This window comes from Aquarana catesbeiana, linkage group LG03 (assembly GCF_042186555.1).
Source record: "Aquarana catesbeiana isolate 2022-GZ linkage group LG03, ASM4218655v1, whole genome shotgun sequence".
Lineage (NCBI taxonomy): Eukaryota > Metazoa > Chordata > Amphibia > Anura > Ranidae > Aquarana > Aquarana catesbeiana.
Window position 1 is genome coordinate 143,612,395 of NC_133326.1, and position 136,598 is coordinate 143,748,992.

At 42.9% G+C, this 136,598-nt stretch overlaps 2 protein-coding genes across 3 annotated transcripts; both read right to left on the minus strand.

Annotated features, from left to right (window-relative positions):
- Positions 1-950: 950 nt before the first annotated feature.
- On the minus strand, positions 951-45,684 carry RBM17 (RNA binding motif protein 17). Of its 2 annotated transcripts, none has more exons than XM_073619380.1 (12): positions 45,534-45,684; positions 40,321-40,459; positions 37,800-37,913; positions 34,069-34,235; positions 27,944-28,032; positions 22,734-22,790; positions 20,855-20,993; positions 13,740-13,891; positions 12,222-12,301; positions 12,016-12,114; positions 5,979-6,051; positions 951-1,470 (listed from the first exon to the last, which is right to left on the minus strand). In XM_073619380.1, the coding sequence occupies exons 2-12, from the start codon at positions 40,441-40,443 to the stop codon at positions 1,373-1,375; spliced, it is 1,191 nt and encodes a 396-aa protein (XP_073475481.1). In that variant the 5' UTR covers positions 40,444-40,459; positions 45,534-45,684; the 3' UTR covers positions 951-1,372. The 2 variants fall into 2 exon arrangements, with proteins under 2 accessions (XP_073475481.1, XP_073475480.1); XM_073619379.1 differs by having other exon boundaries at positions 27,935-28,032.
- Positions 45,685-51,951: 6,267 nt separating this feature from the next.
- On the minus strand, positions 51,952-84,283 carry LOC141131746 (uncharacterized). The gene is made up of 7 exons (XM_073619381.1): positions 82,990-84,283; positions 78,680-78,871; positions 69,473-69,668; positions 62,429-62,638; positions 61,147-61,289; positions 59,228-59,360; positions 51,952-56,393 (listed from the first exon to the last, which is right to left on the minus strand). Exons 1-7 carry the CDS (start codon positions 84,249-84,251, stop codon positions 56,196-56,198), a joined length of 2,334 nt encoding a protein of 777 aa, XP_073475482.1. The 5' UTR covers positions 84,252-84,283; the 3' UTR covers positions 51,952-56,195.
- Positions 84,284-136,598: the final 52,315 nt, after the last annotated feature.

A 136,598-nucleotide genomic window follows, 5' to 3' on the forward strand; every position in this document is an offset into this window, starting at 1 on the left:
ATATTGAAACAAAAATGAGCCCCATCGCGTGAATCCGAAAAAAACTATACTTTATTGCAAAACATATAAGTTAAAAAGGAGCTGACAGTGCTCCGCTGGCTCATACAGAGTCAATAGTGGGAAGTGCAGCGCGGTGTAGCGTGCATTCCACCGCCTGCTATCTAAACCCGGAAGTCAACAAGCACAGGGAAAGACGTATGCGTATCACGTGGCCACGCCTCCATAGAGAGCCGGTCACAATCCAATTCGCACTAGTGTGAACCGAGCCTTAAGGTTTCTTTCATTCTACTTGTCTAAAGCTGGCCATAGATGGATGGAAATTAGGCTGGTTCAGCAGGGAACAGACAAATTGTAATCCATGTATGGCTGTTGATCGCTCCACTGATCAACTGCTCATGAAGAGCTTGTTGGAAAACTTTAGTTTAATTGACGGAAGCACTGACCAGTGTATTCTGATAGCGGAGGAGTCCAGCTGCCACAGCAGAGAGGATTCCCACACCTACCTTGAACGTGTGAATCGATTTGTTTTTTTTCCCATTTAGCCCGCTGGCTGAAAATAAATAAAACACTAAACCATGTATGGCCAGCTTAAGGTCCCTTTTACAAAGGGCGGACTCCATAATGCGCATCTGGTGATCTCTCTACTGATCCTGGCTGAGCAGGTGGATGACAGGTCTGTGTCTGCTCCGCTATGCAGAGCAGACACAGCCCCACTGTTCCCTATGGGGTTGTCGGATGGATCTGTCAGTTTTTGGCAGACGCCAGCGAGTGTCAGTGGACATGTCCACTGACATTCGCCGCTCCATAGAGCGCAATGGCTGGTCCGATCAGGTGCACCTGAAAAACTGACAGGCGGACCTGCACGTGTGAAACCAGCCTTAGAATGAAATACTGAAAAAACTAACCAATCCATTTTAGGAACATATATTCATCACACAGGGCTACATTCAGTGAGTCAATCCAGCAGAAAAGAACACGGTATTTTAATTACACCAAAGCTTACAGTATTTTCACCAATATTGTATAATTACATCAGTATGAAATTGTTTCTAAGGCGACGTGTTAAAAAAAACAAAAAACCACAAGACCATAAAAGACAGCTTGGCAGAAATCTGAGAGGTCTGAGGAAAATAAGAATTTTTCCATTTGTCCTAGGACATTTACACAAACACTGTTTAAATGAAGGGAACAGAATCCATTCCATAGAGGACAATATTTAAAAATTTTCATTATCCTATAAAAAACAAGAAAATAATCTTTATATAACAAGAAAAAAAATGTTCATCACAGTAAACGTGATAAATTTGGGATACTTTATCCATATAGAGCAGATGAGACACACTGCCCCCAGCACTCTGACAAGACCACATTATTATTCTCCAAGATCCAGTGTTCGGAATTTATCCAGGTTGTAGAAGCATGCCTTGACAATGCGGCCACCAAAATATCTCCCATTCAGGTCCACAACAGCTAAAATATAAGAAAATGTATATAGTGAGGACATCAAAGATATAGATATAGACACAGAGAGAGAGAGAGAGAGAGAGAGAGAGAGAGAGAGAGCGAGAGATCTATATACATACATACACACACACAGCATATTCCCAGGAAACAGTTGGGACGTTCTACCAATGCACCTGCCATTTTGGGTTAGATATATATATATTAAAAGCCAGCAGCTACAAATACTGCAGCTGCTGACTTTTAATAAATGGCCACTTACCTGTCCCAGAGTCCAGCGATGTCGGCAGCTGACGCCGATCACTCGCTCGCTTCTCGGCAGCTGCCGCCGCCATCCTAGGTGAGGAAATCAGAAAGTGAAGCATTGCGGCTGCACGTCGTAACTGGTCCCCGCTATCTCCTGGGACCTGTGCGTTTCCCAGGAGACAGCGCGGAGGGACAGGAAGAGGCATAGACTCCCGTGGGAGTCTATGCCGGAAGTGGGTGCAAATACCTGTCTTAGACAGGTATCTGCACCCCCCTCCCCCCTGAAAAGTGCCAAATGTGACACCGGAGGGCGGGAGGGTTCGGAAAAGTGGAAGTTCCATTTTTGTGTGGAACTCCGCTTTAAGGCACTTTTTAAATTTTTTTGGACAATTCATCTCACTGACATCATTTAACTGCTGCCACAGACATATGTCATACATTAGCCGCAGGAGCAGGGAGTTTTACAAAAAATTAGTGCACGTAACTCTGGCAAGCCAAATTTTGACTATCAGGTGGGAGCGATCCAGTGGCTGTACAGCCAATCCACCCACTGCCATGTTTACTGGGCTCTGCTGTCCCACCTGCAGGCCGGTAACCCCCCATGGCAGGTGTCGCTGGGTAGAGGAAGACCAGCGGACATCAATTCATTGATCTCTCCTGGCTAGACATGCATTATGCCACTTCTGGGTTCAACTATCATTTTCCTGGCCAACGGCCCGTGATCTGTGCAAGGCCTGGCACATTGATTTTTTTTTTTGTAAGTTTATAAAATAATAGGACAACATTTTATAAGCCAGTACTGGTACATGAAAAATTGATTTTATGACTTCACTTTATAAAATGCCTTCCTGGCAAATGTGTAAACCAGCATCTTTAACAGGAAACCCTGCCTGGATTCCTTTAAAGTGATATTAAAAAGGTATAGTTTTTTTTTTTTTAAATAACTAAACATGTTTATACTTCCTGACTAGGGATGAGCTTCGAGTTCGAGTCGAACTCATGTTCTACTCGAACATTGGCTGTTCGCAAGTTCGCCGAACAGCGAACAATTTGGGGTGTTCGCGGCAAATTCGAATGCCGCGGAACACCCTTTAAAAGTCTATGGGAGAAATCAAAAGTGCTAATTTTAAAGGCTTATATGCAAGTTATTGTCATAAAAAGTGTTTGGGGACCCGGGTCCTGCCCCAGGGGACATGGATCAATGCAAAAAAAAGTTTTAAAAACGGACGTTTTTTCAGGAGCAGTGATTTTAATAATACTTAAAGTCAAACAATAAAAGTGTAATATCCCTTTAAATTTCGTAGCTGGGGGGTGTCTATAGTATGCCTGTAAAGGGGCGCATGTTTCCTGTGTTTAGAACAGTCTGACAGCAAAATGACATTTGGAAGGAAAAAACTCATTTAAAACTACCGCGGCTATTGCATTGCCGACAATACACATAGAAGTTCATTGATAAAAACGGCATGGGAATTCCCCACAGGGCAACCCCGAACCAAAATAAAAAAAAAAAAATGATGTGGGGGTCCCCCTAAATTCCATACAAGGCCCTTCAGGTCTGGTATGGATATTAAGGGGAACCCCAGCCAAAATTAAAAAAAAAAATTGACGTGGGGTTCCCCCTAAATTCCATACCAGACCCTTCAGGTCTGGTATGGATTTTAAGGGGAACCCCGCGCCAAAAAAAAAAAAAAAAAAAAAAAAAACGGCATGGGGTCCCCCTAAAAATCCATACCAGACCCTTATCCGAGCACGCAACCTGGCAGGCCGCAGGAAAAGAGGGGGGGACGAGAGTGCGGCCCCCCCCCCTCCTGAACCGTACCAGGCCACATGCCCTCAACATTGGGAGGGTGCTTTGGGGTAGCCCCCCAAAACACCTTGTCCCCATGTTGATGAGGACAAGGGCCTCATCACAACCGTGGCCGGTGGTTGTGGGGGTCTGCGGGCGGGGGGCTTATCGGAATCTGGAAGCCCCCTTTAACAAGGGGACCCCCAGATCCCGGCCCCCCCCCTGTGTGAAATGGTAAGGGGGTACTTACCCCTACCATTTCACTAAAAAACTGTCAAAAATGTTAAAAATGACAAGAGACAGTTTTTGACAATTCCTTTATTTAAATGCTTCTTCTTTCTTCCTTCATCTTCTTCTTCTTCTGGTTCTTCTGGCTCTTCTGGTTCTTCCTCCGGCGTTCTCGTCCAGCATCTTCTCCTCGGCGTCTTCTATCTTCTTCTCCTCGGGCCGCTCCGCACCCATGGCATGAGGGGGGAGGCTCCCGCTCTTCATCTTCTTCTCTTCTTCTTCTTCTTCTTCTTCCTTCTTCTCTTCTTCCTGTCTTCTCCGGGCCGCTCCGCAGCCATGCTGTGGCATGGAGGGAGGCTCCCGCTGTGTGACGGCGTCTCTTCGTCTGACGGTTCTTAAATAACGGGGGGCGGGGCCATCCGGTGACCCTGCCCCCCTCTGACGCACGGTGACTTGAGGGACTTCCCTGTGACGTCACGGGGAATGCCACAGGGAAGTCCCGTCATGTCACCGTGCGTCAGAGGGGGGCGGGGTCACCGGGTGGCCCCGCCCCCCGTTATTTAAGAACCGTCAGACGAAGAGACGCCGTCACACAGCGGGAGCCTCCCTCCATGCCACAGCATGGCTGCGGAGCGGCCCGGAGAAGACAGGAAGAAGAGAAGAAGGAAGAAGAAGATGAAGAAGAAGATGAAGAAGAGAAGAAGATGAAGAGAAGAGCGGGAGCCTCCCCCCTCATGCCATGGGTGCGGAGCGGCCCGAGGAGAAGAAGATAGAAGACGCCGCGGAGAAGATGCTGGACGAGAACGCCGGAGGAAGAACCAGAAGAGCCAGAAGAACCAGAAGAAGAAGAAGAAGATGAAGGAAGAAAGAAGAAGCATTTAAATAAAGGAATTGTCAAAAACTGTCTCTTGTCATTTTTAACATTTTTGACAGTTTTTTAGTGAAATGGTAGGGGTAAGTACCCCCTTACCATTTCACACAGGGGGGGGGCCGGGATCTGGGGGTCCCCTTGTTAAAGGGGGCTTCCAGATTCTGATAAGCCCCCCGCCCGCAGACCCCCACAACCACCGGCCAGGGTTGTGGGGATGAGGCCCTTGTCTTCATCAACATGGGGACAAGGTGTTTTGGGGGGCTACCCCAAAGCACCCTCCCAATGTTGAGGGCATGTGGCCTGGTACGGTTCAGGAGGGGGGGGGGGGCCGCACTCTCGTCCCCCCCTCTTTTCCTGCGGCCTGCCAGGTTGCGTGCTCGGATAAGGGTCTGGTATGGATTTTTAGGGGGACCCCATGCCGTTTTTTTTTTTTTTTTTTTTTTTGGCGCGGGGTTCCCCTTAAAACCCATACCAGACCTGAAGGGTCTGGTATGGAATTTAGGGGGAACCCCACGTAAATTTTTTTTTAAAATTTTGGCTGGGGTTCCCCTTAATATCCATACCAGACCTGAAGGGCCTTGTATGGAATTTAGGGGGACTCCCACATCATTTTTTTTTTTTAATTTTGGTTCGGGGTTGCCCTGTGGGGAATTCCCATGCCGTTTTTATCAATGAACTTCTATGTGTATTGTCGGCAATGCAATAGCCGCGGTAGTTTTAAATGTGTTTTTTCCTTCAAAATGTCATTTTGCTGTCAGACTGTTCTAAACACAGGAAACATGCGCCCCTTTACAGGCATACTATAGACACCCCCCAGGTATGAAATTTAAAGGGATATTACACTTTTATTGTTTGACTTTAAGCATTATTAAAATCACTGCTCCTGAAAAAACGGCCGTTTTTAAAACTTTTTTTTGCATTGATTCATGTCCCCTGGGGGAGGACCCGGGTCCCCAAACACTTTTTATGACAATAACTTGCATATTAGCCTTTAAAATTAGCACTTTTGATTATTCATGTTCGTGTCCCATAGACTTTAACGGCATTCGCGTGTTCGAACGAATTTTTTTCCTGTTCGCATGTTCTGGTGCGAACCGAACAGGGGGGTGTTCGGCTCATCCCTATTCCTGACACTGCAATGCATAGAATGCATGAAAGTAAAAAACCTTCAGCCTTTACAACCACTATTATTGGAAAATACGTTTTTAATTAAAGAGCACTCATCAATACAAATAAAAAAAACAAAAAACTTTTACAGTGTAAACAGCACCTAAATGATTATTGGGTTAATAATTACTAGGCACTGCTCTTGCACAGAGCTGCTCTATCCCTCCCAAGAGAAAACTTTTGCAAATTACGATGCTTACCACAAGCTACACAATTTACCTTTAATAGCCGACTCTACTCGTTCAAATTCCAAAAATATCCGCACTGCCTCATCATCTGGAGTACCAGGGATCTAGAGACAAAACATAATTACTATACATAATCTACAAAAATAGTGTGTATGTCTACGTGAGAAGCCAGCAAAACTATAGGACCACATTCATGCTGATTCACAAATGGGAAGTGAGCATTTATAAAGTGTGTAATTAGGGATTTAAAAAAATAAAATAAATAAAAGCTCTACTCCAGAGGCAAACTTGCAAGGCTCCCAATCCTCCTGCTCCCCAAGTTCAATCCATACCCTATTTTCAATCAAATAATTGCTTATGCAACTGAACAACAGATTTTAATTACCAGTGACATTGCAAAGAGCAGTTGAAATCTACTCGGTGGCCAGGTACAGAAAGGAGTGTCCTGGGTAGCGTGCACACATTCATAATGAGAAAAAATCATAGCTTGTGCGGTTGTAGTAAAAATCATCTTAAGTGCACCTCATAGACAGCTGTTCTGTCTGTGAGACGGAGCATTGAAGGGTCACGGTCAGCTAATAAAAAATACAATGCCCATCAGTCTGTGGGCATGGATGGGTGAATGGAGCGGATATGCAGCAGAACTCCTCCACCCCCTACAGTGATTGCTGAAATATGGATACCAGCAATGGGAAGAATAAAGCTAATGAGCTGACTGGTTGTGTAAAACGGAACCAATTACCCTGAGACTACCAGACTCCAGCATTTCAGAGGGAATTCTACTGTTTATAATACTTTCTGAGGAAAACAACGTGAGACTGGTAAAGTAAGACATTTGGGGGAATTCATGAAAGCACTACCAACAGTTTTCTGGTGCTATGGCCCAGATTCAAAAGACCTTACTACCTGTTTTGGTAACTTTACCGACACGTGGTACAAACAGGTGGTTTTTAAAAGCTACTGAAGTGGTATTAAACTCCTCCCAAAATAAAAACAAAAAAGTGCCTCTTGCAGGTTTATGCCATAATGCGCCACATACACATTATGACAGACTCGTGAGAGCCTGTCAAAAGAAGCCCTCCAGCCGTGCAGTGTCACTACTCCTGCTGGTCCCAGCACTTCGATCTTCAACCAGTCTTCCTTTTGGGCTCCATCTCTGACTGTTGGAATGGCTGGGCAGCAATGATGCTACTCCCCTACATGCGCATGGGGAAACTGAGACACTAGTGCCCCATCAGGTACGCTCTCACCTTGTAGTTGAAAGCAGGCAGTGGGTGGATTCTAAAGCCAATAGCAGGCTAAACTATAATGAATATTGATATCAATCTATGTATATATATATATGTATATATATGTGTAGTAACAGGCAGAATGAGGTCACTACAAATTATATTGTAGAATATAACGCAGAAGGCAGTACTGCTTCCTTACACTGCTATGCCTGTTTTAATTCCAGCTTAGAGTGAACCTTTCAGAACACATAAATGAGAGCTGCTATTTTTGACTTATTAAACAGTCCAAACCTTAGTGAGTCAGTGACCGTGAACAAATAAGCAGCCAGTAAAGTACTGGAATACCTGACATGCACATGCTTATATGGTCAGTGACCCGTAAAGTAGTAAAGGTTAAAGATGATAATGTGTTCCAAACCTGGAATTATGGCAGCTCCCATATTTCCATCCAGACAGGCTCTACTTAAAGCTTACAGTGGGGACGAAAAGCATTCAGACCCCCTTACATTTTTCACTCTTTGTTATATTGCAGCCATTTGCTAAAATCATTTAAGTTCATTTTTTTCCTCAATGTACACACAGCACCCCATATATTGACAGAAAAACACAGAATTGTTGACATTTTTGCAGATTTATTAAAAAAAAGTAAAACAGAAATATCACATTGTCCTAAGTATTCAGACCCTTTGCTGTGACACTCATATATTTAACTCAGGTGCTGTCCATTTCTTCTGATCATCCTTGAGATGGTTCTACACCTTCATTTGAGTCCAGCTGTGTTTGATTATACTGATTGGACTTGATTAGGAAAGCCACACACCTGTCTATATAAGACCTTACAGCTCACAGTGCATGTCAGAGCAAATGAGAATCATGGGGTCAAAGGAACTGCCTGAAGAGCTTAGAGACAGAATTGTGGCAAGGCACAGATCTGGCCAAGGTTACAAAAAAAATACTGCTGCACTTAAGGTTCCTAAGAGCACAGTGCCCTCCATAATCCTTAAATGGAAGACATTTGGGATGACCAGAACCCTTCCTAGAGCTGGCCGTCTGGCCAAACTGAGCTATCGGGGGAGAAGAGCCTTGGTGAGAGAGGTAAAGAAGAACCCAAAAGATCACTGTGGCTGAGCTCCAGAGATGCAGTCGGGAGATGGGAGAAAGTTGTAGAAAGTCAACCATCACTGCAGCCCTCCACCAGTCGGGGCTTTATAGCAGAGTGGCCCGACGGAAGCCTCTCCTCAGTGAAAGACACATGAAAGCCCGCATGGAATTTGCTAAAAAAAAAACACCTGAAGGACTCCAAGATGGTGAGAAATAAGATTCTCTGGTCTAATGAGATCAAAATAGAACTTTTTGGCCTTAATTCTAAGCGGTATGTGTGGAGAAAACCAGGCACTGCTCATCACCTGTCCAATACAGTCCCAACAGTGAAGCTTGGTGGTGGCAGCATCATGTTGTGGGGGTGTTTTTCAGCTGCAGGGACAGGAAGACATGTTGCAATTGAGGGAAAGATGAATGCGGCCAAGTACAGGGATATCCTGGACGAAAACCTTCTCCAGAGTGCTCAGGACCTTAGACTGGGCCAAAGGTTTACCTTCCAACAAGACAATGACCCTAAGCACACAGCTAAAATAACGAAGGAGTGGCTTCACAACAACTCCGTGACTGTTCTTGAATGGCCCAGCCAGAGCCCTGACTTAAACCCAATTGAGCATTTCTGGAGAGACCTAAAAATGGCTGTCCACCAACGTTTACCATCCAACCTGACAGAAATGGAGAGGATCTGCAAGGAGGAATGGCAGAGGATCCCCAAATCCAGGTGTGAAAAACTTGTTGCATCTTTCCCAAAAAGACTCATGGCTGTATTAGATCAAAAGGGTGCTTCTACTAAATACTGAGCAAAGGGTCTGAATACTTAGGACCATGTGATATTTCAGTTTTTCTTTTTTAATAAATCTGCAAAAATATCAACAACAATTCTATGTTTTTCTGTCAATATGGGGTGCTGTGTGTTCACTAGTGAGGAAAAAAATGAACTTAAATGATTTTAGCAAATGGCTGCAATATAACAAAGAGTGAAAAATGTAAGGGGGTCTGAATACTTTCCGTCCCCACTAACTCCTGTTAACTGATAAACCCTCAATCCCCCCCAGGGTCAGTATGCAAAAGGTAGAATTACTGACCATATTCCTCTCTCCAAGCTCATTCTCTGCTCACCCCCATTAGTGGTCCTGCATCATACGAGAGGATGCGAGGTCCACTCACATTCCAGGGCTGAAGTGGGATCGGAGGAAAGCACCGCTTGCCAGGGGAGTGGGGAAGAAGGGAAGTATTCCCCTCTGTTAAAGCCCAGCTCCACACAGCAGAAAAGTAACCCTTGCCATGGAACCCCTGTTTTGGGCTGGGGGGTTAAGGATAAGCTTTAATACTTACCTTTTCCTTCCACAGGCTCCCTTCCAGCCGCTTCTCATCACCACTCCTCTGGTCGCATGCTATTTTATGTCATTATGTACACAATGTAGGACCAGCGATGCAGCTCAAGGGTTATTTTTACAGTTAACTGGAGTTCAACATGAATTCTCGTAGACTACATGAGCATTTGAGCCTTAATTTGGGGGAAGGGGCTACCAAAGTTGTTTGCCTTTCTTAAAATGATTCTAAAGGCAGAAGGTTTTTATCTTAATGCATTGGCTCCCATTCCTGTCAAAGTCAGTGAGCCAATGAGGAGATAGAGGGGGCGGGGCCGGGCCATGGCTCCGTCTCTGAATGGACACAGAGCAGCAACCCGACTCAGGTGCCCCCACAGCAAGCACTCGGCAGGAGGGGAGGCCAGAAGCACTGGCGAGTGATTAAAGAGGGGGATCTGGGCTGCTCTGTGCAAAACCACTGCACAGAGCAGGCAAGTATGACATGTTTGCTATCTTTAACCACTTACGGACCGCCCACCGTCGTTATACGTTGGCAATTTGAAGAGGAGTATCGTTGTTATGGTAGCAGCTAGCTGCCATAACCCAGATATCCTTTTCTTCAGCGGGCGGTCCACTTTTAGATAAAAGTGGTCTCTGCAGGGGATTCGCCGCAAGAGAATTTATCGGGAGAGGCCCCCCTCCGCCGCGCTCCAGTGCCCTCCACCGCTTACCGGAGCCGCCGGCAGCAGCGGAGGCAATCGGGTCCTGTCCCCTCTGCAGTATGGAGCTGAGTGAGGGGAAGATGGGCCCCATTTGGCTCCATACCATTGCAGGGCAGAAGCGACGTCAAAACGCCACTTCGGCCCATAGCTCTTAATGGGACTTTTGTTTTGTTTCAAACGGCTTTTTTTTTTTTAATCTTTTTTTTTTTTTTTGTAGTGGAAAACTAAATAAACAGTACAAAAAGAAAAAAAAAAAAAGAGCCAAGAGAGATACAATTCATCGAGCACCCTCCATTTCCCTGCCTATTCTCTCTCTTCCCCTTTCCTCTTCCCTCCCACCCCACCCTCCCCCTTCCCCTCCTGATCTGCCCTCTACCGTCTCTTATTTCAGTTACCGCTGACCTCCTTCACCCCCTTCACGAATTTCCCAGATAACTTAAAAGCCAGCCATCCTCCCCAGATCCTGCTATATCTTTCGACCTGTCCCTCATCTCTGCTGCTTAGGTATTTCATCTTAAAAGTATAATCCACCCTTTCCAACCACTATTATACTTGTTTTTCCTACATATAGCCATTTTTTTGGTATTAGTCCCTTTGCGGCATTCAATAGAAATGGAATTAACGTTTTCTTGTATTGTCTTTTTGTGTCGTTTGTACCATGAAACAGACAGGTCCATGGGTTGTTTAAAATCTTCTCCTGCGTTCTCTCTTATATGCTTGAATTTCATGCCAATATTCTTTTATTTTTGGGCAATCCCACCAGATATGTATCATTGTGCCGATTTGTTTACATTCCCTCTAGCATTCTGGGGATTTATCTTGTTGATATTTATGGATTTTCTCTGGTGTTAGGTACAATCTCACCAAGCACTTGTAATTTGCTTCTATTGTATTTATATCTGTTGCATAATTATGTGCCGCTCCTATCATTCTCTCCATTTGTGTTTCCTCCAATTTTATACCCATTTCCTTTTCCCATTTTTCTATAAAAAAGGTAGTGGTCCTCGTCCCTCTAGCTCTGTCAGAATTTCACATACTTGGGATATCTGATGTTTTAACGGTGTTTGTATATTACAACATTTTTCTAATGGGTTTAACTCCTTTCCATCCCTAATTGGTTGGGGTAGTGTACTTACAAATGTTTTAACTGTAAATATTCCCACTCGCTGATCTTCTGCCACCCGTTTATAACTTTTAGTTCCTGCCGTGTCCTTATTCTGCCCTGTCTGATAACATCTTTTAATTGTGCGTTTCCCATTTGACTACCAAAAAGTGTCCCTTTCCCAGGGATAAAAAAAATTAGGAGCGACGTCATCGCGACTCAGCCAATCAGATGACCGAAGCACGCAAACCCGGAAGGAAGAACGGGTGAGAACGGGTGAAGATGGAAGCCCTGGCAGTGGTTACAGAGCGCCACGGGAGGGCTTTGTTCTAAGGTAAGCAATTCATAATGTACTAGTATGCGACGCATACTAGCACATTATGCTATGGTCCTTCAGGTTTTTTTTTTTTTTTTAATAAAGGCTTTGATTTACTCCCACTTTAACTTTGCTTAGGTTGTGCCATGATGTTTAACAACGTGGAATTTGTTTATCCATAGCAAGCGGTAAATCTACTATAAGAAGCTCATTATATTTGTCAAGTGACATTTAAAAGCAGGAAATGTATGAACAATACAAGCACATTGATTCATCTTTTCCACTGACCTCAAAGATGACACATTTTGCCACTTTGCCATATTTTTCACACTCTTCCTTAGTTTCGGCTTCTAGATCTTCATCCACTTCTCCTGCACCCACCATATTCTGAGAGGGGGGAAAAAAACAAAACAAAAAACAAAAGTAATTAGCAAAAGCCAGTTGCTCAACAAAACCATCATCAAACCTAAAAGATTGTAAATGCTTGTTCTCACCCGTAATAAAACCACCTTAGTGGGACACTTCAGTATTTCTGTTAAAGGGTTGGGATCAGTTCCTTTCTTTGCAGATTCAGCTGTAGGACAGAAATGCAATGATTAAGCTTTCCACTGGAATCTTACATGTAATTACACATAGTATTAATATTTCAAGCTATAGCACATTCATTTATAAATGTTTTTAACTCCAAAGTCCCTGATGATCTAGCAGCACTCAGTAGGGGGTGCAGAGGTGCCAGGAATATCACTTGGTCAACAACATGATTTCATTATCTTTCCTTTGATCTAAAGAGCTATATTGTCTATGCAAATTTTTCAACCCCTTCACGACACCACCTGATGGCCCTTTAAAAGGTATAGCTAAAAAGGGGAAAACCCTCTCTATTTGTCCTGTTTACAGGTATCATCAAAATAAAATCCTACATTCCACCACAATAGTTCTGGTGACCCCGGAAGCAACCAGGGATTCCCTCATGTTAGAGTGATTTCCTCTCACTTCCTGTTTGGGCTATGGGAAAGGAAGTAAAGGGAAATCTCCCCAATAGGACACAGAAAAAATAAATAAATTATATGACGAGGGTCCCTAACTTCATCCAAAATGAAAAAGATATGTTCCTTTAGTTCTACTTTAAGTGGAGGGCAGCACAGCTTCTCCATCACGTGATCGCTGTGATTGGCTCTCACAGCAGTCACATGATCAGGAATCCGTCCACTGGATGTTAATCAGAAGCCGTGATCAAGAGCCATCGGTGAGAGCTCTGTCAGTGTGCCAACGTGGGCGCATATGTCCAGCAGCTGGGTGTTCAAGCCCATTATACCTGCAGCCACATATGTGTGTTACATAGTTGGCAAGAGGTCAAGGTAAAATAATTGCTTCTCATTAAAGCCGAAGTTTAGTTTAAAACAAATAAAAAAAATTTTAAAAAAATGGGCACAAGGGACATTACTTACCTTCTGTGAGATGGTTCCCTTGTGGTCCTTCATCACTCCCTCCACCACCGTAATCTGCCAGTGCGGCAGAGGTCAATAGCACAATGGGAGTTGTCACAGGCACGCATCAAGAGTGCCTGACTACACCTGTCTATTCCACCCAGCACAGCTATTCACAGAAGCCGTACTACAGCTTCTATGAATAAAGCTAAGTCTATGATTGAAGGGGGCAGACCTTTCAATCATTTGCCTGTCCTCTATTCATAGATCATTTTTGGTTCATAAAAGCTGTAGTATGTCTTCTATGCATAGAGGAGTATTAACCCCTGTCTAACTCGAAGATTACAGCAGAAGAGGTAGTGGGGCATCAGAGGAGGAAGATTTCTGCTAAACAAGGACACAGCTGAAGGTAAGCAATGTCCCTTGTGCTTATTTGTAAATCTAGGCTTTAAAACCCTACACCTTCTATATTAACAGGCGCTGATAGAAATTTTAGCAAATTAACTATGGATTTATATTTAAAAAAATGCCTACATCCCAACTTTTGTATAGGAAAGATAAAAAAATAAAACCATAGCAACACACCTTTGTCTGCTAAATCGCCAATGATAATTTTGCCTCCTCTCTTACTGGTTTTCTCAACAGACAATGCAGTACTGAGGCCCTGTTCATGTTTTCCCAACCCTTGACCTTCCCGGAAGCCATACTTCTGCATAATTTTGTGAGCCACAGTTCCACTGTGAATCAGGAAGAAACACAAACAATTAAAGCAAGGAAAATTAAATTACTTCACCTCAAGCCTAAAGAGCAACTCTCTAATTTATTTTCTGTGTTTTTGTTGTGTTGGAGAATTGTTGTAAAGAATTTAAAAGGGGTTGGGAATAACTTTACACATACATATTTTAAATGTGCATTTAAAATTGCCTTAACCAAACATAAAAAAATTGTATATGTGTCTGACGATGGTAAAAAAGTGGGAGTGTGGATAAAACCCTACTTATCGTTCTCTTGCATAAGTTCCAGATACAACTGGAAGGAGAAGGGGGAAACGTGGAAATGGAGTTTGTTAATACTAAAAAAAAAAAAAAAAAAAAAAAAAAAAAAAAGGAAGAAGATGATATTATTGGAAGTATAGAGATACACACACACACACACACACATGCACGCACGCACCTCAAGAAATTAGAGTATCAAAAAGTTCATTTATTTCAGTAATTCAATTCAAAAAGTGACTCATATTTTATAGATTCATTACACACAGAGTGGATATATTTCAAGCATTTTTCATTTAATTCTGATGATTATGGCTTACAGCTAGTGAAAGCTCAAAATTCAGTATCTAAGAAAAATAGAATATTGTGAAAAATTGACAGTTACTTACCGATAACTGTTTTTCTAGGATATCTTCCAGGACGGCATAACCTGAGAGATGACTGGTCCACCTGACAGGAAACACAATCAACATACAAGGTTAAAAGGCCCCTCCCTTCCCCCTGCACCTCAGTTCTCCCAAAGTAATAGGTTATCCGGGTGACAGAGAGAAACTCTTCCCGTAGTACTTATATTAAAACATGGGTGGGAAGTAGGCCTGCCGTCCTGGAAGATATCCTAGAAAAACAGTTATCGGTAAGTAACTGTCAATTTTCTCTAGTCATCTTCCAGGACGGCATAACCTGAGAGGATGGACAAGGAGTTCAAGGCCTACCTCAGGGTGGGACCACCGCTTGTAGCACCTTCCTTCCAAATGTCAGATCCTGGGGCGACAGCAGTTCCACTCTATAGTGTTTCAAAAAGGTATCCTGCTTCACCTAAGTGGCTGTGCGACAGACCTGTTCTATCGAGGCCCCAGCTCTCTCTGCCCAAGAGGCCGCCAAGGATCTTGTTGAGTGGGCCTTAAGGTTCCCTGGTACTGGGGAACCGGTCTGCTCATAGGCCAATATTATTGTCTACCTAATCCACCTAGCCACAGTAGATTTAGACGCCTGCCCTCCCTTTCTAGGGCCGCTAAATAAAACTAAAAGATGATTCGACTTTCTGTAGTCCTTTACTCTATCTAGATATATAAACATTTCCTGACATCTAATAAATTACATTTCCTCTCCTTCTCATTTTTAGGATTATCACAGGAGGGTAAAGTAATCTCCTGAGATCTATTAAACTTAGATGCGACCTTGGGAAGATATAGTGGGTCCTGTCTAAGAACCACTTTATCCTCCAGAATCAACAGAAAAGGCTCCTTAACTGACAGGGCCTGTAGGTCGCTCACCCTTCTGGCCGTGGTTATGGCCAACAGAAACGCCAACTTAAGAGTCAAAAACTTAACTGAAATCTCTTGCGCTGGTTCGAAGGGTGCTTTCGTCAGCGCCTCCAAAACCAGAGATAAATTCCATGGAGGAAATACAATCATTCTGACAGGGGTTACCCTCTACCTTGCCAGAAGAAATCTCTTAATCAGAGGTTCTAGTGCGAGCCTCTGATCCAAAAATACAGATAACGCTGCTATCTGTACTCTCAAGGTGTTCGGGGAAATCCCCTGATCCACCCCTGCTTGCAAAAATTCCAGTACCACCGGTACTGAAGGGTAAGACACCTCCTTATCACGGCACCACTGTGAGAAGCAATTCCACACCTTGGAGTAGATCCTCCTGGTGACCAGCTTCCTGCTGCCCAAGAGGGTCTCAATTACCCTATCAGAGCACCCCTTACCCCTAAGGATCTCCTCCTCAAGAACCATGCCGTCAGTTTGAGGAATCCCGGGTCGGGGTGGAGGACTGGCCCCTGTAGGAGAAGATCTTGTCTGATCGGAAGACGGAGCGGAGGAGAAATTGACCACTTTTTCAGAGTGGCAAACCAGGTCCTTTTTGGCCACCATGGGGCTATAAGGATCAGTCCGCAATCTGAGCGGGCCAATTTTTGTAAGACCCGTGGTATTAAGACTAGTGGGGGAAAAGCGTATGCTAGATGGAAGTCCCAGTCCTGAGACAGAGCGTCCACTCCCTGGGATCCCCCTTCTCTGTTGAGAGAGAAAAAACGATCCACTTTTTTGTTCCCTCTGTGGGCAAAAAGATCGATATCCGGAGTCCCGAACATCTGACTTATCTGGAGAAATACCTCCTGATTTAACTCCCATTCCCCTTGAAGGATGGGCTGCCGGCTTAAGAAGTCTGCCACCACATTGGCGGTTCCTCTTATGTGAACCGCCGATATGGACTGAAGATTCTCTTCGGCCCAGTTTAAGATGTTCAGGACTAGACTCAGTAGTTTCCTGGATCTGGTGCCCCCCTGACGATTCAGGTAAGAGACCGTTGTCACATTGTCTGACAGGACTTGGATCTCTAAGCCCTGAATCCTGTCTCCAAAGGATACTAACGCCTGGCCCACCGCCAAGAGTTCTCTGTGGTTGGAGGATGCCCCTGCCTGAGAAGGCGTCCTGGCCCCCTGTGCCTGGATGTCCCCCAGGTGAGCGCCCCAAGCGCTTGCATCGGTAGTGATTCTTGTGGGACTCCACTGGTCCAGGGTAGGTCCACCCTGAGCTTGTCCTGATCCAGCCACCAATCTAGGGAGGTCCTTACTCTTGTTGGAATAGACACCCTTGCATCCAATGACTCTCTCCTTTTGTCCCAGGAGGACAAAATGAAGAACTGCAGCTCCCTGGAGAAGAGCTGAGCCCAAGGAACCGCTGGAATACACGAGGTCATTAGACCTAGGACCCTCATGATATGCCTGCGAGAGCACTCCCTGGTTTCTTTTAAAGAGGATACTGCTGTAACCACCTTTAATAGTTTTTCCTCTGGAAGAAACAGTTTCTGAACCTCTGTATCCACCAGATATCCCAGGAACACTTTTATTTGGGACGGTGCCAGAGAAGATTTCTCTGTTTACTATCCAGCCCAAGGACTCCAGAGTGAAAATCACTCTGCCTACGTCTATCTCCACCTGCTCTAGGGATTGCCCGTATACCAAAAGATCGTCTAGGTAGGGTATAAGGGACACCCCCTGTAGGTGTAGGTAAGCTACAACCTCCGCCAGGACCTTTGTGAAGATCCTTGGGCTTGCAGCTAATCCAAAGGGAAGAGCTCGGAATTGCCAATGCTGAATCCCTTCGCTCGTAAGGACTGCGAATCTCAGCAGGGACTGGTGTTCCCTGGTGATCGGGATATGAAGGTAAGCATCCCTTAGATCTATCGTGGCTAAGAACGCACCCCTTAATAGATGCCTGCGCACCGTGTATATACTCTCCATCCGGAAGCTCTTTTGTCGCAAAAACCTGTTCAACTTCCTGAGAATTAATATCAGGTGAAATTTCCCTGACGGTTTTTGAACGACAAATACATGGGAGTAAAACCCTTGGTAAAGCTCTTCCGGTGGAACGGGGATGATCACCTCCTGGAACACCAATCCCTGCAAGCTGTCCAACAGCCCTGCAGCTTTTGAAGTTTCCTTGGGGAGACGGGTCAGAAAAAAGTTTTGAGGGGGAGGGGAGAGAAGCTCCAAACGATATCCCTCTGTTACAATCTGGAAGATATAGGGGGCTTTCGGAGATTCTCTTCCACTGAGGGACAAAGTGGGATAATCTCCCCCCTACCCTGATGCTGGCGTCACTTAGACTGCTTGGTGGCGTCTTTAGGTCCAGAAAAGAGCAGACTACCTTTTTGTGCGCTCTTTCCCTTTCCCCACCTCCTATTCGCATCCTTTTTTCCTTTGAATTGACCCTGGTTAACGGAGGGACAAAAAAACTTCCTGCCCCTTACTACTTTAGCTTTGACCGGGAACTTTTTTCCCTTTTCTGCTGACCTTGACAGCACCTGATCCAGGCCAGGTCCAAAGAGTTGTGAACCTTCAAAGGGCAAACTACATAGCCTTGATCTAGACATATGGTCCCTTTCCCATGATTTGACCCAGACTGCCCTTCTTGCGGAGTTAAGGAGGGCCGCAGATTTGGCTGTGTTCCTGACAGACTCCACAGCCGCATCTGCCAAATATGCCACAGCCTTACCTATTATTTCTAACGAGTCTGTGATTTCTTTGGAATCACTGCCTTTAGAAACATGGTTAGAAAGTCTGCCTAACGATGCGTCCACGTTTCTTGCCACGCATGCTGATGCCAAAGCAGGAGCCATGGCAGCCGCATTGGAATCCCATGCTCTGCGCAAAAGCGCCTCCGCCCTTCTGTCCATTTGGTCTTTTAGGTTCCCTGAATCCTCAAAAGACAAGTCAGATTTTTTAGAAACCTGCAACAGAGCTGCGTCTAACTTAGGGATTTTAAAGAATTTCTGCTCTTCTTCCTCCCCAAAAGGAAACCTTCTCTTCCAAGTTTTGAGTCTAAGAACCTTTCTTTCCGGGTCTTTCCACTCTCTCAAAATCACCTCCTTTAGGGCGTGATGAACTGGGAACACCCTGGACTGAGGCTTTCCCAAACACCTGTACATCTTGTCCCGGGCCGACGCCTGAACCGGAGGTTCTGGGATATCCTCAGAGGCATAGATCGCCCTAAGTAACTGCCCCATGTCTTCCACGGGAAAGAGGTGGCTACTAGCTCTAGGACTGTCACTATCCTGGCTGTCAGCGTCTGTGTCTACACCTTCCTCTAATGAGTTCTCCTCTAAATCCTCTGGGTCCTCAAACCCCTCAACTCCCGAAGTGACAGAGGAAGGGGGTCCTTGCAAGGTTTTCTGACCCCTGTCTGAAAAACCTTCCTGAGAGGAAGTGCCTTCTCTAGAGGACAGGATTTCTCTATCCTCCCCTTTAGGTGCTATAGCAGTCTTAATAGACTGGAGGGTAGAAAGCATCTCCGACTGTACCGCAAGGAAGCCCCTCATAACCTGTGAGGTTTCCTTACTAGACAGTTTTTGTATGCACCTATAGCAAAAAGGTTTCCCATGGTCCTGTGGGAGCTTATTACAATTCCCACATCTTTTTGACCTGGGAGGAGGGGGATTTTTGCCCTTCATCTTGTGAGCCCCTTGAGCAGAGCCGCCAGGATCTAGGGAGACAAAAAAGACAAAGTCCAAACTTTAACCAGTTTCCTAAGACTGTCTGTGTCTCTCTCTCACTCCCCCCCTATGGTGTAGGTAAGACCCCTCTTACTTCACCACAAAAACGGAAGAGGACTCACCACCGCTGGCCTCTTCCTGGGCTAAGGTTGCAGCTTTTACCTCCTCTCCATCCATATCTGCTGCTTTGTGAGGTTTTACGACCTCAAGAGAGGAGTATCGTGAGGCCTCCTGCTTTTCCCTGGAGCGCTGAGTGTCTTCTCCTATACACCGATGATCGGCACCATTTTGTTGGAGAGCCGCTGTCTGAGGGAGGATTTTGGCCTCTAGTGTCCGAATCCGCCATTTTGGCATAGATCGGTAGTTACAGCGCCCGGAACCGGAAACGCCGCCATCTTACTCCACCCTGGGATGCCTGCTCCATACACAGGAGCTTCAGCATTCCCTATGAAGTCCAGGACCTCCACCAGCCCTACAAGGCACCAAGGTACCGACCTGGCTGGCGTCCTCTACCCCCTCTGTGGCCTAGACACCAGCCTGAGCTCCAGTTCCTTCATCACCTCCGTACCTGACTGGGTGGAAGGAAAAAGCATGAGGTATGTGCTCACAGGAGTTCCGGGCTACCCCTCTGTACCCGGGAGGCTCCTTGCCGGGAAGACTCTCTCCCCCAGCCATTGGGGGGACCCCCTGAGAAGGACAGGGCCATGGCTGGACCCGCCACCCTCCCCGGCTTTGGCATCCAGCCCTCGGGGGGGGGGGGGGGGGGGACCATCCGCTCCTAGCTTCAGGTCTGAGAAAAAAACAACAAACGTTTCGCTGCCGGGAAACACAATCAAGAACTGAGGTGCAGGGGGAAGGGAGGGGCCTTTTAACCTTGTATGTTGATTGTGTTTCCTGTCAGGTGGACCAGTCATCTCTCAGGTTATGCTGTCCTGGAAGATGACTAGAGAAAAGTTCACTATTGTAGACTCATGGTGTCACTCTAATCAGCTAATGAACGCAAAACATCTCTGAATGTTTGCCGAGCCTTTAAATGGTCTCTCAGTCTGGTTCAGTAGGTTAAACAACCAAGGGGAAAGACTTCCGACTTGATAGTTGTCCAGAAGACAGTCATTGTAACGCTCCACAAGGAGGGTTAAAGAAGCTAAAAATGCTAAAGATGCTGGCTGTTCACAGAGTGCTGTATCCAATCAAAGCAACCTGTGCTTCCATAACACCTCAGCAGTACCACAGGCTGATCACCCTCCATGCCACGCCATATTGATGCAGTGATTCATGCAAAAGGAACCCCGATCAAGTCTTGAGTGCATACTATACTGTACATGGACATACTTTTCAGTAAGCCGACATTTCTGTATTAAAAATCCTTTTTTTATTGGTCTTATCTAATATTCTAATTTTCTGAGATGCATAATTTTGGGTTTCCACTAGCTGTAAGCCATAATCATCAAAATTAAAATGCTTGAAATCTCTGTGTGTGTAATGAATCTATATAAATATATACAAGTTTCACTTTTTGAACTGAATTACTGAAATAAATTAACTTTTTAATGATAGTCTAATTTTTTGAGACGCACCTGTATATGTATGTAAAACGAACCTCATGGTTTCAGTTAAACTTCAAACTGAAAAGACACCCACTAAAATAAATAAATAAATAAAAAATAGCAGAAAAGAGAATCAATCATGTCATGTCTTTAACCTTACCCCATGTTTGCTAAAAAGGAATTACTAGGCCCAGTTGGAGACCGCGGTCGCTCTGGTTCATCATATATAGGGGGAGGAATAGCAGCTTTAGGCGCGGGTGGTCGGGGCCTAGGCTCTTCATCGTATGCTGGCACTATAGCTAATATAAAAGAGAACAGATGCAATAAAAAAAACTGCACAAAGAAAATGGGTTCCACCAAGGCCTGTACCATGTGTACTCCCACCTTATAATTTATGTCACATCAAAAGAGTCAAAGGTCGAGACTAAGGATGGCCTTACACAGTTTTTTTTTTCTGTGTTCAACCAGGCTGAAGGAAAAAAGCACGAATAGTTTGCTCTATCCCAGTTTATACCGTATAGATGGATGAATCCACCTGCTGGGCTATATGTCTGACTGAATGTAGCTGCTGTTCAACCGAGATATTTCAAACTGGTTCCCTTGATTTTTCAAACCTAAGGATGTTAGGCAGGAGTGGGCCAACTGGGCTTTCAGCCAGTTTATTAAATGCACTCTGAAAAGCAATCCATCATGGATGACTCTTCAGAAGGCAACACTAGTGTAAATAATCCCCAACAGAGGGCTCACCATGAAGTGTTTCATCACATTAGCACTCCCACATTTGTGATGCAACACAGAGGGAATGTAGGACATGCTTTGGACGCTGTGTGACAAGGAGCACCTAAGAACAAGCTAGCTGAATGCCTGGAGATAGGGGAATTGATCAGCCATGACATGACAAAATTCAGCCCACGGGAAATAGAACTACACGAATGCCTAGTGAAAAAAAAAAAACACATTTGAAAGTGTACTATGCCATTACATTTTTCAAAAGGTTAAAAAGTAAAATATCAGATTACTGTCTCTTTAAAGATTTACCTTGCTCTTGCAAGAGGATGCAATTTCCTAAAACAGGAGCAAACAACCACACTAGAGATGCACCGAAATTTCAGCGGCCGAAACAATCGTCCGAAAATGGTGTTTTCGGCATTTTACCGATAAAGAAAAAAAGGTGCAGATAATGGTGCCAAAAATGCATGCGATTTTACTGTGCTTATGGTGTGTTTTTCACATGTCATGTCACTCAAACTGCATCAGAAATGTAACACGGGTGCATTATTGCTGTGTTTTTAATGCATTGTAACAGGGCGGTACGTTTTTTTTTTTTTTCAACTGACCAAAAATGCAGCAAGAAAGATTTTTAAACACCACAGCAGTGCAAAGGACCAGTGTGAAGACATGCATAGAATTTAAAGGGATGCATTTTTCTTGAGCTTTTCTTGCACTAAAGGTGCCGATAAATAGATCGATTTTTTTTGTTTTTTTTAAAACTGTCATTTTTGGTTTTCAGCCAAGTCAATTCTGCATTTTTGATTTGGTGCACTTCTAAGGCCCCTTTCACACTTGTGCGACTTGTCCTGCGACTTGGGACTGCAAAGTAGCATGATGATATGAATGAGTACCATTCATATCTGTGCAACTTCAAGTCGCACCGACTTCAAAGTAGTCCCTGTACTACTTTGGTCCGACTTTGATTCGAGTTACACAGGCATTCCCTGAAATCATATCAAAATTGCGTGATTTTGAAGTTGCGGTAGTGTGAAAGGGGCTTAAACCACACCATACCAGTATCAGTTCTGCAAATGTTAGAATGTCCGTGTTGGTTATGAATGTCTGTAAATGGCCTATTATTAGAAGTAAAAGCATGCAACAAGGAGCCAAGACTTGTATCACCAACACAATTATATTAGGTTTTTTGCATGCATACTGCAGGAAAACCCAGGAACAGGCATGGCAGACTATTTAAAGCTGTAAGGATATCACAGACTTCATCTAGTGGCAGTACAGAGTAAGTTACTGTATGTCAGAGCAATACTTACATTCCCTGTCCTTCTCAACGAGTGATGTAGGTGGTGCGATAGCTGCACCTCCCATTGCTGTAAAAGAACAAAAACCAAAACGTATAAATAGGTCATTTGCCTTTAATAATGTATTGCATTTCTAAATAAACATTCTGGGGTGTGTGTGTGTGTGTGTGTGTGTGTGTGTGTGTGTGTGTGTGTGTGTGTGTGTGTGTATATATATATATATATATATATATATATATATATATATATATATATATATATACACATATACACACACATATATACACATATATACACATACATAGACACACACACCTCAAGGGCATAAAGTAAGACAGGTAAAAAAATATGAAGCTAGATGCAAGAAAATCAGGTACAGATTTTGTGTACACAAAAGTGTTCAATTCTACCAAATGCAGGAGGGACTCTAGGTGAAAAGCGGACAGGAAAAAGACCCCAAAAAACTATTATCGTATTGTACACTGCAAAAGGTAAGAAAGGCAGTAATACCATTATATATATATAAAATAACAGTCAATGGGTGGGTTACCTTCTTTATCTTTCTTTAAAGATTCATTGATTTGTATTATTCATTTTAATTCACAAATGATTTTCTCTTTTTGATCACACATGCCCTTGAGTTTGAGAGAAGTTGGCCCAGAGTTAGCCATCAGCTCATGTCATCTCCCAGTAATACGGATAAAGCAGGATTGATGCCTGTGCTCAATTCAACATGCAATCATTAAATCTCTTAATCCAAAACAGGGAGGTGGGGTTGGTTTGGGTTAAGTGCAAACTACTTTCTCTCATGACAAGTAATAACTAATCTAATATTCTATAATGAACCATTAATAAACACAAACAAAAAAATACATGTCAGATGCTTCAGCTGGAAGCATTCATTTCCAGACTCTCAGATCACATAACAGTACCAGAGGAGCATGTTCAGTCACAGTGCACCTGAAAAGGCTGAACTACAATGCCCTATAGCAAGCTTGTGGCCCAGTGGGTCAGGAAATGGCTGCTTTCAATGTGGTCTTCAATTACATAATGAAACAAAAAGGATCTCTTAACATAATAGAAAAAAAAAAAAAAAAAAAAAAAAAACAACAACTTTCATCGCTGATTAAATACCAAGGACAAAACTGATATTTCTGTCCTATAAAGACTCAGAACAAAAAAGATACAAACTGAAGCATTAATAAACAAATCTATGATCCCTAAACATGCCAAAACCTGAACTTAGCGCAATTGCTGATTGGTTTCTGTTCATTTTGGAAATCCTGTACAAGAATGACCAAATCTGACTATTTAGCTTGGAATTATGAAAAAGAAAAAAAGGCCTAGAAAGACTGCAAATGTGCTCAGACAAAGTCACCGTCAAAATATCTATGCCAGTTATGTATGAAGTAATCCTTATCAAATTAACAAGTTTATTTATAAAAAGTAAAACAATGATTAAAGTGATTGTAAAAACCCATTTGGTTTAAAGGATAAGGTCACTTTAAAAAAAAAAATAAAATGCAATTTTTTTTTGCAGGTAAAAATAAAAAATGTATTTATTCGTTTGTTGCAGGAGCTTGGAAAGCATTGCACCAGTGATCAGCAGATGGCTGATGTCATGCAGGTCTCCTGCACACTGTCAGTGTATCTGCTTACCAGTACATCCCATATGGGTAAGCCGATACTCCCCGACAGGAAGACTCGAACTACCACAGCACCATGGTAGTTCATTGAGAACTACAAGCCGACAAGGATGTCGGGGCTTGTAGTTCATTTAGGCACATGGAGCTGTGTGTCTTTATGAATCCCGCACCACATGGCCCTGTTGTTTTCAAATAGTGGCAGCTAGTATGGGGGAACTTCTCCCCATACTGCGGTCACGGGGGGGGGGGGGGGGGGGACATGTAACATGTTCTCAAAGGTGAACTTATCCTTTGAAACTAAAATGAAAGGCAAGACATTTAGATTAAAAAAAAAAAACACACAAGAAAACATACCTTTTTTTCCTTTTATATAAGTAATCACATAATCTCTGTTGCATAAGAGCTGGGGGGAGTAGCAACAGCACACTGAACTCTCCAGTGAATGGCTGTGCGGGAGGTGTCAGGACAAGTTTGATCATTGGAGAGCAGGCTGAGCTCCAAGCATAGCTAGAGAACTGACCACGCTGTGCTCTCCAGCTTAGTGTGGTCAGTTTCTAATAGGAAAGCAAGGGGACTAGCAGGAACACCAGGGATTTCACACAAACAAAGCAATACAAATAGAACAGGATACCTTTCCATTCAAGTACATTGCACAGCAGGGACATGTCAGGAATATGAAATGCTGGGGTAACAAAGACTTTAGGCTGGGTTCACACTATCTTCGCATGCGGCTCACAGCAGGGGTCCGGTGCGTCCCCGTTCCGATTTCAACCCAAAATTTTTGCTGAATTTGGACCTGAAAACAGACCAAAAGACGCACAGGGCTCCTGTGCAATTCGCACCAGAGATTTATGAACCGGCTCCATAGAGAGCAGGTCAAAATCTCCTGCTATTGCAAATTGGATGCGGGGGGAACCCACATCCAATTCACAATAGTGTAAACCTAGCACCTTAATGAATGTTTAAACGGGAGTAACACACTGCAGACATCAGTTTAACCCTAAGCCTATTTCTGACATTTGTTGCTTACAAGTTAAAATCTGTATTTTTTTTTTGCTAGAAAATTACTTAGAACCCCCAAAAATTTTATATATATATATATATATATATATATATATATATATATATATATATATATATATATATATATATATATATATATATATATATATATATATATATATATATATATATATATATATATATATATATATATATATATATAATTTTTTTGTTTAACAGAGACCCTAGAGAATAAAATGGCGATTGTTGCAATATTTTATGTCACATGGTATTTGCGCAGCGGTCTTTCAAACGCAATTTTTTGGGAAAAAAGACAATTTATATGAATTAAAAAAAAAAAACAAAACAAAAAAAAAAAAAAAAAACTTAATAGTAAAGTTATCCCATTTTTTTTGTGTAATGTGAAAGATGCTACGCAGAGTAAATAAATACTGAACGTGTCATGCTTTGAAATTACGCACACTCGGGGAATGGCGACAAACTATGGTACCTAAAAGTCTCCATAGGCAACGCTTTAAAAAAATTTAACAGTTGCCAGGTTAGAGTTACAGGGGAGGCCTTTTGCTAGAATTATTGCTCTCACTCTGATGATCACGACGATACCTCACACGTGTGATTTGAACACCATTTACATATGCGGGCGCGACTAACATGCGTTTTCTTTGCTTCTTTTCTTCTCATTTATTTTTATTTACACTGTCCCTTTAAAAAAAAAAAAAAAAAAAAAATGTATATATATATATATATATATATATATATATATATATATATATATATATATATATATATATATATATATATATATATATATATATATATATATATTTATTTCTGATCACTTATTGCTTTCACGAGGAATGTAAACATCCCTTGTGAAAGTAATAGGTGGTGACAGGTCCTTTTTATAGAGGGATCGACCTCAAATCCCTCCTTTGCACTTCAAAGTATTCAGATCGCCAAAAACGGCGATTCTGAATACTGTCATTTTTCTTTTAATCTGCGCCATTGGTAGCAGAGTAAACCGGAAGTGGCGTAGTTTCCGTGTTTTTACATAGGAGACTGGATTGAAGCCATTTCCGGCTTCGTTCCAGTCTCAGCATAGCCGGCATCACCCCTCCGGTTTAACCCCTTGAAGCCACGAACACAAATTTGAGTACGGTCGGCGCTAAGGGGTCAAAGGCAAAACTATAGGCAAGTGGCTTCATACACAGTTCGGATATGTGTGTATTAACACATATACAAACCAAAAGGTTTTCAATTCAGCTTACCCCAAACTGAGTGGTTTAACCGGTTGCCGACCAGCTGCCGTCATTATACTGCGGCAGGTTGGCACCACTGCACAAATCGCCGTAGGTGTATGGGTGTGTGGGCGCACATGCACACACCTGCCATCTCAGCAACGATCAGATTCGCTTCAGAAGCGACCAGTCTACAGGCCCAGGCCAATGATTTTTGGTCTGGACCTGCTGATCGGTTCTGGTGAACGAAATGCTTCCTCTGCCTGTGTAATGTAAACACAGGCAGAGGAAGTGATGTCACCTCCCCTTGTGGAGCCCTTTTCGGTTCCAGTGCGAGAGAAGACATCCATTGTGAGTACACCAAGCACTACACATAGGCACACTTTTCACCCCCCGATCACCCCCTGAATCCCCCCCCCCCCAAGTTAACCCTTTCACTCCCTGTCCCAGTGCCACCAAGCACAGTTTTCAGATTTTTCACTGATCATCATAAAACCCATGCTTTTTCCTTCTAGCTAAAGGATATGTAAAGGTTCGTTTTTAAAAAACAAAAAATAAAACATGTTATACTTCCCTCCCCCGGGTCATTGGATTTGATTGACAGCAGCGGGAGCCAATGGCTGCGTTGCCATCAATCTATCCAATCAGGACCATAGACACCAGCTGGTGGTGTGACTGTTATTTAGGCAATTCTTTGATAGTGATGAGGTTTTATTAAAAAGTGTCTAATTTCTTTAATTTTTTTTGTAATAAAATATTCTACTTTTAACTTTGTGTAGTGGAGTGCCTATAAAGTCCATCTTCATTGCTTCTAATCAGTATTCCAATTAAATTTATTCTCATTTTTCTTAAAGCAATACACTTTGGTCAAGGACCTGTAAATGGTAGTGTAGGAGCAGCACCACACCTATGAAATGGTAGTGTAGGAGCAACACCACACCTATGAGCTCATTTCTTTCCGCTCTCCCTTCCATTCAGCAAATGCCAATTGGCTTACAGTTGAGTTCTGAGTTCCCCTGTACAGGGGAATACAGAGAGCCAATATAAAGACATATTCAACCAACACATAAAAGTACATTTAGGGATTTTAAATGGGTGCATACCTGGATTAAAATGGGCTTTTTATATATGCCTGAAAGTTCTGCATTAAAGCAAGGTGAAGTGCAAACAGATTTATGCGAGTTACTGCACATCCATTAATAGCAAATGCATGCCAATGAACAGCAAATAAATGAGTAAGAAATGGAGAAAATAATGTTTAAACCTTTTCATATTCTGTCGAAACAAAGGTTAAAAAGTAACTTACGCCTCTTACGTCTTTCCCTTTCATATTCTTCATCCTCATCAGATTCAGGTTCAGGTTTACGAGAAAATCCGCTAGCTTCATGACGATCCTTACGCCTCCTTAATAATAGGAGCACAGTATGTAAATATAAAAACGCAAAAATGAACAGACACATTGGATGCAAAGTATAACTACTGAAAACATGCATAATACAAAAAGAAAACAATGGTAATATTTAAGCCTCACTCACACTAGCTTGCCATTAAAACCCACCTTCTCCTTACAGTACTTTGAAAAAGTATGCATACCCCTTGAAATTCTCCACATTTTGTCATGTTACAACCAAAAACGTAAATGTATTTTATTGGAATTTTATGTGATGGACCAACCAACACAAAGTGGCACATAATTGTGAAGTGGAAGGAAAATGATAAATGGTTTTCAAAACTTATTACAAATAAATGTGAAAAGTGTGGTGTGCATTTGTATTCAGCCCCCCTGAGTCAATACATTGTAGAATCACCTTTCACTGCAATTACAGCTGCAAGTCTTTTTGGAGAGGTCTCTACCAGCTTTGTACATCTAGCGAGTGACATTTTTGCCCATTCTTCTTTGCAAAATAGCACAAGCTCTGTCAGATTGGATGGAGAGCGTCTGAACAGCAAGTTTCAAGTCTTGCCACAGATTTTCAGTTGGATTTAGGTTACATAGTTAGTAAGGTTGAATAAAGACACCAGTCCATCCAGTTCAACCTGAGTGAGTGTGGGTGCGTGTCTACAATTGTCCCTATCCCTGTACATTGTGTCTCATTAAGATGTTCATCTATTATATCATTATGTATTTAAAGGTACCTATATAGCGCCGTCAACCTACGCAATGCTCCACACATACATCGCACACTCACATCGGTCCCTACCCTCAAGAAGCCTACAATCCAAGGTCCCCAACTCACATTACTATACTAGGGCTAATTTTTTTGGACAGAAGCCAATTAACCTACCAGCATGTCTTTGGAGTGTGGGAGGAAACCCACGCAGGCACAGGGAGAACATGCAAACTCCAGGCAGGTAGTGACGTGGTTGGGATTCGAACCAGCGACCCTACCCACTACACCACTGTGTCGCCCACAGTGGACTTTGACTGGGTCATTCTAACACAGAAATATGCTTTGCTCTAAACCATTCCATTGTAGCTCTGGCTGTATGTTTAGGGCGGTTGTTCTGCTGGAAGGTGAAGCTCCGCCCTAGTCTCAAGTCTTTTGCAGACTCCAACAGGTTTTCTTCTAGGATTGCTCTGTATTTGGCTCCAACCATCTTCCTTTCAACTCTGACCAGCTTCCCTGTCCCTGCTGAAGAAAAGTATCCCCACAACATGATGCTGCCACCACCATGTTTCACGGTGGGGATGGGGTGTTCATGGTGATGTGCAGTGTTATGCCCCGTACACACGGTCGGATTTTCCGATGGAAAATGTGTGATAGGACCTTGTTGTCGGAAATTCCGACCGTGTGTAGGCTTCATCACACATTTTCCATCGGATTTTCCGACACACAAAGTTTGAGAGCAGGATATAAAATTTTCCGACAACAAAATCCGTTGTCAGAAATTCCGATCGTGTGTACACAAATCCGACGGACAAAGTGCCACGCATGCTCAGAATAAATAAAGAGATGAAAGCTATTAGCCACTGCCCTGTTTATAGTCCCGACGTACGTGTTTTACGTCACCGCGTTTAGAACGATCGGATTTTCCGACAACTTTGTGTGACCGTGTGTACGCAAGACCAGTTTGAGCCAACATCTGTCGGAAAAAATCCTAGGATTTTGTCGTCGGAATGTCCGAACAAAGTCCGACCGTGTGTACGGGCATTAGTGTTCCGCCACACATAGCGTTTTGCTTTTAGGCCATAAAGTTCAATTTTGGTCTCATCTAACCAGAGTACCTTCTTCCATATGTTTGCTGTGTCCCCCGCATGACTTCTCACAAACTTTTACCACTTACATCAGCTCATTCCCCACGGTCACAACCTTTTGTACCACTTGCCCCAACCTATTAGATTGTGAGCTCTTCTGAGCAGGGCCCTCTTAATCCTCTTGGGTATTTTATTGTAACTGTATTGTCTCCCTTTTATATTGTAAAGTGTTGCGTAAACTGTTGGTGCTATATAAATTCTGTATAATAATAATAACTTCTTATGGCTTTCTTTTAACAATGGCTTTCTTCTTGCCACTCTTCCATAAAGACCAGATTTGTGGAGAGCACGATTAATAGTTGTCCTGTGGACAGATTCTCCCACCTGAGCTGTGGATCTCTGCAGCTCCTCCAGAGTTAGCATGGGCCTCTTGGCTGCTTCTCTGATTAATGCTCTCCTTGCCCAGCCTGTCAGTTTAGGTGGATGGCCATGAACGTGGTAAGTTTGCAGTTGTGCCATACCCTTTCCATTTTTGGATGATGGATTGAACAGTGCTCCGTGAGATGTTCAAAACTTGGGATATTTTTTTTATAACCTAACCCTGCTTTAAACTTCTCCACAACTTTATACCTGACCTGTCTGGTGTGTTCCTTGGCCTCCATGATGCAGTTTCCTTACTAAGGTTCTCTAACGAACCTTTGAGGGCTTCACAGAACAGCTGTATTTATACTGAGATTAATTTACACACAGGTGGGCTTCATTTACTAATTAGGTGACTTCTGAAGGCAATCGGTTCCACTAGATTTTAATTAGGGGTATCAGAGTAATGGGGGCTGAATACAAATGTAAATTTTTTTTTTACAGATATCTGAAATGTTGAAAACCATTTATCATTTCCTTCCACTTCGCAATTATGTGCCACTTTGTGTTGGTCGATCACATAAAATCCCAATAAAATACATTTACTTTTATTGGTTGTGACATGACAAAATGTGGAAAATTTCAAAGGGTATGACTACTTTTTCAAGGCACTGTATATGGAATCTGCAACAAGGTAATATTCTGAAAGAGCATGGTGCTGCTACTGCTAACGTTCTAATAAGCTGAATTACAGTTCAGCCAATAAAATCTCTTTCATATCGTCTCCTTGCTATGTTACCATTGCAACAGTTATACCTTATGAAGGTACTCAGTAGGGTTGTCCCGATACCACTTTTTTAGGACCGAGTACAAGTACCGATACTTTTTTTCAAGTACTCGCCGATACCGATTACCGATACTTTTTTTTTAATGTCACGTGACAGTGTTTTTTTTTTTTAACAGTGTTTTCTTTTTTTGGGGGGGGGGGGTGAACGGTGTATGTGTGTGTTTTTTTGTATTTTTTTTATTCTTTATATGTTTTTTGTTTTTGTTTTTTTTTTTAATCAGCCCTGTTGGGGGGCTTTGGTGAGATATCAGGGGTCTTAACAGACCTCTGATATCTCCCCCTTGAGACAAAGAAAGAGACCGAGGATAGAGATTCCCCAGTCCCTTTCTCTGCAGCCTCAGCTGCACTGAGAATGAATGGAGAGAAGACAGCGGCTCCTCTCCATTCATAAACTGACACATCGTAATCACAGGAGATTACAATGTTTCAGTTATGTGAATGGACAGAGTCAGCTGACTCTGTCCATTCACACAGCGGAGAGAGACAGCAGAACAGAGGGGACAGAGAAGGAGAGGGGAACGGAGGGGACAGCGAAGAGACACAGGGAAGGAGAGAGGAACGGAGGGGGACAGCGGAGAGACACAGCAGAACGGAGGGGACAGCGGAGAGACACAGGGAAGGAGAGAGGAAGAGAGGGAGACAGCGGAGGGGGACAGAGGAACGGAGGGGGCATGGAGGAGGATGCAGTGACAGTCAGCGGTGAGCGATCACCGCTGTATGTCACTAAAGCTGCTGAAAGCCGCTGGGGGAGAATCTTGTAACTCCCCCACGCGCCGATCACAGCTAACTTCCAGGTATCGGCGGAAGCATCGGGAGCATTTGCCCGAGTACAAGTACTTGGGCAAATGCTCGGTATCGGTGCCGATACCGATACTAGTATCGGTACAACCCTAGTACTCAGAACTAAAGAAAGTATTTTGAAGCCTTTGTCAGTGGAAGCAAGAACAGCATTTACCCATCTATGTATCCTATCCAAAACAAAACTTCCTCTTATCCTACCCACCCTACACTCCTAAAGTCATAAAAGACAGCAGAGGCCTAAAATAAATACTAGAGATGTAAAAACTGCTATTTTTGGGTCCTGTTGTGGCCAGTCAGGTGGCTTTAAAAAAAGAAGAAATAATCTTGTCTCTGAGCTCTGTAGACAGTTCCTGTGACCTCATGGCTTTTGCTCTGATACAGTATGCATTGTCAGCTGTGAGGCCTTTTAGAGAGGTGTGTGCCCTTCCAAATCATGTCCAATTTACCACAGGTGGACTCCAATCAAGGTGTAGAAACATCTCAGCAATGATCAAGAGAAATAGTTGGCACCTGAGGAAATTGGTGTTGCAAAGAGTCTGAATACTTATACCAATGTGATATTTCAGTTTTTCCTTTTTAATAAATTCACAGACATTTCTAAAATTCTGTTCTCGCTTTGTCATTATTGGGTACCGAGTGTAGTTAATGAGAAAAAAAAATGATTTAAACTGTAGTATCAGGCTGCAACATAACAAAATTGAAAAAAGTGAAGTGGTCTGAATACTTTATGAATGCACTGTATCTTCCCTGCTAATCAATTTGTTCAATAGTTTAATCCTGAATTAGTTCAGTGTCTGATCGTGATGCAGCTTACATGAGGCTAATGACAATGACATCCTTAGATAAAAAGGAATATGGATCTGGTGACTGGCTGCTCATTCATGGCCACAGCATCCTGGTCATGTGCTCCCCCATACCTTGAAGCACCGAGGTTTGGATTGTTCTGATAGGCAAAGTGACCATTTCTTTAAGAAAGCAGTGTAGTTTTATTCATACTGCTTTAAAATACATAACCTAAAAAACACAGAATGACTTCATCCATAATTAGTTGGTTGATGGAGTGTAAGCTGAGCACTGCTACCAGCAGGAAATAAAATGACCTTGTTGCTCAATCAGCTGGCTTAAGCACGCACAAGCAAACTGCACATGCAAAGATTACTGGTATTAAAATGAATCCCTCCCACCGGCAAGCAGCTTAGATGATTTTTTTTTTTTTTTTTTTACTATAAACAGTCTGAGCTGTGTAATCTAGCAGCTTCTTTTGTTAGACATTTATAGTTATAGTGCTGAAGAAAGAAAGTCATTTTTCTACAATAATAACATTAAAATTGACTTTAGACTTGTTCATCATCACTGTTTTATTTTTAAAGCACCCACATATTCTGCACTACTTGGCAAGAGGCTACTCGCTAAACAGCCACTAAAATAAAAAACACAAGTACAAATAAGTACATTGCTTGCTGGAGCGTTTAGTATTACAGGGAAAAAGGACAATATGTAAAAGATATATATAAAATCTTTAGACTGCCACACCCTGCAAAGCCTAAGAGCCCATTCACACAGGGACGACTTGTCAGGCGACCTAGTCGCCTCCCGTTCTGTGCTATGGAACCGTTCTAAGGGGAGCGACGCAAGTCGCTCCGACTTAGAAAAAGGTTCCTGTACGACTTCGGGGGCGACTTGCATAGACTTCTATACAGAAGTCGTTTTGCAAGTCGCCCGGGCAGTCGTTTGCAGGTCGCCTCGCTGAGGCGACCTGCAAGTCGTGTTGCCCCTGTGTGAATGGGGTCTTAGGGTAACAGAGTTTTGCAAATACCCCTTAGCTCAAACAGGACATGTCATACAACCTTCTAGTGTATTCACCAAATTCCTACCCCATCAGAAGCACACAACACTAATAGAAAATAAAAAATTAAGTGTCAGGCCTGCAATATGAAGTTCCTTCTGTCATGCCATTGTGTATTCCTAATTAAGTGAGTGCCATCTAGTGGACAGCTAGTATTAGCTTACATGCCCCTCTGATTGTGTTGCACTATAACAATGTGAAACCTGAAATTGATGCTAGGTGCCATTTTGCTCAGTACTGTTAAAAAAACAAAACAAAAAAACAAACAACATACCCTACTTGGGAATAATGAACCATAAAGAAAGCAGGACCTCTCCGCTTCCTGTCTGAGCTACAGAGTCAGGCAGGGCTCAGTCATTGCTTAGTATATAGAAGTATAAAGGCGCTTACTTTTCTCGCTCCTCAATTTCTTTTTGCCTTTCTATTTCACGTTGCCGCTGTCTCTCCTCCCGCTGTCGTTTGACTACTTTTTCAAATTCATTAGGGTACATAGGGTCATACTCATCTGCCAATGGAACCAACACATCCCCAGTAGAAAATCCACTTGGAACAGGTTCCTACAAAAACAAAAAATGTATGTATTTAAGCAAAAACACTTTAGAATTATAGAAACTATGCACACATACCTTTGGATTTTCTCTTATAACTGCAAATCTGTACAAAGTGCAGTGTGCCATACACTTGCCTATGTGTGCCATACACTTGCCATATGTTTTGTAGCCCCCCCCACACACACACTTTCCGGAGGCCTGGTGGTGACCCCCAGAGACAGGGAGGGCCGACATTCCTCCTCAGAGTGCAGGTTACTAGGCATAGTGGGTGATGTACAAGATAGAAAGATGGGCGCCTGTCACTTTTATGCTTGAACAAAGACATTTATTGTTCACAAAAATAGGAAAATGTGTGATAGAGGGGATGGAGAATGAAGACACATAGTGGGAAGATACCCCGAGGAGTTCAAAAGTGAGGAGGGAAATAAGGCGAACAGCAGTCTTACCTATAATTATGAACTTTATTATATATCAAAATTCGACAGATACCGTAATGCGGACTGCGCAATACAGGTTAAAACATAGGACAACGTTGCCGTAAAAAGCACACACCTGGGTTCACATGCAGACCACAATCGTGAATTATAATGAAGTGCAAGCAATACTGTAAATAGATATAGATAAGTGTGTGTGTGTGTGTGTGTGTGTGTGTGTGGTGTGGGGGGGGTGTGTGTGTGGGGGGGGGGTGTGTGTGTGTGTGTGTGTGTGGGGGGGTGTGTGTGTGTGTGTGGGGGGGGTGTGTGTGTGTGTGTGTGTGGGGGGGGGTGTGTGTGTGTGTGTGTGGGGGGGGGGTGTGTGTGTGTGTGTGTGGGGGGGGGGGGGTGTGTGTGGGGGGGGGGTGTGTGTGTGGGGGGGGGGTTTCAGTTCTAGTAAGATGGCATGAAATCTCAGTGTTGTTGTCATTGTGGACGTCTGCTCTCATATAGATATCTGAGATCCTCCCCTCAAATGTACTTATCTTGCAGTATTGGGGGGATCAGGTTGCAACGAGACAACAGGAAACCTTAGTGTTGTTAGCCTAGATTCTGGCACACAAACCAAAAACACTCATAACAATTGCTGAGAATATGGTATGTTACAAAGTCCAAAGAAAAAAGTTAAATAGGAAATGGCAGCAAAGAGGTGGTAGGGAGATCCGCAGCTCATTTAGTAATTACAGCAAGGCTCACACAGGTAAACCTACGGACCAAGGTAAATGGCAAGTCCAAAACCAGGCCATTTAAGACAAACTATAATCTGCAGCTCTTGGCAGTCATCAGATCCGAGAGGGATCTGGGTTGCATGCAGAGGAAACAGAGTAACCAAGGTGCGGGATTAGAACAATGTAACCAAATATAAATTTACAAAACACATATCCAAACTTACATATAGGCAAGGGAAGAGCAGCTCTGAGGTAGGGGGTAAAGCCTGGTACACACTATAATTTTTTTTTTCATTCAACCCAGCAGGGCTGATTAAAAAACAATCGACACCTCGGGAGGAGCCACTGTACTAACAACCTGATGTTAGTACAGCGATCTCCCCTGCTGTGCTATTGTGTTCTGACAGGGGGTACGCCCGCCGCCAGAACACTCTGGTCAGCGCTCTGAGCCAATTGCTCAGAGCGCTGATCGGGAGCCGATCAGCAGACCTTTTTCGACCATGCCCTTTAGACAGAAGCCACACAGGCCGAATGTTGGTCTGTTTCTATTTTACCAGCTGATGCCGTTTGACATTCAGTCCATGTGTACTATGCTTTGGAGGGAAGCAGTTCAGATTCCACTAGTGGCATACTTTTTGGCAAGTTTGGCTCTCCATCACCAGTGTCCATGATCTGCTGGCCTGAGCTGTTGTGGATCAAAAGGTGAAAGGATTGGGCTACCTCCAGGCCCACCTGCCCCTCATCTATCCATTAAAATGCATGTACTCCCACTTTAGAGACTCTCAAACTTATAAGTGTTAGGACTGCAAGCGATACAGGGTGCTGTGAAGGGGCCTCGCAGCTTACGCATGCGTCTGCAAATGTGTGCTAACTAAACCCCTGTTTTTAACGATTTGGTTGGTGAGTTTAGCTGGGAATTTTCTCTGGTTTTGTCTTTTATGCATTTGCCCTTCCATGTGCTCCTTGCTGTGAAGGCCAGTTATAGATGGGGGCAGGGGCCATCTCTTTGTTGAAAGCTTCACCCCCTACCTCAGAGCTGCTCATACCTTGCTTATATGCAAGCTTGGATATGTGTCTTTTAAATACATTTGGTTACATTGTTTTAATCCAGTGCCTTGGTTATTGTGTCCTGTGCATATAATGTATGTTGTATGCAGTAAGCTTTTAGCAAAATATTCTTTGCTGCTACTAGGGCTGTGGATAACATCCAGAAATGCATTGGGTAGAGCTTTGGAAACTGGCATCACATGCTGTTGGCTTGTTCAGCACGACAGTGTTTTTAGGTAAGTTATGATCTGCCAGCTTTTATTTTATGGTGGAGGACTAAAAAAAAAAAAAAAAAAAAAAAAAAAAAAAACCCCACACGTTATTGTGCTATAAGAATATTTCCTTGCTGTACAAACACGCTACTAAAAGAATTACTTTTTTGGATGTGGAGGACTGGTTGTGCTTTCAACTTGCTGAGATTACTTAGGCTCGATTCACACAGGGGCAACACGACTTTAACGCGACTTTGCACGGCGACTTTAGCAAATTACAACGCGACTTCAAGTCGCCTCCAGGACAGGCGACTTTGGCTGTGGCCAATCACAGGACAATCAGCTCTCTGGGAGGGAGGGGTTTTCCCTGCAAAGTCGCTTGACTTTGAGAGAGAGATCCGACTTGGAGGCGACTTCCATTGATTTCTATGGTACAGGTCGCCTACCAAGTCGGATCCAAGTAGTACAGGGAGTACGCTCTGAAGTCGGAGCGACTTCAGTAGTGTCTATTCAGACGCTCCCATTCACTTAAATGTGAATCTCTTTCTGGGGCGACTTGGGGCGACTTGAGGGCGTACAAGTCGGATCCCAAGTCGTCCCAGTGTGAACCGACCCTAGTGTAATACTTCTAAAAATGCGGTGAGGTCTTTTATAATGGGAAAAAGAAAATGCAGCAAGGTCTTGGATTTCCACAAGTGTACACCTTGATTCCTGGTGAAGGTGATGATCCGTCACAAGCGAATCATGGGTTTTGATCACAATAGATTGCACATATATCACTTGCATACTTTGACCTCCTTTACTGTTTGAGGTCATTACATTTGGTGAGTGGTGGCACTGATAATATATAATATAAGGATCATCTTTCAAGATTAGATTTATGAAAAAGGTCTCACTCCTAGTGCTGCAACCTCATTATACATCAAATGGGAATTTTTGCCAAGCCTTTGGAAATTCTTTAAATAATCCATCATTTTTAACCTAGTGCTTCAAAGTTTTTTTTTTCCTGATGTGATTATTATTATACAGGATTTATATAGCAATAACCGTTTATGCAGATCTTTACAACATAAAGACAGACAGTACAATTACAATACAGTTTAATACAGTAGGAATCATAACAGTAATAGTAATTTGTAACAATTCCAAAATAACAGCTAATAATGGTACCTTTAGTCCAGCGGCCACATGGGGTGGAGTATCAACAATTTGTCGGTCATCAGCACTGGCTCTTTTAAGGTCAATAACAGGTGCTAGTACTGTGCTCTGTTTTGTTCTTTGAGTCTGGGGGGGGAAAAAAAGCAACTATTTACCCTAATTTTGCATTCTTTATACAACTATAGGCAGAGCAACATTTTTGCTATTTTTTTTTACTTATTTAGTTACACTTAAATTAAATCAATAGGAATTACTTTCTTCCCTACTATATTCAACATTCAAAACAACCCTGTCACCACTGGGTCACTTTTACGCAACTATCATGTAAAACAAGATACAATACACTTATGTCCCAACTACAGCACATATTTGTCCAGTTAGATAGACTAAATACCTATTACCTCGATGCACCCTGTAATGTCAGCTCATATGTCCATGTAATAACATGCAAGCCAGTAGGAAAAAACAGATGGTAAGGTACCTATAAACTTAAGCAATAAGTGTAATCTGTCGTTTCAGATTTGTACCTTTTCATTAGTTTTCTGTCTTTAAGCCACTTTTTCTTCTCTTTAGTTCCCTCTACCCAGTGCCGATCTGATGGAGGCACCTTTGCGTGCACGCTCAGGAGTTAGAACTACACAATTGCATCCTAATGCCACCTGTGTCTGCACACACAGGAAGCCCAGCTGCTTAAACCAGCCCTACCTTCTCAGCTGCTGGTGGGGAGTCTGCTCATCCTTGCTTCAGCTGTTATAACAGTGAACAGGAGCCCATGCGCATGAGCATTAGCACAAAGCATGATGGACATGTAGTCCTAAAAGGTGGGTCACATGGATCTGGGAGCACACTGTTGGATGGAAATTCATATACAAGAAAGCAAGGAAAGTTGATAATGCAGCAAATAACGGTCAGTAATATCGTACGATAAAATGTTTTTTTTTTTTTTTGGTTTTTTTTATATGACAGATGATTGCTTCATGTAGGTAATAGATGTATTTAAAAGAAGAAGAATGGGTTTGGCGTTTTTTGCCTATTATACTATGGATGCAGCATCGGGCCGATACATCTGTCCCCCGCCGCCTCTGCACTGAGAACCGAGCCACTGAAAACCGCCGATGGCTCGGTTCTCGCACCTCCCCGAGCAGCGGACTGTCAATCAGCAGCTCTCCTGCTCTGCTCCTCCATGCTCATTGGAGTGCTGAGCTGTGGAAGGGCGGAAGGCGGCAGTCTCAGCGGCTCGCTGAGACTGCCATCAGTCCAGGCACCTGGCGGATCCAGACTTCCAAAGTCAGGATGACGCGGTGCCTGGACTGATCTGAGTGACATAAGCAGAGAGCAGACTTCAGACCACTCTCTGCTGAAAATGTGTCACAGGAGTGCAAAACGAATTGCACTCCTGTGACCCATAGGAGAATCCGAGCCGAATGAGTTCAGGCTGGACTCCTCCTTTAATGTAAAAATGTTAGCCTTTAAAACTACTTTAAAGCAGAAATAAAGTCTGCAATACTCCAGGCTAAACCCAACTAATCTTAAAAATGCTTCCTCCCTTCTCTTAACACCTAGTCTTACCTATTTTCTGCCTACTCTGGTCCAATAGTATGATCCCATGTCAGCCAGCAGTGGCTGTATGGAAGAGGAGGGAGCATTCAACAACAGCTGGTAAAGCCTGGAGTGACGTCTCCCACAGGCTCCTATGGCCCATCTGTTGTCAGAACTCCCTCCTCTCCTCTGCAACCACCCCTGACTACTGATCATGTGAATGGATCAGAGCTGGCTGAAAACAGAGAGGTATATACATCTTTCTTACCCAGGTTAGTCAGCATAGGTGTTAAGATGGGTAAGCAAGCATGTTTAAGTTTAGCCTGGAATTCTACTTTAACTAACAGTCTGATGCCGTCGAGGTCCCTTGCCGGCATCTTCTCCCTGGCTTCTTTCAGGGCCGGTCTTCAGCCATCTTGATAGGCTGGCATGGGATGATGTAACTCCCACTTACGCACAGGCATTCAGCCATCGTGGCAAACAGGAACAGTGCAGGAATGTATACGGAGTGCAATTAGAATGAGGTTTATTTTACTGCAGTAGAAGAATTGCATGTTTCTTCTGCAATAAACAACCTGCCTGCTCGCAATTCCTTAAAAAAGACTTTAGTGCCACTTTAAGCAATGGATCAACATCACATCATTGCTTTAGGATGGGGAATCAAATTAAATATTCATGGAGGTCCACTCAGTAAAGTATTCTTTCAGCAGAGGTCTGAAGTTTTTTTTCTGCCTGTAAACTCCCCTGCCACAAAACTCCTGAAAATGCCTACAGTCGGCATGGATACATAAGCTAACATGGAGGGGAATTCACAGGCAGAGACAAGTAAAAGAAAAAAAAACTCAAACGGCCGTAGGAGTAGCTTCTTTGAGCTGCAGTGTGCATAAAGTCTATACGTTCAATGTACTAATTACATGTAAAAGGTTTGCTCTGCCAAGTAGTAAAAGGAAAAAGCGCAAGAGAGGAAGGAAAACCACTGCAAACAGTTTCTTACCTTTGCTTGTGTTAGAGCTGCCTTTTTGACTTGCAATTGTGACTGCAGGAGCTTAAAGTTTTTTGACCATCCTTCTGTTTTTGAATCACTAGTCTCAACTGCTAAATCGTCGTATAAAGACATGATTCTGACCTTCAAGCTAGAAAGAAAAAAAAAAAAGAAGCGCTGAGAATAATTATCGCAGAAGAACACCAGCTGGGAATGAACAAGGATACATTTCTTGAAGGAGAGACTAAATAGGTGAAGTTTAAAGGAGAAGTATTGCCATAGCTTTTTTGCCCATACTTCTCTTCTGGGTCACAGAAGTGCATGCAGTTTTGCTCTCCTGTGACCCAGAGTCAGTTAATAACGGGCTATTGCCCGCTATTGTATCCCTACAATGTTGTTGGTATCCACCCAGCTTCACCTCTCAGCACACGGCTGAGAGCCAAAGCCATCCTCTCCTCTGCCCAGGGCTGCAGTGAGCAAAGACTGACTATCTCCACTCTGAGAAGACCAAGAGCTGAGTGATCAGCAGTCATGTAATAGCTCAGTTCCCAGTCTTAGAGCGAACATGGGACTAATGCTGCAGCACTGAGGCAAGTATGAATGTTCTCCTTTAGGCTGCGTTCACACTGATGCCAGATGCGGCTCGCAGCAGGGGTCCGGTTCTTTGTTCCAGGGACGAATCCGGTCTGAATTTTTGCCTGAATTCGGCCCTGAAACAGAGCTAAAGATGCACAGGACTCATGAACTGCCACAGAGATGTGTTAATCAGCTCTCTGTGGAGAGCCGGTCACAATCTCATGTCATGCGAATTGGACGCAGGGAAACACATCTGATTCGCACTAGTGTGAACCCAGTCTTAAGGGTCCTTTCGCACTGGGGCGGTTTGCAGTCGCTATTGCGCTAATAATAGCACCTGCAAACCGACCCGAAAGTGCCGCTGCTTTGTATCCAGTGTGAAAGCCCTTGGGGCTTTCACACTGGAGCGGTGCGCTAGCAGGACGTGAAAAAAAGTCCTGCTAGCAACATCTTCGGAGCGGTGAAGGAGCGGAGTGTACACCGCTCCTGCCCACTGAAATCAATGGGACAGCGTGGCTATATCCCGCCGGCAAAGCGCCTCTGCAGAGGCGCTTTCCGGTGGTTTTTAACCCTTTCTCGGCCGCTAGCAGGGGGTAAAACCGCCCCACTAGTGGCCGAATACCGACGGTAAAGCGTCGCATACAATAGCAGCGCTTTACCGCTGACGCCGCCCCAGTGTGAAAGGGCCTTAAAGGAATCATTCATGATGGAAATATGAGAGTGGCCACTAATGATTTCTTATGGAGTGGACTTATTTAGAGCCAATTTTAAAGCAGTCATTCTTATTTATCCTCCACTTCTTAGCAAGTCACTGACCTGAAACATCCATGTGCAAACCTGACATTAGGATCTAAGCAGTGAAACACTCAACAGCTTGAAATATGTAAAACACGCAAAAAAAAAAAAAAAAAAAAGAAGCAATGGTAGCTCCTATATTTTTATCCTAGTTACCATAAGGAAATGGTAAACTAGGGAAGCACTACTATACCCACCTTCTCATCTACAAAGTAATATACAGTAGCTCTACCTCAAACACATGAAACTTGGCCCCTACTGACCTTACTAAACCCAGGACCCTGCATTCACTATATCTGGCCTCCCACAGTACACAGAACATGGAAATGTTATTATTTTAGTAAACATAAACTGCTAAATACTTTGTTTCATCAGCAGTATATAGCAGTCTTGTCTTGTGATTTCTATCAGTGTCTGGTCGAGCACTGGATACAACTTGCAGGAAGAGTTTTCATTCTCATTTGACTGTCCAATAAGGCTGCATGACCCCTGACCCTCTGAACAGTGCTGATTGGCCCTGTGCTGATCACATGTACCCTCCCAAGAAAAAAAAAAAACACTCTCTAGCAATAAACACTTAACTGAGCATGTGCAGAGTGCCCCCAAGGCTCTGTACTATCAGCAGATGGGTTGGGTAGAGTGGTAGAAGGGGAGGATCAGAAAAGACAGGGTCAAACAGCCTTTTTACACAATGTGCAGGATTAACCCCTTAGGTTCCACAGTTAATATAATAAGCATGCTTTACTGCATATACAGACTGATTATTACAATTGTGGGATTAGTAACACTTTAGGTCAAACTCCAGGCAAAACTGCGGTGAGGAGGTGGCTCTTTGCAGTTTTACAAGGCAGTGCTGCTTTTTTTCCTCCAACTGTGAGTCAAGTGCCCCACGCAGCTGGTGTAGCGGTCCAGAGATTTGAAATCTTAGCTCTTTTTCCTCTTCCTTCTACAGCGCTTCCAGGACAGATCAGAGCAGTTCTGATTAGTCAGCACAGGCAGAGTACTGTTCTGATCCATCCTGGAAGCCCTGCAGAAAAATAAAAGAAAAGCAGGGATTTAAACTCCACAGACTGCTAAACCAGCTGTGTGGGCACTGACAGCTCATCACCCATGGGGGCAGGTACAGCAGGAATAGGGGGCTGGGAAGGGTGTAAAGTGTTAGTTCACCTTTTACTTTTTTTTTTTTAAAGGTGAATTAACCCTTTAAGGTGATCTAATACATTGTGAAAAAATGTAGCATGCGTGCAATCCACCTGAAGGCGGTGATGTTTTGTGAACAGGGTACATAGGAAACAATTGTTTTCTATGTGCCCTTGAGGTTGCCATCATTGCCCAGGGACAGAAACACATCAGTCACTACACACAGTGTGAACAAGCCCCTTAAAGTGGTTGTAAAGGTAAAACAATTTTTGTACCTTAATGCATTCTCTGCATTAAGATGAAAAAAATTTCAATGTCAGGTTCCACCAGCCTTCTCTTAAATACTTCACTGGATGGACATCAGGCTCAGGTATGTGCCTGTCTGCAGCAGCGCTGCTCTTCTCTCAAAGGAGCCATTGGTTCCTGCTGCTGTCAATCAAATTCTGCTCACAGGGAGCCGGACTGAGCCGCACTGTGTGCGTCAATAGATGCACACGGTATGGCTTAGGCCCACACAACTGCTCCTATAGCAAGCACCTTGCTATGGGGGCACTCGGAAAAGAGGAGGAGCCAAGACCTCTAGTGGGAGACCCCATAAGAAAAGGATCAGGTTTATTTGTGCAAAGCCATTGCACAGGGCAGGTACATATAACATGTTTGGGTTTTTTTTCGGAAAAAAAAAAAAAAAATCTTTAGAATCACTTTAAAGTCTGCCTTTTGGTAAACATTTTTGTGGATATATATATATATATATATATTACCATAGAGGCCACAATGTTCTTATGTCCTCCAGAGAATCACTTCCTCTAGACGCAGGGTGCCAGCTGAACCTACATTTATCACAAGTACTATGCCTACATCAGGGGTAGGCAACCTTAAAGAGGTGGAGATCTACCTGAACAGGAAGTCATAGATCAACGGGCACAGTGTCTCCTCCACACACCTAATTTAAAGCTCTAACTGCCGTACTTCCATGTCACAATCACGTGTATTGCACAGCAATCAAGGGTTTAAATCAGGTGGTGAGGAGGCAAGATATCGCCTCCTCACCACCTGTCAAACAATCTCAAACTGCTTTTCAGAGGAGCAGCAGTGCCTGCTGCACCAGTGAATGATCACTTAGTTGCATTTGGCAGCGGTACCCTTTGGGACTCGTTAACACAAGGGTGGTAAAACCCTGTGGTTGATCTGCGAATTTACTGCCCCCAATCCATACCCCCTTTAGCTGCTGAAGCAGCAACCAAAAGGTGTACACATGCTGCAGCAGGAATTAAGCCCCTTGTTTTTGGTGGGTACTACCGCCTGCCAAATCCGACCCATTCACCTAAATAGGGCAACTCTGCAAGCGCCCCACAACGGCAAGCTTCTGCGAGGTCCAAGAGGTTAAAGCAGGTTGTGAGAAAGCAACAATGCCTGCTTTAACCCCTTCGCTGTACTGCACAAGATTGCATGGCACTTGCATTGTGGCCTCATTCACTTGAATGGGTCATGCTGGCCATTGCAGCTAAAGGGAGTGCAGTTGGGGCAGGGGTGGTAAGCACGTCTTAACTATGGGGTTTTACCATCCCCCCAAACTGCAAATGAACCCTTGTTTTGAGCCCCCTATAAGGCTGCTTTCACACTAATGTGCTGCAGTTTACCTGCACCTTGGGTGCAGTGCATTTGCGACGTTCCTGGTTTAGCTGCCCTTTTCCATAGACTTCTATTATATCCTGTAGGTGTGGTGCACGTTCTCAAAGTGCAACAAAACTCCTGCAATCAGAAAGTGCACCAAACTCGCAGAATACGATAGAAGTCTATGGCTAAGCACAGCAAACCCACAGGAAATTTGCAGGTACACTGCACCCGCGGTGTGGGTAAACTGCAGCACATCAGTGTGAAAGCAGCCCTACACTATTATGTCCAGTTTATTACTTCACACTGACCTGAAGATCTCTTCTTTGCTGCTGCTGGCACCACTCTGGAGAACACAAGTAGGGATAAGGAGGTGGAGTGCAGTTGGTATCACTCCACATGGGACAGGAGCCAGACCTACAGAGGTGGCATCAGCTTATGCTCCCTACTACAGCTCCAACTTTACAAGCAGTCCCTCTGCACTGCACTCTGTTTGGTGCTCTGGGATGGCGGGTCAGCGAGCCCAGACCGCGATCTAACAGTCACCTGGTGTGATCTACTGGTTGCTGGCCCTCGGCCTACATGATAGTTAAATCAGAAATGAAGGCAATGTGGCGACAACACAGCATTGATTTCACAGGAGGCCATTCAGCGTTGTCACTCTACAGGAGGGGTTAGCAGGGTTCATCGGCAGGGTGACAACAAGGTATTTACAAACTGCAACAGAATAGAAAAAGCAGCATGATTATGAGTTATGATTCTATTTGGATGTGAATGAAGGCGCCCAGTGTGAGATTGTTAGGTATAAACCCTACAAGGTAGGCCAGACAACCAGCATGGCACATAATAAGACAGAGCTGACACCATGGTGATGTACGTTCATACAACCAGCAGCCCAGGGAAGACATGACCCGAATGAGTCTTCTCTAACTCATAGAAAGGAAAACAGAAACAAGCAGGCGGGAGCTACAAAACAGAACCGAGCATGTCAGACAGAACACCGCACAGCACACTAGGCCGCAAAGCCCGAGGCTCGCCTAGCAGACACTGCCTGTGCTGTTTGAAGCGTTACAGAGCACAGTGTACCCTCCATCACTCACCTACTGTATATACATACACTCCATATAACCCCGGAGTACAGAGAGCGGCCTCCAACGTATCAATCACATTCACTACCAGCACAACCGGAGACACCACAACGAGGCTTGCCCCGCACAGCGTGCCAGGATGTGTGCCGACCTGACGTCGGCAATGGGCGGAAGTGAAGTGGCGCCATGTTTAGACCTGGCAGGGAGGGAAAATGCGAGCTACTAGTGGACATTCTTCACGATTCATTTTCCTCTGCATTCTCCCTCCTTTTCTCTCTCACATCGAAGTATTATAGTATTTCTTTTTATATATAACAGAGTTTTTGTGCTGAAAAAAGAATGTTTGCATAGTTGCCAACAGTCCCGATTTTCCCGGGACAATCCCGATTTTGGGACCCTCGTCCCGATTGGAGAGTGTCCCGAATCGGGATTTTCCATAAGGAAAATCGGGAATGTTGGTTTTTTTTTTTTTTTTTTTTTTTTTTTTTTTTTTTTGGAGCAGCGGGCTCCAGCAAAATGGCGGCCGGCGCTGCCGCTCTAGCTGCCTCTAGTGGAGAGGGGAAGGGGGCTCGATCCGTGCAGCCAATGAAGCGGCTTCTTTGGCTGCACGGCCCCTCCCCTCTCCACTGAAGCGAGCAGAAGACACGGCGCCGGCGCCGTGTCTTCCTGAAAGTTCCCCAGCCCCGTACTGCGCAAGCGCTGCGCCTGCGCAGTACAGGGGGTCCGCCATTGCCGAGGGGAACTTTCTCGGCAGAACACCGGCCGCTCCTCCACTGAGCGGGGGCCGGGCTGCATTGAGGGGGGGAGGCTGCACTAACTGAGGGGGGGCTGCAATAACTGAGGGGGGGGCTGCAGTGAGGGGGGCTGCACTAACTGAGGGAGGGCTGCAGTGAGTGGGGCTGCACTAACTGAGGGGGGGCTGCACTAACTGAGGGGGGGGCTGTACTGAGGGGGGGGCTGCACTGAGGGGGGAGGCTGTACTAACTGGGGGGGGCTGCACTGAGGGGAGGCTGCACTAACTGGGGGGGCTGCACTAAGGGGGGGAGGCTGCACTAACTGAGTGGGGCTGCACTGAGGGTGGGCTGCACTAACTGAAGGGGGGCTGCACTGAGGGGGGGCTGCATTAACTGAGGGGGGGGCTGCATTAACTGAGGGGGGGCTTCACTGAGGGGGGGCTGCACTGAGGGGGGGCTGCACTGAGGGGGGGCTGCACTAACTGAGGGGGGGCTGCACTGAGGGGGGGCTGCACTGGCGGGGGCACCTGATGCAAGGACAGACTCTGGCGGGGGCACCTGATGCAAGGACAGACTCTGCTGGTGGCAGGCGACGTGGCTAGTGACACGCTCAGGGATCCCACTGATTCTGCATTATGGTGAGTTGAATGATTTAATTTTATATTACAATGTAATAATAGAAATAATGCGCTTCAATCATCCTGACACCATAACAACCATGGTGCCGGGATGATTGAAGCGTTAACACCAGGTGTTTGGAGTATCTTTATCTGCTGATTGTTAAACTTTCTAGAATACACATATTTCTATTGTTGTGTAGGACCTGGGGCTGCTGTCCCGTCATTCCCCTCTCCCCCTTTCCCTCTCCCCCTTTCCCTCTCCCCCTTTCCCTCTCCCCCTTTCCCTCCCCCATTCATCTCAGACTCTAACCATACCCTCTTGAGCCACGCCCACTTTCCGCGTAAGCCACGCCCACTTTCCGCGTAAGCCACGCCCACTTTCCGCGTAAGCCACGCCCATTTTTCGCCGCGGCGCGCTTCGCGCGCCGCAACTATTATTTTTTACTAGGCCACGCCTACAAACGAATGCCCCGCCTCCTAATTATTGATTGGCTCCGCCTACAGCAAAAAAAAGTGTCCCACATATTTTTTTTTCAATGTTGGCAACTATGTGTTTGATCCCTTTCCCCATTCTCTATGCAGCTTCCACATACACGTACCAGCCACTTTATTAGGTACACCTTGCTGGTACCAGGTTGGACCCCCTTTTGCCTTCAGAACTGCCTTAATTATTCATGGCATAGATTCAACAAGGTGTTGGAAACATTCCTCCGAGATTTTGGTCCATACTGACATGATAGCATCAAGCAGTTGCTGCAGATTTGTGGGCTGCACATCCATGGTGCTAATCTCCCGTTCCACCTTGGGTTGCTACCTTTTCATTAAGCCAAACCCAAACACTTTAGCGGCACACAGCATTTAAAAAAAAAAAATTCAAGTATACTCTATAATAGGATTCTAAGACTTGGGACACCCAGTATAACCTCCCCTCAGGTCAGTCTGTCCCCCAGTATAATTCCCCCAGGTCAGTCTGTCTCCCAGTACATCCCCTCAAATCAGTCTGTTTCTTAGTATTATCCCCCCCCCCCCCCAGGTCAGTCTGTACAGCTCAATGACAGCTTGAAGTCTTGTGGTATTTGTGGATGAGGCTCTTTATCTTCTCAGATGGTAAAGCTGCCCATTCCTCTTGGCAAAATGCCTCCAGTTCCTGTAAATTATTGGGCTATCTTGCATGAACTGCATGTTTGAGATCTACCCAGAGTGGCTCAATGATATTGAGGTCAGGAGACTGAGATGGCCACTCCAGAACCTTCACTTTATTCTGCTGTAGCCAATGACAGGTCGACTTGGCCTTGTGTTTTGGTTTATTGTCATGTTGGAATGTCCAAGTACGTCCCATGTGCAGCTTCCTGGCTGATGAATGCAGTATCCAGCATTCTTTGATAACATACTGCATTCATCGTGCCATCAATTGACCGAATTTCCTGTGCTTTTGTAGCTCACACATACCCAAAACATCAGCGATCCACCTCCGTCTTTCACAGTAGGAATGGTGTACCTTTCATCATAGGCCTTGTTGACTCCTCTCCAAATGTAGCATTTATAGTTGTGGCCAAAAAGCTACATTTTGGTCTCATAACTCCAAATTCTTTTGTGCCAGAAGGTTGGAGGCTTGTCTCTGTACTGTTTGGCATATTGTAAGCGGGATACTTTGTGGCATTTGCTTAGTAATGGCTTTCTTCTGGCTAATTAACCATGCAGCCCATCTTTCTTCAAGTGCCTCCTAATTGTACATCTTGAAACAGCCGCACCACATGTTTTCAGAGAGTCCTGTATTTCACCTGTATTTCACCTGTTTGTGTTTTTTTCTTTGCATCTTGCAAACTTAGTTGGTCTACCTGACCGTGGTTTGGTTTCAACAGAACCCCTCATTTTCCACTTCTTGGTTAGAGTTTGAACACTGCTGATTGGCATTCTCAATTCCTAGGATAATCTTTTATATCCCTTTCCTGTTTTATACAGTTCAACTACCTTTTCCAGCAAATCCTTTGACAATTCTCTTGCTTTCCCCATGACTCAGAATCCAAAAACGTCAGTGCAACTCTGGATGAAAGATGCAAGGGTCTGTCAGGAGTCCAGAAACTCATTGACCTTTTATACACACACACTAATTACAAGCAAACAGATCAGAGGTGAGGATGGCTACCTTTAAAAGCCATTCAAACCCCTTTGTGTCAACTTGTGTGCATGTTATCAGGCCAAAATCACCAGGGTATGTAAACTTTTGATCAGGGTCATTTGGGTAGTTTCTGTTGTCATTATGATTTAACAAAGAGTAAACACAGTTGATTGATAATAAATGGCTTCAGCCAAACACTAACCATGAGTGATAGAAATGTTTTTGTGTTATCATTCATATTCTCTGAAAAATGGCCAAGAAATCATAAATTCTGCCAGGGTATGTAAACTTATGAGCACAACTGTATATGCTCCAACCTCTTAAATATAGAGTCAAGACCGCAGTATACAGATGTGCCTTTACAAGACACTGCAGCTTCCACATATATTTGCAAATGTGCACAACTAAACCCCCTCTGTTTTTAAAGTGAATCGTTAACCAGGGTCAATTTGGTTTTCTTGCAGGCTAGCTGGTAAGTGTGCTGGGAAATTTTCTGTTTGTGATTTACAACTTTCATTGTTGCTGGCTCCTGCTACCTCAGTGCTGCTTCCTTGAACTTCTGGTCTTTAAAGGAAAGATTTAAAGCATTACTAAAAGTGATTTTTTTTTTTTTCATAAGGGTTATACCCTTTGACAGTTTTTTTGCCATCTGTTTCCCATTGGAGAGATTTTCCTTCACTTCCTCTCTCAAAGCCAAAACAGGAAGTGAGAAGAAATCCCTGGCTGTCATTAGGGTCACCATATATACTGGACAACAACAAAGTTACAGTAAGTTAGTTCATAAATTCATAGAAAGTTGATCCAGAAATTATTCAATTTTCCTATAGGAGCAACTTGGATCATGCTTTTTTATGGCGTCCATTGGAACAACTGCAGGTTTAGGATATCTTTCCTTTGGTAAAACCCAGTAGTAGTTTTTTCTTGATAACAATCACAGCCATGAATAACTGTGCTGTTTTCTGAGATGTCCATTGAGTAGGGGAGAAAATAGGGGCATTTTAAATAGGTCCCAACTTATGAGAACGCCTGTTTTTACCATGCAAACAATATAAAAAATTCCATCGGGTAAAATGAATATAGAGAATAAATATTTTATTGAATAGCAAATGCTGAAAACGTCCTACATTTGGGATTTGCTCATGAATTGAATTTCTGTATCATTATTTCAGAAACCAATTGATTATTTAAACTTATACAATATATTTCCTATCCTTTAGAACCACTTTAAATGAATGAAAGGTTCACCAGTTTCTCATATGATACCAAGGACCAGCAGGACATCCAGTGTATCCCCCTTCTCTACCAGGCTAAACAGGAGCCACCGTCCACTGCTCTCCACCACTTCACCAGTTATGTCCCAGATTCACCCCTTTTTTAATCCTCAGTTAAAGCCAACCATTTAAAACATCTTCATAGTGACGTAAGTATTTAAAATCAGAAAGCACTTTACTTAAAATGTACGCACAAAAACACAAACAGTGAACAAACCCTCCTTAGAATCAAAGGTACAGCACCTACAGGTGCGTCTGTATATTACGTCACTTACGCTCGACACATATCGTCATTCAACTTCCTCAAGTTTCGGCATCGGACCCGGGAACCCACATTAAATATACCATTTTGTGTACATGTCACGCTAGTACTTCTGCCCTTACTCCAATCCATTTACAGCAGCAAATTACATGGGAAAAGTGGTTGTTAACCCACTTGGTGCTGTTTTTACCATCCTCCCTGTAATATTAAATAATGTGCTGCACTGCATGTGTTTTCTAAAACATCTGCTGCTAAATACCTCATTTTATAGCGCCAATCAGCGCTTATGTGTCCGGCGATCTCTCTCCTCTCTCGAGCTGACAGGAAAGTGGGCGGAGCCAAGAAACCCTCGCTGACGCCAGCCAGGAGGAGGAAAGGAGAAGAGGAGAGAGACGGCTGGTCACATGACCGCTCACCGCTGCTATAGAATAAAGTATTTAGCGGCGGATTTTTTAGAAAACACATGCAGTGCAGCACATAATTTAAAATTGCAGAGAGGATGGTAGCAACAAGTATATGTTATGATAACAGCAGGGGTGGGGCAGTCCTGGTACTAGCTGACAGGCAGAGAGTTGAGGGGGGAGGAGGACACAGGACAGCAGGCTGCGGATAACAGAGGCACATAAACTGTGCCACGGTGTCATGGCTTAGCAGCCATGATGCACCGTGGTCAGTTTACATAGGGGAGGGCAGAAACTGTCAGGATCAGCCAGGTTTTTTAGGTGTTACAGGGGGGCAAATGACACAGCACAAGCACTGTGCTGTAAGAAATGCTTTAAAGGAACAGGATCCACTTCTTTTTTGGGGGGGGTTAACAAACACTTTAAGTATAATATATAAAATCGTTTTCTATAAAAAAATGTACTCAGTTGAGAATCAGCACCACATCCCGAGATAAAGATATACAAAAAGAAAATAAATTGGGACTTTATAAGTGCTGAAACCTCCTCCTAGAATAACTAATCATACAACATGATATTTTAAAACATTCATTTTATTATATATAAATTAAAATGTGTCTATTAAAGAAAATAGACATCTCTTAAAAGCAAAGAATACACAGCATAACGCTTGTTAAATACACACACTCCCCCCTGTTCAAAAATATGGTAAATTCTCCAAGGACAGGTATAGTAATCAATCATGGAAGAACCATGCAGAGCAATGAATCACATATAGGAGGAGATACATAACCCGGACCATTTTATTAGAAGATCCTGTCCTTGGAGGATTTACCATATTTTTGAACAGGGGGGAGTGTGTGCATTTAACAAGAGTTATGCTGTGTATTCTTTGCTTTTAAGAGATGTCTATTTTCTTTAATAGACACATTTTAAATGATATATAATACATTTAATATTTTAAAATATCATGTTGTATGATTAGTTATTCTAGGAGGAGGTTTCAGCACTTCTAAAGTCCCATTTTCTTTTTGCATATAAAGTAACATGGTGCCAATGCTTATAAATATAATAAATAAATACATGTAGCAGGGAGCTGGCTATCTTACCTGCAGTATCAGAAGGCACTCTGCAACATTGTTGCAGTGAGACTGTTTCCCTCTAGTGCCAGCTAAGAGCCTATTCACACTGAGGCAGCACGACTTGCAGCGCGACTGCCTCAGGCAACCTGCACACGACAGCAGTGTATATAGAAGTCAATGCAAGTCGCCCCGAAAGTAGTGCAGGAGCCTTTTCCTAAGTCGGAGTGACTTGAGTCGCTCCTATTAGAACGGTTCCATTGTACAGAACGGAACGCGACATGTCAGGCACTAAATCGCCTGACAAGTCGTCCCAGTGTGAACCGGCTTTAAGACTCTGTCATCACATCTTGTCAGCAGATGATTAACACTAGGAAGCAAAGCATACAGGGATTTGTAGTTCCAGGATTCAAGTTTCACATTCAGATTAACCTGTATGGAACTACAACAGCCAGCATGCTTTGGAGAAAAGGGAACTAGAGACTCCATCTTGCTGATTTCTCAGACTACACGAGACAGAGGAAGAGATTAGACCTAGGGAGAGGGTCTGTCTCCCAGGTTACTTCATTGCGTGATTTCAGGCATCCACAGCCAGTCAGGACATCCAGCCTGAGAGAGGGGGATCTCAGGTGCATATCCAGACACACCTGCACCGATGGTGTGAAGCGTTCCGGTGTGAGGTGACGAGTCTGGTCACTAGAAGAGCCTGCCTGTTCTAGGACATTTGTTTGGGCCTTGACCGCAGGATTGGGTGAGAGGGCTTTTGCCCATTTGCAGGAAACAAGGACACTGCACACAGATAGAGTTGTATGGACACCGCATGCAGACATCATTGCTCTTAGTCACCTTGCTGACACCTGTAGTGCCGCAGGACATAACGCCATTCAGATACAGAGACATTGTATACAGACACTATTGTCCTTTCACCATGCTGTGGAAGATCCTGCATTCTTTACTTGATAATCCAGTTGTGTTGTTTGGCCCTGCTATTCAGGAGATTAAGTGCACCAACGAGAGTGGCTAGCTGAAGATACAAAGCCACATCTTTCTTCAAAGGGCCTGAAGCTACTAGTGCCATATAGGCCTGGGCACACATACTCAGGGCTCTGTATATGCAGTGGGTATGTGGGACAGTTTATCTGGGAAGCTAATCAAATTAAATATTGATTTGAATACAGTGTTTGTAGTTGGGCCTGTGGTGTCAGGAGACAGAAGAGAGAGGTCTGACATAAAGATGGTCAGTCTTCTGCTCTCCTCCTGCCTGGACTCATAGAGCCACATTTAAGTAGAGGTAACCATTCCGATATAAAGTGTCATATTGTGATTTATTTGCCATTTAAGTGTGCCTCTGCTCTTGGGGTTATTCACAGGTTTGGGATCCCCTGAAAGCAGCCTGAATATAGTATTGAGCTATATTGCTCTTAATTTCAGTTATTGCTCTCCAGTTGATTACTTGAATATATATATACTGTTACTGTCTGTTACTTTTCCACAGAAATATTGCAGTAAAGACAATTTCTGTGTTTTATCATAACATGTGTGTTTCTTATTGGTCATTGCACTTACACTATTACCAGGTGTGCCAAGAAGAGCAGAGACTGTTATTGGGGTTGAGAGGCAGAGTACGCAACAAACATACTTAAGCGGCTCCTGCAGGGGTAGCGCTACATACAAAAAACAATAATAACTTATAAAAAAAAAGAACTGATCTGGAAATATATAAATATACCCTCCCCATCTAGTGGTCAAAAGCTATTACTACATCCTATCTAAACGAATAGGGGTCATGTTCATTAAAGTGGATGTAAACCCAATGTCATCCTTTCTAAACTACTTCCATAGGGGGTATCTATAAGGATATACACACCTCCTGCATTTATCTTTACCTGTCAAATGTCTCCCCTCTGTCTGTTATTAGACCCGAAAAACTGCATATTCTGTGGGTGGGTCTGTTGTCTGGAGCTCGGTGGGTGGAGTCGTGATGTCAGTAGACTCCCCGCCCCCTCTACACTCCCCTTGTAAATATGCATTTTCTCCTGTGTATTTCTAACACTGAACTTCTGCTATGATCTCTAACATCCAGTGAAAAGACAGGAAAGTAACCACATGACTTCAGCATGCCAAATCATGGTGAGGTGCGGAACAGCCAATCCTTGCAGAGCTGCTGAAGAAAGGAGTGGGGGAGGGAATTAAAAAATAATGCCTGTGTCTTAGGCTAGTGCAGGAGATGTAAACCACCTGTCACTCACAGCAAGGGGGAGGATTTGACAAAGTTTTTCTCAGTTTGTCAAGATTTTTCTCACTGAACAATAAAAGAGGATTGCTCAGAGGTGGATTAACTCTGTGTGATAAGACTGGGCTCAAATGATAGGAAATCTTATACTCTACAGTATGATATAAAAAAAAAAATGTTTTGGGTTTACATCCACTTTAAAACCATACATCCTTCAGAAATTCAAGTACTGTACAGCGTACCTTAAGCAAAACTGAATGCTAACAATAAATTAAAAATACTCTAAAAATGATAAAAAAAGTCTAATCCAACTACCTTCAAAAATTAGAAAAAAAGCAGTTTAAATCTCTTTAACATGCAGTCTAACTCATAAATCTATCTCAGGGGTCTTCAAACTATGGCCCTCCAGTTGATCAGGAACTACAATTCCCATCATTCCTAGTTTATGTCTGTGAATGTCGGAGTTTTACAATGCCTCATGGGATGTGTAGTTCCACAACAGCTGGAGGGCCGTAGTTTGAGGATCCCTGATCTATCTAGTCTAGTTCTGGGATATCTCTCCTTTCTTGTTCACGCCCCTCCACTTAATCGTGTCAGTCCTGTAGACCTTCAGTTGTCCAGGATCTCTATTATGATATATAAAAAGTGTTTCAAGACACTTTGATATTTGCACCCTTTTCTTATATTCTGGATCTGTTCTCCTATTTTTATATTTAACTTTCAAGTCATCCAGCCCACGCCCATTAACGGCCACATGAGCACTCCAAGAGATATGTGAAATGCATGGTGTTACACGAAAGTACATTTTTAATTCTACACTCCCTATTCGTGTTATCAGAACTGAAACCTTTAATTTTTCCTCCAGCTATACTTTGGGTGGATATACAAGCTTTATATCGCTAGCATGGATAGAACACTACCAGATCAACATCAGATCATTCCTCACCCTAGGGGGTTTTTCCCCAAATTAAGCGTGCTTCTTTAAATAATTCTTTTTTTTTTCTTTGTATCATTGTTTCCAAATGTCTGTCTTTTGTAGAACAGGCCTTTGCCTCTTAATACTGTTCTCCACCTCTTTGTAATGACTAATACATACCTCCCAACATTTTGAGATGGAAATGAGGGACACCTACTAACAAATGTATGTAGGCATAGGATACGCCCCCTGCCACACCCCCTTAAAGGAGAATTAACAAAAAAAAGGTTAATTAAATCCACAAGGACTTTTTTTACCACTACTATTCCTAAATTGGATGAAAGGTTTAGCACTGGGAAACACTTTTTGAAAGATAAAAACGTGGATTTTATATACAACTATATAGATCATACCAAAATGAGGGACAAATGAGGTGGAATGAGGGACAGAGCGACATTGCTCCAAATCAGGGACAGTCCCTCCAAATCAGGGACGGTTGGGAGCTGTGCTATTATAGTCTAAGACAAAAGCAAAATCCAGCGCTCTATGCCGAGAACTGAGCAATTAAAGACCACTGAATGCTTATTTATCGGGTCCGCTCTGTGCAGAGAGCGGTGACTGTCATTACTCTCTGCTCTGCCCCCCCAGCGCTCACTGGAATGCCAGCCTGTGGAGTAGGTGGGAACAGCTGGCTCAGGCTCTAAGCAGCAAGATGAGAGGCTGAGCCAGCAGCCGGTCAGGCATCTGGGCACATCCTGACATTATTGTCTGTATCCCTGCAGAGCCTGGAGCCGCTCTGTGATGTCATCTAAAGTCCGCTGTTGGCCGAATCTGGGTCACAGGAGTGCCAAACTAAGTTTAGAGAGGTAAGAGGTTTGGCCATACTTCTCCTTTAAAGCTGAACTTTAGGTATGACAGTCGTTACATTGGTCTAGCCTGGACTTTTCTTTTCTTCACAAATTTCCCTATAATTTCATCAGTCAAAGAGAGAGTCTTCAAATTTGATACAGTTCCAAATGGTGTGAATAAAAGTCCAGCATCAGAATGTAGAGGATGATGTCTTATTTGGCATGTTGAATGCTTGGGTAGTGTAAAACAAGATGTAGGCTAATGGACTTTGCACTTTGTCTTCTGTAATCCTAAAGTGCTTGGCATCATCAAAGGCATTCCACTCTTTAGTCCCTGGATGCTTGCAGTATGCAGTGTAATGGCCAGACTCAAGCTCTCCAGAATGGTTCTATGAAAAAAAGTTGTTACAGCAGAAATGATTTATTCCATTTATTATGTCATCTCTGCATATTGGTATCACTAGATAGGTATTGATTTGTTTTGTTTTTAGTCTTGTGTACCTGTTCTGGGTATCTGGGGTATGTAGAATGTAACCATTTTTTAGTAGGATACCCTTCGTGTATAACTTTGATATTACTTAGATGCATGCCAATGTCTACAAACATATATGGTAGGTGCATTATACGTGGATTTATGGGATTGACTTTATAACATCATAACAATCTGAGCATCTCTGTGGGTTTTTACAATCCTTTATCCATAATCTGTATAGTAAAATATCATTTATTTACATCAACACAGTTAATAACCACATTAAGATTGATTTCTTTGTTTAAAATGGAAAATGAAATGTATGTGTGTTGCTGAACCTAATAAATTTGTTAGCAATAAGATACAGATTTCTTGATGATTGTTGTGAATTTTGTGGGTGACAATCGGAGGTATAGGTTGGGACTTTACCTAGTTCAGGAAGTGAGAAAGCTAGATTTGCAGTTCTGCAAAGAGATAACATGTACAAGTGGTAGGGAGAATGCTGAGGCCAATAGTTTACATAGATAATGACAAAGTCAGTACAGCATGCAGGGACTTGTAGTTCTACAAAGACAGCAGAGATGTCTGTAGTAATGAGACTTTGCTAGATCTTTTTATAAATACTGAGATTTCAGTGTGTGACTTTTGGTCTATTTAGCGTGGTGTGTGGTATCGCCATCAATATATGGAACAAGAGTTGCACTTCTTCAAATTTGAGAGACCACTAGACCTTGCCTAAACTTGTACTAGAAGTAATGAGACTGTAAAAAATGTCACAGAGGTATGATAGGACTTGTACAGACGGGAGAAATGCATGTGGGGTATACTGGAACTAGCAGTGCTACAGGAACCAAGGATTTCACAATGGGGTATGAGGGATTTTGTGCTTCAGAACCAAAATTGAGATCAGCAGGGTAGGAGTATTGTGGGGATTTAGATTCAAGAGGTACAACCATGTGAAATCATGGGTCATGTAGGTGTACAGGGACAGAAGAGATGCCAGTGTGACATGGAGGGGTGTTCAATTATTACTTAGGGACTACAATAATTGCAAAGTGTGTGTGGTTCTCTTAGGTCCAATAATCTCCACTACAGGAATGCCCCATTCAGGAATGGAAATTCAACTAAACGTATCCATGTACACTATTGGTGTCCTCTAATGACAACAGTCAGGAAGGTGAATAGGGCAAGCTAGGGATAATAAACATGCAGTGTTTTCTGGTTTCTTCTACACATTGGCAGTAGGTATATTTGTCAATGCACCATAGTTACATATAGTTACAAAGTCAGTTTGAAAAAAAACACATGTCCATTTAGTTCAGCCAATGGAGAAACAATAGCCTCCATATGCAGAACTCTATACCCACAGTTGGTCCAGAGGAAGGAAAAACCCAAAAAAAGCATGATTCAGCGAGGGAATAAAATACTTCCTGATCTCCAAAGGCAATTGGATATTCCCTGCATCAACTAGTGCTTGCTTTAGTGGAATTATGGAATGTAATTTTTTTCTAAATGTTAATACTTCTACCATTATCTAGACTGTATGGCTATCACTTCTTGGTATATTAACCAGTTGAAGACTTTTGGATCTACAAGGTAAACTAAAAAAAAAAAAACTTAGGGTGTCCTTTATACTCCCAGGGCAACCTTCCCTGGCATGCCTACTCTCAGCAATGTGCCTCAGGAGCAAGTGCTGACAGCAGCTCCCGTGTAAACGAAGTCTGCAAACCTAGGGCTTTCCAAAGACAAAAATCTTGAAGAGGCAAATACTGAAATACAATGAGGGGAAATGATCAAAACTGGTGCAATTTGGAGGTGATGCCCCTGGTACTACATGTGCCATAATAGAAAATTGCCACTTTACAAATGAAAATTTACACACAGAGTCACAACATGACTGACATACTATGTGCAGTATCAGAATGTACATTGCATTCAGATGCATTCTTGGTTGCATCGTATACACCTGGTGAATACACTACACTTTTATCCATAATAAATCTGTAAACACTTGTAAGTGATCTAAGACATGTTGGGACTGCATGGAAAACACCCAGAAAAATAATACAGGTTATTTTTTGGGTTAAAAAATAACCAGTATAAAATCTGAGTCAACCATCACCATAGGTGTGCGCAGCCTATTGCATTAGGGTGTGCACCCCAAATCTCCAACACATATGCGTTTGATATATTTACCGGCCTCTTCCTCGCTCTCCATCCTGAAACAATGGGAAGAAGGGGGAGCAAGGGAGCAAATGGGAGACCCAGGCAACAGAAGGAAGAGGATCAGGGAAATGAGGGGTGGCAGGGTGGCATATATTTGTACCAATCCCCTATATTTTCCTCCTGTGGCAGCTGAATGTTGACAAAAGGGAGAGGAGAAGCCTACTTTCAGCTGCTGCAGGAGGAAAATACAGATCGGTTCCACTAAATTCCACCCACGCCACTTCTCCTGTCCAGGTTCTGAGGGTCAGCAAGGAAGGGTTGTGATTTACCTGTCACCTGCCCACCATTGACAGGTTGCCAACCCCAGGATTAGGGTGTGCCCAGGCACACCTGGTACACCCCTTGCGCATGCCTATGACCATCACAATAGTTGACTCAGAATTTGGTGTATAATCTCCAGGGAATCTAATGCATTTATAGAATGTAACATCCCACATGGAAGTACTTGCCTAAAAGCAAGTTTCTATTTTTCTGCCCTCTGGGTATACAGTACACTTATTAATTAACTTTAACACTTGTACTTACCACAACAGAATATAGGTGGTATTCTGGGGGTTTAACGTTATACGATGTTACGAATGGAGATGTGTCTAAATTGGTCAACGGAAAAGTTACATTGGTTTTCAGCTTCCTTCTTACCCGGCCTTGATGTTCAAACCTAAAAAATAGATACTGAGCTGTTAGATGAATGCAGAAAAGATTATTGCATGATTGCATGATTCAGGGTACTTTCCCAAACTGCTGCCGTTCTCCCTGTTGGCCAGGACTATACTTTTACTCTTGGGTTGAGATTACACTGCATGAAAGTTCTGGCTTTTTTCAGTGTGGATAAGGTTCCGACACCTATCACACCATTGCCCCTCTGCATGTCGCTGGTGGCACCCTCCAAGTGGCATTACCTGGTTCAAACCATCCCTGCTCCCCCAGGAACGCAGCTGACTACAGGTCACACTAATTATGATTATTAATATACAGGATTCATATAGCGCTAAGAGTTTGCGCAGCGCTTTACAACATGAGGGCAGACAGTACAGTTACAATACAGTAAAATACAAGAGGGTTAAGAGAGCCCTGCTCATAAAGGCTTACAAACTAATAGTATGGGGCAAGTGGTACAAAATGTAATAACTGTAGGGGATGAGCTGATGGAAGAGTTAAAAGTTCAGTTTTCAGTTGGAGACGTGATAGGCTTCCCTAAACATATGAGTTTTCAGGGAGTGCCTAAAGGTGGCCAGAGAGGAGGTAGCCAGACAGATTGAAGTAGAGTTCCAAAAGATGGGAGAGACTCTGGAAAAGTCCTGGGGATGAGCATGGGAGGAGGAGACCAGAGAGCTAGAGAGCAGGAGGTCCTAAGAAGAGGAGAGAGGGCGGTTTGGGTGATATTTGGAGACAAGACCGGTGATGTAGCTCAGAATTGTGAATGGCTTTGTATGTTGCTGTTAGTACTTTGAATTTAATTCACTGGGCAATCGGAAGCCAGTGGAGGGAATGGCAGAGAGAGGTGGCAGACGCTGAGTGGTTGGTAAGGTAGATGAGTGTGGCAGCAGAATTTGTGATAGACTGAAGGGGGTATAGCCTATGGAGAGGTAGGCCTATGAGAAGGAAGTTGTGAGTGAATGAGTAGCTTGGTGGTTTCATTAGTTAAAAAGTGGCGATGTTTAGAGATGTTAAGGAGGTGAAATCGACCAGCTTTTGACAGTGTATGGATTTGGGGTTAAAGGACAGGTCAGAACCTAAGATTACATCTAGTACCCTGGCATGAGTAAGGAGGGGCTGATAGTTGTATTATTAAAAGTTATTAATAAAAGTCAGGGACAAGGGCATGAGCGGGGGGAAATATACCAACTCGGTTTTAGGAAGATTTGAAGGAGTTGGGTGGAAACTTGTCGGACTGACAGTGACTTCATCCTATCAGATGCAGTCACTGTTCAGGTATTCAAGCAGCTGAGGGTTTTACAAATGCTTTAATACAATAGTTAGCAGCAATCTTTGCAAAACAATCTATGCATGTATGTCTAGCCTGTTCCACACCCACTCCAATTGAGGTTGCCACAGTCCGGGTTTTAATTCATGTGTCTGGGTTTATGTGTCTCAGTCTAGGCAGACTGAGACCCGGACACATTATTCAGACTGGGCTGTGGCTCCCCAAGTAACCAAAATAGCCACACACAAATTTGTTGCCAACCGGGAGCTGTGGGTGGCTGTCTGGGGGCAGGTTCGGCATCACTGGGGGGTAGGTCCAGCAAGAGCAATTAGGCCACACCCACTGCTTGCTGCAGCTTGCTATGTGCACTGCAATACTACTCTCCCAGGTGCACCCAAAGGGGTCCCAGGCTGCTAAAGCGTTCGGGTTTGGCTTGAAGAAAAGGCAGAAACAATAACTCCAATCCATAGCATTAAAAGTTAATATGGAATTTATGTAGCCTGCCCAATTTAGAAAATACCTCTTTAAATGTAGAATTAAAATCTTTGGTGGTTTGCTTATCTTCACTTCAACTGTAGCATCCTGTTTGGTTTTACAGTACCAGCAGAATACCTTATCTGTACTGGTCAACATGGCTTGTTGGAAGAAGCTCTTTAGGCATTGCTGTAAAAAAGAACACACTTCAAAGTATAACTAAAGGCAAAACTTTGTTTTCGTTTTGTATAGAATGGAGATGAATTAGAACACCTTTTAGGTATTATTGCTACATCTGCCCTCATAAGGGAGATTCGCCCTCTCTATTTGTCCTGTTTACTATTACCATCAAAGAATAGCTCTAGAGGGGAAATATTCTAATGGGGACACTAGTTCTGTTATTTGAAGCACCAAACATTTGCACTTTTATTAATGAATTGATATTTATTTATTTGCTTTTTATGAATTTGCAGTATATTGTTGCTGTATATACTATATATTTATGATTTGGGCAAACAATAGTAATTTTTTAGCTTCATGAGAACAATATCCCTTTTGTGTATGCATTGATATCCATATTGAGCATAACTATATGACTCTTCTTTGTGTTGACTTGCCTAAAACTGACAGATTGTGGGAGCAATGGATGATTGCTATCCCAACATTAGATCAGGAGGACTGTTTTGAGGACTGTCCTAAGCTTTTTATCTTATTTAGAGATAAACTAATTCAGACTAAATTTTTGCATAGGATGTACTTTACCCCTCAACTGTATGTCAGGTAATGGTATTTAATCAAACATACTGTAGGCTAGTAATAGATAACTAACAGCCTTATGCCCTGCCCAGTACACACGATCGGACATTCCGAAACAAAATCCATGGATTTTTTCAGACGGATGTTGGCTCAAACTTGTCTTGCGGTCGCACAAAGTTGTCGGAAAATCCGATCGTTCTGAACGCAGTGACGTAAAACACGTATGTCGGGACTATAAACGGGGCAGTAGCCAATAGCGTTCGTCTCTTAATTTATTCTGAGCATGCGTGGCACTTTGTGCGTCGGATTTGTGTACACACGATCGGAATTTCTGACAACGGATTTTGTGGTCGGAAAATTTTATAGCAAGCTCTCAAACTTTGTGTGTCGGAAATTCATATGGAAAATGTGTGATGGAGCCTACACACGGTCGGAATTTCCGCCAACAAGGTCCTATCACACATTTTCCATCGTAAAATCCTATCGTGTGTACAGGGCATTACACTTTCCGAAAATAAATGGGCTTTTTGCAATGATTTTGAGTCATGTAACAGTAGATATTTTTATATTACCATCAAAGATGCTCCATTTCCAGAAGGTATGGGAAGCGACAGTACAGTAAAAATGTCCTCCTTGTAACTTCTTCTTCCACACTCCATACAAATTGTTGCCTGGCTAAGAACCCCTTGGAACAAGCGCGTGATTGGAGTATTGGAAGCATTCCTTATGGTATGCCTGATAATGATACCTTTCACCATGTTAGAGGATTTGTTTTTGGTAGTCTGAAAAAGAGAGGTGGCTTTAGATTATTGCCTATATAGAACCATTTCTTTTACAGCGGCTATATCAAAATTTATGACAGCTTTTATTACGTCCAACATTCAGGGTGCATGTGACTTAAAGATAGTCTGGCAGGATCTCTTTACACATATCACTATATCTTACCTATGTAGCAACCCTACTTTATACAGCTGAGTCTCTGTTTAAATTTAGAATGTATTACAGCTAGACTGTTTCTAGCCTGAGCTGATGTATTCTGGTTCTGTAGGTTTCCCCTTAGCTTGGTGGGTTGACTGCTTCAATCTGTTGCTGGAAGGAGGTTCCAATAATCAGTGTGGGAAGGATTAACCACTAGTTCATGAATATTTATCAGATCCAGCCAACCCCTGAGCAGCTAGGTTTAGCTTGGAGAGATGATAAATGTCTGGGAGCACCTTACCAAAATTTTTTCCTGGGAGTCACCCCTGAGAAGGAATAATGTGTGAAGACTGATGTCAGATCTTAGAGTGCGTGGAAACACTGGATGCTGTCAAAAGGTCACAGATTTACCTGACTGTTCTCAATCTATCACCATTAACTTTTAGGTGTTGCCCTCATAGTATCTATTAACAATGGCATATCTGACCTCGTAGTTGTGTTTTTGAGTATCCTGAAAACCCTAAAACCTCTTTCCTGTATTTGAATTCACCAATACAAAAGACCTTAGAGACTAGAGCCTGATCTTTGCCATCGTTGCCATGCTGTTTGGTCTAGACACTAGGCAGGAAGCCACAGGGCAGGTAAGAGGACCCAGTTTTTTTCCAAACAGCTCCCTAGGAAGTCACCACTACACTTGCTCGATATTAAGCTTCTATCAAGCTCTGGAGGCAACAAAATTCTGAACCCAAGGATCAGTGTTAGTCCCAGGACCAGTGTTAGTTCAAGGGCAGAACATCATTGAGCATGAGGTTGCACAGATATACATTGTTGAGGATCAGCACAGGTCCCAGGGGTTGGATGACAGTAGCCTGCAATGCTTGATAGCAAGGAATTTTGGTTGAGACTGCTAAAAGGCAAGCTGACAAGGTATATCATTTTTGACAATATGCCCCATTCCTTTCTTTGTTTGTTCTTTATTACAAGCCTCAATTGAGCTTTTTAATAAGCAGAAAAAAACACTTAGACCCCATACATACTATACACTTATTATTTTCTTTGTTCATGTAGTGCAAGGGCCTGCCTGATTGCATACAAATTGAAACTCTTAAGGTTTGACCTCATATTATATAGTTTTGGTAAATCTGAAGGAAAAAATCTACAGAAAATTGTATAGTGTGTATCCAGCTTAAGAATGACATGTGGAAGGGCACAATCATGACCAGGGATGCAGTCAGTAAATGCATACCCTATGGGTAGGTTCTTAGTGGTTGGGGAATTGACCTAGATAAATATTTCACACACACCCATCCATGCCTTCCACACTTAAAGCCCAAATGGTGTGCAAAGCCTTTCAGTTGGTTTTCTTTAGAAAGCAGTTACAGCTTCTTTAGAAAAGCTGTCAGCATTCTGCAGAATGACAGGGTCCCTAGTCTTCAGCTAGACCCCCATGGGATGGCACAAAGGGCTGGGCTGGGCAAAGGGCTGGGTATCTCTTCCCCCTTTCCGCCTCTCTTGCAGGTTGGTTTTGGCTCAGGCTCTATCAGCAGCCTCTAGTGGGCATTCTGCTGGTATGAATACTGGTGAGAATTGGTCTATGACCAATATTAATGAATTAAGTTTAGTGGTTAATGCTCTTTCTAATATTTTAGCTGGTGTTAAAAATGCTCAGTCCTGAGCTATTTCATGATAAAGTTTTAGGGGCACAGTCTGCTATTGGCTTTTGATATGAACAGAGCTTCAGGGGCACAGTTCTCTGCTGCTTGTGATAATGCTTTTAAAAATTTTGATTCTCAGAAATTTACAGGTCCCTTTTTGCCCCAGCAAGGGGTTATAAATCAACAAATGTTTCATGTCGGCTCAATTTGGCAAGGGGAAATGAACCCTTCATCTGTTGGCATTAATTTACCTGACTGTAAATCATCCTATTTGCCTGTTCCCTTGCCTATTGCAAATACTATTGCCCCTGACACTTTGGTGGATGATACATCCCTTAAGGAGGCTCTCCCATGTGAGTTATCCCCCCTTGCTTTTCACTTAGCCCACACAGTAAAAGAAAAAGTTTGGAAGCGCAGTTTTGTGGATCTGCTGTCTTTGTTGCCAGCTTCTAAGGAATTTCTGGTTAAAACTGATAAAAAAGGGGATGAAAGAACTGAGGAAGATAGGAGGAGGGCCATACAGAAAACGTTTTAGAATTGGCTTCAAGCCTTCTGTATTTATGCTGCGGTTTTAGGTGAACTCTTTCCTGAAAAATGCTCAGGTCTTTTTCCAGTATCTGGATATAGTAGCAGAGGCGTTTCGTCATTTTGGTGGTACTGCTTGGTACACATATGACAAAAATTTTTGACAAAAGCTGTCAGTTCACCCTTTTTTACGTTGGGGAGTTAAAGGTGTGGGGCTGTGGTTGAACCTGATGTTACCACAAAAACCCAGCCTTATTCAAAAATCATTTTGCAAAGGTTTTTGCTTTGCATACAAAGTGGGCCAGTGTTGGTTCTTTTCAAACTGCAGGTACAAACACGTGTGTTCGTACTGTAGCGGGGCACATTGAGCTGTTAGATGCTTTAAAAAAGCCTCTACTTCATCACTTCACTTGCAAAACCAGGGCTCAGGTATCAAAAGCCAGGATGCCGGTGATGCTAGCAAGAATACTACCATGGCTTGATCACTATCCAAACACCAAGATGGCAGATCTGTTGCGGAGAGGTTTCAGTGAAGGATTTCTGGTTCCTTCTTTTAATGGTAAGGGTTGCTCACCTGTTAAAAATTTGCGTTCAGTTTTACTAGTCCCAAAAATGGAGCCGGGGGCTTTTCGTCCAATTCACCATTTATCCTATCCTCCTATAGGACCCTTAATGACGAGGTCGGAGATGTTGAGGCATCTGTATCCTTGTCAGAAACCATTAATCAGACTGAGACAGAAGTACAGTTAAATCACACTTGTTTAATAATAATAACAAGGTAAACAGAGTAAACGTAGTCAAAACATAGCCAGAGTTCAGGAACCGGAATGGATAGTCAGACATGCCAAAATGTCAGGGAGCCAGAGATGAACATAGTAGAACAGCAAACAGAATCTGGAGCCAGAAGGAATGTCAGCCAAGCAAATCTTTAACAGGAACACAGGAGAGCGTCTCTAAAGATGTGACCAAGGCAAAAGCAGAAATCATCTGGGCTGGACAGCTTAATTAGGCAGGACTGACGAGCAGGATATCATCAACAGGTGAGTCACTGTGGAGAGAAAGGAGCTGGCAATTAACCAACAGCTGACCAGGCTTGAGGAGAAAATGTCTATGGAAATCATGGAGGAGGACCGGGACATGTACATCCAAGGATGGGACCCAAGAGCGTTCCTCCAGACTGTACCCTTTCCAATGCACCAGGTACTGTATGTGCCCACGGAACCTAAGGGAGTCAACAATGGACTGTACTTCATACTCCTCATGGTTCTCAACCTGTACAGGACTCCTCATGGTTCTCAACCTGTACAGGATGAGGATGAGGCACCGAGGTGGTAAATCGGTTGCAGACCAAAGGTTTGAAATACATTCGAGATACGCATATCAGAAGGAAGGTCTAATGTGTAAGCCACTGGGTTAATCCTGCAAAGAATACTGAAAGGCCCAATAAGCCGAGGTGCGAACTTCAGAGAGGGAACACGAAGTTGGAGGTTGCGAGATGACAGCCAGACCCTGTCCCCAACCTGGTAGGAAGGCGCAGACAGGCGTCTGCAGTCAGCATGGAGTCTGTACCTATCATTAGCATGTCGCAAAGCCTCCTGGACTTGTGCCCAAGTGGAACAAAGACCACGGAGATGCTCCACTAACGCAGGAATACTCTGCGGAACAAACAAGTCAGGCAACATGGAAGGTTGGAAACCATATTTTGCCATAAACGGGGACAATCAGGAAGCAGAATTCAAGGCACTATTGTGAGCAAACTCCACGCCCACGGTAAGAGATCTGACCAGTTTTTATGGTGGTCAGAAATATAGCAATGTAGGAATTGCTCCAAGGACTGATTGGCTTGTTCTGTGGCCCCATTAGACTGCGGGTGATACACAGAGGAGAAAGCAAGCTGAATTCCCAACTGTGCACAAAAGCCTCGCCAGAACCGGGACACAAACTGACTACCCCTGTCCGAGACAATCACCTTGGGTAGCCCATGTAAGCGAAAGATCTCCTGAGCAAAAATGGAAGCCAGTTCCTTAGAAGTGAGCAAATTCCTAAGTGGAATACAATGGGACATTTTCGAGAACCGGTCAACCACCATAAGGATAATTTTGTTGCCCTGGGAGTTCGGTAACTCCACAATGAAATCCATAGACAGGTGGGTCTAGGGCCTCTCTCCATTGGGTATGGGTTGTAGGAGGCCCACTGGAAGGTGTCGTGGAGTCTTACTCGGAGGCTGAGCACACACGGAACAGGCAGCTATGAAGGCGGTTACATCAGCACCTAGACTAGGCCACCAGAATTGTTGTGAAATGGCCAAAAAGAGTTAATTCTAAGTGATCGCTAACAGCTCTCTGTCACTACTCTCGTAATTGCACCCCACAGGTGACAATTTCTTGGAAAAGTAGTCACAAGGATGCATAGCGCTCTCAGAGGTAGGCCGTTGGCCGACAGAAGGGTGCCAACTCCAGTCTCAGAAGCATCAACCTCAAGGATAAAAGGTAACATAGGATCAGCCACCACACATAACTGCAACAAATCTCGGAGGACATCGTTAATAAATTCCTGGAAAACTGCCGGGGCATTACAAAGGCCAAAAGGCATTACAAGGTACTCATAATGGCCTGTTCTGGTATTAAGCACTTGCCGACTGCCGCACGCCAATATACATCGGCACAATGGCAGCGGTGGGCAAATGGACATACTTGTACGTCCCCTTTAGTTTGCGGGCTAGTGGGTGCACACGCCCGCCGGTACTGCGTGACCGTGCCCGCGGGTCATGTGGACTCAATGTCCGCCGGTGGCACAGATAGGCAGAACGGGGAGATGCCTATGTAAACAAGGCATTTCCCTGTTCTGCCTAGCAACATGACAGAGATCTACTGCTCCCTGTTATCGGGAGCAGTGATCGCTGTCATGTTGTAGTGAGCCCATCCCCCCTACAGTTAGAATCATTCCCTAGGTCACACGTAACCCCTTGATCGCCCCCTAGTGTTTAACCCCTTCCCTGCCAGTGTCATTTACACAGTAATCAGTGCATTTTTATAGCACTGATCGCTGTATAACTGACAATGGTCCCAAAATAGTGTCAAAAGTGTCCGATGTTGCAGTCACGATAAAAATCGCAGGTTGCCGCTATTACTAATAAAAAAAAATCAATAATAAAAATGCCATAAAACTATCCCCTATTTTGTAGACGCTATAACTTTTGCGCAAACCAATCAATATACGCTTATTGCGATTTTTTTTTTTTACCAAAAATATGTAGAAATATACATATTGGCCTAAACTGAGGAAAAAATTTGTTTTTCTATATTTTTTGGGGGGTATTTATTATAGCAAAAGGTTTTTTTTCAAAATTGTCGCTTTTTTTGGTTTATAGCGCAAAGAATAAAAACCACAGAGGTGATCAAATACCACCAAAAGAAAGCTCTATTTGTAGGAAAAAAAGGACGTCAATTTTGTTTTGGTGTAACGTCGCACAACCGCGCAATTGTCAGTTAAATCGACGCAGTCCCAAATCGCAAAAAGTGCTCTGTTCGGGAAGGGGGTAAATCCTTCTGGGGCTGAATTGGTTAAACGCAGTTTTCCACTCGTCGCCTTCCTTAATCCTCACAAGATTGTATGCCCGTCTCAAATCAAGCTTTGTGAAAACCGTTGCTCCCTTGAGGTGGTCAAAAAACTCTGTAATCAACGGAATCGGATAGGCATTCTTAATCGTGAAACGATTGAGACCCCTATAATCATTACAAGGTCTCAGGTCGCCACTCTTCTTCTTCACAGAAAAAAACAGCACCAGCAGGAGACGAGGATTTGCGGATGAAACCTTGAGAAAAGCAAGTCTGCAACATAATCCTCCATGGCCCTACCCTCCAAGACCGACAAAGTGTAAACCCAGCCATGAGGGGGTATGGCACCAGGTTGAAGGTCAATTGCACATTCATACAACTGGTGTGGAGGCAAACTACCGACTTGACCTTTGTCAAAGACATCTCTAAAATTGCAGTACTCCTCCGGCAGGGAGGAGAGTGAAGAGGTGCACAGGACCTTGGCTACCTTCTATAAGCATGACTTACTGCATTGTGGCGACCAGAAGAGAACCTCCATGCCTGTCAGTTCTGTCCACTCCATGACCCTCCCCTCCTGCTGCTCTCATATCTATAATATCATACCATCCCCTCTGTTATATAATACTATGTCCCCCTGTTCTTGTGCTGTATAAAAAAGATGCAGATAATACCTATATAAAAGCGGCTCCTGGCGCTCACGTGAGTCCTCAGATCTCTCTCCTCTCTGGCTGACGTCAGCGGCAGTTCTTGGCCCCGCCCACTATAGCTGTCGGCCGGAGAGAGGAGAGAGCTAAGGAGTCACGTGAGCGCGGGAGCCGCTCTGATATATGGTATAATCTGCATTTTTTTTATATACAGCACAGGCACAGGGGCACATAGCGTTATATAACAGAGAGGATGACATGATCATCATATAGTAGGTTAACAACCACTTTTAGTAATGCTCAGTAAATGTTCTTACATTAGTTAGATCCTCATGTAATCCATTCAAAGTATATATGAGCAGTTCCTGTGCATCCTGTTGACTTTTACTCCCAAAAGGTGGGTGAATTTCGCACATTGTACCCCAAAAGTCTTCTGGTATCACAGACTGGGATTCGCCAAACCATAGGTCTGCCACAAGCTTAGCAAAGGCATTCGCAAATATCTTTTTATTCCTGCAAAAAAGGATATAAACATATAAGCAGATGTTTAGTAACATTTTTATGTTTAGTGGACCACCTAAAGAGAATCATCAGACCCATGAGGTTGATTTACTAAAACTGGAGAGTGCAAAATCTGGTGTGCATGGTAGTCAATCAGCTTCTAACTTCAGCTTTTTCAATTAAGCTTTGACAAAAAAAATCTGCTAGCTTATTGGTTATATGTAGAGCTGCTCCAGATTTTGCACTGTCCAGTTTTAATAAGTCAACCCCCATATATTTCAACAATAATTTTCCCATAAGACTATACAGTATATGTGTATTTATTGCATTTTAGGCATGTAATTTCCATGAGAGTAAGGCGCAGCATGGCGTGGCAGGCAGAAAACAAACATAGTTCAAGTCAGGCAGCAAAGTTATATTGTAGAAAGGTTCCACACAGCTTATTCAGGCTTGTCGCACCTGTCTGGAGCCACTTATAAACTGTGACAGTGGTTTGAAGACTTGAAGATGCCAACAGCATCTGCAACGAGGATGGATTCCTGAAGAGAGGTAGATGTAGTCCATGCACTATCCCTACTCCTCTGGAACCCTTCCTTACCTCTAAGCACTGTCCCTGCCAGACGGAGATCCTGTCCCTATGCTAGCCACTTACATAAAGCGTGCCAAATCTGGAAGTCTTAAATAGACTCTTTCTGACCCAAGATGGCCCTGAAGTCACATGGGGCGCCAGTGTCCAATCAGGGGAGTGTTCCAATAAATGTAGGAAATCATAAAGGAACCAAGTGCCTCACAACTTCCTTCTCCTTCTGCATTGCCGCTTCAGTTGAGTGCCACCTGCTGTGAGGAGTACAGACTGCACCTTCCTATGTGCATTTAAAAGCCTCTATTGTGTGGACATCCAAATGCCCTGAGACTGCTGCTGGGTGTGGTGTCTGCTGACTCTGCACTGTCACTTAAGTGACACCCTATAGCATGGGTAGCCAACTTTTTAGAGTTTGAGATCTACTTGGACAACATGGAGAAAATCAAAGATCCCAGGGGTGCCATTTAATAAATTTGTCAAAATAAAACTATCAAACCCCCAATAGAAAGATGGCATGAAGTAGTATCCTCTGCCCCCCTTCACATCACCCCCCCCCAGCAATGTACTCTGCCACCCCACCATCGTGTCTTTTGCTCCCCCTAGTAGTGTCCTCTGCTCCCCGCCCCATAGCAGTGTCCTTTGCCCCCCTTCCAACCCCCCCATACTTTAGTGTCTTCTGCCCCCCCACCCATAGCAGTGTCCTCTGCCCCATTCACATCACCCCCCACTGTAATGTCCTCTGCCCCCTCCCATAGCAGTGTCATCTACTCCACCCCACACAGTAGTGCCCTAGGCCCCCCCAAAATCAGTGTTCTCTGTCACCCATAGCAGCTTCCTCTGACCCCCCCCCCCATTTGCCTCTCAGACCCCCATAACAGTGTCCTCCGCCCTCTCCCCAGTAGTGTCCTCTGTCTCCCACAAGTAGTGCCCTTTGCCCGTTCACATCTTAACACAGCAGAGTGTAAGTAGCATTCTCCTATCTTACAGCCTCTGTTTAGCAGAGCAGAGAGTGAGAGGCAGCACAGTACTAGACTACTAGACAGTACTTAACTACTCATATTAGGAAGTTGGTGATTGGTTGCTAGGACCGCCCGGCATCCTAGCAACCAATCACCTGCTGGATAACTTGAAAGGCTACTGTGCTGCCTCCCATTCTCTGCTCAGCTGTTAACATGAGAGCAGTGGAGGCTGCAGTGAAGGATCGGCAAAGCGTTTGAGATTTACCCATCGGCTGCTGACCCTAGCCCTATAGTATTCCCCTTCACTTCTCCCCTGACTGAAACATAAAAAGTTGGATATGGAATTGTGGAGAGGAGCAGATGAGCTGGGCCAGCACAGAGAGCAGTTAGAAACCTTCAGAAGAGGAGAGGGCTATTACAAATTAGAAATCAGGGAGCTGTGTTAGGAAATTTACTCTTTCTGAGGTAGTCAAATTTGCTGGCAAGTACAAAGACCCATTGCATGTGAACAGAAAATCATTTATGGAAAGAAAAAAAAACATATTAGTTTTTTCTGCATCTTTACCTATGGGTCTCTTTTAGGCTGGGTTCACACTGCTGCGGTGGCAGACATCGCATGTGATTCGCAGCGCACTGCTGTTCACATCACATGCGATGTCTGTGCTGTGCAATATCAGCCATACAGATAGTATGGCTGATATCGCACCGCATTCGGTCCAAACTCGTACAGGACCCTTTTTTTTGTTCAGACCAAAATCGGATCGCATGGGTGTTCACACCTATGCGATCCGAAAATGTCCGAATTGTCAGTTCGCATTGCGATATGCGGGCTGAACTGGGGGTGTCATTAACATTGTATGACACTCCCCAGCAGTTCGCATATGGCAGTGTGAACTGCCGTGCGAGCTGGTGCGATGCGGGAACCCGCAGTAAATTCGCTGCGTTCCCGCACCGCAGCAGTGTGAACCCAGCCTAAAGCCCAAATCTAGATTCACTATTAGGCTGGGTTCACACTGCTGCGGTGCGGGAACGCAGCGAATTTACTGCGGGTTCCCGCATCGCACCAGCTCGCACGGCAGTTCACACTGCCATATGCGAACTGCTGGGGAGTGTCATACAATGTTAACCACTTAAGGACCGCCTAACGCCGATTTACGTCGGCAAGGCGGCACGGGCAGGCAAAATCACGTACATGTACGTGATTTGCCTCTCGCGGGTGGGGGGTCCGATCGGACCCCCCCCCGGTGCCCGAAGCGGTCCCGTTCTGTTCCCCGGCGATCCGAGATGAGGGGGAGGCCATCCGTTCGTGGCCCCCCCCTCGCGATCGCCGCCGGCCAATGGGAACACTCCTTTGCTGCTGTATGCTAAACAGCAGCAAAGGAAATGATGTCATCTCCCCTCGGCTCGGTATTTTCCGTTCCAGCGCCGAGGGGAGAAGACATCAATGTGAGTGCACAACACACACACACACAGTAGAACATGCCAGGCATACAAAACACCCCGATCCCCCCCCCGATCGCCCCCCGATCCCCCCCCAATCACCCCCCCCCCCCCTGTCACAAACTGACACCAGCAGGTTTTTTTTTTTTTTTTTTTTTTTTTTTTCTGATTACTGCATAGTGTCAGTTTGTGACAGTTACAGTGTTGGGACAGTGAGTATCACCCCCCTTTAGGTCTAGGGTACCCCCCTAACCCCCCCTAATAAAGTTTTAACCCCTTGATCACCCCCTGTCACCAGTGTTGCTAAGCGATCATTTTTCTGATCGCTGTATTAGTGTCGCTGGTGACGCTAGTTAGTGAGGTAAATATTTAGGTTCGCCGTCAGCGTTTTATAGCGTCAGGGACCCCCATATACTACCTAATAAATGTTTTAACCCCTTGATTGCCCCCTAGTTAACCCTTTCACCACTGATCACCGTATAACCGTTACGGGTGACGCAGGTTAGTTCGTTTATTTTTTATAGTGTCAGGGCACCCGCCGTTTATTACCTAATAAAGGTTTAGCCCCCTGATCGCCCGGCGGTGATATGCGTCGCCCCAGGCAGCGTCAGATTAGCGCCAGTACCGCTAACACCCACGCACGCAGCATGCGCCTCCCTTAGTGGTATAGTATCTGATCGGATCAATATCTGATCTGATCAGATCTATACTAGCGTCCCCAGCAGTTTAGGGTTCCCAAAAACACAGTGTTAGCGGGATCAGCCCAGATACCCGCTAGCACCTGCGTTTTGCCCCTCCGCCCAGCCCACCCAAGTGCAGTATCGATCGATCACTGTCACTTACAAAACACTAAACGCATAACTGCAGCGTTCACAGAGTCAGGCCTGATCCCTGCGATCGCTAACAGTTTTTTTGGTAGCATTTTGGTGAACTAGCAAGCACCGGCCCCAGGCAGCGTCAGGTTAGCGCCAGTACCACTAACACCCACGCACGCAGCATACGCCTCCTTTAGTGGTATAGTATCTGAACGGATCAATATCTGATCCGATCAGATCAGATCTATACTAGCGTCCCCAGCAGTTTAGGGTTCCCAAAAACGCAGTGTTAGCGGGATCAACCCAGATACCTGCTAGCACCTGCGTTTTGCCCCTCCGCCCGGCCCAGTCCAGCCCACCCAAGTGCAGTATCGATCGATCACTGTCACTTACAAAACACTAAACGCATAACTGCAGCGTTTGCAGAGTCAGGCCTGATCCCTGCGATCGCTAACAGTTTTTTTGGAAGCTTTTTATTGAACTGGCAAGCACCAGCGGCCTAGTACACCCCGGTCGTAGTCAAACCAGCACTGCAGTAACACTTGGTGACGTGGCGAGTCCCATAAGTGCAGTTCAAGCTGGTGAGGTGACAAGCACAAGTAGTGTCCCGCTGCCACCAAAAAGACAAACACAGGCCCGTCGTGCCCATAGTGCCCTTCCTGCTGCATTCGCCAATCCTAATTGGGAACCCACCACTTCTGCAGCGCCCGTACTTCCCCCATTCACATCCCCCAACGAAATGCAGTCGGCTGCATGAGAGGCATTTTTATGTGCTCCCGAGTACCCCTACCCAACGAACCCCCCCCAAAAAGATGTTGTGTCTGCAGCAAACGCGGATATAGGCGTGACACCCGCTATTATTGTCCCTTCTGTCCTGACAATCCTGGTCTTTGCATTGGTGAATGTTTTGAACGCTACCATACACTAGTTGAGTATTAGCGTAGGGTACAGCATTGCACAGACTAGGCACACTTTCACAGGGTCTCCCAAGATGCCATCGCATTTTGAGAGACCCGAACCTGGAACCGGTTACAGTTATAAAAGTTAGTTACAAAAAAAGTGTAAAAAAAAAAAAATATATATATAAAATAAAAAAAAATAGTTGTCGTTTTATTGTTCTCTCTCTCTATTCTCTCTCTCTATTGTTCTGCTCTTTTTTTACTGTATTCTATTCTGCAGTGTTTTATTGTTATTGTTATTATGTTTTATCATGTTTGTTTTTCAGGTATGTAATTATTTATACTTTATTGTTTACTGTGCTTTATTGTTAACCATTTTTTTGTCTTCAGGTACGCCATTCACAACTTTGAGTGGTTATACCAGAATGATGCCTGCAGGTTTAGGTATCATCTTGGTATCATTCTTTTCAGCCAGCGGTCGGCTTTCATGTAAAAGCAATCCTAGCGGCTAATTAGCCTCTAGACTGCCTTTACAACCCGTGGGAGGGAATGCCCCCCCCCCCCCACCGTCTTCCGTGTTTTTCTCTGGCTCTCCTGTCTCAACAGGGAACCTGAGAATGCAGCCGGTGATTCAGCCAGCTGACCATAGAGCTGATCAGAGACAAGAGTGGCTCCAAACATCTCTATGGCCTAAGAAACCGGAAGCTACGAGCATTTTATGACTTAGATTTCGCCGGATGTAAATAGCGCCATTGGGAAATTGGGGAAGCATTTTATCACACCGATCTTGGTGTGGTCAGATGCTTTGAGGGCAGAGGAGAGATCTAGGGTCTAATAGACCCCAATTTTTTCAAAAAAGAGTACCTGTCACTACCTATTGCTATCATAGGGGATATTTACATTCCCCGAGATAACAATAAAAATGATTTAAAAAAAAAAAAAATGAAAGGAACAGTTTAAAAATAAGATAAAAAAGCAAAAAAATAATAAAGAAAAAAAAAAAAAAAAAAAAAAGCACCCCTGTCGCCCCCTGCTCTTGCGCTAAGGCGAACGCAAGCGGCGGTCTGTCGTCAAACGTAAACAGCAATTGCACCATGCATGTGAGGTATCGCCGCGAAGGTCAGATCGAGGGCAGTAATTTTTGCAGTAGACCTCCTCTGTAGATCTAAAGTGGTAACCTGTAAAGGCTTTTAAAGGCTTTTAAAAATGTATTTATTTTGTTGCCACTGCACGTTTGTGCGCAATTGTAAAGCATGTCATGTTTGGTATCCATGTACTCGGTCTAAGATCATCTTTTTTATTTCATCAAACATTTGGGCAATATAGTGTGTTTTAGTGCATTAAAATTTAAAAAAGTGTGTTTTTTCCCCAAAAAATGCGTTTGAAAAATCGCTGCGCAAATACTGTGTGAAAAAAAAAAATGAAACACCCACCATTTTAATCTGTAGGGCATTTGCTTTAAAAAAATATATAATGTTTGGGGGTTCAAAGTAATTTTCTTGCAAAAAAAAAAAAACTTTTTCATGTAAAAAATAAGTGTCAGAAAGGGCTTTGTCTTCAAGTGGTTAGAAGAGTGGGTGATGTGTGACATAAGCTTCTAGATGTTGTGCATAAAATGCCAGGACAGTTCAAAACCCCCCCAAATGACCCCATTTTGGAAAGTAGACACCCCAAGCTATTTGCTGAGAGGCATGTCGAGTCCATGGAATATTTTATATTGCGACACAAGTTGCGGGAAAGAGACAAATTTTTTTTTTTTTTTTTTTTTTTTTGCACAAAGTTGTCACTAAATGATATATTGCTCAAACATGCCATGGGAATATGTGAAATTACACCCCAAAATACATTCTGCTGCTTCTCCTGAGTACGGGGATACCATATGTGTGAGACTTTTTGGGAGCCTAGCCGTGTACGGGACCCCGAAAACCAAGCACCGCCTTCAGGCTTTCTAAGGGGCGTGAATTTTTGATTTCACTCTTCACTGCCTATCACAGTTTCGGAGGCCATGGAATGCCCAGGTGGCACAAAACCCCCCCAAATGACCCCATTTTGGAAAGTAGACACCCCAAGCTATTTGCTGAGAGGTATAGTGAGTATTTTGCAGACCTCACTTTTTGTCACAAAGTTTTGAAATTTGAAAAAAGAAAAAAAAAAAAAGTTTTTTCTTGTCTTTCTTCATTTTCAAAAACAAATGAGAGCTGCAAAATACTCACCATGCCTCTCAGCAAATAGCTTGGGGTGTCTACTTTCCAAAATGGGGTCATTTGGGGGGGGTTTGTGCCACCTGGGCATTCCATGGCCTCCGAAACGGTGTTAGGCAGTGAAGAGTAAAATCAAAAATTCACGCCCTTAAAAACGCTGAAGGCGGTGATTGGTTTTCGGGGCCCCGTACGCGGCTAGGCTCCCAAAAAGTCCCACACATGTGGTATCCCCATACTCAGGAGAAGCAGCTAAATGTATTTTGGGGTGCAATTCCACATAGGCCCATGGCCTGTGTGAGCAATATATCATTTAGTGACAACTTTGTGCAAAAAAAAAAAAAAAAAAAAAAAAAAAGTGTCACTTTCCCGCAACTTGTGTCAAAATATAAAATATTCCATGGACTCAATATGCCTCTCAGCAAATAGCTTGGGGTGTCTACTTTCCAAAATGGGGTCATTTGGGGGGGGGTTGTGCCACCTGGGCATTCCATGGCCTCCGAAACTGTGATAGGCAGTGAAGAGTGAAATCAAAAAGTTACACCCTTAGAAATCCTGAAGGCGGTGATTGGTTTTCGGGGTCCCATACGCGGCTAGGCTCCCAAAAAGTCCCACACATGTGGTATCCCCGTACTCAGGAGAAGTAGCTGAATATATTTTGGGGTGCAATTCCACATAGGCCCATGGCCTGTGTGAGCAATATATCATTTAGTGACAACTTTTTGTAAATATTTTTTTTTTTTTTTTTTTTTGTCATTATTCAATCACTTGGGACAAAAAAAATAAATATTCAATGGGTTCAACATGCCTATCAGCAATTTCCTTGGGGTGTCTACTTTCCAAAATGGGGTCATTTGGGGGGGTTTTGTACTGCCCTGCCATTTTAGCACCTCAAGAAATGACATAGGCAGTCATAAACTAAAAGCTGTGTAAATTCCAGAAAATGTACCCTAGTTTGTAGACGCTATAACTTTTGCGCAAACCAATAAATATACGCTTATTGACATTTTTTTTACCAAAGACATGTGGCCGAATACATTTTGGCCTAAATGTATGACTAAAATTGAGTTTATTGGATTTTTTTTATAACAAAAAGTAGAAAATATCATTTTTTTTCAAAATTTTCGGTCTTTTTCCGTTTATAGCGCAAAAAATAAAAACTGCAGAAGTGATCAAATACCATCAAAAGAAAGCTCTATTTGTGGGAAGAAAAGGACGCAAATTTCGTTTGGGTACAGCATTGCATAACCGCGCAATTAGCAGTTAAAGCGACGCAGTGCCAAATTGGAAAAAGACCTCTGGTCCTTAGGCAGCATAATGGTCCGGGGCTCAAGTGGTTAATGACACCCCCAGTTCAGCCCGCATATCGCAATGCGAACTGACAATTCGGACATTTTCGGATCGCATAGGTGTGAACACCCATGCGATCCGATTTTGGTCCGAACAAAAAAAAGGGTCCTGTGCAAGTTTGGACCGAATGTGGTGCGATATCAGCCATACTATCTGTATGGCTGATATCGCACAGCACAGACATCGCATGTGATGTGAACAGCAGTGCGCTGCGAATCACATGCGATGTCTGCCACCGCAGCAGTGTGAACCCAGCCTAAAAGTGGTTATATTCCCTCTGTGCTCAATAAAGATAGAGTATAAATGTGCCTTCATCCCCATGGTCTCTCAGAAACGTCCAGCCTTGATGACATCCAGGTGTCTTGAACAGGCCTCCTAAATTTTGTTTAACAGGCATTGTGCAGTGTGGAGCACAGCCAGGTATCCAACACACCTGAAATCATGTAGGATGCTGAAGACTCTTTGGCCATTGTAGCTCTATATAAGTAGCAAAGATAGGAGACATGGGTGGAGGGACGTGTAATATGACTGTTTTGCAGGATGCAATAACGTTGCTTTAAGAGAATTGAAGCCAGAAGGCCAACATAACAACCAGCAAACAGTGTTTTCAGAAGGTGATTGGAAATAGCAGGCTTCATATCTCTCTCACACTAGCTATATAGGTAAATGTCACTCAGAATAATCACAGAAATTGTACATTTTGAACTGTAGTAAATCTTTCCACATCAGCTACGGACAACTAGAATACTTAGAGAAGTCAAAAAAACAAAACCTTTTACCTAGCAATTACGTTTTCAAACTGCCAAGAAAATAAGTATTCAACTAGTTGGGAGGTAGAGTTGAGACATTGTATAACTGCATTCATATAGCACGTATTCCCCAGATTACTTAGTCCCGTCACTCCTTTTTCTTTCAGTGACTTGGGTTGGGAATGCTTGGTGGATCCACTGGATGCCTCAACATTTTTGTGTCTAGAAGAGAATAGACAGAATTACAGATTACTGCAAATCAGAATGACAATATAAAATGCAATATACAGCTGTATTCACCAAGACAGTGGAACCCAACCTTTTTTCTCTTGGGTACCACTTGGCAGCTCATTTGCCTAAATTGTACCCCTTAACGAGGCTGGGGGAGGGGGTGGAGCAGGGGCTGTGGCCAATAGTGGGGCGCAAATTGTGTTGACAGTGAGAAGGGCTTAAATTGGGAAGAAAACATGCCACTGCATTCGGGTGGGGGAGTGTGTTCGGTATTATATTGCCGTGGTTTGCCTAGTGTTATTTTGTGCCAATTTTGGGTGCGGCCTGTGACAATGGTATCCCTGAGCATCAAAAGGGGGTTTTTGGGCTGCTGTCGGTTGGAGGGCTAGGCCTCCCTCCAGTACATTTTAGTCAACTAAAATCTCCAGTAGATTTTAGTTGACAAAGCTCCAGTACCAGTGTTAATTTTGATGTTGAATTTCGATTTCGTTTTAGTCATAGTCCATTGACTAAAATGCCATTTTAGTTTTAGTTGAATTTTAGTCATGTGAATTGTTTTAGTTTTAGTTGTATTTTAGTCGAATAAAATCTCCAGTACATTATAGTCGACTAAAATCGAATGGGTTTAGTTAACCCCTTGCCGACCGCTGCGCACCGATATACGTCGGCACAATGGCAGCGGTGGGCAAATGGGCGTACCTGTACGTCCCCTTAAATTGGCGGGGCTATCGGGCGCGTGCGCCTGCCGCGTACAGCGTGACCATGCCCGCGGTGTCCCGGTGAACGTTTCACGAAGCCGCAGAACAGGAAAGGCCTATGTAAACAAGGCATTTCCAAATTCTGACTTGTGACATGACAGAGATCACTGGTCCCTGTCATTGGGAGCAGTGTTCGCTGTCATGTGAGTGGAACCCCCCCCTACAGTTAGAATCACTCCCTAGGACACACTTAACCCCTTCATCGCCTCCTAGTGTTTAACCCCTTCCCTGCCAGTAATAATAATAATAATAATAATAATACATTTTATTTATAGTGCACTTTTCATCAAAAGATCTCAAAGTGCTACAGGTTAAAAACAACAAAAAAAGAAAATTGAGCAGTTTATACGATGAAACAAACATCTAGAAGGAACAAAAAGCTTTGCTAAAAAGAAATGTCTTAAGCCCTTTTTTAAAACAGTCAGTAGATTGAGGAGCCCTCAGGGTAGGGCATTCCACAGGTGCGGGGCAGTTGCACAAAAGGCCCTGTCTCCCATTGTCCTGAGTCTAGATCTGGGTATATGAAGAAGGTTTAAGTGAGAGGAGCGGAGGGGACGTGTAGTGTTTTGCGGTTTAAGAAGTTCTTTAAGGTAGGGAGGGGCATGTCCATGGATACATTGGTGTGTGAGGAGAGAAACCTTGTACTCAATCCTGGTAAAGACAGGAAGCCAGTGGAGTGAGTGAAGAATGGGGGTAATGTGCTCATGTTTCCGCACTCTCATCAGGATCCTTGCTGCAGAGTTTTGGATGTACTGAAGCCTCTGCAGACTCTTTCTAGGAATCCCAATGAGAAGTCCGTTACAGTAATCCAGTCTGGAGGAGACAAAAGCATGAACCAGCTTTTCGGCATCTGAGAGGGAGAGAATGGGACGGAGTTTAGAGATATTGTGGAGGTGGTAGAAAGAGGTCTTGCATGGGTGATTTATATGGGCTTCAAAAGTGAGTTGGGAGTCCATTTTTACACCAAGATTTGTGACTATTGATGAGAGGGGGATGTTGGAGCCAGAAAAGGTGATGCTGGTTATGGATGATGATTTGGTCCGGTGCCGAGTGCCAATCAGAATGACTTCAGTTTTGGAACTATTTAGTTGAAGAAAGTTGTGCTCCATCCATACCTTTATCTCCTCTAGACAGGTGGTGAGTACCGACAGGGATGACTGTGAAGGTGGAGTTTCATTTGCATTTACATATAGCTGTGTGTCATCGGCATAGCAGTGGAATGAAATTTTTTCCTGGCTGATAATTTGGCCAAGGGGGATAAGGTAAAGGATGAAAAGGATGGGGCCAAGAACTGACCCCTGGGGGACACCGCAAGTAACTGTATGTGGATTTCATTTAAAGTGGCCAAGGGAGATGTATTCTGTCCAGTTTGTGAGATATGATTTGAACCAACTGAGAGCTGTATCATTTAGTCCAGTGGTGAGGTGAAGCCAGTTTAAAAGAATGCCATGGTCAACAGTATTGAATGCAGCAGAAAGGTGCAGGAGAATGAGGAGGGAGGGAGAGCCAGCATCGGATGATATGAGGAAGTCATTTGTAACTCTGACGAGGGCAGTCTCTGTACTATGAGCAAAGCAGAAACCTGACTGGAATTTTTCAAAGAGGTTATTATGTTTGAGGTGGTCCTGAAGATAAGTTACAACTGCTTTCTCAAGTACTTTTGATATGAAAGGGAGTTTAGAGATGGGCCTATAGTTAGATAGGACTTCCGGATCAAGAGTATTTTTTTTGAGCAATGGTCTAATAATAGCATTTTTTAAAGCAGGGGGAACGTGACCAGTTTGAAGGGAATGATTTATAGCAGCGGTGATTAGGGGACTTAGGACAGTGATATGAGTTTTTACTAGGGAGGTTGGGAGAGGGTCCAAAGGACAGGTAGAGAGTTTCATCTTCCTGACGATGTTCTGCACCTCTTCTGACGAAACATCAGGAAAGCAGTTTAAGGGTTGGGTAACTATATATGTCAGGGGAACAATTGGGCTGGGAGGACCAGAAAAAGCAGAGCGAATATGCACAATTTTTGATGTGGAAAAAAATCATAAATTTATTGCACTGCTCTTCTGTAAGGGCAATAAGTGGAGGGGATTTTGGTTTAAGAAGGTGGTTTAGAGTGGAGAAAAGCTGCTTAGAATTTCCTGGGCTATTTCTGATGACATTGCCAGTGTCATTTACACAGTAATCAGTGCATTTTTATAGCACTGATCACTGTATAAATGACAATGGTCCTAAAATAGTGTCAAAAGTGTCTGATGTGTCCGCCATAATGTCGCAGTCACGATAAAAATCGTAGGTCGCCGCCATTACTAATAAAAAAAATGAATAATAAAAATGCCGTAAAACTATCCCCTATTTTGTAGACGCTATAACTTTTGCACAAAGCAATCAGTATACGTTTATTGTGATTTTTTTGCTACCAAATATATGTAGAAGAATATATACTGGCCTAAACTGAGGGAAAAAATTGTTTTTTTATATATTTTTGGGGGATATTTATTATAGCAAAAAGTAAAAAATATTGCTTTTTTTTCAAAATTGTCGCTCTTTTTTTGTTTATAGCGCAAGGAATAAAAATCACAGAGCTGATCAAATACCACCAAAAGAAAGCTCTATTTGTGGGAAAAAAAGGACTTCAATTTTGTTTGGGTGCAACTTCGCACAACAGCGCAATTGTCAGTTAAAGCAACGCAGTGCCGAATCGCAAAAGGGGGTAAAATCTTCCGGGGCTGAAGCGGTTAAATTGTAATGCATTATTTAAGCATTTCTCTAGAATTTGCAAACTCAGTATAAACTCCTGGAGTAAAAATCTAATGACTTGTTATTATTTATGGTATTAAGGTTTGAACATGCACTACAGACACAGATTTAGCCGTTGTAATATATATAACGTCTTTTTAAATAAAACCAAGCTTCATAAACAAACAAAAATATTGCTTTTTGACAAACAGAAGTGCAACTTTAAAATATAAAAAGCTCAAAAAAACTGTAAACTCTATTGGCTGTAATGTTATTGCACATATTACCTGAATATATTACCAACATTAAATATTAAGTTCGTTGACTAAAATGCCATTTTTAGTTTTAGTCATATTTTATTCATCTGAATTGTTTTAGTTTTAGTCGAAAATATTTCATCTACGAAATTAACACTGCAAAACGCATCAGATTTTTGTCATGACCAGATTTTAGCCAATTGTCAATAAGTTGCTGATGAAGGATCTGTAACCAAGTGCTGGCTCCTTTCATCGCACCACTGAAAGGAGCTGCATAAAAAGATTGAAAGCACATTTTAAAATTACATTGACATAGTGAAGATTATATGATTGGGTTTTCAGATACTTTAAAACTACTTACAGCTGGTTGCCTCTACTATAGATTGTTTTTTGATCCTCCTCACTATTATCACCACACTCAGAAGAACCTGGATGAATAAAAACTCCAATCATCTCTTTAGAGAGAAGTTCTACAAAATCCTCAAGTAATAAATCTTCATTGGACTCTATATTTTTAAATGAATATAGAGTGAAAGCATTAATGGCAGAAATGTGAACCAGAAGCCAAAAGTACACCAAGAACATGAATGAAGGATGATCTTTTCCATTAAGTGGAAACACTGAATAGCCTTCCCAGTCAGAAAAATAGATATTGTTTTCACCACCATGATCTCTATATGCTAATTGAGAGCTTTCCCCAAACCAAGGAAAAGTCTCTAGTCGTATCCCAAGCTTTCTACACTCCCCAATGATGGTTTCATCTATATGAGCCGAACTGTCAATCTCCACCGTAAAATTTTGGTTATAGAAGGGGTTGAGGAGTTTGCGGATAATGTATATCAATGGGATATATTCCGATTCACTTAATAATTGAAAGATGGAGTATATAAAAAAATTACAGATAAAACCTGTTTCTTTGTCCACCAACAAGGCCACCCGTAAGTCTCTAGGTTGATGTAGTGTACCGAAATCTACTTTATATTTTTCAATGCAAAGAGTCTGACCCGGCTCAAACATTGTCCTAAAATTTAAAACTAGTTTTTCCTGTAATTTGTTAATTTCCTGAAAAAAAGTTGGGATTGTTTTGTTTGTTGCTGTATCAAACATAATGAACATATCCTGGAGCCCATTTGAGGTTAGCTGACGATACCGTTTCTTTGAGAGGTTTATGAATTCCTTTGTTGGCCTTTCATAAAATCCGATCAGTCCACTCCATAACAATCCTCCAATCCATTCTAGAATATCCGCTTGATCCACCTTTTTAGAACTCCAAGATTCATTTTTACCCTTCCGTGGTCTTCTGGTATTTTTGTTTATTTTCTTTACTACCTCTGCTAAGATGTCTCCATTTAATAAGCAATTAAATGTATCTTTCATGGAAGACTGTGCTAGATAAGCGGATTTTAGAGATCTTTTCCAGTAACGCCCTTCTGATTTCACTTTATGTTTTAAGGTAAAACATCTTCCACAGGTGCCGCAGGATGTGGAAGCAGCTTTGACTATAGAGGTGTCCTCTGGTGTCCACTGTACTGATGTGAGTGTGGCAACTATTACATCCATAGCCACTTGCAGTACCCTCCCGTATAAAAAACATCCTCTGCTTAGAAAATCAGCACACAACATCCATTGATTAACTTGCTGTACCTTTTGTTTGTGGGAGTGGTAGGCTGGTTACCAGTAACTCCTAAACAAAGAAGCTCAGCATACCGAATGTATGTGTACAGTCGTCATTTGTTGCAGCCACACTATGGCAAACACAAGACATTATAAGCCAAAGTAACCTGAAACCATAATAACTGCTGCACAAGCAAAGTACAGCACACAAAATATCTTTAAACACTTAGTTCGATTATGATTACTCTAAAATGATCACTCATTAGTGTTCTTTAGTTTGTTTTACAAGCCCTAAAATATTTATAAAAGTGGCAAAATATCATGTTATTATATATACAGTATATTATAAATAATTCTATAAATAAATATAAAATATTTATTACTTTGTAAGCATTGAATATCTTCTAATGTCTGATACAAATGCTTCTGCCAAAACCTCACGTGAAATCTTTACTTTTGACCAAATAATGAAATCTGACTTGGAAAAGTATACACAAGAAAGTGGAAAAACCCTTTTATTGGTTACTTTCACAGAGTGGCAGTGGTGAGTCACTCTAGATCAGTCTTTCTCAAACTTTTTTACCCCAGAGAAACCCTAGAAAACATTTTAAGGTCTCAGAGAACCCCTGCTAAAATAAATTGGGAAGAATGCCTCTACATTGGTGAGTATAAAGAATTCCCCTTACATTGGTGGTCAGTGGGAATAATGAACCTTACATTGGTGGTCTGTAAGAAATATGTCCCTTACATTGGTGGTCAGTGGGAAGAATGCCCCTTACATTGGTAGTCAGTGGCAAGAATGCTCCTTACATTGGTGTTCAGTGGGAAAAATGCCCTTTACATTGGTGTTCAGTGGGGAAAATGCCCTCCTGCACAATTTTACCCATACAGACAGCTAATGTGATCTGCACAGTGGATGTAGATGGGATGCCAGTCATCCACAGCTTAAATAACTCTTCAACCCTTCAAGAACCCTTACTCCGAATGGCTGCTCTGGATATTGAGCTCTCTAAACAAGCATTTTTAACAAAATAGTTAGAGAGGAACTTCATTACCATTTTGCAGGGATGTAACTACAGGGGTCCCAGAGGTTGAAATAGCTTCCCTGTACACCTGGATAGGAGGGGCAGCAGAGACAGCATATAGAAGAATTGATGCCCTTTATTTTCCATTTAGCGGCTGCAAGAGGAACATAGGGAGCATCGGTTCCTCTATATGCCGCCCCTCCTATCATGCTGCCCAAGGGCCCCTGTTTGCTCCCCCCCTACCCCCGCCGCGCTGCTGGCTTTCCCCTTCCCTTCTCCCACCGCCTACTGCGGGGGATGTATCAGGACGGAGAGCAGGGAATGGATTGGTAAATATGTCATTTACCAGCTCCTTCCTTTTCTGAATGGACACAGTGAGTGATCGGTACCGATCACTCCTATGTCCATTCATAAAAGAAGCATAGTAAATTGTGTTTATTATGCTTCAGTTTGTGAATGAATGGGAAACTCTGTACAGATTTATTCCTGTCCATTCATTCTGTGCAGCTGAGGCTGCAGAGATGGGGATTGAAGGATGTATCCTAAATCTCCTTTCTCTGTCTCAAAGGTGAAACATCAGAGGTCTGTTTAGACCGCTGATATTTCACCAAAGCCTGGGGCACCTAAAAAAATTGTAAAAAAATAATAAAAAATAAAATTGTAAAAAAAAAAAATGTACAATAAAAAAAATGGTAAAAAAATATAAAAAATTAAGATAACAAAAATAAAAAACTGCTGACATCAGTGGCGGAACCCTGGTGTTCCGCCACCATGGGAGTCCCCAAGATGGCAGGATGGGGGCCCACTGCAGAACATGTGATAAAGGGCCCCACAATGGGAGTTAAGGGCATTGGGATCAGTAGGAAGGGCCTTGGGCCCAGAGGAAAAGGGCCCCAGGCTCGGAGGGAAGAGTCCCAGACGGGGTCCTTAATGGTTTCTTGCACCAGGGCCCTGAATGTTCTAGCTATGCCTCTGTAAATTTATACCTGTGAGCCATTTGGGTCCCCTGGAAGCCTGGTTTGCAATACGTACATCCTTTCTCATTGCTTCGATGTGAAAACTCTTGTAGTGCTGAGAGTGAGGCAGTTCCCAGCGGTTTTCACATTTTAACAACAAGATAGGATGTTGTTAACTGGGAGTTTTTTTTTGCCCAGGCTGTTGGGGGCTCAAATGGCCTACAGGTAGCTTTTGTCTTTAATTATATGTTGCGGTTGATTTAAGGATTTAGGGTCAGCGGTCACTATTGCTTCCCATCCATAGCAACCCTTTTGTTTCTGTTTGTTTTTTTGCTGCAAGCCTTTCCTTCAAGCCCTTGTCTACCAACATGGGCGTAGCATAAGGGGTTGCAGGGGTCATAATCGCCCGCCCCTAGCTCCAGGGGGACCCTGCAGCCTCCCTGTCATATTATCATATCCTCCACAAAGTCCAGCTCCGATCTGCCCTAGGGCCCCACAGCCAAGATCCAGTACATGGGCTTCCACTTTGCCTTCCACGGTCCACATCCCTCTGTTCTCATTGGCTGGGGAGAAGCTGTGAGCCATTTCCTGAATGTAGATGATGGGGTGAGAACAGCCCAGGATGGGAAAGTGTCTGTGCTGTGTCCTGGCAACATGGAATGGTAACCGAGCTCAGTGAGTTAAGAGGAGGAGAGTGCTGTCCTGTAACCACGATGGGACCGATGTCACTGGTGAGATAAGACACCGCTCAGTGTCTTCTAGTCACTAACTGGAATTCTCTGTACCCCCCCACCTGGGGATGTCCAATTACCCCACTTCCCTGACAACTGGGGAAATGACACGCGCCTCTGGGAGGTGACCTTGCCCCAACACCTGCCAACACTGACAGAGAAACCTTCACAAATTGCTAAAACAAATCTCCTAACACCCCCTGAGGGGCTGCAGGCTCCAGATTTCATGTCACATGGCTTTGCCCCCCCAGATCTAAGTTTCGCCCCTCCCCAAAGCCCCCTGACCAACCATTCCGCCCTGGATGCTATGCCCGCTGCTGAGCTTCTTTCCCAGTACAGCAATCTATACTGCTCCTCCTCCACAGGCTGAAATCACATTCCTTTACAACACAGTCAATCAACCATGATCTGCACAGGGTGTATCTGCCTACTGCAACTACACTGCCGTTCTGATCTGGGGAATTTACAGGTCAGAACAACAACATAAAAGCCAGATACACCCTGTGAAGGTTGATAGACTGTGTGTAAAGGAATGTGATTTCAGCCCTGTGTATTTGGAGGGGGGGGGGGGGGCTGTTTTACAGTGCTGGAATGGGAAAGGAGCTCTGCCAAATGACCTGCCAGGGGTCCCTGTCCTCTGATTACCCAACAGTGATCCCTATCCTCTGATTCTCCAGGGGTGATCCCCGTCCTCTAATGTAAGGAGGAACTCTGGGAACGCTAAACTCTTAAGCCACTTTGAGTATCTTGGCGTGCGGTGGGGGTATCTGCACACACGGTGGAAGTGGTGGATGGTAGTGGGGGGGCCTAGGTCAACTTTTGCATCGGGGCCCACAAGCTTCAAGCTATGCCTCTGTCTACCAAGATATGTTTATAAACAGCATGGTAAACAAGGAGTTAAAACAAGTTCATGGCTGCTACTGCATATTATTACATCTGGTGACAGCCATTTTAAGACTGCAATATGTATATAGACGTTGCAGTTTTGAAACAGTTTACCAGAGCTATGGCTGCAGCTGTCAGCCATAACCCTGGTATTGTTTTTTCAGCCGGCGATTCTGATTCTGCTAAAAGCGATCCGAGCTACTTTTTAGCTGCTGCATTGCTGTCCCTCCCCTCCCACCGCTCTCCAATGTTTCTCGGCCTACCATTCTCACCGGCGAGCCCAGGAAATGATCCAGCAGTTTGCACGGCTGCCCATAGAGATGACGAGAGACTTGATTGTCTCTGATCACCCCTATGATCTAGGAGGCCAGAAGCGATGTCATGAAGTCACTTCTAGTTTAAGGCAGATGTAAGCAATGTTTTTTTGGAAAGCACAAGATCAATGTTTTTTTTTATCTGATGTTTTCAAGCATAGAGGAGAGATCTGGGGTCTTATAGACCCTAGATGTCTCCATAAAGAGGATCTGTCAGGCTTTATTGTTATTACAAGGAATGTTTACATTTTTTATAACAGCAATAAAAGTGATTAAAAAAAAATGTAAAGGGACAGCGTAAATATAACATTAAAAAAAAAAAAATGATAAAATATATTTTTAAAGCACCCCCTTCCCCCCATTGCACGCGTGCAGAGGCAAATGCATACGTAGGTTGCGCACGCAAATGTAAACTGTGTTCGTACCACACCTGTGAAGTATCATCGTGTATGTTATTGTGAGAGCAGTAATTCTAGCTCTAGACCTTCTTTGTAACTCTAAACTGGTAACCTGTAAGAATGTTTAAAGTGTCGCCCATGGAGATATTTAGGTATTGTAGTTCGTTGCCATACCACGAGCATGCGCAATTTTAAGCCGTGACATTTTAGGTATCTATTTACCCGACATAACATCACTTTTTATATGTTAACAAAAATTGGGTAATATATTGTGCTTTTTTGCATTAAAATTCCTTAAAATAATTTTTTTTCCCAAAAAATTGCATTTGAAAAACCATCGCGCAAATACCGTGTGACATAAAAAAATTGCAACGGTCACCATTTTTTTCTCTAGCGTTTCTGCTAAATATATATATGTAGCAAGGTCCCGGACCTCTAAAGGCCTAATGGTGACCTCCAGAGTCAGGGAGAACTGACATCCTTCTGTGTAGAGTGGGTTACAAGGCATGGTGGGTGTACTGCAAGCTGAAGTGATGGGCGCCAGACACTTTTTGAATGAAAAGAGGTTTATTGTCTCTTGAACAAGAACTGTAGAAGAGAGGGTTAGGGCCAGCACAGCCTTAAGTAGATGCAATGACAATTGGCAGACTCAGAGACTTCTAAACAGCTATACAGTGGAAGGCCTCTAGCAGGACACCACTTCTGTATAGGTGAGACCGCTGTCACCTATGGCAACAAATCTTGTAACAGTCACTAACAGTGGTTGTATTTAACTATTGGTAACACAAATAGTTCTCCTCGCACTCTACTGTCTCTCACTGTAAGTCTTCACTCACTGAGCTCCCAGTCTTTCACTAGACTGTCAGACCCAATCGCCACTGGATCCCCTGAGCTCTTCCACTTCCATAACTCGGTATCTTCCTCAAGCGTCACCCCCGCTTCCCTGCTGGGTCCCTGGCTTGGCACTTGCAGATACTCCTCAAACATCACCCCTGCTGATCTGCTAGATCCCTGGCTTGGCACTCACTGATGCTCCGCAAGCGTCACCTCTGCTGTCCCGCTGGGTCCCTGGCACTTGCTGAAGTTTTCTCACTTCTTCACCATCCCGGCTAGTGAGAAGACTGGTCTGTTACTGGCTCCAGCTTACTCACAGTGGTCTCTTAGTGGATGGTCCCTTAGTAGTGACAACTTCCCCTCTACCTCCAACCACAACTGGTTCCCCCATCCAGCGGAACCGTTACTCTCGGTTGGATTCCAATCCTGCAGTCCTTCTGGAAAGGCCCTCACACAGCCTAGAAGTCAGATGTCCCCGGGATAGGCCACAGGCTTCTGGCCTAGCAGCCCGGGGCAGCATAACACACGACCACAGGCCAAGGGACTAAAGAAACCCCTGCCAATTGTCTGAGACACCCCATCCATCCATAGTCTGACCTTGCTACACCCTTGTCAATCTAATGCCACCAGCAAGTGCCACCTAGTGACAGAAGAGAAAAGGTGCAGCCATTCAGAGTAAAGCCGCCTACACACGATCGGATTTTCCGACGGGAAATGTGTGGTGACAGGCTGTTGACGGAATATCCAACTGTTTGTATGCTCCATCGGACAATTTTTGTCGGATTTTCCGCGGACAAATGTTGGATGGCAGGCTTTAAAATTTTATTACAAGGAATGTAAACATCTCTTGTAAAAGAAGTAAGGATGACAGGTCTTCTTTATGAAGAGATCCGGGGTCAAAAAGACCCCAAATCTCTTCTTTACCTTTAAAAGCAAAAAAAAGATGTTGCTCCTGTCCTCCAAGGCCATAGAGGTGATCAAAGGGGATATACTCTTTGACCACCTGCATGCCTGGCTGGCGGCACTGTTGGATCATTTCTCAGGGGAGCCAGCGGAAGCGGTAAGCCCAAGAAACACCTGCGAGTGGCGGGAGGGGACGTACCCCTCTTCCCGCTGCTTGCCGGTGTTTCTCGGACTTACCGTTTCATCTGGGCTGAAAGCGTTCCAGCGGCCTACGAGCTGCTTGGAATGCTTTCAAGATAAAGCCAGCCGCTGGATGAATAATTCAATACTGGGGTTATGGCTGATATCTCCATAAACCTCAATGTATATACTGTATATATATTATTATATTATTATTATACAGGATTTATATAGCGCCGACAGTTTACGCAGCGCTTTACAACATTAGGGCAGACAGTACAAGTACAATACAATTCAATACAGGAGGAATCAGAGGGCCCTGCTCATTAGAGCTTACAATCTAGGAGGGAGGGTCAAGTGATACAAAAGGGTAATAGCTGTGGGGGATGAGCTAATGGAGAAAATAGGGCAGTTGTTAGATGGAGGCAGGATAGGCTTCTCTGAAGAGGAAAGTTTTCAGGGATCGCCTAAAAGTGGATAAAGTTGGAGACAGTCTGACAGATTGGGGTAGGGAATTCCAGAGGATGGGCGAGGCTCGGGAGAAGTCCTGGAGGCGGATATGGGAGGAGGTGATGAGGGAGCTAGAGAGCAGGAGGTCTTGGGAGGAACGGAGATGGCGATTAGGTTGGTATTTTGAGACTAGGTTAGTGATGTAGCTGGGGGCAGAGTTGTGGATGGCTTTGTAACTTATTGTTAGTATTTTGAATTTAATTCGTTGGGCGAGTGGTAGCCAATGGGGGATTGGCAGAGAGGGGTAGCAGACACTGAGCGGTTTGTAAGGTGGATGAGTCTGGCAGCAGCATTCATGATGGACTGAAGGGGGGATAGTCTGTTTAAAGGTAAGCCAATGAGGAGTGAGTTGCAGTAGTCAAGGCGAGAGATAACCAGGGAGTGAATCAGGAGCTTTGTGGTTTCATTGGTTAGAAAGGGACGAAGTTTAGAGATGTTGCGTAGGTTGAGGCGGCAAGCTTTGGAAAGTGATTGGATGTGGGGCTGAAAGGAGAGTTCAGAATCCAGGATAACACCTAGTACCCTGACATGTGGGGACGGGTGGATGGTTTTGCCATTGCTCTTGACAGAGAAGTCGGGGGAAGAGGAACGTGGGGGAGGAAATATTATAAGCTCGGTTTTGGACAAGTTGAGTTTGAAGAAGTGGTGTGACATCCATACAGATATGTCGGTTAGTAAGTTAGTGATGCGTGAGGAGACTGATGGAGTGAGTTGAGGGGTGGAGAGATAGATTTGTGTGTCATCAGCATAGAAATGATATTGAAAGCCGTGAGAAGCTATCAGCTGACCCAGGGAAGAGGTGTAGATTGAAAATAAAAGAGGTCCAAGAACAGAACCTTGGGGGACCCCGACAGAGAAGGGAAGAGGAGTGGAGGAAGTAGAATTGTAAGTGACACTGAAGGTGAGTTGGGATAGGTAGGATGAGAGCCACTGAAGAGCACAGTCACGGAGACCGAGGGAGTAAAGTTTTTTGAAGAGGAGGGGGTGGTCAACCGTGTCAAAGGCAGCTGAAAGATCCAGAAGTAGGAGTACAGAATAGTGTCCATTGGTTTTTGCAGTTAGTAGGTCATTTGTGAGTTTTAAAAGAGCAGTTTCTGTGGAGTGTTGAGGGCGAAATCCAGATTGAAGGGGATCAAGAAGGTTGTTTTTAATGAGGTGGTCACTCAGTTGGTTGTAAACCAGGCGTTCAAGGAGTTTAGAGGAAAAGGGGAGCAAGGAGATTGGGCGTAGGTTGTTAAGATTGGTAGGGTCCAAGGACGGCTTTTTGAGTATGGGGGTGACCAGTGCATGTTTTAGAGCATCGGGGAAGATGCCAGAGGTGAGGGAGAGATTGAAGATGTGGGTTAGAGAGTGTAGGATGGGGTCAGAGGATGACCGTAGCACTTGAGAGGGAATAGGGTCCAGGGGACAGGTGGTTAGGTGGGCGATAGAAAGGAGTTTATCAACTTCATCTGTAGTAGTAGATTTGAATAGGGGGAGTGTCAGTTGTATCTGTTGACATGGGGTCTTAGCTGGGGGAGATACCTGTAGAATAGAGATTTCACCACGGATTGTATCAATCTTGTTTTTGAAGTGATTAGCGATTTCCTGGGCAGTGAGTAAGTCAGTGGGTGGAGGCGGTGGAGGATAAAGTAGAGAGTTGAAGGTAGAGAAGAGTTTACGGGGATTGGATGAGAAAGTGTTAATAAGAGTTGTAAAATAGGTTTGCTTGGCAGTGTGGAGGAAAGAATAGTATATTTGGAGGGCAGATTTGTATTGGTTGAAGTCTTTGAGAGACTTAGTCTTGTGCCACAGACGCTCAAGAGCGCGACTACGTTTTTTGAGAATTTTAGTGTCATCTGTTTGCCAGGGTTGTAGGGGTCGAGGCCTGATTCTGCGTGTAGTGAGGGGAGCGAGCTTATCCAGGGTGGAGGACAGAGATTTATTGTAGATGGACATGGCTTGGTTGGGGCAGGACATGGGAGAGATTTTGTCATAGAGGTGGTCAGTAGCAGAATAGAGGAGACAGGAGTTGAAGTTGCGAAAGTTTCTACGGGTGATGGTTAGGCGATTGGAGGGAAAGGTGGTGGAAGACAGGGGGAGAGAGAAACTAATAAGGTGGTGGTCCGAGAGAGGAAAAGGATTGTTTGAGAAGTTGCATGGAGTGCATAGGTAGGAGAATACAAGGTCAAGGGTGTTGCCATCAGAGTGAGTAGAAGCCTGTACCCATTGCTTCAGGTCAAATGAAGAGGTTAGACTAAGAAGTTTAGAAGTAGCGGGAGTGTTTGTATTAGCAGGGATGTTGAAATCACCGAGAAGGATTGTGGGAATATCCGAAGAGAGAAAGTAGGGTAGCCAGGCAGAAAACTCATCAAGGAAAGTCGATAATGGTCCAGGGGGCCGGTAAATCACAGCAATTCTTAGGGAAGTAGGAGAGAATAGACGTATACAGTGGGCTTCGAATGATGAGAGGGAAAAAGAGGGAGGAGGGTGAATAACCTGGAAGGTGCTCTGGGGGGGATAGGAGGAATCCCACTCCACCTCCCTTGCGTCCATTAGGCCTAGGGGAGTGAGTCCAGTGAAGGCCACCCTGGGAGAGGGAAGCAGGAGAAGGGGTGTCATATTCGTGGAGCCAGGTTTCGGTGAGAGCAAGTAGATTAAAGGAATTAGTGACAAAGAGGTCATGAACAGCAGTGAGTTTGTTGCAGACAGAGCGGGCGTTCCAGAGGGCACAGGAGAGAGGGAGGCTGGCGTTGGGAAGAAGAGGAATGGAGACTAAATTGTGTAGAGTGCGACTACTGCCAGAGGGTGTAGGGTGATGGTGATGGGTGTGTTGGGCACAGTTAAATAAGGGAGGCCCAGGGTTTGGGGAAATATCTCCAGCGATTAGGAGAAGCAGAAGAGTGAGGGAGGTAATATGAGAATATGATTTGTATGAGGGAACATGCTTTAGTATCCTGGGGGGTATGTTAGCAAGTGGGCTTAGAGTTAGAAAGAGGTGATGAGTGCAGTAGTAGGGGGAGGGGAGAAGTGAGGGTGATATGTACAGATTGTGTTGTGGAGCAGAGGGATGTAGAAAAGAGAGCTTGAGGAGAGAGGCTGCAATTGTGAAGAGGAGGAGAGGTAAAGAGAGCATGTTTCAGAGAAGGTGAGATAATATGAAAATGAGATCACCTGCAATCTGCTATGGTTAGCTTTGTGCAAATCGCTGAAGTGCAAGAGCAGAAGTGTCACTTATTTTCAGAATCCCACTTCTTTGGAAGAACCCCCTGTATGTGCAGCCCCCTGTATGTGCTCCCCAGTAAAGAAGGCCTTGTTATATACTGTGTTGGGTGTGGATGGAATCTGGCAATTAATCAATTAGGAGGGGATATTAGGAACACAGCAAGCAGGGCATAACTTTCACACCACAATCAAACTGCAAGGGGACTAAAAGGCCAAAATTGTAAAGATAAGGAAACCCATAATTTAGGTAAGACTTAATGGCTAAATAAACATTGAAATAATGTGAGCATGGCTACAGATGGAGTTGAGACAGCGGTGACAAACAGATTTACCAAAAATGTATATAAGCGGTCAGTCAATTTTCAGTTTGCAGGACATGGGAATATAAACGCAGATTACCAAAAATGTATATAAGCGGTCAGTCAATTTTCAGTTTGCAGGACATGGGAATATAAACGCAGATTACCAAAAATGTATATAAGCGGTCAGTCAATTTTCAGTTTGCAGGACATGGGAATATAAACGCAGATTACCAAAAATGTATATAAGCGGTCAGTCAATTTTCAGTTTGCAGGACATGGAAATATAAACGCAGATTACCAAAAATGTATATAAGCGGTCAGTCAATTTTCAGTTTGCAGGACATGGGAATATAAACGCAGATTACCTGTGAAGAGAGAAGAAAATGTTCAGATGAATGCTGCAAGAGCAGAAGTGTCACTTATTTTCAGAACCCCACTTCTTTGGAAGAACCCCCTGTATGTGCAGCCCCCTGTATGTGCTCCCCCGTAAAGAAGGCCTTGTTATATACTGTGTTGGGTGTGGATGGAATCTGGCAATTAATCAATTAGGAGGGGATATTAGGAACACAGCAAGCAGGGCATAACTTTCACACCACAATCAAACTGCAAGGGGACTAAAAGGCCAAAATTGTAAAGATAAGGAAACCCATAATTTAGGTAAGACTTAATGGCTAAATAAACATTGAAATAATGTGAGCATGGCTACAGATGGAGTTGAGACAGCGGTGACAAACAGATTTACCAAAAATGTATATAAGCGGTCAGTCAATTTTCAGTTTGCAGGACATGGGATTATAAACGCAGATTACCAAAAATGTATATAAGCGGTCAGTCAATTTTCAGTTTGCAGGACATGGGAATATAAACGCAGATTACCAAAAATGTATATAAGCGGTCAGTCAATTTTCAGTTTGCAGGACATGGGAATATAAACGCAGATTACCAAAAATGTATATAAGCGGTCAGTCAATTTTCAGTTTGCAGGACATGGGAATATAAACGCAGATTACCAAAAATGTATATAAGCGGTCAGTCAATTTTCAGTTTGCAGGACATGGGAATATAAACGCAGATTACCTGTGAAGAGAGAAGAAAATGTTCAGATGAATGCTGCAAGAGCAGAAGTGTCACTTATTTTCAGAACCCCACTTCTTTGGAAGAACCCCCTGTATGTGTAGCCCCCTGTATGTGCTCCCCCGTAAAGAAGGCCTTGTTATATACTGTGTTGGGTGTGGATGGAATCTGGCAATTAATCAATTAGGAGGGGATATTAGGAACACAGCAAGCAGGGCATAACTTTCACACCACAATCAAACTGCAAGGGGACTAAAAGGCCAAAATTGTAAAGATAAGGAAACCCATAATTTAGGTAAGACTTAATGGCTAAATAAACATTGAAATAATGTGAGCATGGCTACAGATGGAGTTGAGACAGCGGTGACAAACAGATTTACCAAAAATGTATATAAGCGGTCAGTCAATTTTCAGTTTGCAGGACATGGGAATATAAACGCAGATTACCAAAAATGTATATAAGCGGTCAGTCAATTTTCAGTTTGCAGGACATGGGAATATAAACGCAGATTACCAAAAATGTATATAAGCGGTCAGTCAATTTTCAGTTTGCAGGACATGGGAATATAAACGCAGATTACCAAAAATGTATATAAGCGGTCAGTCAATTTTCAGTTTGCAGGACATGGGAATATAAACGCAGATTACCTGTGAAGAGAGAAGAAAATGTTCAGATGAATGCTGCAAGAGCAGAAGGGTCACTTATTTTCAGAACCTCACTTCTTTGGAAGAACCCCCTGTATGTGCAGCCCCCTGTATGTATATATATGTATTGCGGTCAGCAAGTGGTTGTTGTCTATAGATAGTGCCAAATCAGCAGGTGAGCATACTGTCCAGACAGACTGGGTCTTAGGAGGCCTGTCAATGCATAAAATGGCATTTGAAACAGAACATAATGCTAGCTGAAGGCAAAAGGTCTTAAAAAAATCAGAGGAAAAATGTTAAAAATACCCTACACCCTGGCTTATGGCGTGCTCACTTAGGCAATCCAGATGTAGACCTCTTCTTTTGGGGGGGGGTGAGAAATGACCCTCACTAAACAGGAGAGTGCTCTACACCTATAGGCAAACAAGAGAACCAGAACCCTGACTAAGAGGAAGAGCGGGTTTGAAAATAAAGCTAGCAGTGCCTCCACTAGGGCCGGGTCTCTGTGAGCAGGGTGGATTTCCTTCCTGAGAAATTAACCAATATACCCTCTAGTGTTAGAATAGGGGTAGGAAAAGTTACTTGACACATGGTAGTTGCATGAGTCTGTTAATTGGGTCAGGGTTTAGATTCAGGTCAGGCCTCCATCGCCTCCTCTGGTTCTGGAGGTTTCATGGAAACTTATATAAGACATATGACAGTATCACCAGACTAGTGCAGCTAGTCTCAATGTTTCTGATTACTAGCCACACCAGTGTCACCAAAGCTAGTGAAGTCAGCAACAGTGTCCATGTTCACTGCCACATCAGTGCAATGTCACCAAAGCCAGTGCAGCCAGCAAGAGTTTGTCTGATCACTGCCACATCAGTACAATGTTGTCTCTGCTTGCTATCTGTACTGACATTGGTCTGTTTACTGACCAGACTAATGTAAGCCAGCAACAATGTTCCTGATCTCCACCACATCAGTGATAGAGTCACCAGACCAGTGCAACCAAAAACACTGTTCCTGATTGCTGCCACACCAGTCCCAAGGTCACTAGACCAGTACAGTCAGCAATGAAGTTCCTAATCGCTGCCACACCTGTACAGTACAGTGTCGCCAGACCAGTTTAAGCCAGTAACAGTGGTGTTCTTGATCACTGATAACCAGTCCCAGCTTCACCAGACCAAGGAAAGTCAGCAACAGTGTTCCTCGTTGCCACCACACCAGTCCCAGTGTCACCAGAAGAGTGCAGCTAGCAACAGTGTTAATGATCATCGTCACACCAGTCCCAGTGTCTCCAGGCCAGTGTAAGTGATCACGATCACTGCCACACCAGTTCCAGTGTTGCCAGGCTAGTGTAGCAAGCAATAGTGTTCCTCATTGCCACCACACCAGTCCTAGTGTCACCAAACCCCTGCAGCCAACAATAGTGTTTCTGATCACACCAGTGCAGTCTGAACCGATCCCTTGCCTGTTTGCTATCCCCATCTTTGCCTGCTGCAAGACACCAGTCCCAGCCATCGCATGTGGACAACTGCACTCCTCGAACCACAAGAACTTTGTTTCTCACCCTTTGTTCAGCCTCTTGTACTTCTGGCCAGTAAACAATAGAATTTTATATAATTCCTCGGGTTAACCTCATACCACTAGGCTTGCTTGGCTTATAGGAACCGAGACTGCACTAAGCTATATTTCCTGACCACTTGTACAGAGATGAGCATTACAGAACACTGTTTTTGATGCAATGTTGGGTGATTTTTGTGATACACAAGATGTAATGTTAGGTATATAATCAGTTCAAACATTGACAAAGTCTTACACATGCTGTGCATGCATACTCAGAAGGAGTAGCAGAATGTGTTTTGTGCTTAAGTATGTCAATGATGTGTGTGGGAATTATCTTATTAATTATTTTATTATAAATTATCTTATTTCATTTTTTCCTTCATTTTCCAAAAACTTGTGGCGGGAAATGAAATATTCAAAAGACTCATCATGCCTCACCATGTTTAATCTCCAAAAAGTGGTCTTTTTTTGAGTGTTTTCACTGTCCTGGTCCTCCAGGACCTCCAAACATCTAGTCAGGAATTTGGATGCCTAAATTATGCCTCTTGAAAGCTTGAAGGTGCTCCTTGGATTTTGGGTCACCTTATGGCTCTAGACTGCAAAAAAGTCTCACATATGTGGTATCCCCAAACTCGGGAGTAGCAGAATGTGTTTTGGGGTTTAATTCTAAGTATGTCCATGCTGTGTATGAGAAATATCTACTATGTGTACACTATGTGTAAAAAAATACATTTTAATTTATATCCCGCATTTTCCAAAACCTTGTGGTAAAAAATTAAGTTTTCAAAAGAGTCCTTATGCCTGTTAGGAGATACATTAGGGAATTTTCTTTCCAAAATGTGGTCATTGTGTGGGTACTTCCACTATCCTGGTGCTCCAGGACCTCCAGAAATGTAATAGGTAAGCAGGAAATTAGATGTGTAATTTATGCCCCTAGAACACGTGAAGGTGCTCCTTGGATTCCGAGTCATTCTATGTAGCTAGGATCCAAAAAAGTTTCACACATGTGGTAGCAGTGTTTTGGGGTGTAAATCTAAGTATGCCTATGCTCTTTGTAGGAGATATCCTAAAAATTTACAGCTGTGTGTTTTATGTTTGTTTTCTTTCTTTATTTTCCAAAAACTTGTGGCAAAAAATGTAATCTTCAAAAAGCTTACCATGCCTATATATATATATATATATATGTTTGATGGTCTACTTTGTAAAATGTGGTCATTGTGTGGATTTTTCTCCTGTCCTGGTACTTTAGGGCCTCAAGAAATGTGATAAGCAGTCAGGAAATCAGTTGCAAAATGTATGCCTCTTGAAAGCCTGGAAAAGTTTCATACATGAACATCTCCATACCCAGGAGGAGTAGTAGAAGAATTAATTGGACATTGAAGGGTCTACTTTCCAAAAAAAGGGGCATTTTGGGGATTTTGGTTCTGTGCTGGCATTTTAGGGCCTTAAGAAAGCAATGATACAGGCTGTCAGAACATTAAGGTTGCTAAATTACATATATAATTCATATATACTATACATATATACTGTAAAATCATTTAATGTAGGCCATGAAAAATTATTATGCAACTGAGGAGGAAAGAGGGACAGAAGGATTCAGCTCAAAAAGAGAACAGCCCCTTGAAATAAGGAACCTGTTTGGAGTTATGTAATGACCATTACAACTTTGAATGATTTTAAATTTGTCTACATTTTTCCTTGGTATACATATGTATGCTGTGATCATCGGGCTAAGTAGTCACTCCTACTCTTTGTCATTATGGTTTTGTTACTGTGGCATAAAAAGAGACACAAAAAAACGCAATAAATAATACAAAATAGTTTTATTATATACACTTTTATTTTGTGTGTTTAGAAATAGAGAATACAACATCAGCAACACAGAAGATAGTAGTATCCTGTGAATAAAAACAGAATTTTGCTTACCGCATTGCAAGACCACATTCTCAGCATCTGGCTGCAGTATGACTCACATCTCATAGGAGTCCAGATCTAGCTTATGAGAGACTTTATAATTCACCTACAAATGTAAGGTCAGAGCACATTTCCATGTTTTATTCTACAAGAAAATAATGCTAACAAAACAGAATACATGATTGATAGATATATATATCTATATATAGATATAGATATATATCTATATCTATATATAGATATATATATCTATATATATATATCCATTCTTGGGTCATGAAATAATAATTATACTGCCACATCATATAAAAACCTAAACATATACTGAATCTTTATTGTAATCCCCATCTGAAAAAAACTGTTACTCTATTGCTTTCATACCAAAACTATATATACAGTACATTAATTTTATTTGTCAACTTAATGTGTAGTTAGATAGGGTTTGGCCCTCACTGATTTTGGGTCCCATAACAGTTGCATGGTCTGCTAAGGCTATAATTAAAATAATATTTTACTCTATCAACTCCGATTTATGATATATTCACAAACATGGAACAATTGATGAATGTGGGATACACCACAGAAAATTAAACAATGTAGCGGACAGCACTAAATAAAAACACAAAACAATTATATATTTGAAAAAAAACTCCCTCAAATATTACAAAAATTTACAGTATAAATCAGTCCATATGTACATAATTAAACAGTTCCAGTCAGTAAATATATGTGTTTTATGTACTCTTCTCTGCATTAGTACGGTGATGGAATCTTGACAGGAAATGGCGATTGCGTCTCGACTCCTATAGAGACTGCACCAGATTTCTCAGACTTGGGGGTCAATTCACTAACAGTTAAATGACAAAAAAACAAGAAGAGAACCAGCGACACAGACATTAGTGGACAAGTGAGGATTTCAGCTAGGATTGCTGCCACTCAATACCAGTGAATCACCAGTTAATAGGTAAGAGAAAAAGAAACAAGCTGCACAAGTCTGAAAAATCCTGCAATCTCATGGTAATGAACTCTCTGCTAATAACATGTGAAAAAAAAAATCAATAAAACCTTATAAACACTGTGTCATTACCATCAATGTACATCTACGTAATGCAAAAAAAACAAAAACAAAACAAAGAAACAACAGAAAAAATATATGTGTCCCACAATCAAAAACAATTTGGTGCAAAAAAAAATGGTGTTCATTGATCAAGTGCATACATCCAAAATTCATATATATTAGAAAAAATTGGTAGTTCCTGAATAAAGTGCATGTGTTAAAAAAAAGTCCATGTTCTCATTCCCAGAAAAAATCAAGAACCAAAATGTAAACCAAAATATCTCAATCATATGATCATACACCTGTATGTGCTCCTTCACCATAAGTCCAAAAGTAACTCACCAGAAACTTGGGGGGGGTCAAATTATAAACCAGCGAAAGCGCTCTGTGTTATATTCAGGTAGATCCACTCTCCACTCTGTTTCTGATGTGTCCTCTTGTCAGTTCCTCTCCCGAAATAGACCCAAGGAACTTTAGGGGGAAGGAAGAAAGATCTGCAACGCATGAAGGTTATATATGGCTCTGGCTGCAGTAGCGTTACTATTAAATTAATTTAAACCGCGCTCTCTAGGTATGTGCTAAGTGCTATATCATACTGTGAATGTGCAGTATCAACAAAGAACACTTATGCCGCGTACACACGGTCGGACTTTTCGTCTACAAAAGTCCGACAGCCTGTCCGACAGACTTCCAGCGGACTTTCGGCGGACTTGCAGCAGACTTTCTAACGAACGGACTTGCCCACACACGACTACACAAAAGTCCGACGGATTCGTACGTGATGACGTACACTGGACTAAAATAAGGAAGTTCATAGCCAGTAGCCAATAGCTGCCCTAGCATGGGTTTTTGTCCGTCGGACTAGCACACAGACGAGCGGATTTCGGGGTCCGTCGTAGTTACGACGTAAAGATTTGAAGCATGTTTCAAATCTAAAGTCCGTCGGATTTGAGGCTGAAAAAGTCTGCTGAAAGTCCGGAGAAGCCCACACACGATCGGATTACCAGCCAGCTTTAGTCCGTCGGCGTCCGTTGGACTTTTGTAGACGAAAAGTCCGACCGTGTGTACGCGGCATTAGTGTCACCAGTGAGTGACAATAGACATTGATCAACAGAACAATAAATTCATACAATAAAGTGCAAATGCATACATATGTAACAAATAACAAATTTATATAAATATAAAAAAGTACAATGCCCAGATAATCAATTATAAGTTGGTGCAATGTCCAAAAAAATATGGTGATATATTATATATATATATATATATATATATATATATATATATATATATATGTGAAGATCTTCGTGACCCTGGTGAAAACCAAACTAGGAGTGACTGTGTATCTTCCTCCACCAACACCTGTTACACATCCTACTCAACAGATCGCCATGACACCCATTACAGGTAGTCATAAGCGCAGAAGATATAGATAATCCAGACAAATCAACCAGAGGGGGTCCTAGCGGACTTGGATCGTGACGTCAGATCATCCGTGGGTAAGGCTCCATTCACACTAGCGCGTTTTTTGATGCATTTTGCATTTTGCAGAAATGCATGGGAATTTTTTAACATGGGTTCCTATGGAACATGTTCACATCAATGCTTTTTTGTATTTCTGCGTTTTTGGAAAGGGTCGGGGACTTTTTTTCATGCAAAAAGCAGCGTTTTGCATGTAATGGATTTCAATGGACAAGCATCAAAAACGCAAGTGCACCGTTTTTGCAGCGTTTTTGCAGCGTTTTTGGTGCGTTTTTGCCGTTTTTTTTTTTTTTTTTTTGTAATTTTTTTTGAAGACTGTGAAAAAAAATGAAAAAAAAAAACGCAAAACGCAAATCGCGGCAAAAACGCGGCAAAAACGCTACAAAAACGCTGCTCAAAAACGTGCCAAGCATGAAAAAAAAACCTCCAAAAACGCTCAAAAGCAACATGCATAGGTGTGAATCGAGCCTAAATGAAAGGAAGAAAAACGCTCCCATAGTGAAGTTTGTCATGGGTAGTTTATTAAATAATGTTAAAAAGATCCATCGCAACATGCAGTACATACAATGCAGGAAGCAGGGGTGCTGTGTGCGTGCCAACTGTGTTCCTGTGAGAGCGGAAATGACGTATCGCGCTCAAGCAAACCAGCGCATTTTGTCAGCACGTTCTGATATTATCAGTGATATAGAGCATTTAGCACATACATAGAGAGCGCAGTTTAAATTAATTTAATACTCATTTCTTTTGCACATTTACAGGCTCCGTGCCTATAATGAGCAGCTCTCAGATTTAAATCACTTAGAAACCATCTGCGCAGGTTAGGGAATTTTTTTACCCTCTTTTTTCACGATAGGCATATATAACCTTCATGGGTTTGTTCCCTAGTGTTGGGTTGACACTTGAATAATGTGAGTGCTTTTAATAAGTTTTAATAAACAGGCATTTTTTTAATGATATTACGCTATGGAGATCTAATTCAGGAGAGGAACTGACAAGGGGACACGTCAGAAACAGCAGAATGGAGAGTGGATCTGCCTGACTATAACACAGAGTGCTTTCGCTGGTTTATCATTTTGATCAGTTACTTTTGGACGTATGGTGAAGGAGCACATTGCGATCATATGAATAAGATATTTTGGATCACACTTTGGTTCTTGATGTTTTCTGGGATTGAGAACATGCACGTTTTTTAAACACATGCACTTTATTCATGGACTACCAATTTTTTCTAATATATATGAATTTCGATTGTATGAACTTGATCAATGAACACAATTTTTTTGCACCAAATATTTTTTGATTGTGGGGACACATATTTTTTTCTGTTGTTTCTTTGTTTTTGTTTTTTTGCATTTGCACTTTAATTGCTTTAATATAGAAGATACAGATTGTTATATGATAGATGTACATTGATGGTAATGGCACAATGTTTTTAAGGTTATTGATTTTTTCACATGTGTTATTAGCAGGGAGTTCATTACCAAGAGATTGCAGGATTTTTCAGACTTGCGCCGCTTGTTTCTTTTAACTAAGAGTTAAATAACGACCAAAAAAAGAATGCGGGAAAATAACGCTTGTGGTAAATCAGTTTTGAACGTGCAATTCACTAAGAATTTTGCATCAAATACTGAATGCAGTATTTATTTGATTTATTGGTAATACAGAATGCAGTATTTTTTCGATTTAGTGGTAATTTATCACATTGAGCTGGTTGCTAAGTGGCAGGTCGGGAAGCCGGCTGCCATGTTCTTAACAACGAATGACTCATCAGCTGTCAGCAGATTACCCGCTGACAGCTTAATGTAAAAAGAACATGCCGACAATTAAAAATTATGAAAAAAAAACAGTGTGGCGTCCCTCCCCATGCATGTCATCTGTAGCATGTATAGAAAAAGAAAAAGGTTCCCCTGAGTGGATTTTTCCGGCACTTGCAAAGGTAATATATGTAAAATAGGAAGATACGCGTATATATGTATAATAGATAAAATAGTATTTCTGTTTATTCAAAACGTTCTAGTGTTAAAAACAATGCATACATTGGCAAACAACAACAACATGTACATTAAACATATTACAAAACGGTTGTAATATCTATTTCAGTTGGTAAGTGACAGGTGATGTTTAAATAGTGGAATTCTTTTCAAGCCCAACGCGTTTCGAGTACATTCTATTTCAGTCCTTCTTCAGGGGCCAAATTGAAAAGAAAGATTCATCTAAATTAATTGAAAAACATATATTTGATCAATTGCCATATAAATCTATATGTCAATAACCAATTATAGGTGAAATGATCCGTAGATCACTTACCTGTTATGTTACCGTTGATGTTTATGCAGAAAAAGACATTGGTAATTACAACCAGGAATGGGAAATGCTTGCAAGAGAGATGGCGTTTGATTTGATGTTCATGAATAGAAAAGCTGTTCTCTGGGTACTTGTATCTCATATATAACACTTCCCCAGTGAGAGGGGGAAGAGATGAAGGGGAGGGAAGGTTTCTGGAGTTCTTTTTAGATTTAGTTTTTATGATGTATATATAGGGGTTCACCTACCCCGGCCTCCCCCGGATGCGTGCGGGCCACAGCGGTATACTGGAGCGAAGGAACCGTCCTATAGATAAAAGTTTATATGGTTTAAATGAGTGACATATTCTTATTTCATAGAACAAACAGCAATAAACTTTTTCTTAATATATGTCCATTAGATGCTGACAGCTAATGCGCCAAGTCAGCTTGTAGGTTTGTGTGTAGTAAACACTACCTATATGTAATTCAAAATAGGAGAGAAAATGTGTTGTTAATTAAAATGGTAATTAATGGACATACTTTGCCTACAGAGTATACTTGCATGTGTAGTATGGAGCTCTTAATTAATCATTGTAAATGGAAAATATAAGAGTAATGTTTGATATGCACTATGTGCTCCCCTTAAAAAACTCCTGTGGTTTATGTTGAAGCATACTAGCAGTAATAGCATTGTATGGTCATAGTGTTTAAAATTGTATAATGGGGGGTGTGCGATAACAGACAGAAACTAATAAATAAAGAAAGGATATTATGCACATATGCACATGCAACCGTGCATGTGTACACAAATTTACACACAATTAGGTGTGTGCATATATGAAAGATACTGGATATTTATATGAATAACTTTAGTATTATGTTTTAAGTTTATAATACTTATGGAAAGATAATAATAGACAATGTAAGATCTACAGCATGCAAGCATGTAGAGCAAAAGAAAGAGATCAGTATACTGAGTGGTTAAAGAGGAGAGTTCTAATACCTGTTCTTAGAGAGTAGACATGTTAAGCCAGCCACGCATCCCAGCATCCGGCAAGCAAGACGCCTTAGTTGGGAATGAGTGGGGCCAGTTTATATGTGTGGCGAGTTCCAATCAGCTGGCGCAATGATCGCGCTCAGCTGGCTGGTAATTCTCGCCAGCTGGACGGCCTGAAAAGCTCCCTGAGACGGGGATGCGCGGCGCCGCCCCTACCGCGCATGCGCGAGCGCAATTACGTTGGAGCGGCGTCACGCACACCCCTCCCACCGGCACGGAAAGCCTCACCGGCGGACTACGCATGTCCGCCGGAGTGGCAATATGGAGGTGAAGGGCATAGATGTTATGTTGCCCTGGTAACCTCCTGTAATGCCGCCCAGCTGAAGGTGCTGGGCGGCCTTTCCGTGCCGGGTAACCGCTATTGGCGGACACATCCAAAGGGGGTGGGCCGGGAAATAGATAAACATATTGTTTGAGGATTATTGACCCTAAACAAGGGTAGAGAATCGCAGAGACATATATTTATACGTTTTTGTATACTTACAAATACTCTAAGTGGATAGTTAATTGTAGATGGGAGAGATCAGGTAACCGCTATTGGCGAACGCATACCAAAAGGGGGTGGGCTGGGAGAGAGGCAAACACGTTAGAATTATTAACCCTAAAGATGGGTAAAGAATCGCAGAGACACAGAATTAGAGATTTTTGTATACTTACAAATACTTTTAGTGGGTAGTTACTTGTAAGTGGAAGAAGGAGAGTTAGTTGTTTTGTATAACTGCCCTAAAAAACTAAGAGTGACATAAATAGTACAGACTGTTACAAATGTCACAAAGGATCTTGATCAACAAAATAGATAACAGTACTGATCTGGCTTCAACATTTGTATTCCCGTAGATTCTAATTATGTTTAAATGCATATATTGCATCATATCAAAATAAGTTCATAGCAATTTACATCATAGACATGTATCTATTAAGGTTAGTGATTGTAGGACGAATGGGTGATATCTCATTGCCAATTCATATGTGCACGAGGAATCACTTCATTCGTTATATCAATGTAACCAAACCAACACAGGGAGTTTAACAGACCAAGGGTATTGTAAGGTTGATACTATTGGGCTATCTGTACATCTGCACACACGGCTCTCTTCTATTCAAGATGGATGAGATGAGTCCACCATAGTGTGGAGTTGCGTATAAGGCCGTCATGTCTTAAATTTAAGAATAAAATTAAAAAACAAGTACTTAGTCTTACATTGACAATAGTATGATGAGGGAAAGGGTGGGGCTGACCCTATTACAAACATAATGATTCATAATACAGGGGTGATATGTGCAAAGGACAGATAGCCCGAAAGTTTACAATATAGACATAAGACACAGTATTATTTCACAGTATCTAAGCATAGTTGAAGGTGTAGAGGAGGACACAGATCACAGGTAGGGCATATTCCCTAAATGTAAATAACGAATCTGTCAGCTTGGTCTATTAATGTTTCATTTCTCCATTCCACCGGAGTTGAAGCCCTCGAGGAATGGTTTAAAACACATGGCATCGTTAAGGCCTGGGGGCAAGGTAGCCTTCAGCGAATAAATCCATTTTAATTCCTTCTGGAGTAAGGTTTTATTCCAGTCACCCCCCCTAGGGCTAGGGTGCACCCGATCCAGAATTAGAAATTTAATCTTAGGGAATTTTCCCCCATGTACCAGGGCAACATGACGACCCAAGGGGAGATCAGGATCAGAAGTTTGCATTGACACAATATGTCTGTATGCTCTTTTCCAGAACTCCATTTTAGTTTTGCCTATATAAAAGCAACCGCAGTCGCACTGGAGAAGATAAACGACTCCAGTGGTTCTGCAGTTTGCGAAATGCTTTGGAAATAGTTTTTTGCCATTAGGAAGAATGGGGTTCTTTTGTGTCCACATATATCCACAATATCGGCATGAGCCACATATGAATGTTCCTCTGTACTTACAGTGTGTTTTAGTTAATTCATTTTTGAATTCACTGCTCACCATCTTGTCACCAATGGATGTTGCTCTCCTAAACGTAAATTGGGGTTTGTTGGGTATCAGATGGCCTAGGGAAGGATCGAAAGTTAGTAAGTGCCAGTATTTTTCGACTATTTTTCTAATTTGGCGGTGTTGTTGGTTATACGTTGTTATAATACGTAGTGAGTTGGTATTTTTAGGTTTGGAGGTCTGGAAAAGTGTACTTCTAGGTTTATCCAATACTCTCTTAAAGGATTTTTTGAGGGACCTATGTGTATATCCTCGTGCCAATAGTCTGTCTCTTAAAATGGCGGCTTCCCTTATGAATGTATCATTATCTGTGCAATTGCGTTTGATTCTAAGATACTGTGAATAAGGTATCGAATCAATAAGAGGTTGGGGGTGAAAACTCGCTGCGTGTAATATAGTATTTCCAGAGGTGGTTTTCCTGAATAGTTTACTAGACAGTCCACCTCGCTCATTTTTATAGATTTCTAGATCTAAGAAGGTTATCCGATTTGTATCGGAAGACATAGTAAATGTCAGGTTAAAGTCGTTTTTGTTCATTCTTAGTACGCACTGCTCGAGTACATCCAAGGGACCGTTCCAGATGATCAAAATGTCGTCTATATATCGATACCAACCCGCAATGTGGTTGGTATACTGGGAAAGATTGTCGTCCGACAAAAAAGTTTTCTCCCACTCCCCCAGGTACAGGTTGGCATACGACGGGGCACAACATGTCCCCATCGCAACCCCCTGCACCTGGAGGTAGTGGGAGCCATCAAAAGAAAAAACATTGTGGGTAAGGATGTACTCGAGCAGCGCGATAATGAAATCATTATAGGCAGGATCTAAGTTGCGATTCTGTTGGAGTATGTGTCTGATTGCCGCTAGTCCCCGGTCATGTGGAATGGAACTGTAGAGTGTCTCTACATCAATTGTGACTAGAAGTGACTGATCTGGTATATATAGTTGATCCAAAATTTGTAGAAGATGGCTTGTATCTCTAATGTAGGATGTCAATGAAATTACGAATGGTCTTAAGTGTTCATCGACCAGTTTGCTAGCATTATCGCTGATCGATCCAATGCCTGAGATAATAGGCCTCCCTGGAGGGTCTGTTAGGTTTTTATGTACTTTTGGGAGTGTATAAAATGGCAATTGATCAAATATATGTTTTTCAATTAATTTAGATGAATCTTTCTTTTCAATTTGGCCCCTGAAGAAGGACTGAAATAGAATGTACTCGAAACGCGTTGGGCTTGAAAAGAATTCCACTATTTAAACATCACCTGTCACTTACCAACTGAAATAGATATTACAACCGTTTTGTAATATGTTTAATGTACATGTTGTTGTTGTTTGCCAATGTATGCATTGTTTTTAACACTAGAACGTTTTGAATAAACAGAAATACTATTTTATCTATTATACATATATACGCGTATCTTCCTATTTTACATATATTACCTTTGCAAGTGCCGGAAAAATCCACTCAGGGGAACCTTTTTCTTTTTCTATAAAAGTTTTTTGGATGTGGCACGGCCCCTTTTCCCTTTTAACCTAGGCAGACCAGTCATTTCCCTCTATGATTTGATTTTTTGGTAGAAAATACCATTCCCCGCTAGACTGAGTAAACCTAGGTTAAAGTATTTTGTTACTCTGTGGGATAACTCCCACTTTTGTAAACGGACTAAAATCCTTTCTATTGTAAAGACAAACTGAATTGTTAGCATAATTACAACCCCTTTATGTCCTCTGAAATGGAAAATGCAAGCTTTGAGAATGTATTTGTGGGCCAGGATTGGGATTTACTAATGCAGAAATATTTGGATAAATTTGGAGACAATGAACGGATTGAAGCAGAGATATCCTCTCTGTTCTTCAAACTCTCCAAAAACTTAGAAAAGAAGTCACTCTTCTTTTGGCACATTAAATCCTTTCAAGACTATATCCAAAACAACATTAACCCATTGGGTCTCCGTATCCAGATCTTCCCCACGTTGGAAGACCTGGACACGGATTTTAAATCCACATGGGAAAATATACTACAAACATGCTCACGTAGCCTTATGGAAACGTTGATCAATGAATACACGAAAAGAACTAATGCATTAGATATAGAAATAACTAAAATTTGCGAACTTCTAAAGAAACTCAGAACACACCAGTCTGTCACAAATAAGGAGAAAAAACTTAAGATTCACTTGGAATCTTTCAACAAAGATATCCTTATAAAGAAAAATCACAAATTTCAAAGAGATAAAAACGCATTCACAACTGGGAAGGCATATAAATGGAACCAAAACAGAAATACCAATAGAAACACTAATACTATACCAAATTCTCGTTCTACAAAACCTTCATCACATAATTTCCCTCCACCCACTTCTCAAACAAAAACTACACTTGGTACAAAACGCCAACTTCAAGGCGAGTTTACACAAGATCAAAAATCTAAAAAACATGTCTCAGAAAGGACACCATTATCTTCACACACTAATTCTGCACCCACTGATAAATCCACCAATGCATCTATATCTCACCATGCACCACAGCAATGCACTTCTAAAAATCACGACACGCCAAGCTCACACGAGCCGAGCCATAACGATTCATCTTTTTTAGATCAAATATTAGCAGGCGTCAAACCACCCCCACCCAATTTGAATACCTACACACAAATGACACTATAAGTACTCACCCTACCACACAGACACATATGGATTCCGATCTCAGCATCATTAATCTATCATCACATCCCCTATCGATGAGTGAAATATCCCTTTTGAAGAAAGGCCTTAATTTTTGCCCTAATAACAATCTAGACAAATTCGAGGTATATAAAGATCTCCAACTATTTGTCCGTAAAGTAATTCTTAAAAAACTCTACCAAAAACAAGATACCACAATAAACTATACCCCTCAGGAAAACCAAGCCTTGGACCAATTGATTGCTCTCCTAGAAGAAAATGATACGGCTGATTTAATTGATCAAATAGATCTTGTTCAAATCTTACAATCAATAGAACATCTAGATACGGATGATCGGACTCGTCCAGTTATGTCAAAATTAAAGAAAAAATCTGATTTATGCCCACCACCCAGTACGTGTCCAAACGCGGCAGCCTTCTTAAAACTTGTTAATAATGATCTAGACAAACTTAAAATACAAACTAAAAGACCTCTTAACCTAAGTTTGGAAGAATCGGATGCATTAACTGCCCTAGCCACCAACAAAAAAATCACTATAAAACCATCAGACAAGGGAGGCAATATAGTGGTATTAAATAATGAACACTATGTCAGCATCTGTAAAAAAATTCTCGACAATGCGGACTGGTACCGTCGTATGCCGGCCCCCATTGTCGAGAAATATAACAGGGAGTTTTACACGTTAGTGGATTCGGCATTTTTGAACAATACCATCACCAAATCAACTTGGACCTTTATAAGGAACAATTTTCCCAGAACTCCGACATTTTATACACTCCCAAAAGTACATAAAAACCTAACAGACCCTCCAGGGAGGCCTATTATCTCAGGCATTGGATCGATCAGCGATAATGCTAGCAAACTGGTCGATGAACACTTAAGACCATTCGTAATTTCATTGACATCCTACATTAGAGATACAAGCCATCTTCTACAAATTTTGGATCAACTATATATACCAGATCAGTCACTTCTAGTCACAATTGATGTAGAGACACTCTACAGTTCCATTCCACATGACCGGGGACTAGCGGCAATCAGACACATACTCCAACAGAATCGCAACTTAGATCCTGCCTATAATGATTTCATTATCGCGCTGCTCGAGTACATCCTTACCCACAATGTTTTTTCTTTTGATGGCTCCCACTACCTCCAGGTGCAGGGGGTTGCGATGGGGACATGTTGTGCCCCGTCGTATGCCAACCTGTACCTGGGAGAGTGGGAGAAAACTTTTTTGTCGGACGACAATCTTTCCCAGTATACCAACCACATTGCGGGTTGGTATCGATATATAGACGACATTTTGATCATCTGGAACGGTCCCTTGGATGTACTCGAGCAGTGCGTACTAAGAATGAACAAAAACGACTTTAACCTGACATTTACTATGTCTTCCGATACAAATCGGATAACCTTCTTAGATCTAGAAATCTATAAAAATGAGCGAGGTGGACTGTCTAGTAAACTATTCAGGAAAACCACCTCTGGAAATATTATATTACACGCAGCGAGTTTTCACCCCCAACCTCTTATTGATTCGATACCTTATTCACAGTATCTTAGAATCAAACGCAATTGCACAGATAATGATACATTCATAAGGGAAGCCGCCATTTTAAGAGACAGACTATTGGCACGAGGATATACACATAGGTCCCTCAAAAAATCCTTTAAGAGAGTATTGGATAAACCTAGAAGTACACTTTTCCAGACCTCCAAACCTAAAAATACCAACTCACTACGTATTATAACAACGTATAACCAACAACACCGCCAAATTAGAAAAATAGTCGAAAAATACTGGCACTTACTAACTTTCGATCCTTCCCTAGGCCATCTGATACCCAACAAACCCCAATTTACGTTTAGGAGAGCAACATCCATTGGTGACAAGATGGTGAGCAGTGAATTCAAAAATGAATTAACTAAAACACACTGTAAGTACAGAGGAACATTCATATGTGGCTCATGCCGATATTGTGGATATATGTGGACACAAAAGAACCCCATTCTTCCTAATGGCAAGAAACTATTTCCAAAGCATTTCGCAAACTGCAGAACCACTGGAGCCGTTTATCTTCTCCAGTGCGACTGCGGTTGCTTTTATATAGGCAAAACTAAAATGGAGTTCTGGAAAAGAGCATACAGACATATTGTGTCAATGCAAACTTCTGATCCTGATCTCCCCTTGGGTCGTCATGTTGCCCTGGTACATGGGGGAAAATTCCCTAAGATTAAATTTCTAATTCTGGATCGGGTGCACCCTAGCCCTAGGGGGGGTGACTGGAATAAAACCTTACTCCAGAAGGAATTAAAATGGATTTATTCGCTGAAGGCTACCTTGCCCCCAGGCCTTAACGATGCCATGTGTTTTAAACCATTCCTCGAGGGCTTCAACTCCGGTGGAATGGAGAAATGAAACATTAATAGACCAAGCTGACAGATTCGTTATTTACATTTAGGGAATATGCCCTACCTGTGATCTGTGTCCTCCTCTACACCTTCAACTATGCTTAGATACTGTGAAATAATACTGTGTCTTATGTCTATATTGTAAACTTTCGGGCTATCTGTCCTTTGCACATATCACCCCTGTATTATGAATCATTATGTTTGTAATAGGGTCAGCCCCACCCTTTCCCTCATCATACTATTGTCAATGTAAGACTAAGTACTTGTTTTTTAATTTTATTCTTAAATTTAAGACATGACGGCCTTATACGCAACTCCACACTATGGTGGACTCATCTCATCCATCTTGAATAGAAGAGAGCCGTGTGTGCAGATGTACAGATAGCCCAATAGTATCAACCTTACAATACCCTTGGTCTGTTAAACTCCCTGTGTTGGTTTGGTTACATTGATATAACGAATGAAGTGATTCCTCGTGCACATATGAATTGGCAATGAGATATCACCCATTCGTCCTACAATCACTAACCTTAATAGATACATGTCTATGATGTAAATTGCTATGAACTTATTTTGATATGATGCAATATATGCATTTAAACATAATTAGAATCTACGGGAATACAAATGTTGAAGCCAGATCAGTACTGTTATCTATTTTGTTGATCAAGATCCTTTGTGACATTTGTAACAGTCTGTACTATTTATGTCACTCTTAGTTTTTTAGGGCAGTTATACAAAACAACTAACTCTCCTTCTTCCACTTACAAGTAACTACCCACTAAAAGTATTTGTAAGTATACAAAAATCTCTAATTCTGTGTCTCTGCGATTCTTTACCCATCTTTAGGGTTAATAATTCTAACGTGTTTGCCTCTCTCCCAGCCCACCCCCTTTTGGTATGCGTTCGCCAATAGCGGTTACCTGATCTCTCCCATCTACAATTAACTATCCACTTAGAGTATTTGTAAGTATACAAAAACGTATAAATATATGTCTCTGCGATTCTCTACCCTTGTTTAGGGTCAATAATCCTCAAACAATATGTTTATCTATTTCCCGGCCCACCCCCTTTGGATGTGTCCGCCAATAGCGGTTACCCGGCACGGAAAGGCCGCCCAGCACCTTCAGCTGGGCGGCATTACAGGAGGTTACCAGGGCAACATAACATCTATGCCCTTCACCTCCATATTGCCACTCCGGCGGACATGCGTAGTCCGCCGGTGAGGCTTTCCGTGCCGGTGGGAGGGGTGTGCGTGACGCCGCTCCAACGTAATTGCGCTCGCGCATGCGCGGTAGGGGCGGCGCCGCGCATCCCCGTCTCAGGGAGCTTTTCAGGCCGTCCAGCTGGCGAGAATTACCAGCCAGCTGAGCGCGATCATTGCGCCAGCTGATTGGAACTCGCCACACATATAAACTGGCCCCACTCATTCCCAACTAAGGCGTCTTGCTTGCCGGATGCTGGGATGCGTGGCTGGCTTAACATGTCTACTCTCTAAGAACAGGTATTAGAACTCTCCTCTTTAACCACTCAGTATACTGATCTCTTTCTTTTGCTCTACATGCTTGCATGCTGTAGATCTTACATTGTCTATTATTATCTTTCCATAAGTATTATAAACTTAAAACATAATACTAAAGTTATTCATATAAATATCCAGTATCTTTCATATATGCACACACCTAATTGTGTGTAAATTTGTGTACACATGCACGGTTGCATGTGCATATGTGCATAATATCCTTTCTTTATTTATTAGTTTCTGTCTGTTATCGCACACCCCCCATTATACAATTTTAAACACTATGACCATACAATGCTATTACTGCTAGTATGCTTCAACATAAACCACAGGAGTTTTTTAAGGGGAGCACATAGTGCATATCAAACATTACTCTTATATTTTCCATTTACAATGATTAATTAAGAGCTCCATACTACACATGCAAGTATACTCTGTAGGCAAAGTATGTCCATTAATTACCATTTTAATTAACAACACATTTTCTCTCCTATTTTGAATTACATATAGGTAGTGTTTACTACACACAAACCTACAAGCTGACTTGGCGCATTAGCTGTCAGCATCTAATGGACATATATTAAGAAAAAGTTTATTGCTGTTTGTTCTATGAAATAAGAATATGTCACTCATTTAAACCATATAAACTTTTATCTATAGGACGGTTCCTTCGCTCCAGTATACCGCTGTGGCCCGCACGCATCCGGGGGAGGCCGGGGTAGGTGAACCCCTATATATACATCATAAAAACTAAATCTAAAAAGAACTCCAGAAACCTTCCCTCCCCTTCATCTCTTCCCCCTCTCACTGGGGAAGTGTTATATATGAGATACAAGTACCCAGAGAACAGCTTTTCTATTCATGAACATCAAATCAAACGCCATCTCTCTTGCAAGCATTTCCCATTCCTGGTTGTAATTACCAATGTCTTTTTCTGCATAAACATCAACGGTAACATAACAGGTAAGTGATCTACGGATCATTTCACCTATAATTGGTTATTGACATATAGATTTATATGGCAATTGATCAAATATATGTTTTTCAATTAATTTAGATGAATCTTTCTTTTCAATTTGGCCCCTGAAGAAGGACTGAAATAGAATGTACTCGAAACGCGTTGGGCTTGAAAAGAATTCCACTATTTAAACATCACCTGTCACTTACCAACTGAAATAGATATTACAACCGTTTTGTAATATGTTTAATGTACATGTTGTTGTTGTTTGCCAATGTATGCATTGTTTTTAACACTAGAACGTTTTGAATAAACAGAAATACTATTTTATCTATTATACATATATACGCGTATCTTCCTATTTTACATATATTACCTTTGCAAGTGCCGGAAAAATCCACTCAGGGGAACCTTTTTCTTTTTCTATAAAAGTTTTTTGGATGTGGCACGGCCCCTTTTCCCTTTTAACCTAGGCAGACCAGTCATTTCCCTCTATGATCTGTAGCATGTATAGAACATGCTGTAGCAAAATGAAATGAAATAAAATGAAAAAAAAAAATGAATGAAATGACATTTAAATTTAGAGAAAAATACAAAAAACGCGTCAAACGCCTAATGGCTAGGGCCTCCCCCCACAAAATCCATACCAGACCCTTATAATGAGCATGCAGCCCAGCAGGTCAGGAAACGGGGGGGGGAATGAGCGAGCGCCCCCCTCCTGAACCATACCAAGCCACATGCCCTCAACATGGTGCTTTGGGTCAGCATGCACTGGTCCACGACAACACAAGGGGGCGGTGCCACAGGGTGACGTTGCCAGGTGGCCCTGCCCTTACCTTTATAAGAACTGTCAAACGGCAGAGGAGGCATTCGGCAGGCAGCCGTCCTTGCGAGTGGAACTTTTTAAATGACATTTATTGGTATATTTTTAATTTTGCAGTAAATACCGCATAATTTTTTTTTTTTTGTTTTTTTTAATGAATTGGACTTAATTTACCACATGTGATAATTTATGCAAATGAGTCATGTAACCACGTTATGGTATGCGGTAAAGGTTAGTGAATTGACCCCTTCTTCATTATTTAAGACAGCATAATAAAATATAAAATCAAAGTACGGACTGGAAATTTAAATCAGTTATGTGTAATTATTTAAATCAGATATTTGTGTAAATAAAGAAAAGATGCAATCTAATGAGTCACTAGCTATCATGTAAGGCTGGTCACATTCTCTTGCAATCACATTTCTGTAGCCCCTCTATGTTTTAGATGCATCTGAAAACATTATAAACTGGCTTCTCTGTTTTAAAGCTGAACTACAGGTTACTGTGCAATATAACCTTACAATGCCCCGGACTCCCCTACACTGCAAAGCCTAAATGCTTGCTCATTCAAATGGATAAAGAACTGGATAAAGAAAAAGGTAACATACTGACCTCGTTCCTCACACTGCACTTAGTTTCTGAAGCTGCTCCTCTATACTGCTTGACCGGTTGCAACTCTCAAACATCATCATTTACAATGTAGGACTGGCAGTTCTACATTGTATGTGAGGACATTGAGGGCTCAACTACAAAAAGATAGGTACTTTACCTATTCCTACCCCACTAATGTCTTCAAAAAAGTACTGCACTTCACTGGTACGACTAGAAAATCTGCCCTTGCAATTTCTGTACATATCAAAAGGACATAGGCAAGCAAAAATAGAAACACAAATAGAGGACACTGGATCATGTAGATGAAAACACTTTTTAATAAATAAAAAATGGTAACGTTGCACTTAAAACAAAGTGCTTGATCATAAGCTTTTATATGCTTTTGGACAGATTGATAGTTTTGAGGTACAGACTAAAAGCAGGCAGATTGGAAGTTTTTCTTTTGGGGGTATTTGATCACCAGTGGGTTTTTTATTTTTTATTCTATAAATGAAAAAAGACTACACATTTTGAAAAAAAAAAAAATTATATTTTTTACTTTCTGCTATAAAACAAATAAAAAAGAAATTCTTTATAAATTTAGACCAAAATGTATTCTGCTACATGTCTTTGGTAAAAAAAAACAGCAAAAATACAATAAGTGTATACTGATTGGTTTGCGTAAAACTTAGAGAATCTACAACTTATGGTATATATACTGGAATTTTTATTTATTTATTGTTTTAATACTACTAATGGTGGCGATCAGTGACTTATAGTGGGACTGTGACACTGAGTGGAAACTAATTGACACTGACATCACTAGTGACACTAATACACTGATCAGTGATAATACTATACACTGTCACTGTACTGTAATGACACTGGCTGGGAAGGGGTTAACATCGTGGGTAATCGAGGGGTTAAATGTGTGTCTAACAAGTGTTAATTTGTGCAACATGTGCTTTTTTTTACTATATAGCTCCTTGTTTCTTGTCCCTGCTTTGCAGGGATAAGAAACATGGATATTGTTCCCCCTGATTGCCAACAGAGGGCTCTGGGCTATGATTGGACACAGCCGATAAGCGGGTTCCAGCCATGAATCAATGGCCGGGATCTGCTGACAAACTCCCACTATGTACAACCACAGCGGAAGGCGCCTGACAGGGTTGCATGCGTGCCCTGAACCCAGAAGAGGCCAGCGATGTACAGGTACGTCGCTGTGGCTGTATGGGTCACCTGTCTGCAGTACATTGCAGGTGTGGCATGGTGGTCCAGGCTGAGGTTGTCATTTCACTTCTGAATACCTACGTTGATGTGCAGCATCGGGATTTCCTCCTCTCTCTCTCCAGTACATTGCGGGAGGCAGTCCACAAGTGGTTAAATAGACCACTATTTCTGATGGAGAGAGCAGTCAGATTTCAGCAACAAATATAACATTAGACTGAATCTTTGCAGAGACATTATACAGTATAAATATGGTACCGATTTGATGCAAAGAATGTGAAAGGTATTCAAGTACCACACCTGCTATATATATATATATATATATATATATATATATATATATATATATACACACATACACACATCACATATAGTATGTGCTAGCATATATGATTCTGCATACAGTATAAAAAGCAAATATGGACTTGGACCTAGCAATAAGCTGAAAGCAGCTTTTGTCTTCATCTTTCACTTGAAACAGCTTTTTAAAAAAGTATGTTTATGTTATTTGCTTAGACTGTTGGTTTGAAAAACATATTAGATTTGACATTTGATAAACCCGATTGCACAACCACAAACATTTACTATGAATTTAACCACATTATATAAAGTCCTAATTCTTAAAGGAGTTGTAAAGGCAAAAGTTTTTTATCTTAATGCACAATTTGCTTTAAAATAAAAAACCTTTTGTGTGTAGCAGGCCCCCCAACACCCCCTATTACTAAACCTGAGCCCCATCTCTCTCCAGCGATGTCCACAATTCTCTCGGCAGTCCGGGATTCTCCTCCTGATTGGCTGGGGCACAGCTGCGGGGTCATTGGCTCCGTGGCTGTCAATCAGTTAAAGTCAGATAGCCAATCAGGGGAGAGAGGGGGCGGGGCCAGTTCTGTCATATGCCTTTGCTCCGTGAGATCGGTGAGAATAATCCTGATGATTTCAGGAACTTTCTCCAGATGACGGACCCCGTATTTCACCGTTTGTTGGCTTTGCTGATCCCCTATATCAGCAGGCAGGATACCTGCATGAGGCAAACTATCACTGCGGAGCAGAGGTTAGTCGTCACCCTGCGGTACTTGGCGACGGGGAGAAGCCTGCAGGACTTGAAGTTCTCGACAGGCATCTCCCCCCAGGCTCTGGGGATCATTATCCCAGAGACCTGTTCTGCCATCATCCAGGTCCTGCAGAAGGACTATATTAAGGTAAGATTTTTATCCTTTAATATCACATTTTATTGTATTTAATGTTTGATAACATATTGTATTTCTTTCCTCATTCCCTAATTACCATGATTGTAATATGCTGTGAATGTCCCCTTTGTCCTCATGCATGCTGGATTTTTAGGTAATTATTTTTGTTGTCCTTCATACATATTTGCCTTCACTTACCTCCCCAGCATGGTCTCCTGGCCCTATATTCACCTCATGTAGTCACTTAACAATGTATTTTATCAGCTCCATAGTAGTGCTTTACCCCAAATACCCCCTAAAATGTGATTTGTGCTTTAAATTCTGGCTGAGTGCCAGAGGCTTTTTTTGGGGGATCCCCAAATCATTTTTAACCCTCCCTCCCCCCAACTGCTAAGTCAGCTGATACCAATTATCTATCCTCAATCATCTATCTGCTGATTTTGCCAAACCCATACACACTATACCCACCTCTTTTGTGGTCAGATTTATGGATGAATTCCCCAAAGCATGTAGTGCAAGGGCCTGCCTGAATACTTTCAAATGGTACTGTTTCAAGTTTCTGTATACTATTATTACCATATTTATCAGCGTATAACACGCACAGGCGTATAACACACACATTCATTTTAAGAGCTAAGTTTCAGGAAAAAAACTTACATTTTAAATAAGGAACTTGGAAGCAAAATAAGGGTCAGTGCCCATCTGCAGCCTCACCATTGCCATCAATGCAGCCTCATCAATGGCCATCTGCAGCCTCACAAGTGCCATCAATGCAGCCTCACCATTGCCATCAATGCAGCAGCCTCACCACTGCCTTCAATGCAGCAGCCTCACCACTGCCTTCAATGCAGCAGCCTCACCATTGCCATCAGTGCAGTCTGATTGATTCCCATCTGCAGCCTAGAGGGGACAGGGAGGGGGTGGGACAAGCGCCGACAGATTACATACAGTGAGAATCTCCTTTTATAGACAGAATAGTGATCCAATGGTGGCCCAGGAGACGGGACTTCCTATTACAGAGGCCGCCAAGTAAACAGGAGATTCTCACTGTATGTAATCTGACAGCGCTCGTCCCGCCCCCCTCCCTGTTCCCTCTGAGGCAGCTAAAATTGAAGTATTGGCGTATAACATGCACATGCTATTTGCACCCAATTTTCATGGTGAAAAAGTGAGTGTTATACGCCAATAAATACAATATCTTGATAGGTTATAGCAGAATGTCCAAATGTGCTCAAATGTGTACAATGTATATTTATATCTTTGTATTATGACACTTCTTACCTGTCCAGTGGGCTGCCAATAGTGTAACTAAGGAGGGGCTGTTCAAAGTAATACCCGTTATTTAGGCATTTATCTCTCAATGAAGTGGAGAGGGTTACCTGTCCAAGAGTTCCCCCCCTATAATGTTAGAAATGGCCCATGAGAGGGGGGGGGGGGATCTGATAGGTGTACCTTATACTTTGGTCTTTAAAAACTCCCTCAAATAAATGTTATCTTGATGTTGGCCAAGAATGTTTGTGTCTAATCTGCTTTCCCTGTTTATGTGCAAAATGACTACATTTTTTTTTGTTTGACTCCACAGTTTCCTTCCACGCCACAGGAATGGCAGACTGTGGCCTCCCACTTTGCCCAGCGGTGGGACTTTCCTAACTGCGGAGGGGCAATTGATGGGAAACACGTCCACATCATCCCACCACCCAGCTCGGGGTCGTACTATTATAATTATAAGGGGTTCAATAGTATTGTGATGTTGGCGGTGGTGTCAGCTACTTATGAGTTCCTGTATGTGGATGTGGGGAAGAATGGCCAGATGTCCGATGGTGGAATCATCGCCCAGACGGAGTTCTACAGGCGTCTCCAGAATGGTAGCTTGGACTTTCCACCTCCAGAAGACAATGTGGAAGGACTCCCATTCGTCTTCGTTGCAGATGAAGCATTTGCGCTGGGGGACCATCTTATGCGGCCATTCCCAATGAGGACCCTCACCCCGGACCAGAGGGTTTTTAATTACCGGCTGGCCAGAGCCAGAAGAGTGGTGGAGAACACGTTTGGAATCATGGCCAGCCGGTTCCGCCTATTTCTACACCCATATGGTATAAACTGAATCATATTATCCTGGCGTGCTGTGTTCTACACAACTTTTTACAGCAACATTCTGCCAACTATGCTGGCTCAGTTGGGCCTGAGGCTGGAAGTCAAAATGAAACAACCCTGACGGCGCTTGAAAGTGGCCGCCCTGGCTTGGCCCCCCCCCGAGTGCCCGTGATGTCCGGCTAAGATACCTTGAATTCCTTGCAGGTAGGGGGGCCATCAATTTGCCAGACAATGTCTGAAACCTTTTTCAAATAAAAAAAAACAAATAACTGCTCACATCTTTGGTGACATTTACTTCTTGTGTTTCTTTTAGCTGACCCTGACAGAAATGTGATGAGTCCCGAAAATGGCGTGATTGTGTAACCTTACAAAGCACTGTTGGGTGTTATTTACTAAAGGCAAAGACACTTTGCACTACAAGTGCAGTTGAAACTGCACTTGTAGTGCAAAGTGGATTTGCCCTTAGGAAATAACACCCATTGTCACAGAAAACACCAATTAGAGCACCACAAAAGTGTTGGAGCGTTGAAACAATAATCCACACATTCTTGATTAACAATCTTTTTAATACCAGCACAATCACATGTGCATTTAGAAAAGGTTTTTAAAACAAACCAACATGTTTGTTGTATAACAATTTTTGGAGTCACATTAGAAAAAGTAGAAATGTCCATTTAAGATAAAACAGGCATGTTTAAAACCAACAAGAAAGGACACAAATCTTGAACTTACAAAGTTCACATTTGGTAGAACTTGAAGGCAATATCAGACATGAGTATTTACAAACTGTGTTTGATATTGCGTTCAGATGGGGTGAAGTCACCCCAGGAAAAGCCAAATTTTGAAGATGCACACAAATTTACGAATGTCAACATGTGCTACCTGCCATCACGGGGGATCAAGGGATGTGTTTTGGGGGTGCAACCCCTTCCTCACAGCTACTTTATTATTGAGGAAGGGGTTGCACCCCCAAAAGGCCTACATTGATCTCCCGTGATGGCAGATAGCACATGTTGACACACTGTGTGCATCTTCAAAATTTGGCTTTTCTCAAATTTGTCAAAAAATGTCAAATTTTTAGCACACAAACAACCAAAGGAATTTGGAGGGGTTTTAAACTCTCCCTAAAACATCAATGATGTTCTTCATTTTTTTGTTGAACATCATTGATGTTTTTCTGGATGTTTTCCAAGTCCCTATTACACCCAATGATCTCCCCGATCAGGATCTGTGCACTTTCCGAGGTGAAAGGATCTGGATCCACAACATCACGATCACCTAAAAAGATAGAAACCAAAAAACACCATGTATTATAAATATGCCGGCATCCATCTCTTACCTGAGCCTGTGGTCACAGACACTCACCTGTTGTGGTGCCAATTTCCACCACGTCTTCTTCCTCCTGCTCTGCTTGGCTTGGGTGGATTTCCCCTTCTTCCTGAGGTGGGGGGTCTGTGGTCTCCTCGGATGAGGGGTGTCCTCCGAGTCTTTTATCCCCTATGTAAAAAAAAAAAAGTATACTTAGCACACAGATATTTGATGGCAGAACTATAAATATGAAACATTGCTTGGAAGTGGGGTACAATTGTCTGTTTTGGCAGAGTTCCAAGTTGTTGCATTTTTCTTGTCCTTTGTCAAGCTTGAATACTTACCTGTTTTGTCCAAGCTTCACAGATGGAGACACCCCTATAGTATACACTGGAGCACCTGTGTGGGCCCCCTTAATAAAAAGGGTGTTCTTGTGTCCCACACTAGTGCTCCAGCATCCAGACGTGTAAACAGCTGCTGAGTGTCCTCTCCTTACACAGAATCTAGTTTGCATTTCATGCTAGTAACAAACCCATTTACACAACCAAATTAGTTTCAGACAAGTAGGTCCTAAAAAATGTGGGCAAATGCATATGGCCAAAACAATGGTGTTTTATAGGCCGAACGAACAATGTTTTATACGAGCGAATAATGTGCCCATGAACATGAAAATTGCCTTTTGAAACTGGATAACAGTTAAGAAAAGCACATGGAGCAGCATGAACGTAATAAATAGGAACACAGGACAACCACTTACTTTTTTGCAGCACTCTCCGGATCTTTCTGTACTGCTCGTGCTCTCTTAATTTGAGGTTCGACCACCGCTTCCTGAGATGATCTTTCAATCGTCGTATCCCGAAATTCCGGTGCAGACTCTTGACCACTTTCGCCATGATCTTGGCCTTTCTGACATTGGGGTTGGGGTAAGGTCCATACTTCCCGTCATAGTCGGCCCTCTTCAGGATGTCGACCATCTCCAACATCTCCCCAAAGGACATATTCGATGCCTTAAATCTTCTCCTTCTGGATTGTGACGTTTCAGGCTCCGGGCTTTCCTCCCCCTGCTCCTCATGGCTGTAATTAGCACGCACCTGTTGTGTCTCCGCCATGTGCTCTTCCCCCACTGTGCCAAATGAGAAGGGGTGGGGAATAGACTAGAAAGAACGTCAGGGGCGGGCAGAGTTACACGCACGCGCAGTGTCTATAAAGCGTAACACGCGTGCGTAGTACATACGATCTGTGAGCGGGGGAAGGAGTATCGGAGGCGCCGATCGTGATAACGAAGGTAAGAGCAAAACTTGGGCCTATACTGCTTCTAGATTGAGGCCTATATTGTAACAAAATTAGGAGAGTTTTGCCTGACATTAGGGTTTGTCTTGTGTTGTGTCTTGCAGATAAAATGGATGGCTTCAATGACCACAACTTCCTCCCCCTGTTCATAGACAAGTACAGGGAGCTGCCCTGTCTGTGGCAGGTGAAACATCCACATTACAATAATAAACAAAAGAGGCAGGCAGCGCTGGAGAAACTGCTGGAGTTGGTGAAGCCGGTGGTCCCCACGGCAAACATCCCCTATTTAAAAGCCAAAATTGGTGGCCTGAGGAGCACTTATCTTAGGGAGCACAAGAAGGTCACGGATTCCCAGAGATCTGGAGCTGCAGCAGATGACGTTTATGTCCCCAGGCTGTGGTACTATGAGAGACTGCGATTTCTGTCAGACCAGACTGGAGTCAGGGAATCCCTCTCAACCCTTCCTTCCACTCTTCCTTCCACCCCAGCTGAGGCTTCCGATGTCCAACCTGGGACTTCCAGCCAGGAAGAAGTGGAGGAGCCCAGCTTGAGCCAGGTATAGAATTCTTCTACAGATTTCTGGTCAATAAATAAATGATCTTTACTAGATGTTATTATTGATCACTAATTGCTGATTTAATACAGTTTTTTACATATCAATAGACAGTAGTGGGCAAAAATAATTGGGACAAGAATGAAAAATGCTGGGCTCAGAAGGATAGTCTGTTAGATTTGTTAACATTCAATTTGCAACAGTCATGAGATGAAAATTGTGTGTGATTGATGAATAAAAAACTAAAACTATGTCCCTTTTTCATACACAGGAAGACCTCAGCCAGGACGAGCCTCTGGAATGTGGCACACAGGAGGAGGCTGTGGAATGTGGCAGCCAGGAGGAGGCAGGGGTTAGTGGCAGCCAGGAGGAGGCGGGGCTAAGTGGCAGCCAGGAGGAGCCTGGGACCAGTAGGAGCCTCACAGAATCGCAGGTTCCTCCCCTCTGCCTTCCAAACAAAAGACCCAGGAAGGGGAGTCACGTGCAGGATTCAGCTCTCAGGCTCATTCAGGAGGCTTCTGCGTCCCTCAGAGCCTTACCCACTCATGAAGAGGCCTTTGCCTGCATGGCTGCCACCAAACTGAAGGGCATGCAGGAGGGTCAACGCCAGCTGTGTGAGAACCTTCTTTATAAAGTCCTAACTAAGGGGGTGAGTGGCGAAATCACACCCAATACCCACTTGAGTGAGTTGGAACATCCTTCTCCTCCTCCTCCTCCTGCCACAACTACACCACCACAGCCACAGCGTGGATGGAAGCATGGAAGGAAGACCAGAGAGTGATGGCCCTGGGTTCAGTCTGGTCTGACAAAAGATGCAGCCTCTTGTAAGACCACAGCCTGGGGACATACATGTCATCTGCTGCTTTCATGATCTCTGGGACTTCTGGACCAGACTGTACTCCCTTAGATATGGACTCCTCAGGCCACCAATTTTGCAGTAAAATAATTGATGTGTGCCCTGGGGGCCAAAGGCTTCGCCAATTTCTGCTGTTTCTCCAGCGTTGCCGCCCTCTTTGCTTGGTTGTGAGCCCTTAATAAAGGAATTTTTGGTTCAATTATACTCGCCTAAGTGTGTTTTCCTTCAAAAAGGACAGTTTGTTTGTGAGGAGGCAGGTACAAGACAAGAGACACCAACACCAAACAATCTCCTTGAGATTAAATAATACAAGATATCAATGGTGTTGTGGTAACTTGACACACAAAACACACACAGAAATATTATGGAGTAAAACCCAAAAAAACAGCCTTGAAAAAAATACAAAACAAAAATAAAACAACAAAAAAGAAATTTGGTCAGATGTGACAAATCAAAATATATTGAGGGAATCATGATAAATAATAAAGAAAGAAGTTTGTGAGAAGTCTGTGTGAATATGAGCAGCAAAACGACTTCATTCTTCTCACATTATCAAGAAGAAGAGAGTGCGCTGTATTAAACAATTTAAAACATTGCAGCGTGACGAAAGTGCTGTATCCATTCCGAACGCTAATTTTACCAGACCGAGCTGTTCCGTCTTGGAATTTCTTCTGAGCATGCGTGGCACTTTGTGCGTCGGAATTGGCCACACACGGTGGTCGGAATTGACGCGATCAGATTTTGTTGTCGGAAAATTTTATAGGCTGCTCTCAAACTTTGTGTGTCAGAAAATCCGATGGAAAATGTCCAATGGAGCCCACACACGGTCGGAATTTCCGACAACAAGCTCCGATCGCACATTTTCCGTCGGAAAATCCGACCATGTGTACGGGGCATTAAAGTGGTGTTCCGGCCGAAATTATACTTTTAAAATAAAAATACCCCTATAATACACAAGCTTCATGTATTCTAGTAAAGTTAGTCTGTAAACTAAGGTCTGTTTTGTTAGTTTATAGCAGTAGTTTGTTATTTTATAAACTTACAGCAGGCCGTGTCCATCTTAAGTGTGGGCATCTGAAGCCAGACTGTATTTCTTCCTGGATCTCATCCTTGCAGATCTCACACATGCTCAGTGCAGCACAAGCAGTGTAATAGGTTTCAGGTCAGGTTTCCATAGCAACGGCAGTGTCAGAGGCAGTTGCCGCCCCTTCCCAGAAGGCATTGCAAACAGGAAATGATGCGATGGGCCACGGCGAGCTAAAATCATTAAAGATAAGATCTTCTGTGCGAATATTACTGTGCCAAATTGATAACTGTGCAGTCATGTGCAAAATAATATACTGTGTGATAATGTGCAAAATTATGAGCTATTCATACAAATGATGAATGGAAGATCCTAATCCTGTGCAAACAAACAATCCTGAGCAAAGATATAAGCTGTTCATATAAATATATGAATGGACGATCCTAGTCCTGTGCAAAGAAACAATCCTGTGCAAAAAAGCAATTCTGTGCAAAAAACAATCCTGTGCAATTTTTTTTTTAATGCAGTGCACATATGCAATATTGTGCAAATAACCAGTATGATGACAAGTACTGAACACACTGTAAAATGATTCAATCCAGTCCCAGATCGATTACCAAAATGATTGAAACATTCATCGACTAGTCCATTAAATCTTAGATGGTTAAAGAAAGACTAAAGTGCAGAAAGTGCTTCCAGCGGAGTGTTCAATAAATACTCTCCGATGTGTAGTCTTCATGTGCATCACTTAGTGCTCTTTAGATTCTTACCTCAATGTAGATGGTATCTGGCTTATTCAGATCAATATGGTTGGGAAACCTCCCGGGATCCACTAATGATGGATGGTGCTTCTCCTACTGCTGTGTTCCAATTGTCAGCGCAGCGCAGATATTCACATACAGTGGACATATGTAAGGGATGACAAAGAAACTCCCATAGCGCAATACGTTTGAACACACTAATTTATCAATTAAAAGGCCAAATGGGCATTTACAATGTCGAAGCATTAAAACAGCAGAGCTGTAAGTTTAGCAGCGTTACAGACGCCTCTTACATCGCTTCCGGTCTTTCGGTATCCGGTCACTCATTGTTGTAAGTGCCCATCTGGCCTTTTAATCAATAAATTAGTGTGTTCAAACGTATTGCACTATGGGAGTCTCTTTATCATCCCTTACATATGCCTGCTGTATGTGAATATCTGCGCTGCGCTGCGCTGCGCTGACAATTGGAAGCGTTCATTTGGAACACAGCAGTAGGAGAAGCACCATCCATCATTAGTGGATTCCGGGAGGTTTCCCAACCATATTGATCTGAATAAGCCAAATACCATCTACATTGAGGTAAGAATCTAAAGAGCACTAAGTGATGCACATGAAGATTACACATCGGAGAGTATTTATTGAACACTCCGCTGGAAGCACTTTCTGCACTTTAGTCTTTCTTTACCCATCTAAGATTTAATGGACTAGTCGATGAATGTTTCAATCATTTTGGTAATCGATCTGGGACTGGATTGAATCATTTTACAGTGTGTTCAGTACTTGTCATCATACTGGTTATTTGCACAATATTGCATATGTGCACTGCATTAAAAAAAAAATTGCACAGGATTATTTTTTGCACAGGATTGTTACTTTGCACAAGACTAGGATCGTCCATTCATATATTTATATGAACAGCTTATATCTTTGCTCAGGATTGTTTGTTTGCACAGGATTAGGATCTTCCATTCATCATTTGTATGAATAGCTCATAACTTTGCACATTATCACACAGTATATTATTTTCTTTAACGATTTTAGCTTGTTTTAATTTCAGTTTGGCGCTGTTCACTATTTATATCTGCACCCACTCTAAGTGCACTGTATACACTTTAGGTCCAGCTGTAACTGGTTAGATACATTTTTCATTATTTATTTATTCTATTCACTGTGATAGCGCGAGGGACTTTATTATATATTTCACTTTAGTATATGTGGATGACCTCCTTTTTTACATCACAAACCTCATGTCTGAGCTCAATAATTATAGCTCACTCTCCAATTTCCGCATTCATTTTCAAAAGGCATTAAACATCAATTTGCCTGAATCCACATATACTGTGACCTTTAAAGGAGATGGGGCCCTTAAGGAAGGTGATGGATGTCTGGATTGCTCCTAATTTTATGTAGAAAAGGCTCTAATGTCAGTATGAATATCAAATGGGACAAGGGGCAACCCTGCCTGGTCTCATTTGCTATAGAAAATGAAGCAGAGAGATGTCCATTCACTTTTATTTGGGTAGGGGGTTGGGTAAATGGCCCTGATCCAACGCATCATCCTTTGCCCCAAACCCAGGTGGCATAGGGTTCCATCCAGGAAGGCCCAACTTACCCTATCAAATGTCTTCTGCGTGTGTGTGGATAACTCCAAATGCGCTCTATGTGAGAGAGAGAGGTTGTAAACAGCCAGGAGTGGAATGCCCCACTCTTGACCTGTATCTTGATGTATGAGATAAAAAAATAAAGCATATGCATATTTCACAGTAAGAGCTGTGAAAATGTGGAACATATTCCCTCAAGCGCTGGTTCTGGCCAGGTCAGTAGATTGTTTTAAAAAAGGCCTGGATTTTTTCCTAACCGCACATAATATAACTGGATACTAATATTTATAGGTAAAGTGCCTGTTGGGGGATCAGAAAGGATTTTATTCCCCCACTGGAGCAAATTGGATCATGCCTTGTTTTTTTTTTTTTACCTTTCTCTGGGTCAACTGTGGGTAGAGTAGAGTGTATATGGTGGTTTTCTATTTGTGTGTGTGTGTTTTTTTTCTGTGTTGGTTGAACTAGATGGACATGTGTCTTTTTTCAACCCAATTAACTATGTAACTATAACTAGAAGTAACTATGTAACTATACTGTATATGCCTCATAAAAAAGGAAAACCAAGAACACAGATATTTAAATATGAAAGAGTCAGGTTGGTATTGGAAACTGTATGTCTCCCTGTGGTCAAACTAGGGGCCCACGTGCCTCTTCCCCTGATTTCTCTGTCAAAATCAACGGCTCAACTATCAACCCGTTCCCCCATGTCCAAAACTTGCCGCCTCAACCTCCGCAACATCTCCAAGATACGGCCCTTCCTAACCAATTACACCACAAAGCTTCTAATCCAGTCCCTGATCATCACTTGCCTCGACTACTGCAACTCCCTCCTCATTGGCTTACCTTTAAATATGCTATCTCCCTTCAGTCCCTCATAAACGCTGCTGCCAGGCTCATCTACCTTACAAGCCACTCGGCGTCTGCTACCCCTATCTGCCAATCCCTCCATTGGCTGCCACTCAACCAAAGAAATAAATTCAAGATACTAACAATAGCTTAAAAAGCCATCCACAACTTGGCCCCCAGCTATATCACTAACTTGATCTCAAACTACTAACCAAATCCTTCTCTTCGTTCCTCCCAAGACCTCCTGCTCTCGTCACCTCATCCCATGCTCGCCTCCAGGACTTCTCCAGAGCCTCTCCCATCCTCTGGAATGCTCTACCCCAATCTGTCCGACTATCTCCTACTTTGTCCACTTTCAGATGATCCCTGAAAACTCATCTCTTCAGAGAAGCCTATCTGGCCCCCAACTAACAACTGTATATTTATTATCTCCATCAGCACATCCCCTACAGTTATTACCAGGCCCGGACTGGCCATAGGGCAGACCGGGCATTTGCCCAGTAGGCCCGGGGCTGCCTGGTCCGTGGCCCGTTGATGATCAGGCCGCACAGCGGGAGATAAGCGGCGGCCTGGACAGGGTTAACTCAGGCCACGGCTGCCGGTCACCTGCCGGCATGCGGTCATGTCTGTGTCATCTCTGGGCTCAAACTACAAATTATGTTAGCGGCTGATGGGCTGAGCTGTGTGTCTTTCACACACATCGCTCAGCCTCAGAGACGACGCTGACAGTTCCGTTCTCTGCTCGGACACTGCTCCTCCTCCTCCAGCCTCTCTACTCCTGTCTGCCCTGCACACACCCCCTGTGTCTGCCCCACCCACGCCCCTGTGTCTCCCTTGCCCACACATCCCGGGGAAATGTGAAGGAAGATTGAACATAAGATAAAAGCCGCAGGCAGCCTGCGCCTGAGCCTCCATCCAGGGGTGAGTAAGCTAACCCTCTCTCCTGCCTCCCAGTATATAAAACAAATTTAAGGGGTGCTCTGTGGACTCAAATGCAAGAGGGGGGCTTTGGTGAGCAGAGACCCCCTTACACCAGAGTTCCCCTTTACACCAGAGTCCACAGCATTCCCCCTTAAATCAGGGTTCTCAGAACACCACTTTACATTAGATCCTCCTTAAATAAGGACTCTGATGTAAGGGGGGTCTGTGTGGACTCTGATGTAAGGGAGGTCGATGCGGACTCTGATGTAAGGGGGGTCTGTGCGGACTCTGATGTAAGTGAGGTCTGTGCTGACTCTGATGTAAGGGGGGTCTGTGCTGACTGTGATGTAAGGGGGGTCTGTGCTGACTGATGTAAGGGGGGTCTGTGCGGACTCTGATGTAAGGGGGGTCTGTGCGGACTCTGATGTAAGGGGGGGTCTATGCGGACTCTGATGTAAGGGGGGGTCTATGCGGACTCTGATGTAAGGGGGGGTCTATGCGGACTCTGATGTAAGGGGGGGTCTGTGCGGACTTTGATGTAAGGGGGGTCTTTGCAGACTTTGATGTAAGGGAGGTCTGTGTGGACTCTGATGTAAGAGGGGGGTGGGAGGAGCTGGAGATCTGCACATTGAGCAGAGAGTAAAAGGGGGGGCATGATTGCAGGGACACTGTAATATTAAGGGGATTGCACTGTAAAGGGGCACTGTAATCACCATATGCGGAATGTCACTTGCCACGTTGCCTGCCATGCTACCTGCCACAAGATGTGGATTGTCACTTGCCACGCTGCCTGCCCCCACTGCATTGGTGGCAGCACTGGTCCATTTAGCACAGAGGCAGGCCTCTGGTAGGTTCCGAATGAAGGCAGGAAAGTGGTGATGTGGGGTGGGCAGTGAGGGATGATGTCATCTCTGCTTGCCCGCCCGCTCGCTTCTTCCATCCAACCTGCTCTCATATGCCGGCCCCTGTCTCATGCTGCCCGCCCGGTTCCCTAATACCTGCCGCCCGGCTCTTTCATGTCGCCACCAGCCCAGGTGCCTCATGCTGGCCACCTGCGGCCCTGCTGCAGAAAGGCCACGGCCCGGTAGTGGGCCGCTGCCCGGTGGTTTACCACCCCTGTCATAAAGAATTAAAAAATTCCTTCTGCTTGTGCCAGAATTACATCTAGCCAAAACACTACTTAATTGTGTTTTCTCCTTTTTTGAGGTACAGTAGGCCTGGATGATGGGGCTTTCAACAAAAGGAAGTCAGCAATGGCAGTCTACATGTTTCAATCAGAATTTTTTTTTTTTGCCACTTAAGGACCGAGCCTCTTTTTTAGTTGTTGTTTACAAGTTAAAAACAGTTTTTTTTCGCTAGAAAATTACTTAGAACTCCCAAACATTATCCTTTTTTTTTTAACACCCTAGAGAATAAAATGGCGGTCGTTGCAATACTTTCTGTTACACCGTATTTGCGCAGCGGTCTTACAAGCTCACTTTTTTTTAGAAAAAATACACTTTTTTTTTAATCAAAAAGACAACAGTAAAGTTAGCCCAATTTTGTTTTTATACTGTGAAAGATAATGTTACGTCGAGTAAATTGATACCCAACATGTCATGCTTCAAAATTGCGCCCGCTCATGGAATGGAGACAAAACATTTACCCTTAAAAATCTCCATAGGCGACGTTTAAAAAATTCTACAGGTTGCATGTTTTGAGTTAAAGAGGAGGTCTAGGGCTAGAATTATTGCTCTCGCTCTACCGATCACGGCGATACCTCACATGTGTGGTTTGAACACCATTTTTATATGCGGGCGCTACTCATTTATGCGTTCACTTCTCCACGTGAGCTCGGCAGGATGGGGCGTGTTTAAAAATTTTTTTTTTCTTATTTATTTTACCTTTTATTTTTTATTTTAAATTTTTTTTTTTTTTTTTTTAAATGTGTCACTTTTATTCCAATTTCAAGGAATGTAAACATCCCTTGTAATAGAAAAAAAGCATGACAGGACCTCTTAAATATGAGGTCTGGTGTCAAAAAAACCTCAGATCTCATATTTACACTAAAATGCAATAATACAAAAAAATTGTCATTTAAAAAAAATTTTTTTTAAAATGGCCTTTTAAGAGTTATGGGCAGAAGTGACGTTTTGACATCTCTTCTGCCCCGCGATGTCATGGATGGAGACGGGTGGGGGCCATCTTCCCCTCACTTGTCTCTATACCCAGCCAGCAGAAGGATCTGATTGCCTCTGCCGCTGCCGACGGCGCCGGTAAGCGGCGGAGGGCACCGGAGCGTGGTGGGGGGGGGCCTTCTCCCGCCGCCGATAAATATGATCTTGCAGTGAATTTGACGCAGAGACCACTTTTATCTTGAAGTGGACCACCAGCCAAACAAGAGGATACCGGGGTATGGCAGCTAGCTGCTGTCATAACAACGATATCCCCCTTTAAAGTAATGCTGCGTACACACGATCGGAATTTCTTTCAGAAAAAACTTGGATGCTTTTTCCAACGGAATTCCGCTCAAGCTTGCCTTGCATACACACGGTCACACCAAATTCCGACTGTCAAGAACAAGGTGACGTACAACACGTACAATGGGACTAGAAAAAGGAAGTTCAATAGCCAGTACGCCACCCTTTGTTCTCCTTCTGCTAATCTCGTGTTAGTAGAAGTTTGGTGAGAGACAATTCGCGCTTTTCAGCTTTCGTGCTTTTCAGTCCGTTACTGCTCTTCAGTTTGTGCTTGTGGGTTTGTATCTGGTTTTCAGTGCGTGTAGTCAGTTCGTATCTGTTTTTCAGTGCGTTCTTGTCCGCTCGTTTTCAGCTCGCTCTTCACAGGCCTTTCTGTTCTTCAGTGCATTCTGTTCGTTCTGACCAGCTGACCGCTTTGAAGCCATGTTGCGGGTATGTGCTTGTCGTAGAGCTCGTGCTGCACGGGGGCTTGGTGTTGGGGTTCTTGCTTTGACCCAAGCCCAGTCCATAAACAGGGTGGGGAGGAGTTCATGGACCAAGAATTGGTTGCTCCAGCATGACCAATTCTCTCATATGCCTTTGCTGCGTGAGATCCAGGAGAATAACCCTGATGATTTCAGGAATTTTCTCCAGATGAGGGACCCCCCTTTTCACCGTCTGTTGGCTTTGCTGTCCTCTTATATTATGAAGCAGGACACCTGCATGCGGCAAGCCATCACTCCAGAGCAGAGGCTTGTGGCCACATTGCTGTACTTGGCAAAGGGGAGAAGTCTACAGGAACTCAAGTTCTCTACAGGCATCTCCCCCCAGGCTCTGGGGATCATTATTCCAGAGACCTGTTCTGCCATCATTCAGGTCCTGCAGAATGACTATATTGGGGTATGTTTTCTCCTTTAACATTACATTCTATGTATTTAATGTATGCTAATGTATTGTATTTCTTTCATCATTCCCTAATTACCATGATTGTAATATGTTGTGAATGTCCCCTTTGTCCTCATGCATGCTGGAAGCTTTTAATGCTCCTTTTTTGTCCTTCATGCCTTCATTGCCTTCACTAACCTCCCCAGCACGCTATCCTGGGCCCATATACACCTAGCCTAGTCACTTAACAATGTATTTTGTCAGCTCTATTATAGTGCTTTACCTAAACACCCCCTAAAATGTGTCCAAATGTTATTTTTGTCCTTAAATTCAGGCAGAGTGCCAGAGGCTTTTTTTGGGGTCCAAAATTCATTTATAACCCTCCCCCCCTAAAATGTTTCCAATGGGCCATCAGAGGGGGTGAGGAATCTGATAAGTGGACCTTATATTTTTGTCTTTAAATACTCCTTAAAATAAATGATATACTGAGGTTGGCCAAGAATGTTTGTGTCTAATCTGCTTGCAATGTTATGTGCAAAAGTACTAATAATTATTTTTTCTTTTTTGACTCCACAGTTTCCTTCACTGCCACAGGAATGGAGGGGCAATCGATGGGAAGCACGTCCACATCGTCCCACCACCCCACTTGGGGTCATACTATTTTAACTATAAGGGGTTTCATAGTATTGCGTTGATGGCGGTGGTGTCAGCGACATACGAGTTTCTCTACGTGGGGAAGAATGGCCAGATGTCAGATGGTGGAGTCTTTACCCAGACCGAGTTCTACCGACGTCTCCATAGTGGTGACTTAACCACATAGTTCTAGCATGCTGCATAGTTCACAACTTTGTGAAGAGAAATGCTCTGAAATTATGTTGCCTCAGTTGGGCCTGAGGCCGGACTTCCAGAAAATCCACTGATGGCCCTGGAAACTGGCCGTCCTGGCTTGCCCCCCCAAAGCGCCTGTGAAGTGTGTCAAAAATATGTAGATTATTTTACGGGTAGGGGGGCCATTGCTAAGCCAGCAAATTTGTAATTATTTTAGATATTAAAAAAAAATTTGATCTGATCAAATCTTGATTTTGATTTACTGCTTTTGTTTCTTTGAGCTGTCTCCTAGGTTCTCCTAGTGCACTTGTAGTGCCAAGTGGTTTTTCCATTATTAAATAACACCCATTGTCACTGTAAACACCAACTTAATACAAAAAATGGTATTGAGCATTAAAAGAAGAAGCCACACATTGTTGAGTATAAAACCTTTTACTCCGTGCACATTCACATGTGCGTTGTAAATGTTTTTTTTTTTTTAAAACATATTTTTTTTTACCTTGAAATTATTTTTTTAGTACATAAACAGGCATGTTTCAAAACATAACATACACAACTCAGGTACTTACAAAGTTCAACATTGAAAAACTGAAGGCAATATCAGAAATTATAGTGTCAAAAATGTGTTGATATTGCCTTCATCAGACGGGGTGATGTCCCCTGTAAAAGCCAAATTTTGAAGATGCACACAAATTGGGAGTCAAACTGGGGACCTGATCCCATGCCTAATGTCAGCATGTGCTATCTTCCATCATGGGGGATCAATAGACGTGTTTTGGGGGTGCAATCACTTCCTCTCACCTACGAGAGTTACGAGGAAGGGGTTGCACCCACAAAACGCGTACATTGATATCCCCTGATGGCAGATAGCACATGTTGACACACTGTGTGCATCTTCAAAATTTGGCTTTTAAAATGCGTAAATAAAAAAATTGGACCCCAAAAATTGAAAATGGTGTCATTTTGGTGTTCTTTAGATTCTTCCTAGTACATCAATCATGTTCTTCAGCTTTTGTTCTATGTCATTTGTCTTTTGCTTGGTTTAAATCCTGACTACAAAACATTATGTCCTGGATTAGCCTTTGTGCACTGTCAGTCGTGAAATGAGTAGATTGTTTTTCCACAACATGCACATCACCTAAAAGAAAAAATACACACCATGTATTATAAATATGCAGGCATACATCTATTACCTGAATCTGTGGTGTCAGACACTCACCTGTTGTGGTGACAATCTCAACCACCTCTCCTTCCTCTACATCCTCAGGTTGTGGTGTCCTCTGCTCCCCTTCTTCAGGAGGTGGGGGTTTCCTGGTGTCCTCAGACAACCGGAGTCTTTTCTCCCCTATGAGAATGAAACAAAAGGTATACTTAGCACACAGATGTTTGAGGCCAGAAATAGGAATATGAAACATTGTTTGGAAGTGGGGTACAATGTCTTTTTTGCCAGAGTTCCAAGCTGAAGACATGATTTTTTTCACTTACCAAAGCTGGAATACTTACCTTTTTTGGACAAGTTTCACACATGGAGACACCCCAAGTATTACTGGAGTACCTGTGTGGGACACCCTAAAAAAGTTTGTTCTTGTGTCCCATGTTTGAGCAATATATAGCAATATATATTAGTGACAACTTTGTGCAAAAAAAAAAAAAAAATTTGTCTTTTTCCCGCAACTTGTGTTACAATATAAAATATTCCATGGACTCGACATGCCTCTCAGCAAATAGCTTGGGGTGTCTACTTTCCAAAATGGGGTCATTTGGGGGGGGGGGGGGGGTTTGTGCTATCTTGGCATTTTATGGCCTTCAAAACTGTGATAGGTAGTGAGGAGTTAAATCAAAAATTTACGCCCTTAGAAATGCTGAAGGCGGAGATTGGATTTCGGGGCCCCGTATGCAGCTAGGCTCCCAAAAAGTCCCACACATGTGGTATCCCCGTACTCAGGAGAATCAGCAGAATGTATTTTGGGGTGCAATTCCACATATGCCCATGGCCTGTGTGAGCAATATATCATTTAGTGACAACTTTGTGCAAAAAAAAAAGTTTGTCACTTTCCCGCAACTTGTGGCAAAATAAAAAATATTCCATGGACTCAACATGCCTCTCAGCAAATAGCTTGGGGTGTCTACTTTCCAAAATGGGGTCATTTGGGGGTTTTGTGCCATCTGGGCATTTTATGTGGTATCCCCATACTCAGGAGAAGCAGCTAAATGTATTTTGGGGCACAATTTCACATATAACCATGTCATGTGTGAGCAATA

Coding starts and splice junctions, on each gene's coding strand:
- RBM17 (XM_073619379.1), bottom strand. CDS start 40,443: ATGTCTTTATACGACGATTTAGCAGTTGAGACTAGTGATTCAAAAACA. Junction 37,914..40,320: donor CAGCTCTAACACAAGCAAAG/GTAAGAAACTGT, acceptor TTCCCCCCCCAG/ACTCAAAGAACAAAACAGAG. Junction 1,471..5,978: donor AGTAGAGTCGGCTATTAAAG/GTAAATTGTGTA, acceptor CTTATATTTTAG/CTGTTGTGGACCTGAATGGG.
- LOC141131746 (XM_073619381.1), bottom strand. CDS start 84,251: ATGTTGTGTGCTGATTTTCTAAGCAGAGGATGTTTTTTATACGGGAGG. Junction 69,669..78,679: donor TTTGAAAACGTAATTGCTAG/GTAAAAGGTTTT, acceptor CCTTTTTTGCAG/GAATAAAAAGATATTTGCGA. Junction 61,290..62,428: donor GAAATGGAGCATCTTTGATG/GTAATATAAAAA, acceptor TCTTTTTTACAG/CAATGCCTAAAGAGCTTCTT.